Genomic DNA, 144,179 nt, shown 5'->3' on the forward strand with positions numbered 1-144,179 from the left:
ATTCAAATATTAAAATATATTCCTTCATTAACAATACATGATACCTTTTCAGCTATTTTCACCCATTTACATCTCATGTCAACATATATATGTCTCCTACCTATGTCAGCTAAAGCCTTTAAAACATGGCTATTTTCTTACTTCCCTTGCAGAGGGAAGGAGACTTCTATTTTTCTCATTTCTTTTTAGTCTCCACAAATCTTCCACTTTTATTTCCACATCTTACTATGCTGCAGTAACACCTCTTACAAATGCTTTATAGAAATTGCCTTCATCCAAAGAGGAATCCTTTGTTGCTTACTGATAATTCAGATGAAAGAAACTATCAGCTATATCTAATGAGGAGTTCAAAGATTTTGTTTCATGGGTATCTGTTTTGGTAATTATTCCAACAAATCTACAGGATCTGAAGTTCAGGTTTTCTTATAGTCTATCAGGGATTTTGCTACATTTCTGAGGTACCATTTCTTGAACTAAGTGTACAGTACTGAGTTTCTAAGTATACCTTTCCTATATTTTGAGTAAGCTCACTTTTAAGATGACAAAGAAATTTTGTGCTAATCTCATTTGCCATGCTAAACCTGTTGACTGTAAACCATGATTCCATGTTTGGAATGATTTCCGTGACTGTTTGATATATTTCGCCCTGAGAACCAACAGTATGGAAAGCAGGGTTGGACCTTGTAGGATTTGAATTCAGGAAATAAGGTGACATAATTAAATATCCCAAAATGTTTAATAAAAAAAAAAACCTCTCTACCATCAACCAGAAAAAAAAAAAAAATATATATATATATATATATGTTACCTTGGTGCCATGGAACTTGTACAATTTTAGAATTTGGAATTTTAGGACGAAGGTTCCAAACTGGGTGACCAGAAACTTCTGGTCCCAAAATCTGTTCAGCAATATTCAGTAATCTTTCATTGGACCAAAGGTTTTGGAAACTCTTTTGTGATAACAAATTTGTAAATAAAACAAAGGGAATAATTTTAGAAGTAAAAAAAGGTTGGATATATTTTTAAAAAGGGTGAATATAATATTTTAAAAATACATAATTAATAAATTATTTACTTTGCACAAAGGTTAAAAAAATATTGAATCAAACATCAAATATCTGTATTTTCTGATGGACTGCTTAATGGATGCAGTGATATCAATTCAGAAAAGAAATACTTCTATTAGGTTATGGGATATATCTTCTTCACCATCTCTCTTTCTCCTCTCTTTTCTCTTTTTCCAGCTGTGATAGCTGCATGTCTCCTTTACTGCAACACTCCTTTTTCCGTCCCTCTATCATGCTCTTGCCTCTCATCAACTTACACAAAGCCATCTCCATCCATATTACTTCCCTCTCAGTTGAAGAGGTCTTACCTTGCACTGGTGATCTCACTGGTGCTGATGCCAAGTAAAAAGCATCCAGTTCACTCTGTAAAGTGGTTGTCATTTGGAAGGGCATTCAGCTGTACAAACCATGTTAAAGTTATCAAAATTGTCAAACTCATTCCAGCAGGGAAAGCAAACATTAAATGATGATGATGATGACAACAAGGATGATGATGATGGCAATGATGATGACGACGACGACAATGACGACAACGACGACGATGATGATGAGGAAATGGAAGTTGTGATGATTATCATCATTTTCTCTTAGATCTTTAATGCTGTGAGAGTACTTAAATAATGACAATCAAGAATTAAAAATTAGTCATAAATTTTTTTTTATATTGCAATTTGCACTGTCAGTTACAGGTTTCCCATGAGTCAATGTTTGATTGCTTTTACAATAGCGAGAGTGATAGGAGAGTATTCTTGTAACTCAGGGCAGAATAAGTACCAACACAATACTTTGTTTGAAGAGCACTAGTTTTCTGGGATTCACTCTAATGCTTGCATCCTTTGTTAATACTGTATTTGAAACTATGTTGTTAGGAAGTGAACTTTTTAACTACATACACACATATATATATATACATACATGTACATATACTCAACCAAAATAGAAAACACCTATGCTGGGATCACATAACAAGCAGCTGTATATATATATATATATATATATATATATTATATATATATATATATATATATATATATATATATATATATATATATATTATATATATATATATATATATAAGCTCAAACTAGTGGACAATGCTGAGAATTCTGTAGTAAATGCAGACACAAGTAATAAAAGTATAAAGAAGTTTCCTCTCTGACAACAGTTTCACGAAAAAAATATTGATTTCAGAGATTATGTCAGGGTGGTTGATTAATATGTAGAGGAAAAATGTTTATAGAAAAATGTCAATGAAGTCATTATTTACAGGAATAAGTTCATCACCTTAAAACTTCAACTATCAAGACATTTTCAATTTTTCTATGATTACATGAAACATGAAACAATTACCTTGGTCAACTTCTGAGATTTGAAGATAAGAATAGATGCTCCCGAAAATTCCTTGTCTATCTCTGTCAATCTTTGAAATAATCCACAGTCTTCATGAAGGTCTAGAAATAATGTTTTGAATGTTTTTGAGTGATAAAACAAATGTGATAGTAGAGGGAAGATTGACAGATAAATGACAAAGATTTGAAGATGTGTAAAGAAGGAACAACACAACTACTAAAGAGGATGTACAAAATGCACAGAGCTTAAACAACATGTTTATCTAACATATGCAGTAGTAATGAATAAATGATACTCAAATACTCAAAAGTATGAGCATGTAAAATTGTAATATTTTCAGAAATAGCAGACAGAATATGAGAGAAAAGTGTTATATTCTAAACAAAAAAAATGTTAATAATATTATTGACTCATTGGTTTTTAAAAATGCTAAAAGAAAAAATGAATGAAAATGCAAATTTGAGAATTATATGGCAGATATACCTTGAGTTGCTCACATAAAATATTGTTTAGAAACTGACTGATTAAATGATTTACCATAGAAATTTCTAAAATTGTATTACTGATGTTCCATAACTTATTTACTCATCAATGCACCATTGAAAATGTTGCCAACATGCAGTGTAATCTTCATGATGGCCAAGAATGTTGGATATCTGATAGACATGATGTTGTTGGTCTGTATCCCGTCACAAATCCCTATATTAAGTCTCAAATATAGTTCATAAAAAAAGCTGTCACAGGCTAGAAATAGTTCCCTGCTGTAATATTGATAACGCTGAAAAATTCATGAGTGTTTTATTAATTTGCAGCAGGTGTAGTTTTTGGGGTATAAATTTGAGAAGGATGGGCTATGTCACTATCTTGCCCTATGTACATGAAAGTAATAATGGTTATTAGACTCCTGATATACCTAGGATAAATCATTCAAGTTGTGGGAGAATTTTATCAGTATTGCAATCTAATTAAACAATTGTTAGTTTCCAATCTCCTATTTATAGGAGAGTAAATGGATTTTATTACAGTATCTGTTTTAAATGTTTTCTTTTTAGTAGAGACACAATAAACAGCAATAAAATTGTTGTTCATATATCCAGTTAGTAAGCTGGCCAATTGCGTTATTCAGAAAGGTGTATGGCAGTGCTACTCAAAGTGGTGACTTATGGACTGCCACCAGTCTATTAGCCATCAGCTGCCGGTGTGTGGTGAGTTTCCAGAAAAGAAAGAAACATAAAATGCTTATAAAATGCTTATGAAATGCTTATGTAATATTGTATTATTTGTTTACAAAATAAATATAAGATAAAAGAAATTATCCACTTTTATTGTATTCATTAAATATATTGTTTCTGGTATAAATTAATATTACTAATAAATATTCCTTTCTATTATAAGCACAAGGCCTGAAATTTCAGGGGAGGATGAAAAGCAAAATTGACCTCAGTTGTATTTGAACTCAGAATGTAGCAACGGGTGAAATACCACCAAGCATTTCGTCCAGCGTGCTAACGATTCTGCCAGTTCACCATCTTCTAAGAAATATTACTAAGAACTATTACTGGTCCCTGGCACATTGGGAAAAAAAGCTGCTGGTATGCCACATCAGATAGTTTGAGAAGCACTGGTGTATGGTATCTCTTCAATGATTAATTTGTTAATTGTTTCAAAGTACCGAGCAATAAAAAGAAAGAGAACTGGGAATAAGAACTGAGATTTGTCTAGAAATGGAAGCTGAAGTGTACATGAAGATCAGTGAAAATGGGTACAATAGCATAAAGAGTAAAATTTATTTATGAGTGTCACTTCACAACTAGTAGCATAATTACAAAGTAAATATGGATATATTTAATAGTGCCATTAAAATAAAAAGTAGTGTTGCTCAAAAAAAAAAAAAAATTGACAACTATTCTGTGATGGAAATTGCATGAACCAACAAACACTTGATGGTCATTTTGGCTCTTATTGAAATGTTTTTGCTTTCCTCTGTGCTTTAAGTGGTTCCACTTGCAAATAGGAACTTTTCATATCCTTTTATAACTACTTGTTAGACTTAAATAAGTAATTGCTGAGTTAAAAAAGAGAAAAAGGAAGGAGTAGGCTGGAAATAAAAGTACATGGAATAGTTTAACAATCAAATTTGTTTTGTACAAAATTTGAATTTATACTGCATTTTAATAAAGTGGTATGGAAAAAATTTGCTACCTTGAGTGGGAAATTAGTATGTAAGGTGCATGAAAGGAATCAATCTTACTAAAACATACCATTAATTTTCCCTGCTTCATACAGTTTCTGTGCCAGATTGTCAACTAGGATTTCAATGTCATTACAACATGGTTGAAGTTCTTCAGGTGTGAAAATATCATTCACAATAAGAAAACCCTGATATTAAATAGAAGAGAATGATATATAATGTTTTAGAAAGCAATGATTGAAAAGGTTATATAGCACAAGTGATTAGAGACAGAATTAACCTTGATGAGATGCAGTTTGGATTTGTTAGGAAGAGGTACTGATGCCCTCTTCCTAGAGAGAAAACTGTAAAACTTGACAAAAACTTAGCTGTTATACCTAATATTTGTTGATCTTGCAACCGCTTTTAATTGGGTTTTATGCTCTGTAATTTGGTGGCTGTTAAAGAAGGCTACATGAATGTCTTGTGAGGATCATGAAAACAGGAGTGGGTGGCAAAGTAAGAGTGAATAGTGAATACAGCAATGAATTTAATATGCAAATAGGGGTTCGTTATGGCTCAATCCTCAGTCACATTCTCTTTACCTAAGTTTTCAGCTCATAGCAAAGATTAAAGTTTTAGTTAGAAAGAAGACAAGTCTCTGATAACACCAAGGAAATAGCTACGTATGATTTGCAATAAAGGAGACATAGAAATTCTATATTGTACCCAGAGTAAACCAGGGATACACAAGAGATGTAGTGAGATAACAGATTAACAAAGAAGGTGAACTTCATATAAGATGGATGCACAAAAGTAGTTATCTAGGTGACCAAATTAGCAGTGGAGCTAGGTGTTCTGAAAGAACAGTGACCAGAGTAAGATAGACTGGAAAAAGTTCAGGTAATTTTTATTTCTTTTGGTTACAAAGTTTCTCTCTCAGATAAACGTCAGACTGTATGATGTTTGTTTACAAAACGTGATGCTGCTAGGTGAACCATGGACATTAAATGCAGATTTGTGAAGGTTTAAAAGTAACAAAGTGAGCATACTCCATTGCATTTGTAATGATAGTATGTATGATTGGTGGGACAAAAGTGAGGTGAGAAAAAAAAAATGGATACGATAGGAATTAGATGTAGTGTGCAAGAAAGGAAACTGAAGTTGTATGGACATGTGATGCGTAGGGAAGATGACAACCGCATAAAGAAATTAAAGGCACTCACAATAGATGGAAACTGTGAAGCAGAGAAACAGACATAGGAAGACATGGGATGAAGTATTTAAGAATGATATCAGAATGCTTTGCCTCTCATAGGAGATGACAAAAGACTACACTAACTGGAGAAGACCCATCCCCATGTAGTTATGGTGAAATGAACATTAAAATGGAGAGAGGAATAGCAGCTGAAAGGTATAATATATTTACATATTTAGTGTCTTACCCAGTGTGACCCTGTTAAATCACTATCTGCTGTTGTTCACCTTTTGGATTTCCTTTCATCTCTATCTCTCAGCTTGTTCTTACTCATCTTTTATCACTTATTTTCTCTCCATTCATCTTCTTGTCTATTTATTGTACCAAGCAACCTTTGTAAGTAGGTATGGCATTAGTTTGTCCCTGATCCTGTCATCTCTCTGACACTCTTATTCACTACACCATACTGCCTGGGTAAAGTGAAAGCACAGAACCTATCTCCACTCACCCCTATTCTTCCCCCACTGACAATCCTTATCACTTTGTCCCATTAAGATACCTATACATGTGGGACTGCATCAGATTTGTTTGAAACCAATATGCTCTACAATCACCCATTCTGTGTCATCAGTCATCACTCCATTTCATCCAATCAGTCATTACTGAAATCTGCTGTCTGTAACTCTTACTCATTTCTGTTACTATTCCTCTCAAGAGTTCTCTTTCATAGTAGCAAACACATAACTCCCATCATGTCTCCCTTCCATTACTCACACCTCTTTCTCTCTACATATTGTTCCTCTAATATGGGTCGTGATAGTGTCTTTATATTGCCCTTCTATGTATCTCATGTGGTACACTTTCCCATCCCTTCCACCACTCATCCTGGTTCTTTTCCTATTATCTGCTATTTACTATTTTGGGTATATTGTCTTGAATGAACAGAAATCTCATTAGCTTGTGGGCAATCTTTAACTTTGAGGAGTTCAAGGCAACCTAACTAGTATGAGTGCAACAATTAAATACAGAATGTGCAGACTGTAAATTGAATGGTAGATGAGTGAAGGTTGCATAAGATCGAGAGACCCTTTTAGTTTGGTGAAGAGTATGACAACCCTTCTAGTGTTAAGTGTTGCAATAAAACGAGTCCAGTACACTCTGTAAAGTATTTAGTTTTAAGAAGAGCATCCAACAGAAACCAGGCCAAAAATCGAATGTATGAGCAAGGCACAATCCTTTGACCCCCTAGAAAGGCAGCAACACCTATTAAGGACTGACATGGAACATGACAACACATCAAAATCCTGCCAGTAGGGAAAACAAATATAAAAATGATGATGATGATGATGATGATGACAATGATGACGATGACAATGATGATGGTAATAATTGATCGTGCTTCTTTTATAATTCAAATTTTCACTGTAAATATCTAATACCAGCTTTTAGAATGATAAGTGGGAGTGATACCAATTTTGAAAAAAACTTTTTTGATCAATGACAGCTATTACATAAACAGTATTACATAAGAATCCTACCCTTTTTACACAGGAAAGCAATTATGATTATAATGATGAATGGATATTGTAAAATATATAAGAGAATTCATTTACCTCATCGAAGAATTTCTTTATTTGCTCTTCTGTTAAATGACCTGGTTTTGCAATTTTAGGTTGAGGTGGAATTTCTGTGAACACATTTGAGTAGAGTTCATTATTCTGGTCAAGAAGAGATGATTTGGGGTGAGTTGATTCCATGAGAAAAGAGTTCTCTGTATGTGCTTCTTTAGTTATGGTTACTATAAGATCATTTGTGATATTTATTTTTCTAACTCAGTTGTATGTGTCGTTATCTAAGATATAGTTTGGCAGGTAAAGTTACTTTGACATGCCTTGAGTCCAAAGTTCAAGTTTAATTAGGTTAGCAGATTACAGCATCTCCTCTTCACTCACCTGAAAAGTGGGTTATAAGTAACAATACTCTCTAGTTATTTATGTTAGTTGATCATATCATCTCTTTATGTAACTACAATATATATAATTATCAATTGTGAAATTAATTTATCTAGCTTGATTACAATTATTTAAAAACAGCAACAAAAGAAAAACAGTTACCTCTGATAAAGGCATGACATTCATGTCTAGGGTTTGAAGCTTACTCACATTTGCATTTTAAAGTGACCGATTTACTAATTAATGCAAGCATATAAATAGTATGATAATTTTGAAATCTTAGTTGTGGAGACTTGTTATTAAATTCATTTAATGGTGTTTTTTCAAAACTTATTTTCCCTCACCTTTAAAATACTTAAGCTCTTAGCTCCCAGTGGAACCCAGACAATCAACAACTTCTCATCATAATTCTCAACTCAGTCCTATCTTTTCTGCATTTCTACAGATGAGTCCCTGCATTATCAGCTCTGCCTCAGTATCCTGTCTCCAGCTATTTTTAGAGCAACCTCTCTTCCACATCCCTTGTGGGTTCCAGGTCATGTGTTTCCTTGAGGTAAGGTTTCTTTCTCCTGGGTACTGTTGGTTTTGAATAATCATTGATGCTTCTATAACTTTGCTTTTTTTTCTAGGTATGGGTGTTAGCCTTATGCAAGCCTGTTTTTACCTCTGAAAAGAAGTGGACCATATTAGTCCAGTCTCTATCCTTTGACCTGTCAATCATAGGAAGCCCTGCTAGGAGCTTGCACACTGCTGGCATGCTTGCACACTGCTGGCATAAATCTTATAGTCATTGAGACATACAAACCATTGCATTACAAGAATCAGACCTTGTGGTGGCCTTCTTTAAAATAGTATATTCTGTTAAAATTTGTGTGAAACCAGAAAGCCATGGCTAAAATTGTATCATACATACCTTATAAGAGATCAGTTTTCTTTTGTCTTTTTTCTTTCTTCTTGTCTTTCTTTCATTGTTCTGTGTTTTCCCCTCTAACCAAGCCTCCAAAAATTCATCACAGATCCACTCCTACTGACACATACATACATACTTACATATATACACACATATAGATTCAAAATAACAAATAACATTCTCTTCTCAATTCAACTCCAAATTTTTTCAACTAACTCTTTCTCTCACACACACACACAAATACAATTAAAACTGAGAATTTTTACTTATTCTTTTATTAATCCATTGTTTTTCTACTGCATCTTGATCGAGTATGGATATCTGCTTCATTATATTCTTGCCAGTGTTTTGTGTTCTTTTCACATATACTGCAAATTGTTCCTGCTATATGGGTTGTGATGGTGTCTTTATATTGCCCTTCCATGTATCTCATGTGGTACACTATATTTCTGTTTTTTTTTGTGCCCTTCTCAAGCCTAGCCAGGCTCATGGGCCCGGTTTCCCAGTTTCTGTGGTGTATGTGTTCCCCCCAGCTGGATGGGCTGCCAGTCCATCGCAGCAATACTCAAGAAACAGGAAGAAAGAGTGAGAGAAAGTTGGGGCGAAAGAGTACAACAGGGGTTGCCACTACCCCCTGCTGGAGCCTCGTGGAGCTTTAGGTGTTTTCGCTCAACAAACACACACTACGCCCAATCTGGGAATCGAAACCGCGATCCTCCAACTGCAAGTCCTCTGCCCTAACCACTGGGCCATTGCGCCTCCACATATTTCTGGTTTTGCAGATAGAGAATTTCTTTATTTCTTTACTTTAATTGTGGATTATATTAGCATGTATGCATATTTAAATACCAGTACATATTAACAAAAGCCAAGTTACATATGTTTATTCTCACTTACAATCATATGACATTTGATTGCTCTTTCTACTTCTAATTCTTTGATATCATATTTCAAGGAGAAATAATTTTAACTGTTATGAATCAAATTTCTTAATGTTTGAATTGAAAAGGATCAGTCTAAAATTATTTTTTTGCATTTATAGATTCATAATATTTATTGTACAAAAAGCTACTAGTAAAAGTGGAGATTATTTGTTAAAACAATAAATCTATAAAATGTAATTATATATTTATACATGTGTGAATGTGCATAAGTGTATATATGTGAATATCATTGTATACACACATACATGCATGCATGTACACACACTTGCTCACGCAGACACACACACATGCACGCATGCACACGCACACACACACATGTAATTGAATTTATCTCAGTATATATATAAACCAGTAGTTTATTCTATTGGTTCCAGAGAGATGAAAAGCAAATTAACATTTGTGAGGTTTGAACCAAGAATACAATCTTTATCTGTATGTGTTCTCTTTCTTTCTTTCCATCATTTCCCCTATGTATTGCCTTGATTTTTTTTTCTTGTATCATCCTTATTCTCTATATTTTCTAATTAAGATGTTTGTTTTGGAATCATATGGCTCTGGGTACAATGCCACAGAGTGCCATTTTCAGCAAGTCTTTTATTATAGCTCTAAGTTGACCAATACTTTGCAACAGAAATTTGGTAGATGGAAACTTTGCAGAAACTAGTCACATTATCATCATTTTATGCGTTTGAATTGGTTGGTCAGGTTTTCCCTTGTACAGTGTTTCACCACATGTTTTGGTCCATTATTATTTCTATCATGAAGTTTAGCCTTCTGAAATCATCTTACAACATTTCCCAAGTCTTCCACTGCTATTAAATTCCACTTGTATCTCCTGGCATTTTTTTCATTCAACTGTCACCCTTCATATGTATCACATGTGTGTACCAGTGCAGTTTGTTCAGTAGCACACTATAGATGATTCATTTTATTATCAGTTTACCTCTTAACTAATTTGTACTTTGTAGTTTGTTTACTCTAACATTACATATCCAGTAGAACATGGTTACCTCATTTCTCTCCAGCCTTATCCACTGCATTGAACGTTTATGCAATATTACATTTTATGCACAAGTATCATAAAATTTGTTCTTTATTATTTTTGTTGGCTGTAGGAATAATAATTCACTGAACTTTTTCCCTCTTTCTTTTCATTCTGACTACTATTCTTTCAGAATACTTACCTCCACAATTAATCAGATAACCTGAGTAACAGAATCTACTTCTAGGAAGCTTTCCAGCTATCTAAAAAAAACTATTATATATGTACTTGATCTGATAATAAATGGGCACCTTTCTTTTCTGACTGTCTGCCTGTTAATCCCACTGCATCTCTTGTGCACCCACATAAAATTACCAACCAACCAACCATCCCTCCCTCCCTTCTGTAAAATGAATCAAAATATTAGTTAGAACGATGTCCTCATCTTGATTATTGCTTTCACTATGTTTTGGCTGTATCAGTTCTAGCCTTCTTCAGGTGTTTTGTGATTCACCTCAGTGCCTTGCCTGGGATTGAACTCAGGACTTCTAAGTGATTGCACAGTATCAACCAGTATTCTTATCCACTACATTATGCCTGTATGCAGTGTTCTTATTCACACTAGCTTGCTGCTTTCCATTTTTTAAAGGCTAACAATGCAGAACATTGGCAAAATGCTTACTTTCAGTAATTGTCCTTGTTAAGCAAACTTGATATCTTGCTTCTCTTCCAGATTCCCGACACTGTTCTTAATTGCCCAATTTCTTCCATTCTTTTTAGAATCCTCTCTTAGCTTTTATGGTCCAAGCCACTATGCCATTCCACCACCATATCACTTTGTTGGTTGGGAACTTATTCCATTCAGAGAACTGGTTGTCTTGTAGAAACTCCCAGTTGTCTTTTGTGTGATAAACCTCTATCTCCTTCTGGTCATCATAATCTCACTTAATACTTCTTTGAAGCTATATTAAGCCAAAGGAACTTTCAGTTTCCATTCTTTCTCTAAATTGGCTTGTCTCTCTGGGTTTATCTAGCTCTTGTTTTGATTTCACTGATTTCTATGCTGAGTGGTACATTTTTCCGGGAAAAGACTCAGTATTCACAACCATCTGTCCTTAGTCAGTGAGGAGTGTATCTGGCTTATGTGTTCACCCGAGTGATAAGTGGTCTGGTAAAGTTCAAGAAATTGATCAGTTTTCTGTGATGGAAATGACCTAATCATAGAGCTCATAGGACCTTGGTTCCTTTTCATTCTGTGTACCAATTTAACCTCCATGAGCATTAAAACTACTATCATTATGTTACTGTGTCCATTTAAGTCACTAGCAATGTTACTGTTGGTTGTTACTAAGGTGGTCTGCAAGACAACCTAACAGAAAAACAAAACCCTTTTGCTTATTAGGTGGTATCAAAAGGTTCCTGAACTAGTTATGTTCAATAAAAAATAAGACTATTAAAAAAGGTTTCAAGACGCAATGAAAATTTTAGGAAAATATAAATAAGAAATAAGTGGAAATTTTACCGGTGAGTGTGTTAAATTATAAGGCACAAAAAGAAAATGACTCTCCCCAGACACAACAGAATATGCTTCAACACACGAACTCACATAGAGAATCTTGCAAACCAAATCCAAAAACGAAATTATTTACCTAAGTTTTAACATCATCTCCTTTGAAATAGTTACCTTGTGCAGCAATACCATGGTCCCAGCGTTTCTGTCACTTTTGAGAGTTGTTTTCTATAAATGAGTCGAGGACCTTCAGCGGTTCACTCTGGATCTTGACAATGGTGTTAAAACAGCAACCGCTGAGCTGCATTTTCATCTTAGGGAAGAGATAGAAGTCTGCAGGTGCTAAATCTGGTGAATAGGACAGGTGCAGAAGCAATACCTTGTTGTTTTTGGTGAGAAACTAATGAGTGAGGAGGGCTTCATGACAGGGTGCATTGTCCTCATGAAGAATTCAATTCTTTGTGCTCCACAGATCTGATCACTTTTGCTGAACCCCCTCCCTCAAACACTTCAAAACATCGCAGTAGAACTCTTAATTGATGGTCTGGCCCTGGAGGATGAATTCTTGACGCACAATACTGTGGATGTCGAAAATAATGATGAACATGCTCTTAATTGAACTGCAGCTCTGTCTTGCAGCTTTTGAAGAGCCTGTGCCACTCAAAACATTGCATATGGCTCACTGCCTCACCATAAGCTTGCTGAAGCATGCTCAATCTCTTTGTGGCAGACTCCCCAAGTTTAATGCAAAATTTCACATTGGCTCATTGTTCCAGCTTCCTGTCCATGACAAAAATCACAGACCACAGCATACATGTGATCACAAAAACACAAATTTCACAACTTGCAAAGTAATCACAGGGCTGTCACTTGGCACACTGCCTTATGACGGTGACTGCTAGCTCTCACTGTTCATGCAACTGTATGCTGCAATCTCTTTACCCTCTACAGAACTAGTCCAGGAACTTTTTGATACTATCTTATATCTATCAGTTTTTATTATGGTATATTAGCAGAAGTCACTGTTACTGTAGTGTTGGCAATGACTAGTCTAAGTCTGATTGCTCTGACTACTTCAATTACTCCATTTCTCTGTCAACAATATACTTACTCCTCCCGTTCCAGCACTATTACCTACCTAGAAGTATTTCTGCATGTGTTCTTGGCCTGTGAAGAGTCTGGTACAGACTCCCCTCCATCACATCTCTGCTGTAGCAGCTCGCCTACATTTTTTTAGATTTATCTTTCATTTTGTTTGTGAAAACTGGTGTAAATTGGTTGGTCAATAAGTTACAACCCTTTAGAAGTAAAAGTTGGCCATTTCATAAACTATGTACCAAACTCAAGTAACTTCACTGACTGAAACCAATAAGACAATAAACATTTGCACACACACACACATGCATACACACACACATGTAAAGATACGTGTAAAAATGTGAGTGGGAAGTTTTAAAATATTAATTTTGCTATATCTTCAGGTGATGGCTCTTCACACTAATAGAAGTTAATAGAGTGTGATCCTGCCTATGGTTTTATGTAGCTAATGCATTTTTCAATACAGGAAAACAAAGATTTCTCTTCTTAGCCCTTTTGTGACCATAATTCTAATGAAATACACTGCCTACATGCTTCAATTAATTTTGAAATTAGTGAAGAATTTGAAGAACTTTGGTAAAGCAACTAATTTGAAAAAGGTTCTTCATAAGATTATAATGGAAAATCTTAATTAAATATGAACACTTTAAAAAGCAAGGTTTTGTATCATGAAACTAGATACAGTCTCAGACAAGTTGGCATCCAAAAAGGTTAAAATATTTCTGGCTACATCATCTATGCTGTATATTCTTATAGACATTTTAATTTTGGAATATGCATAAACATGTAACTTTTAGCATGTAGCAGAGCTGTTGCTGCCAATTTAATTCCTAATCTTGAGCGGGTTTGAGATAATATGAAAATTCTTTGACAGCATATATGAAAGAGCTGAGAAAAAAATGTTACAAAAGAAAGAGTTTAGTTTGAGATTTATATTAAGAGTTACAGCTGAAGATATTCAGAAAACAAAAGTTTACAAACATACATACCCATTGAATTCTAGCATTCATCTATTAAAAAACCTCTTTACAATGAAATAAGATTGTTAGGCATTCTAAGAAGGAAACCATTGACAGATAAGAGGCAGCACATGTGTATTAGCTCTGAATTGTGATATATTCTTGTCCCGGTGTCCCCCACTACCAACAATTTTAAGGATCTTTGGAGTGTTTTTAGATCTTTGAGAGAGCTCATTCTGTGGAAGAACAGTTAAATGGATTTCTCAAATAGGCTCAGGTGTTTGTCTTATTTTTTACCAAAAAAAAAAATATTGCTTAGTAAATAGACTTGAACTAGAAGAATGAACAGAAAATAATACCCTAGTTTATCTCTGATCAAATGGTTCCAGCCATAATGACCTGAAAAAATTTGTCCCCGGCATTCAAACTTTCTAGGATGCTCATGTCAGGAACATACAAAATGTTACACTTTTTTCAAGATGATATGATGTGATTTGAGGTAAATTTGACTACTACTTCTAACAAGTGCATCAACTACTTAGAGTATTCTTTGTTAACTCAAAATAATGGGTTTAGATTATGGTTGTTTATCTTCAAATTTTCTATTAAATTTGAAAAGAAACCTTTACAAAGATGCAGTTATAAATAATGTCCCATATCATTAGTACACAACTGAAAATTCCATTTTATTTAGTAATTCAAGGAAGCATAGAGGGGAATTGCTTTTGTTATCATCTGTAGGTAAATACAAGGATTTAAGTTTATTATTGCAACACAACAAAGCACTTTTTACTTATATAAAAAATCTTACAATTTACACTGATGAATTATTGAGAGTTAAGCGTCCATGAGAAAGAGCCATACTTAGCACACAAAGTATCAGCCTTTCATAGGCAGGATCACACTCTATTAACTTCGCTGACTGTAACTGTGATTCAGTTTAGCTTAGCAGACATTCTGTATACAAAAATGTTTCTTCAGCTAATGATCAATTGTTAACCTGTATTTTTTATCTTCTAATTCTTTCATTAATATTGGTTTCAAATTTTGGTACAAGGCCAGCAATTCCAGGGAAGGGTAAGTTGATTATATTGACCCAGTGCTCAACTGGTACTTATTTTATTGACCTTAAAAGGCTGAAAAGCAAAGTCAACCTCAGTGGAATTTGAATTTAGAATGTAAAGATGGATGAAATGCTGCTAAGCATTTTGCCTGGCATGCAAATGATTCCGCCAGCTCATACTTTTACTAATATAACAATTGTCTCTAAAGTGGTAAGCTGGTAAAATTGTCAGCACACTGGACAAAATGCTTAGTGACATTTTGTCTGTCTTTATGTTCTGAGTTCAAATTCCGCTGAGGTTGATTTGCCTTTCATCCTTTTGGGGTTAATAAAATATATACCATTTGAATCCAAGGGTTGATATAATTGACTTACCCCAATCCTTGAAATTGCTGGCCTTGTGCAAAATTTGAAACCAATATCAGAATTGTTTCTGAATTAACAAACTTTATACCTTCCCCCACGTCTACGTAATGTATATGACTTATTCTGTGAATTCTAGTGTCACTCTTACTATGCACTAGATCTATACTAAACACTTAGCTCAATTGTTCCTCTTCATAAATACATCTATTTCAAACCTCCTCTTAATACCTTTTCTTTTCTTACAATTAACTTGTAAGTTGGGGAAAACTGAAGTAAATAAATATATATGGTTGCTGTTCTTTCTGCAACCAAATTTATAAAAAATCAAAATTGATGTAGTGTTAATAAGTTTCATATTTAATGTTCAGCTCAACTGCTCAGAATCTTAATCAATTTGCCAAAACACTTCTATAAAATGAAACAAAATATAAAAAACTCCATTTAAAAGGAATATTTTGCAAATAAATCTTTAATAACTAGAAAAGATAAATACAGACATTTCCTTAAAAATCAAAATTAATTGATTTATTTAAAATTTTATTAGGAGAATCTTAAGTATCCTTTATTCTTTGAATATATTTAAAAAATATATATATAAATTTTTTGTAGCCTTAAGAATACTCTTTTAAAAGGATTTCAGATATAATTTTTCATTTAAGAAATGTCTATTACCAATACTGACAAAATTTGTAGTATCTAATTCTTTGAAGCATATTTTCAACTCTTTATGAATGTACTCCCTTATCTATACCTTGTTGAGAACAACTGCTGCAAATTTTCCAAGAATTTAGAGATGTGTGAGTGGATATGTCGAAACTTCACATAAAAAGGCACTATTGAAACTAATTCAAATTTTTATTTTATAAATCTCTGACACTATGATTTTATGTTAAAATTATAAGCTTGGCAAAGAAGGCATATAAAACTACGAAACACACTTTTACCCATTTTATGATAAATATTCAAAGCTCTTTTAGGCAGTTTTTTTCAAAAGCACTTAAATTTCTTTCTAGAAGAAATTTTAAATAATTGAAGTTTTCTCATAATACAATCAATATTGCAACTATTCCATAAATAAATGCTTAATACAGAATGCTCAATAGTTGTAAATGTTTTGTAGACAGTACAGCTTTTTACATATGTATGCAGTTATTTTCTGGGTGGCAAGACAATCTATATTATTAGGCCTTAAAGATTCTCATAAAATCTCCTGATACTGGGTGCAGTGATTCGTTTATATTGCTCTTTAGGGAAGTAGGGGTAACATAATTTTTAAGCATGTTGTCATTAAATATAGTAGTCGAGTCAGTATAAAACTTTTATGGAGAAATGAAATAAATAATTGTTTTATCACAAAACAGAATGCTTGACTTCCTGGAGAAGGGGCTGATAATCATTGAAGAGCTATGAAAGTTAAATATTGCACCTAATGTCAAGAGATTTTATTAGATATTTTGTTTAATATCTAGTAATAAAGATTGCATTGTTTCCCCACTTTGTTTCATTAAAATAACTGCATGCATGCACACATACACCTTTATCTTCAGCTGAGATGTTTTTCAAGTTCACTCTTCAGTCATGAATTCTCATTTCTTGTAACTTGAAACAAATTACTTATTTTAAAAATGATGAGCTAGTAATATCTGAAACAATAATTTGGTATTTTAAAATTATGGAAAACTAATTAAATTTGCATAATTATTTAGAAATAATAATTGCTTCTCAGATTTTATGTTTAAATTCAGGAGAAATGAGAGAAAAAAAATGAAAATTTATCGTTAAGCACTTAATACTTTAATGAATTAGAAACTTGTCTTCATGAGTGAATCATACCTCAGAGGGTAACTATACATACACTTTTTGGTTGTGTCCCTATATCTTTATTATTTATATACAAAATAAAATGTATGCTACTTGCATTGCATATACATAGTGTATATATATATATACATACACACACACACACAGACATACATATCATATATATATATATGTACATTATATATATGTTAAAAACATACACACACACATGATGTGCACAATCACACAGCTTGAAAATAGTAAAATAAACCTGGATTGCAACTCTAACATTTTCCCATAGATTGAGGACAGATTTCATTTATAAAATTGATAAATAACAATTGGGTAAGATATGCATATATTTACACATAGGAACTCACTTTGCAATACATTTTTTTGCTTGTATATAACAGAAATATTAAACATGTATGTAATATCATATGAATATTTGGATGGCTATACCCCAAAAAGAATAATATATATGCATAATAATATACAAATATGATTTTGTAGCATTACTATAAATCGATGTGTATTTAATACACAAAGTTTTATATACACACTTATAGAAATATAAAGATTCCATGATAATAGCTATGAAGTGAGACATTTTACCTCAAATAAAACAGGTTTTTCTCTTTCCAAACCAAATTATTTTTGATATTTTTCTTGTGCTTAGGGTTTACAACTTTGATTGCACAAACAAACAAAACCATAGAATACTTTATATATGTATGTATACTATGCATATTTCAGTATTTTAATAAATTATATTAAAGTTTTATATGCTATAAAATTTTTAGCATATATATATATTATATTGTGGACCCAATGTATTTCTCTTTATTGTTTGGGTTCATATGCCTGTAGATATGCATTTCATTACAAAATTCAAAATAAACTTGAAGATACACATTTTGTTTTCATTTGTCACTTATTTATCTTTAAAGCAAAAATTAAACAAAAACTAAAGACCCATGTACAAAATTTTCCAGATTACATTTTTCATTAGAATTAAAAATAAACAACATAAATATTAATTTAAAATAAAATAGGGGTGATGACACAATTTTCAGAAAAATAATATAGTAAATCATAATTTCTTTATTTAGAACACAACTAAAAAGTTTTAATAGTTAGAGAATCAAATGGATATAGAATGAGAATTTATGATTTAGAATACAGCACTTTAGTTCTAATTCATAGTTTATTGATTCTTGTTTGTAAAAATAACACAAAATATTTCCAATGCAACAACATTTAGGTTCAGAAACACATTTTTATTTACTTTTTTGGAATTTATAAATACATTTCAAGGTAATATACTTTGATAAGGGCCCCAAATTTTGCAACATTTGAGATGCTTAGATTTATGCAAGGTTCATTGATATGACCTATTTATTGACATAGCAGGGCATATAAACAAATGCATGTGGAATATCAGTGGTATGTGAGCAATGTGGTGTTAACCATTTTGTTACTATATTTCTGTTGAGATACATTGCTTTTGTTTCAATTAATTTTGAAAATAATAAAGGAATTTAGTACAATAATTCAATATTAAACTGAAGTCTAGAACATAAATATGGGTGCAAGGTTTTGATTCAGATCACTTTAAAATAGGAATTTTTTTAACATAGACCAGAGGTGGTATCAAACAGTTTAGTATTGGTATAAAAAGGGTTAAACAAGGACAGATCATTTGGCCAGTGACGCTTCATCACTTTGTATAACAGTCAGAAAGTTATAATTTTTTATTTATTTATAATAGTTACATTTTTCCAAAATTGGAAATTCCAATATTTTTTAACTTTGATGAATTTTCTTTGATTTTTGGACATTTGAGAATATTCTTATAGAGATTGATAATTTTTTCTTTCTTCGTTAAAACTTATGATGACTTATTAGAACAATCCAGTTACTTGCCTTGCACACCATCCAATCCAATAATTTATCCACATGATAGGCAGCCACATTTACTATTGTCTATCACAAAAGTAACATTGTTATACATTTTGATAGGTACACCATAAAAACAAATGAAATAGAGATAAAAATGATTTAAGATTTATAATTTTCATTTTTAATAATGATTTGGAAAATGTTTGAAAACAAATTTTCTTTCTTTTCTTATTTTGTGATGAAACAAAATTTAAGGTCCTGACTTTGCATATTACCCTATTTTTAGTGTTATTATTTTAACTTCAATAATTAAGGGCTCAAACTTTATGTTGATAAAAAATGTGCCAACATTTCAATTTTCAAGTGTATCATATCTTATATTTAATATGTTGATCAATTCTAAATACCACAGTAATTGTAGAGAATCTAAACATTTACAGTTTTAAAATGTTTGTGAATAAAAGTTGGGAAAATGGAAATTAACAAATCTTCAAATCTTAAGGCACTGCATATAATAACGGTTTGATTTGAAATTTTAATAAAAAAAAATGTAATGGCATTTGGGCATGAAATTTTAGCTGCTTGAAGCTTTCTAAAGTAGAATTAAAAACAAAACATGAGATATATTACGTGGTACAAAACTGAGAGTTACATTTGAAAAGCGTTTATGCTAACCACCATTTGGCTTTGGATGAAGAATTTCAACAAATTTTGATGCTTTTGAAGGAGATAGCGTAAGATATTTATTTCCAAAATACAAATGTGATTGTCAACGAAAATATTTAAAAGCTAAATTAAATCCAATTATTACAGAATTAATTTGAATTTTCTTTTAACTTCAAGTATACCAATTGAAATGCAATTCCACTTCAGTGGAGAATGAGACATAAAAGGCTGGTGCCAACAAAAACAAGCTTAATTAGTAATTTTAATAAATTATTATAATAAATACTCAGAATTAAGAAAGGTAACAGCTACTAAATCTATTCAAAATGAAAAATATTTAATGTGTTTGGCAGATAATTTGACTTTTATAGCTATTTTAGTAAAGTATTAAAAGAAATGAAATTTCTTCTTTTGAAACTTACTTGTAAGATAGATATAAATGGAACTTAACCACTGAGGCTAATTACTCAGAGATACCATTTGCATGAAGAATAATAGTTAAGTTAGCATATTTATTGTAACAAACATTAGGCAGTTAATTAAAACATCTATGTGATGAGGAAAAGCTTAATGACTAATATTTTAAATAATTTTGGTAAGTACAAGAGACAGCTCCAGACATGTTTAAATTTCATGAAGCTGACTCAACAAAGCTGAAAAAAGATTCTTATAAATTTTAAGCTTTACCTATCAGTATTAAACACAAAATCCAATGCAAATAAAAAATTCAGTTGAACTATTAATGCAAGGAGATGGTTATTATATGTATCAAATAATTAAAAAAACAAGGAATATTGATAGTTTGTCAATAGCTTAATTACAAAAGTTAAGAAATCAAATTATATGTGTTTCATCAATTTTAAATGTAAGTGATGTAAGTTTGAAAAAAAAATATAAATCAAGTGTTCTGAACACTTTTATTGAAGAAACTAGATAAATTGGAAAAGATACCATTTATGTTGTCCAAGTAGCATAAAGAGCATGGAGATTTTAGATGTTTGACAAGAGAATCTTACACTGACAAGTTTTAATTACTAGAATTTGGCATTTTCAAATACTTAATTGAAATTTTAAAATTTTAGTCATACTGAAAGCAATTGAATACATCAATGTAATTTAAGCATTATCAAACTAATGTGGTTTTTAGACAAGCAGATCATTAGGAAAACCCAGTTCTGAACTAGGTGTTGTAAACCTTTAAACCACAATAAACAGACTTAAAATATGAAACACTTACACAGAATATATGAAAGTGCTTATGACACAACAAATGTATCAGAAAGAGCATTTGACTAGAATATTTTGCTCATTCACCTCAAATCCTTGTTAGGAAAAGGTAATGGTTATGTCTTTACTATTTAAGTAAATAAAAATGACCATTTACTGTATGCTGATATAAAATTGTTAAAAAGAATGTGAGACATGTTGGCATGAAAATATGAAGTAATGAGTTTTCTTTGGTACAAATTTCTTTTTTAAAAAAAATTCTTTTAAGTTAGAAAGAGGATATGATTGACAAACTTAATCTATTGGTATTACTTCTACCAATTACAAAGGATGAAATTCAAAAGTAGCCATAGCAGGTTTTGTATTAAAAAAGCTAAAGGTCTAAGTTGAATATTATAAAGCCTCTAGTCTATAACAACTTCACTGCGCTGGAATATGTAACAGTCATGCTGTTCTTAAAGTGAACATGTAACAATACAAACTAAGCCATGGACTATTGAGTAGAATTATTTCTAGAAAAACTCCTTAATGATGAAATATTACATTCGATTAAAAGTATAGGTGAGGAATAATATATTTTTATTTTGAATATGCAAGATAGCAGATAAATACACTAAAATTTAGTAAAATATGAATTAAGTACTAAAGAGGAAAGCTGTAATTAATTCCGTTTTTTAAAATAAATGTTAATTACTTACAAAAATATAACTCCTTTCCAAACATTTATTAGGCCAGGCAATCACATCTATTAAATTCTATCATAACCAGTTTCTGGCTGCATGTACAATGGCTACTATATTAAAGCAGATCAAACATAATACTTGAAATGAATTTTTAAAATGAGAGGAGTTTCAGCATTGTTATTTTTTAATTGATTTTGTTATAAAAGAAATTTCAGGTATTGTCAACAACTCTTTGGTGCAAATGGATTAATAATAATTTTCTTTACAAAGTAATGAAGTTGATTAACATGTCAGTAAAATTAAAAACAGGAAAGGAAAGTGATGATAGTCCAATCATATTAGACATAAATAAAATTGATCCAGGTAGAAACTGAAACCAGACCAAGGACTCAATTTAAGAATGCCTTTTACAATAGCAAAAATAAATCTATTTTATGAGGTGGAACTGCTTCAGTGACCAGGATGCAGAAGTGTGATGAAACTTTTTGGCACTTCATAAAAGACAGTACTATTAAGTCATAAATGAAAACTGAATATAACTAGTGTGTACTTTTAAATAGCTAAAATGGTTTTTCGATGACTTAGTTGTTTCAGTTCCAAAACATGATTTCAAATCAAGTCAAATATGTAGAACTCTCAAAACTATTTCATTCTCGGGATTAACAAATTTTGATCTAAAATGTTTTAATAATTTACTTCATTGAAAATTTGATAATAGCAGTTTAAGTAAAAATGTTAAATCCTTTGAAGATGTATTAACTCTTTGTTACTATAATTCAGTTGAAATTTACTTCCTTTCTTCCAATTAATTTTTAAGATACTGAAGAATTTAATAAAATAACTGTTATTATTAAGCTGGTGTTTGGAACATAAATTATAATGAAATTTTGATGGTAGGTTTTAATTTAGATCCTTTTAAAACAGGAAGCTTGTGTTACAGGCCCACAGTGATCTCAGGCAGATTGGTACTGAACAGATTAAAACACAGAAATAGATTAAAAAACAAATAGAATCAAACTGTGCATTAAAATTTTCCAATTTTGTGAAATATTAATTAACCTTAAAGAATTTGAGCTTGCTTTTAAAAATTTTATTCAAAGAAAAACTGCATATCTGGTTTTAAAATTTAATTTCAATACCCTTTTGTTGTTGCATAAAGGTTAAAAAAAAGTTTATCAAATAAATAAATGCAAAATTAATCTAAACTTTACTGTAAAATCTTTAAAACATTTGGTAAAAGCTTCTTTTTTTTTTGCTGAATATCTGGAATAATCAGTGTTATGTCAGGTGTGAACCTTTTAATTAAGCTAAAATATATGTTACTGAATTCCATTTCGGCTGTGAAATCAGAATACAGAAAGAGCTAATTTAAATCAATTAAATATATATTTAGTTAAAAAGCCACTTAAAATCAAAAATACAGAAATTCATAGAATTTAGTGATGGATTAAAATATTATCACACAATACTTGAAAAGAGTTATTGTATTGGACCACAAAGAAAAATAAAAAAAAGGTTACAGTAAGCAATGTTAGATGGAATGCAAAGAAGGTGAGATTTAGCATAGCTCGAGTTTACTGTGTTAAACATTTCAGAGAAAGAAAGTGAGGAACAAAAAACAAAACTGCATTCAAAAATAAAGGAATGCTGCACTGCTAAGAGTAAAACTAAACAGTGAAGTTTTTAAAATATTTTCCAGAAATATTTTCATAGAAATAAAATATAATTTCTAAACTGGATCAGATGAACATATAGTATTGTTTCATTTTTACTGACAAAATAGTAACAAAAATTTATATATATCTTACTTTCAATATTTTCTAATCTAAACAAGCTATTTTCATGGTGGTAACTTTCTGGCTATTGATGCTAGCATTTTTATCTTTAGATGTGATATTATTTATGGCTAAGAATAAAACAAATTAGAAATTTAGTACATATTTAAATTTTTAAGATATTCAACACGTAGAAGGAAGATTAAAAACAGGACAGAAAGAAGTGCTGATTCTAAAGTTGGATTTTCTTTGCTACTATAAGCTATTCAAATTTTCTGCTTTTTAAAGTATTTCATATCAAACGAAAATAAAACATGTCCCCTCTTCTGTGTAAAAAAATATAAAAAAACCCAAAAGAAACAAAAAAGCCAGAAGAAACAAATAATTTAATGAAAATTGTGTCATACATTTAACCTTTCAAATTTTATGCTGAAAAATTGCTCTCAAATTTCTATCACTGAATCTTCTTTCAAGTGTGTATGTGTGTGTGTATGTATATTTTTGTATACACACATAATATATAGTTATACAAACATGCACATACACACACACATATGTGTATATATATATATATATATACACACACATACATGGTCTGATCAATAAGTATCTGGACTGTTGTCATAGTAATGAAGCTAAAGCATGCAAAGTGAAGCTGCTTAGCAAAGATTGACCTTCAACTCTGCTGTGCATGCGCACCAAGTTTTAATGTTCTAGCTCACTTCTACTGTTTACAGCATTGCTTGGAAGGAAGGTGTGTAGCATGAGATCATTGCATTGATCATGACAGAGAAAGTTGAGCAGAAAATCTGCATCAAATTTTGCCAAAAGCTTGGCGATACCTGCTCAGAGGTCTACACTAAGTTTTCAAAAAGTTTGCATTGTTCACGACACTATCAAGGAGATCTTGTGCAATTGAAGCGAGAGTGTCTTTTTGGTCAGCTGAAAACAGTTTCGGCACAATCTTGGCAGACACACATCTCATACCCAAATCTTCAGTAATAATGGACTGAACTGAACTGTAACTGATCTGCACATCCTCTGATAACTCACAGATAGTGATTCGACAATTTTCCCTCACAGTTGCACGCGCATCTGCGATATTTTCCTCAGTTCTACTGAGATAATATCAACATTTTTTCAGCCATCTTGGAAACATCTGAACCACTTGTACACTTCTGTGCGGCTCATATACTTTCTGCAACTTTGTATAGGCCTTTGAACAGGTATCGGCATGATAACTTTTCCTGTCATGGTCAATGCAACGATCACATATTACACACCTTCCCTCCAAGCACTGCTGTAAATAGTGGAAGTGAGCTAGAACGTTAAAACTTAGTGTGCATGCACTGTAGAGATCAAGGTCAATCTTTGCCAAGCGGTTTCACCCTGCATGCTTTAGCTTCATTACTATGGCAACAATCTGGAAACTTATTGATCAGACCTCATATAATTTATATATATATATATATATATATATATATATACACACATACACATATGTATATGTACATATGTGTGTGTGTGTGTGTGTGTATATATATATATATGTATTATGAATGAATGTATGAATGCATATATACGTATGTGTATGTGTACACAAACACACACATGCTATACATTATGAATACATACACATATAATGGGAGACTTTGTGTGAGAGAGAAAGTATGCTGTGAAAAAAACCCCAGTATATTAAGAAATGAGCAATCCTCACAAAATTAGGAATGCATGCAATACATATAACAATATTCAAGACATTGAAAAGGTAAAATAAAAAAAATCATCAAAAGTAATAACAGCTTCTTGCAATGTGTGGTAACATGATAACAATGAACAAAAAAAAAAAATTCTGCCATGCTTGTGTGGGTGACTCAATGAACACCAGTTAAAGAGAGATAACAAGAGATTAGTGGTAGTACAAAAAGCTACAGCGAGGATTATGATTGAGCAAGAGCTCAAACCAAAAGATAATTTGTACTCAAGGAATTATAACATTAGGAAGGAAGTTCATGCATGTAGAAAAATATCTTAGAATAGGAAATAAAAAACAAAAATAGTTTTTTTTGTTTCATTCTTTTGTGATATAACTAAAAAACACACCAAAAAACTATAAACTTAAGACTAGATTTTATGAAGAGTCAGTACACTTCTTTTTGGGGATTTTACATTAACTGAAGGTTTTTTTAAAGCCAAATTTAAATTCCCATCCTTTATTAGAAGAAAACCAGTTTCTTCACACTCACTCCACTTTTGCACAATACACAATGAATAATATAATTGAAGTTTCAATAGATTTTTTTTAATGTTTTATTTACTCCATGTACCAGTGTTCAACACAGAAGTATTGGAAGAAATAAGCACTCAAAAATAGTGATATATAAAATGGAAGGATTCATTATATATATGCGTGTGTATATACATGTGCATGTGTGCAAGTGTGTGTATAACATATGCACACACACTCATATATATATATATATGTATATATACTACATGTATACAATATGTACATGCATATACAATATATATAAAAACCTATATATATATATATATATGTGCCGGTATTTATATGTATATGTGTGTGTGTGTATATATATATATATATACTCACACACACACACTGAGGCAAAAAAGATTTTTTAATTCAAAATTATTAATCATACAGTCCTTAGAAAATTATACATAGAAAGTAACACAGTTTTTGTGTTAGTACTTTCATTCTTTCCAGCTTTTCAAATACATGTAGTATGTGGATACTATGTATATTTGAAAAACTGAATACAGAAAGTCTTTCTGTGAGCACTTTCATCATCAGGTCTCCATTAATGTTATTTTTTAAAAAAGATTTCTTATATAATTAATAATTTTTAATAAAAAAAAAATCGTTTTTCAAATATTTTGACTGTATTAAGAATTTTTTCTAAAATGTTCAAATATTTATACACACACATAAGTGCATATATATTGCTTGGCTTGTAGTATAGTTCATCATTCTAATGATACTATATAAAATTTTGGGTATAAATTTGTTGGGTAATGAGAAGGGATCTTTTCATCTTGGAAATATATCGGAAATTTTGTCATAGGAAAAACCTATGAAATATAACTAGAAGTGATGTTGAAATATTTGATGTGGGATAATTGGGGCTAGTAGATGGAGAAGAAATTGAAGAATATCATAAGGTGAAAGAGAACTGGCGAATAGGTGTATGAACCCCAATTAGTAGAGAAAAGAAAATTTATTAGAGGACAGTAAAGAGTACAGAAAACATAATGGAGAAATGAGAGCATAACTAATACAAGAGGCAGAAGTGAGAAGGGAAACAATAAGACGACAAATGTTCAAGTGAGTGCTTGGGTGTGTAAATACTTTTTAATAGTTTATTACAGTAAATAATTTCATCTCTTTCATTGCCAGAAGTGGTAAATACAGACTTCTTTCTGCTGCTCACCAAATGCCCTGCTGAGGTGAGAAGAGAGTCAGCATTTAAGAGTTTAAAATAGATAGCTTTGTAACACCACGTATAACTCAGCAGAAACAGTCAATAACTCATTTATCATAAAAAAGAATAGCAAAACAAAGCAAAACAACAACAAGCATGTTTCCCCCCTTTTTTTTTAAAGCTTTTTCAGCTAAGTTTAGTATGGTTGCACACCACATGTCATAGCCATTCCAGAAGTAAAAACCTTCGATGCCATAACACTGATAATAAAAATTCAGTTCAGTTAAAAAATAAGAAAAGTTTAAAAGAGCAAACTTCTCATATTGAAGGAATTCTAAAAAGATATCACAAAATAGCAGTCTGAGGTAATTAAAAAAAAATCAGAATTGGTACAAATGTCTATCATAGTGTAGAATTGTGAGAGAATGCGTCGAATTAAAACTGCCAAACTGACAAGGCAGCTGTAGGTTAAAATCTGCCGCTGGGAGTGGAGGAAAACTTAGGAAATAAGCCTTGACAAGGACATATTTGGCAGTAGTGGATGTGGAGAGAAAGTTTTCTTTTTTGGTGCCAGCAGCAATCATGGAACAGTGTAGTTTGAAACTCAGAGATTTCCTAAAACAAAATCATGGATGACACGTGGTGCATTCTCATCAAAACCAGCAACATCTAACATGCCATTATCAGATGGGTCAGCAAATCTTAATCTATTGGTGGATATAGCACAGTTAATATACCTGAAATAATAAAGTATTGAAGTAAATCAAACTGACAACAGTATTAATGTTTATAAATAAATATACAATATTCATGTGTATGGAAAACAATTGTTTGTAAAATAAGGTATGTATAAATGTTATATCTGTTATTAATAAGTCTATTACTATTACTAATATTTTCAGTATTCATTCATATAAATATGAATAAATGACCATCTTCACACACACACTAAAAAATTGCAAAAGAAAACATGACTTTCTCTGTGATTTGACTAGAATTTCTCTCTTTCAAAAGAAAATGCCATCAAGTTACATGTAGCTATTTTGACAAACTATACAACAGAATTATCACTCTCTTTCTGGTCAACAATAATCAGTATTGTCACCCATAAGATTTTAATATTTTTAGGGAATTTGAGGCTTCATGGATTCTAGTTGAAACCTTCTCAAGGTTCAATTAGGTTTTCATGGTTTTTTTCCTTCTGATTGTTGGGAGTAACAAAATAAATACCAAACATTTATGGGGATGAATTTTGTAAAGCTATGATGGCTGTGAAAGTTATTCAGCCCTAACATAAGTCTACAAAAACAGATTAATATGAAGAAACATTTACAATAGGCCACATGATCTGTAGTTTCTAAAATAACTTATAAATGGTAGTAAAACATGAAATGTCAATCAGAAAAAATGGAGAGGAATGATCCCTTGGCTGTTCAATGTGGCAAGCTGAACACTGGGAATGTAACTTTTCCCTTCACTCATGCTGTTACTGTCATAGAGGAAGGCATGAGGACCATACATTCTCATTTACTCTTTCTTCTAAAAATATGCAACCTTGTGTCTATGTAATAAATCTTAGGAGAATATATCTCTCCAGCACAAAAGGTAATATGCCTTTGCATAATTAATATCATGACAATTGGAATTTAGTCAAAGACATACAAAGTACAAAGCAAGTTGTATACTAAAACTACATGGTGATAATTTAAAGTCACTTTTATATTTTTGTATTTAAAGAAGTAAAAATCACTTTGAAGTTCATATCTGGGTGAGGCAACTAAATATATATTTTATATAAAATTATAGTAGCGCTGCTAAAATAATCTGAATCTTCCAAAGTTAAATATTACTAAGATTAATAGTTAATTTGGACTGTAACCTTTAAATTACTTTGTTACTATTTAGCTTTGTTTCTTCAACCAGAAATATACTAGCTGACCCAAAGATATTATAAGAGATCTAATAATTGACTTGTACAACAGAATTACCACTATCTTCATTGTCATCAATATTCAATATTGTCCCAACCAGAATTTTAATATTTTCAGAGAATCAGGGGTTTATCAGTTTCTAGTTTAAGTTTTGCTCAATTACTAAAGAGGAGTGTGTAATTTAAAGCAAGGAAACAGTTTGACAAGAATGATTAATTTGTCAAAGATGTGTCAAATTTATACATGAATGGCTAAATTTATTCTCTTAGTTCAAATTACTGTTGTTCTGGCTATGTTGGAGCACTGCCAGAAAACAGTTCAAACTATATTTAGAGGTGTAGCTATTACTCTCGTTTTAAATAGCTACATAACTTACTAAAAGTCATATAGCATCAAACTTTAAACACTTTTTCTTGTCATTTATGCAAAACTCCAGATATGAAGAACTGTCAAACTCATTCTAACAGGGAGACTTGAAAATGTTATAAAAATACACACACATATATCTCTCAAGATTTCTCAACTTCTGTTCATACTCTCTATTCCGTTTTTCTCTATAACCCTTGCTATTAACAAGATGCCTTTCTCCTGTCCCCTACCATGCTCTCTCCTAAATACTTCCTATTCTACTACTCTGTTACTCTTTCTATTATCACTCTATCACAACTATAAATCTGTTCCTCTCATCTTACCCAAATCTAGAATCAATGCACTCTCATTCATCCCATTCAGAACATTGCACCCTCTCTCTTTTGTTCGCCCTCAGTTAGAGGAGCCACTTTATGTTTCAGCCCTGGAAGTTATGAGGTAATCTTCACTAGTGCTAGTGGCATGAAAAAAAAACAAAAACAACCCAATACACTCTGTAAAGTGGTTGGCATTAAGAGGGGTATCCAACCTTAGAAACCATGTCAAAGTAAACATGCATGGACATTGGACAGTAAATGATGATGATGATGCAATATTAACATTGCAAAAAATAATGCATATTGCTCACACAGCCAAATCTTTGAACCTGGCAGAATAGCTGTGAAATCTTACTCAACTATCTTATGTATGCATACATACATATACATATGTGTGTGTGAGCGAATGATAGTGTCTCCACATGGTTGCTTGACTTAATAAAAATAGTGGTCTTTATATGCTCTTTTCTTAAAAATATTTCTTTTCATTTAGACTTCCTTCTGGTTGTATAGCAGACTGGGTATGTTTTTAAGGAAGAATATGAGCAGGGTGGGAATTACAGAGGGTTGATATTCTGGGAAAGAAGAAATGGGTATAGTGACTGGTGTAGAGCCTGTGTGATGAGAGGAGTAGAAACAAGTAGTCTGGCAATGCCTGAGTGGACATGGAAAGAGCCCAGATAGTACTGAGGTTCAGAGGCCATTTACAGTTACAGTAAAAAAGGCAGAGGAAATAGTGTACACGTAGGCCAGAGGCTAGAATGTATCTGGAAGTGTCTTCATACTAATTAGGTGAGCAATCCTTTTCTGGATACATTCTAGGATATCTGTGTGTGTTGTAGCAGCAGCAGTGTCCCAGATGTGAGAGTAATCCTCTGTTGTAGGCCTCACTCGAGCCTTTAAGTGTATCAATAACTGTTGAGGGATAAAGTGTCTTCTGGCCTTGAAGACAAGGGCTAGTTGTTAAGATGAAATCCAGGCTAAGAATTTGTTTTTGCCAAGAAAGATTCTTGGCGAAAGTGAAACACAACTGGAGTGATTTTGAAAGCTCTAGCTTAGTGGGTAGGAGTACAATGATGTCTTTTTGTTTTGAAGATTAACATTTGTGTTTTCTTGCTATTGAAAACAAGATTGACATATCTCCATTGGGAGAAGCTTTCAAAGACATTGTACATGGAATCAGTGTAGGTTTGGTGTGAGGTGTGTAGGTTGCAAGTGGATGAAGCATGGTTGGGGGATGTCAGGAAGGAATGAATGGCAGCTCTGTAAGAAGGGTTGTTTGGATGTGACAGCAAGTTATTGATTTACAGAAGGAAGGGACTGAGGCACAAAATCAAACTTCGGATTTACTGGAGTAAATAGAATGAGGGACAGCAAGGGCTCTGTTAACACATGCTTACATTCTGTTAAATATTTGGTACTTTAATTTCAATGATAAATTTCAATAAACACATATATACAAGAATATGCACTAATTAAAGATCAAATACAATTAACTCCAATGTCAGTACTAAATACACTGTCTTTAAAATAGTGTGTTATCACTGAGGTACCACCTGGACACTGAGTCACTTCTCACCTCATACCTTGAGGTGGCATTTGGGCACCTCATCACAACTTTTTATCTCCTTGCAATTACTACTGATCTATTCTTGCCTTTTCCCCTGAATGTGAGTAGCAATGTAGCTCCTCTACAACAAGAAGCTGCTCTACTTCAACCTCTTCTCTCATACTTTAATCTCATTTAGCATAAGGACCTGTCCCCCCCTGCCACCACTCTCCTTGAGTTTTGTACACTTGTGAGCTGGATGGCAACCTCAATAGTGCCAGCAGCAGGGGAAAAAAAAGCACTCAGTACACACTGTAGCGTGGTTGGCAAGAAAACCATATTAAAGTAGATAGTAGAGCATGAATGCAGTCCTAGGACTCACCAGATCCTATTTGGCTTAGGAGTTTGGGTGTTGGACTTGTGATCCTAAGATTGTGGTTTTGATTCCTGGACCGGATGACGTGTTGTGTCCTTGAGCAAAACATTTTATATCACGTTGCTCCAGACGAGTCAGCTAGCAAAAATGAGTAATCCTGCAATGGACTGGTATTCCATCATGGGAAAATGTATGTGCCACAGAAACCGGGAAACTGGCCCCATGAGTTTATATAACCTGGGAAAGATCCTTATCTAAACCATCTGATCCATGCCAGCATGGAACATGGGACATTAGATGATGATGATGATGATAAAATGATGATGATGACTATGACGATGATGATATACAACATATTATACAGAGAAAATATATTACTTTGCATTAGGCATGTCCATTTTTGTTCTGTACAATTTCATAGCTTCTCCTGGAGAAATATCACTGATGCATTCTCTACAATCAGTAATCACAAGAAATACATCAATAAGGGATTTTTTAGCAATGGCCCACTTGACAGGCAAAGACAGATCTCTAGCATTTTGCAGCAACTATAAATAGAGAGAAACAACATTAAATACAGTGACCATGATAGAAACTTATTTAATATAAACAGAAGGTAATTATGAATGAGTTAAGAATAACAAATTTGAGGCACTCACTGGGAAACTGCAAATTAGATCACAAATTTCTGAGAGCTGCATATTTGGTGTAATTTTTAAATTAAGTGCAACCGCTGGCAATAACAATAGTAGTTGAAAGTCATCTTCTTTGTGTGCAATAATCATTGACATTAAGGCAGCAGCCAGTTTTGTAGAGATGACTGGTGCTCCTCGGACTGCATTGCGGAATACATTGTCGTCTGCCTTTACAGCAACAAGAAAGCGTTTACCGGTGCGTGGCACATTCTATTAAGAAAAGATTTTAACAAAAATTAAATTCATTATCAAGTATTTAGGCTAAATGAATTTAATTAAAATAAAAAATAGAAAATGGAGTTTGAATGAAGTAATATTAAATCAGTTGTGAAGTTGAAGACATCAATTACAAGAGAGAGAAAATAAAGAATGTGCCTATATGTGTCAGAGTCTACAAATATACACTGAAAAGGAATATTGACTATCAGAAGATATATAGATATTTATCAAGCAAGCTATTTTTCTAAGTAATCTTTATAGAATCTTAACATGTGGATGAGGACAATTGCTTCAAAGAAACATTCAAGAGTTATCCTTCTTTACATAAGTCCAATGGTGACGGTTGATGGAATTCAATTTCATTAATCATCTTTCTATGATGAGAAAAGGAAAAATGTCACAATATTGGTTATATTGTGGGATGGTGTAGGACTCATCTGTGGTTATTACTGTTTAGATAAGTTCAGTGATCAATATTTGGAGAATTTAATTTCTTTAATTATCTTCCATTGATGAAGAAATTAGATGCCACAATATTGGTTAAATGTAGAAACATTGGAAGGACTCAACTGTATTAATTCAAATTGGAGTGAATAAATTAAAAATTAATGTGTGGTTAACTTAAGCTAGTTAATATTTGGAATGAATAAAAATTTCAGGTATTGCCTTGGTTAATAAACTATTGTATTTTCCAACAACCAAATCAAATTTTTTATACCATAAATTTACAACCATATTGTTGGCTTATACACCAAAATGACTTTGGATGACCAGACGTTTCATATGAAATATAGTCGAATTTGGAAAAATAGTTACAATGATTGTATGCTTACACTGTGTATTATAGTAACTTGTATACTAGCAGATACAGTATTGATTTGCTTTTAACTATTCAATCAGCATCCTGTGTCAGAAAACCATTTTTGCAGAGATGTCTAAGCTAGAAGTATTTTCTAACAAGAGGAATGCAATCTTTTATGATGCAAACCCCTACCCACCATACGATATGGTTATGAGATGAGACTGGAAGTCCAGTAATGAAACCAACTGTGAGATTGGTGTACAATCACACAATAGTGGTGTTGATGAGTCTGATCAACTGGCATCAACACAAATCAGTGCATAAATTTGTGAAATAGTATAAGAAACTTTTCTTATATGTGGTGGATATGACATTAGTAAATTCGCTTTTGATATGGCATATGCTTGGTGGTGTGGGAGATGGACTAACATTTTCTGAGTTGCTTGTGTAAGAAATAATAGAAGTTTTGAATTTTCAACCATACTGTTCACATGCTTTATGGAATTTTAGTGAGTGGTTAGCAAAAATTGCTAAGACAGGAGAGTTTTGTGTTTAGTTAGGTTTAATAAAGAAACAATCTTCTGTTAATATGCACAATACAATTTCTTTACTTGAATTCATCCACTAAATGAAGAACTATAAAGTATATTCCAGATGTCATTAACCCCAATGACATCAGCTGATGTAAATTTATGCATGCTGTGTACTTGCTTTAAATCTGATAGTGTAAATATAAATGGCTTTATCTACCCTGGTTTTTGTGCTGGTTGGTGTAAATATCCACTATCACTCAGTGTTGGTATGTATAGAGGCCATTTTGCAAATTACAAGGAATCTGATAGGCTTGTTAGATTTCTTATGTAAATATTTCCAACTCATTTTGAGGCTTCATCACCATAATAATTTTAAAACTGTGGTATTGGTGGTTACAAGAGTGAGACCGGAAATCCAATAATGATACTGACTTTGGTGTTGGTGTACAATCACACAATAAATGGCATCGATAATTCTGATCAACTGGTGTCAACACACAAATCAGTGTACAAATTTGTGAAATGGTATAAGAAGCTTTTTTTATACATGGTAGACATGACATTGGGAAATTCGTTTTTGATATGGCAAGTGCTTGGGGGTGTGTGAGATGGACTAACATTTTGTGAGTTGCTTGTGAAAGAAATAATAGGAGTTTTGGATTTTCAACCATACTGTTCATGGGGGCATTCACATGCCGGTCCTTCCCTGCGCCCAATCGTCAAGGGACATGGACATGTTTCCCTTGCAATTCCACCAATCAAATAAAAGAACATGTCAAAATGATGTGTTGTGTGTGCAGTGCATAGTCACCACAAAGAGATGAGATATATATGCACAGACTGTCATGTCCCATTATATAATACACTCTGTTTTCATATTCACCATACCAAAGTTGATGTTTTGTTAAGCCAATATTCAGTATTTGTCTGACTTACACTGTTGGGTTATCTTATTCCAGCAGTAATACCATAGGAGTGTTTGGCCCAGTGATAACAGTTTACAGTGCTTGCTTTATAGTGATTAACATAAATATAGACTGAACCATTGTTGTGTGCTGAGTGCTGACCTCAGCTGAGATGATTACTGTTAGTGTAGACTAGTTGCCTGATACACATCCATTGTCACGGGGTAAATTGTCATTACATAATTACAATTGTCTCTCTTATTTTTTTAAAATACAAAATGATATTGATTTTTAATGATCCTTCCACTAACAAAAGTGCAATTCTTAAAATATAAGATTCATTCAGAATATCATACTTCTTTCTTCTTTTTTAATTCATCAATCTTCACTTTTCAGTAACCAGGTTCTTCTGTCTTACAAACTTGCACTTACAATGTTTTTATTAAAGAAGTAATTCAGTGAGGAAATACCTTACCTGAATAGCAGTGTTTAGTGTGAAGTTAAGAGCTTCTACAACTTGAGGGATGCGATTCCATTTGCGCCGTAAGCCTTTGCCTTGTTCATATGTACGAAGAGCAATAAGTACTGAGTAAGGATGTATCCTGTCAAAAAACAAAACCATGGTAATGGAATGATTCTTTTACAGCTCATTATTTCTATATTTCCAAGTTAGTGGGTTGCCCATTTTTGCTTAAGTGAGTTCTCCCACAAAGTCACAATGAGATATGAATATTTTTATCAAATAGAAGTCTAGTAGTCTATGTTTTAAATAAAGGAAACTGGTTTTCTATTCTAGTAACTGAAAGCAGAATAAGAATTAGATTCAAACTGACTGGCATCACCAATCAATATTATTCAAAGGTTAAATGCTGATATCATTTTGGCTAGACTGTTTCCAAGTATGTTTTAGCAGAATCATTTTTAAGGAAACAAAAACTGAATTGCAAATCAAACTCTAAAATACTTTAAGAATACAATATGCAATTTAGAAAATAGCATAGCTTCCAAATCTACTGATGATGTTTATGTTACTGTTATTAGAAAATTAGATGTTAATAAAATTAAAATAAAAAAAAAATCCTAAAAAGCAAAAAGAAACAAACTGAACCAGTATCTTTTTAAAGCAAATCCAGTTTTATTCTAAACTCACTTGCTAGAAAGGATTTCATCGGTATTCTTTAGTCGTTCAATAATGTGTTTAGATGTGTCATTAGTTGGTTCTAACAAACCCTGACTTGCGATCTTGGAAATATTTTGTAACAACATAGGCAGAGGCAGTCTATATGCAAGAGTGTTCCATACCTAAAATTACAAAAAGAAAACCAAAGCAGGAGAATCAAATATTAAATACCAGCACCAATAACAATGATAACAATAATCCTTTCTAATATAGGTACAAGACCAATAATATCGGGGGAGGGGATAAACTGATTACATTAACCCCAGTGTTCAACTGATACTTATTCCCCCCCCCCCGATGAAAAGCAAAGTCAACCATGGCGGAATTTGAACTGAGAACATGAAGAAGCATTTTGCTTGCTGTGCTCACAATTCTGCCAGCTTGCAGCCTCAATGACAATGATGACAACAGCGGCAGCAACAACAATAAGAGCAAAAGATTGTTTTAACTGACATGTTACACATTTTGAGAAGAGCATTGTTGCTTTGAGAATGATTACCACCCATGTGATTTGTTTCCCCCCCCCCCCCACATAACCTCAATTCATTTTGAAAATGAACAATCTGAAATGTTTGATTTAATGGCTTATCAATGTATACAGTGAATTTCTTTGCCCTACATGTTGAGAAGACACTCAGCAAGAAATGGAAACAAAATTGAAAGAAAAACTAATAATAATAATAATCCTTTCTACTATAGGCACAAGGTCTGAAGTTTTGAGGTGGGGCAAGTTGATTACATCGACCCCAGTGTGTAATTGATACTTATTTCATTGACCCTGAAAGGATGAAAGGCAAAGTTGACTTCGGCAGAATTTGAACTCAGATCATAAAGATGGATAAAATGCCACTAAGCATTTTGCCAGGCATGCTAATGATTCTGCTAGCTTGTGGCCTTGATAATAATAATAATCCTTTCTACTAAAGGCACAAGGTCTGAAATTTGTGGGGAGAGGACTAGTTAATTACATCAACCCCAGTGCACAACTGGTACTTAATTTAATGACCCTGAAAGGAAGGCAAAGTTGACCTCAGCAGAATTTGAACTTAGATCATAAAGATGGACAAGATGCTGCTAAGCATTTTGACTGGTGTGCTAATGATTCAGCCAGCTTGTTGCCTTAATAATAATAATGGTGATAATAATAATAATAATAATAATAATAATAATAATAATAATAATAATCCTTTCTACTATAGGCACAAAGTGTGAAATTTTGGGGGAGGAGTAGATTGATTATATTGACCCCAGTACTCAACTGGTATTTAATCTATCGACCTCAAAAGGATGAAAGGCAAAGTCGATCGTGGCAGAATTTGAACTCAGAACATAGCAACAGATGAAATACCACTAAGCATTTCACCCAACATGCTAACGATTCTGCCAGCTTACTGTCTTAATAATAATAATAAACAAAGATATTCACATATGTTTCAAAGATAACAGAGAGGCAAGAATGACATCTATTTCTATGGCAGCAGAATAGTATACTGAGGCTGGAGACATTTTACAAGCAGTCATTGCACCACTACTATAAAAAAGAGGATAGAAATCATGAAACTATTAATGCTAGACATAAATTCAATTAGAAATTGGTTTATGTTTGGTTACTTTGTTAATACACTTATAAGGGGAAATATCCCTTTCTTTTACAAATAATCTCCTTGAAAGGCACTTATGCTTTTAATATATGACTGTGGCAGTTGACCTTCCAATTGAAGGCAGGAAACTATGTTTTCATTGGTTTCTCAAATTGCTGATGCTATCTGTTAGTCACAAGTCTTGACAGAAGTTTCATGAATACCTATGGAAGCAGAAGTTTCATCAATGAATAACAATTGAATTTATCTTCTACGAGCCCCGTGCTTCTACGAGCACAGTCCGAGCATGATCATTGCCAGAGCAGCACCATTCGAGCATGATTGTTATCAGCATTGCCTTACTGGCACCTGTGCCGGTGGCATGTGTAAAAAGATTCAAGTGAGGTAGCTGCCAGTACTGCCCCCCCATGCTGGTGGCACGTAAAAGCACCCACTACACTCTCGGAGTGGTTGGTGTTAGGAAGCGCATCCAGCTGTAGAAACTCTGCCAGATCAAGATTGGAGCCTGGTGCAGCCATCTGGTTCACCAGCCCTCAGTCAAATCATCCAACCCATGCTAGCATGGAAAGCGGATGTTAAACGATGATGATGATGATGATAATGATTTTCATCCAGCAATTAATAGTTAGATGGATTGTGAGAATACTTAGAGTGTCAGACATAATGCCTGTAGTATTTAGTTATAGTTCTTTAACCCTTTAGCATTTAATCTGGCCAAAATATTCTACCTGTTTTATATTCAAACAGGCCAGATCTGGCCTTTCAAATTTACCATTCAACGTCATTGTAAAAATAAACAATCAAATCATTGAAATTTTGAAACTACAAGATAATGCATGTCTAATTCAAAACAATGTGAATAAATAAGCATGGAGTGGTTGGCGTTAGGAAGGGCATCCAGCTGTAGAAACACTGCCAGATCTGACTGGCCTGGAGCAGCCTTCGGGCTTCCCAGACCCCAGTTGAACCGTCCAACCCATGCTAGCATGGAAAGCAGATGTTAATAATAAAATACTGTGGTCAATTTGATACTCCTATGAAGCATCTGAACATGACTATAATAGAAGACAAGTTGATATTGTAGCTAAGGCTTAATGAACAACCATTTTACCATCTTATAGTGGAGATTACAGATTTCAGTTGTAAATATTAAGACAGTATGCTTATAATGATAAGATAATCAAACCTACTATAAAGGACTGAATGATGAAATTTTACATCTATCCAATCTGCAGCAAAACTCAACATAGGCATAGGAGTGGCTGTGTGGTAAGTAGCTTGCTTATGAACCACATGGTTCGAGGTTCAGTCCCACTGCGTGGCACCTTGGGCAAGTGTCTTCTACTATAACTTTGGGCCGATCAAGCCTTGTGAGTGGATTTGGTAGACGGAAACTGAAAGAAGCCTGTCGTATATATGCATATATATATGTGTGTGTGTGTGTGTGTGTATGTTTGTATGTCAGTATTTGCCCCCCCCCCCAACATCGCTTGACAACCGATGCTGGTATGTTTACATCCCCGTAACTTAGCGGTTCGGCAAAAGAGACCGATACAATAAGTACTAGGCTTACAAAAGAATAAGTCCTGGGGTTGTTTTGCTCGACTAAAGGCGGTGCTCCAGCATGGCCACAGTCAAATGACTGAAACAAGTAAAAGAGTAAAAGGGTATAGATTTCAGTGTCAATGTGACTAAATACATTGCAAGCATATACTGGCTTGTACAACACAGAAATAATACAAGTAAGTTGAATCTGAAATTGACTGATTGGATCTATTGTATATTGAACTAGCTCTGTCTGAACCCCTAACTTTTCAAAGCCTAAATAATATTTTATAAACCACTAGCAGTATCGCCCGGCGTTGCTCAGGTTTGTAAGGGAAATAACTATAAAGCATTTTTAGAGAGTTATAGCCAAAAAATAGCCAAAAAATGGGAAAAAAATGATGGTAAATTTTTTTTGAGAGTTAAAAAAGGTGGAGTTGCGTCCCCTAGACGGTCTGTGGTTTGGGTTTCTGATTCTCGACCCCATGTCGAATTTATCGATTTTTTTCAGAACTGGGGGAACTTTTCAAAATTTTCGCTGCGTTAGTTTTGAATTATGACATTGGGCTATGTGTGTGTCAAGTTTCATCAGAATCGGTTGAAAGCCGTGGTCAGAGTGAGGGTACGAGAAAACAGACACACAGAAAACGCACAGACAAACTGCCGTTTATATAGAGAGAGATTAGAAGCAACATTCTGTGCCTCATAACAGATTGTATGTCCCACCAACATATGTAAATAGTAAAACAAAAATTGTTAAACTGAAAATCTTTTTCGCTATACAAGAAACAGCTTCTTTATAGCTAAATTCCTTGAAAGTAAATGTTGAAGATGTTGTAACATATATACATTTGCAACATTTCAGAACACTAATATAACTTATCTATTTTTCACCTACTGAAGATCAATCAAGAAGTTAAAAGGATATACCATCAGTTTTAAATGTTTAACAGTATTATCACTATATATTGAGTTCAAACATAGATCAGATCAACTTTACTCTTCATCTCTCAAATGTTGATAAAATAAGCATCAGTCAAATACTTGGGTTGATTAGACTGACTATGCTTCCCTACCAAACTTTATACCCAAACTATATAGGGTTGATGAATGCCTCTTGTAAATATGTACTTACTTGTACTTGTGGTGACATTCACCCTGGGCGGGTTGAGTCGGCTTCTACTCATGGAAGAAGTTTCATGGGAATATGTGGATTTCCCAAGAGGTCCCCAACAATCTCACATGTGGAGACATCCTGTTTGCTGCAGATTGTCTGCAGACAGAACAGGGACAGAACGACCGAGGAGCTGCCAGTTGCCAAAGCAGACACTCCGAGGATTTTTACCAGAGCCCTGTCTGCCGGGTTGTGGTCCTAATATCACTCGGTGTCAGACCAATCCACCTTGGGTGGCCCTACCAGGAACTGAAGTTCCCGATGGCATAGCTCTGACACTACCCGTTGCCAGCGTCCCCACCACGGTGAGGAGAGGATGAACTTTGGGGACACCTTGTAAATATGGGAGAATGAAGGCTTACTGGATACCAATGTTCTATGTTAACAAAGTTATATATGAATATACTATGTTCATATATTATAATTTTTAGTTATATATGAAGAGACTAGTCTGCAAAATAAACATAACATACTCTGATTTCTGTATAATGCTTCATAATGGAAAGCTTCAATCTAGATCACTTTAAAACAGGAAGTTTGTGTCATAGAATCATGGGAGTTCTCAGGTGGGTTGGTATCAAAAGGGTTACTGCTTAATTGATTAAACAGTGGTGAAATTACATAAAAAAAATAATTGCTGGTCTTACCTCAGAGGAGTTGAGATGTATACTTGGTATATGCTCATAGGATAACTGATGTTGCTCAACAAGACGTGCCACTTGTTGGTCATCTGTTGAATGCTTTAAAGTATCAACGGCTTCCAGGTAATCCAGTAATTCCCGTAACTGTCCTGTTGCATTACCATCACTATCAAACTCAGCTTTGGCAACTTTTAAACCTTTGATTACATATTTCAAAACGAGGGCCACACCTTGAAATAAACAAAAGATAAAAAAAAAAGATAAAATAAAAGAATAAGGTTTTGGAGAGTAGTAAGTTATAAATTAACAAGAAAAAACCCCCCACAATGGTTGTTTTATCAGCAGGGAGACTGAGTGTTACTTACCATCTTGAGGATTTTATAATGTACAGTCCAGTTCTTTAACACTACAGATTCTTGTACTATTATAGTATTATTAAAACAATAACAGACTTTAATAACAATAATAGACTGTTGACATTTACCTCAGGGTTATGTGGAACTGCAGTGATATAAAACTAAAACTCACACAAGAATTTCTTTTCTTTTTTTCTTCAGTTGTAGTCAAGAACTGAATTGTGTCTAAGCATGGCTTTATCATAAATTATACCTCTTTAGTGTTTAGATATATTGTTTCTTTGCTTGGCAGTTGATAAGCAAAGTTGTTAGTGCATAGGACAGAATGCATTGCAATATGTTCTGGCTCTCTGCATTCTGAGTTCAAATCCTGTCAAAGTCCACTTTACAGGTCATCTTTTGGTGAGAGTCAATAAAGCACTCTCCTAGTGCTAGTGCAGTCCATCCTTTCATTGACTGTCACATTCTTGATGTTCTGAAGGGCAGAAAGTGAAAGGATGGAGAGGATGTCTGTGTCTACATATGACTACAGGTCAGGCATGGAGGGGGCATGTGCAAGTTGCATCCATCATTTGTTAGTATTTGCTTGGGTCATCCTGGGCAACTCTCTGAGCAGTGTCTCAGTCAGTCATCCTCCTCAGTGAGATACCTCCTCATCCACTGTGACCATGTAGCATCTGGCTGACTAACACAAGCTTTCACTTCAACTGGATCCTCAGCGAAGAGAGCACAACATGCAGCATTCAACTCAGAAAATTGAGCAACATGACCAAACTATCTGAGCTGATGCTCCCAAATCATACAATTAACAGGATGCATCTCAGTTTCTGAGTATAGTTGTTGGCTGAATATGAAATCCAACCAAGGTAACAAATAATCCTCCAAAGTGTTCTAGTACCAAAAGAGTTCAGGCAGCTCCTAAGGGCACTTGTGATTACATGGAACCTTTAAACAATAAGCTTAATGCATGATTATATGTTATCAAGCTGTATAAGAAAAAGCTTGTGAATAACTAAGAGCTGGATTATTTGTTTTACAGCTGAATGCCCTTTTTAATGATAAACACTCAGCTGTGTAAGAGTGGTTCTGTGTTTTAAAACAAGTAAACTGAAGCCAACAGTGCTCTAGAAAGATTTGAACTAGAAGTAGTTCATAGCTTCCATTACCTAGGTGACCAAGTCAGTAGCTGGGGTGGGTGCTCCGAAAGTGTAGCTGCTAGAATAAGAATAGCCTGGGCAAAGTTCAGATATCTCCTACCTCTGCTGGTGACAAAGGGCCTCTCACTCAGAGTAAAAGGTAGACTGTATGATGCATGTGTACGAACAGCCATGCTACATGGCAGTGAAACATGGGCCGTGACTGCTGAGGACATGTGTAAGCTTGCAAGAAATAAAGCCAGTATGCTCCGCTGGATGTGTAATATCAGTGTGCATACTCGACAGTGTGTAAGTGCCTTGAGAGAAAAGTTGGACCTAAGAAGCATCAGATGTGGTGTGCAAGAGAGACGACTGCACTGGTATGGTCATGTGGTGAGAATGGATGAGGATAGCTATGTGAAAAAGTGTCACACCATAGCAGTTGAGGAAGCCTGTGGAAGAGGTAAACCCAGGAAGACCCTGGATGAGGTGGTGAAGCACAACCTTCAAACATTAGGCCTCACCGAGGCAATGACTAGTGACTGAGACCTTTGGAAATATGCTGTGCTTGAGAAGACCTGGCAAGCTAAGTGAGACCATAACCCGTGGCCTATGCCAGTCATGTAACCAGCCCACTTATGCGTACCTTTCCTTCATTGGACACTAAACTCTGTTTGCAAAGACCTGTTGAGGCAAGTGAAATTGAAATCAAATGCGATGACAGCACTGCATGACTGGCATCCATGTTAGTGTGCTAAGAGCACCATCCGAGGGTGATCGTTGCCAGGGCCGCTGACTGGCTCCATGCTGGTGGCATGTAAAAAGCACCATTCGAGCATGATCATTACCAGCGTCGCCATACTGGCACGTGAAAAACAACATTCAAGTGAGGTTGTTGTCAGTGTCGCTGGACTGGCTCCTGTGCAGGTGGCACATAAAAAACACCATTTGAGCATGGCTGTTGCCAGTACCGCCTGACTGGCCCTTATGTCAGTGGCACATAAAAGCACCCACTACACTCTCAGAATGGTTGGCGTTAGGAAGGTCATCCAGCTGTAGAAACTTTACCAGATCAGATTGGAGCCTGGTGCAGCCATCTGGCTCGCCAGTCCTCAGTCAAACTGTCCAACCCATGCCAGCATGGAAAGCGGACGTTAAACGATGATGATGATGACTATCTTGTTAGTGATTCAATCTCATAGACTTCATTAATTATTATGCTTATTTTATATGCCTGTTAATTATTCATAATGCAATGGCCAGTTATAATAGAATCTACAACAGAATAAAAATAAAGAAGACTAGTTCTTTCTTATAAGCACAGACAACACCAGTATAATTTTTTGGTATTATTTTCACTTTATTGCCTCTTCAAGGTTAATTACAGGGTTCTCATTTTTTCCCAGGAACTGCTAACCATATTTTTGGAAGAGAAGTAGATACCCTTCATGTTACCAAACCCCTGAGAGGAGAAAATCAGTTACTTTTATTAAATAATTGTTACTGAAAGACTGATGTGGCAGAATTCAAACTGAAGACCATGAGCCACTAAACTGCTATGTGAAGAATTCAGTCTGTTCGACACTCTATATCTAAGATACTCCTCCAATTTTAGTTGATATAGTATCTATTTTATTATTACTAGATAGTAGGTGGAGGATTGGCAGAACTGGTAGAATGATGGACAAAGTCTTATAATATTTAGTAACTTCCTTTATGTTCTGAGTTTAATTGTATCTTTCATCTTTCACCAGTATGTGAAAACAAGTATTAGCCAAGCAGTAATGGTGCATAATCTAGTGGTTAGAGTGTTGTATTCATGATTGTAAGAGTGTAGTTTCAAATCCTGGACCAAGTGGTATGTTGTATTCTTGGGCAAAACACTTCGTTTCACATTGCTCCAGTCCACTCAGCTGTAAATGGGTTCCAGCAATAACTGGGGAGTTAATCCTGCAGCAGACTGGGATTCTGTTCAGTGGGTGAATATTGTAATCTCTGTCATTTATACATCATGAAAACTGGGGTAAGCTCTGTCCTTCTGAGAGTCCTAGGGCTCAAAACAGACCTAAGCAGTGGGCTTAATCAAATTGGCTATACCCCTCTGCAAAAATCCAAGGCCTCGTGCTAATGTTAGAAATCATTACTTTTATAGAAAGAAATTTTTCGTTGACTAAGCTATTATTTTGAACTTTAGAATTAAATTTTCAAGTAGAAATGCATAAATATTAATTAATAGTTAGCACACAGAAAATATTTTAATATTCTTTGGATGAAAATATCTAAGGAAGAGCAAATTTAATTAAATAGTGAACATTAAAGTGAGTAACCTAAATATGTTTATAGAAGCTTTCCAAACTGTGTTATAATTAAAAATCTCATACTGTTGTTAACCTCAAGTCATCTCTGACTGAACTGACCTTTCATCAAGGCATTCCAACAGTGACTATTTCCTCTTTTTTATCTAATGTGCCCTTTTTTTAAGACAATAAACCATGACATGATGGGGACTTGGCTGCTGTTTCTAGCCAGTTGAGCACCCAGATAACGGATCCATCATTGTTTTAGGTACACGTGAACCATGTCTTCCTCATTAATAGACTTGGATTCTATATCAATTTTTGCAAATATTTTCTATTTTATATTTAAAAAACAAAACAAAACAAAACAAATTCTACATTTTTATTCACTTTTCTCCACTCCCAAATCAGTAGAACCTTCTGGTTCTGTGCCAAGAGAGTCTCTTTTAACAATTTTACATAATCCTTCTATCTTCCACTCCTCAACCAAGCTGGCTTTGTAAGCAACACTCAGCATCCCTGCTGATAAAACCACCATATTTTTTTCCATCTCTGTGTTGCACATACACAACAAACTTCTGTCCAAACCCTCCTTCATTCCACCCATCTTGCCACCAAATGTATATAGTAACCAAGTGTGAAAACTCCATGATAGTTACAACCCAACAAGAAGAGTGGCCACAACAGTAACTTTCCTTACATGTAGTTATTTGGTATGACATCTATGTGTAAATTGCCCTAAATTTGGATTTTATTTGTCTCTCATCACCTGGACTGAATTGGAAGTTTTTTGTACTGTTTCCCACCAACTCTCTACCAAATCTGGTATACTCCAATATTAAGCTCTGTTTCCACATTCTACATTCTTTTAATGATTTCCCATGCAACTCAGGCATATTATACCTGATCTACACTAACCATGATTATAGAAATTGAAAACAACCTTCAATAGGGACAAGATAATCTACACGCCTTCAACAGCACAAGGCAATGACAGAATCACTCTATGTATATCAAGGAAACAGTCTTGTTCTACTCATAAACTCACACATGACCAGCACACAATTAAAACAAATCACCATTGAAGTCTCATGCTCTAAGCTAAGTTCTTATGGTGACTTCACATGTATAACAAGTACCATCTCAAAAACTGCTTCTCATTCTGGACTTGAAAATTCTTCAGTCTTGATGAATCACTGATTTTTTACTACTCATATACTTGGGAAATAGTTGACAAACATACAACAAACTAAACTGCATACAAAAGAAAGCTATCTCATTGATTAACAAAGATTCACTCCACAATATACCACAACTACTGGCCAACAGATGCTCTGTTCTACTGTTATTTGAAAAGCCTTTGTTCTAATCTCCCTCTACCCAAGCCTACCAACCAACTGGTTCTTGGATTCCTCACTAAATATTTCCCCACCATAACTGCTAACCTATGGGATTCCTGTTTTTCCTTTAGTTGTTAACTTACAGATGTTTAAACTAAACATCAGCATCAACTGCATGAAATCTCACCAATCTTGGAAATGCTTGACTTAGGCAATGCCTTTTCTCCACTATCAACATGTGATAGCTCATATATCATCAATAATTTCTCTCAATTTCAACTAATTCACAAATAGAATAAGTAGTAAGTTATTTTCTCTATTTTCAAACTGTGTTGCTATCAGTTGGTGGAGGAACTTCCTCCATCAACTGACAGCAACACAGAAAATAACAGAGAATAACTTATAGGTTATTCTATTTGTAAATTGAAAGCTAGTTTGAGAGATTGTGTTGAGATAAAAACATACCAATTACATCGGTAATATAATCAAAGAATTTTTCTTTAAATACAGATTATGTACTCAATATCTTCTGATAATGAATACACATATATTTTTTGTTACTACAGAATCTGTGGAAATTGCAATGCCTTTGTAGTCTGTGAGATGTTCAGCTTTGCTCCTTCTGGTGTAAGGTATCAAACATCTATAGTTTAACTCATTGATTCAGTAACAAAAGTCAAGCACTGTTTCTGATATAAATGTCAGGATTTCAAGTATCTTATAGGAGAAAAGAAGTGCTGGAAACAGATCTCACTTTTATCAAAATGTCATAATGAACACGGTACTTAAAAGTATATTATTGGACTTTGCAGCATTGAGAATAAAGTTGTTTCAAAAAATAAGTTTTCTCTTTTTGCAAACCATACAAATACACTATTTATACTACAGAAAACAAAACAAAAAATAAATAAAATAGAGGGTGTTTTTTTTTGCTAGTTATTATGATAAGGATATATAAATTACATGACTGATTTTTTGTCACTGATCTGAAACCTCCTGATCCATACATATCTGAGGACACTTAAATTTCCCATGACTATTGCTAAAAATTGTTTCATTACCAAGCTTTCATGACACATTTGTTTATATATTAGTAAAGTATTATGAAGGTGAAAACATTCTCCCTATACTTAACTATATTATTATGAAGGTATAAATGTCATATATGTTTAAAACTTAACATTACTCTCTCTCTCTCTGTGGAGAGCAAGTTAAGAGATAACTTACCTTCACTGTGAAGAATACAATGAACCAGCAGGAAAGAAGAAAAAGTAAATATATGCCCTTCACAGTTATGTTACAAGAGAAGGTCCTGTGGGAACCCAGTAGTTATATAGATAAGTTGGTTCCAGCTTCAAACACCTCAACAACAACAACAACAAACTCAAAATACTATTGCAATGATATTAACAACAATAATACCTGTAGCAGGAATAGCAGTTGCAGTAAGTAGTAGCATTTCTGTCATAAATCAAGGTCAGAGAGGCTCTGGTCAACTAATTGTCAAGTTTATGGTATCAGCTTCAAACCGTTAGATAAAGAATTTCTGTACTCAGTGCTGGGGTGAGGTGTACTACACCCCTACCTCCACCCCATCACTTAATATCCGTTATACCAGTGGTTCCCAAACTTTTTCACGTTGCTGTCCCCTTGGCACCCAGGCCACATTCCTACCCCCCCACTCACCACCACCACCACCACCACAAACATAGACCACTTTCTGCAACAGAATCAAAACAACTGTATTTCACAAATAAACTTAACCTAACCAACCCATTGTTTTGGTTTTTTTTTTACATCCATTGACCCCTTTTGGCCACTCCATTACTCCATTATCACCTCACCCCCAAGGAGGTTGTACCACTCACTTTGGGAACCATTGCCTTATACCATATCCACACAGTCATAGATACCCATGTATATACATATATGTTCATGGAAGCCTCTTGGCGTGCATATTGGTATATATACATGCATATTGATACATATACATATACACACACACATATGAGCAAATACCACCATATTATTGTGCCAAACTGCAACTACTTTCTAAAGCTACATTGCTCCTCCCTCAGTGTGTACCTTATGTTGCATACAGGTGTAGTTCTGTGGTATTCATTAAACAATGATAAATCATTCAAATAAGTCATTTTGATTTTGTAAGTCAATAAGCCTGCTTAGTTAGCAGTTGTAGGGGATACACAGTACATTCCACAGAAGAGTATATAATTACGTGCAATCAGGTGATTTGTTCTGAGTACTGTGCATACTTGATCAGATAACATTCAGATCTGTGGATGCAACTGATAATCCAGTATCACATGCCTTGTTCCTAGTACTGCAATAATCTAGTATACCATGAAAAAGTAGTAGAGAAAAGTACAGTCAGGGTATATACATAGATGTATAGGATCAGAAAGAGGCTTTGTGCATGAGTATACAGATAGGGGTGTTCAGATAGAAGATATTACAAAATTGCACTAGGTGTACAAGAATCATGAGAATTGTGTTGCTATGTCCCCATGTCAGCTGTATGGTCAGTATTGTACTAGAGTACCACCTGTAGTTCAGATGTGTTTAAGTCCCTGGATGAGACCTCAGCAAAGAAATATGTTGTTTCACAGAGTTAAATATGGTGCCAATATACAATTTACTACTATTATGTGTTACTATCTCACATTTATATACTATGCTCTTATGTATGCAATGCTCACCTAAGGGATAATCTACAGAGGTCCAACAGTTACATCCTGATGGTGGAAGCTTGGGACAGACTAGTTTGTGAGTTACCTCAAGTTCAGTAGCAAGTGGTGAGATGCCTTCTTCATGGGTGCAAACTAGTGCGTAAGGTCAAGATCCACATACATCCAAGGAATTCCTAGTTCTACCTTTCCTGCATCCTTTCTGACCTCTCTGGTTTCATCATCATCATCATCATTTTAACATCTACTTTTCCATGAGCCAGACAGAATTCATCAAGACAGATTTTCTATGGTAAAATGCCCTTCTTGTCAGCAACCTGTCTCCAAGTAATGTAATATCTTTCCATGGCCAGACATGTTTCACTTGTATAATGGTGATGCTCATTTACAATTATCATGTGATGTAAAGACAAGGAAGCACCCTTCTACATACACACACATATAGTGGATTTGGTAGACGGAAACTGAAAGAGGCCAATGATATATTGATACATATACAATAGGCTTTTTTCACTTTCTATCTACCAAATATGTTCACAAGGATCTTGGTTGGCCCAGAGCTATAGCAGAAGACTCTTGCTCAAAGTATCATGCAGTGGGACTGAACCCAAAACCATGTGACTGAGAAGCAAACTTCTTAATCACATAGCCATTCCTGCACCTTATAGACATTTAATCATTCACACACACACACACACACACACACACACATACACAGAGGACTGTTTAAGCATCATTATAAGAAACAGTAGATCTGATGAACCATAGTAATATATTTCCTCAGTCATCATCATTATCATTTAACATCTGTCTTCCATGGACTGGATGATATGATAGGAGCTGGCAAGCTGGAAGGCAGCACCAAGCTCCATTGTCTGGTTTGGTATGGTTTCTACAGCTAGATGCCCTTCACAGCAATCAATCTTCTCACATCAAAACACACTCAAGCATGTGAACATATCAGCCTAAATATATATTTAAAATGTAGTTCAATAATGGCTTCAAGTGCTTTAGAATAAATTAACCTTGAAGGAAACATTTTTATTTATTTTTGGATAAGTGCAGCAAACCATAAATACAATAAGTACTCCAACTGTTGTAAAAGTCAACAAAGTAAGGATTTTACCATCTTGGAAATTTGAAGTCAGACAAAAGTGAACTGATATTTTATGAATAGCCACTGCTAACATCCGACTTGACAGTCTGCCAGTCAGATCTATTTCCTACTACAAGTGTTAGAAACAGCAGGTAGATTATTATAAAAGTAGTTCTAGTCATCAAATTTTATATATTAAAAGCATTTTTCAGTAAAAGCAAATAATTATTTCCCTGATATATAAAACTATTTGTTTAAAAATATAAGACAAAAATAAATAAAGCATATTTTCATGAAACAACCCTTAAATGGAATTATAACTGATATCAAAAGAAAGCTTTTGCCTTTTGCACTTCATTTCTCTTTTTCTTTTCTCTCTCTCTCTCATATATATATATATATATAAAGTCTGCCCACCTAGCCAACAGAGTGGCATCATTTGAAAGCTAAAATACAATAATGTGAGGAATTGCAATGTTGTCAGTGCATCCAATAGTATGGTTGATAAAGTGATATATATATATAGACATCACTTGGTATATACAAAATTTAATGTGAGCTGTTATAGATTTCATGCATCAGATAACACAATAGTCAGAAAAGCTTGTATAATGTGACATGTATTATTGGGCAATCATTCCTTGCATTTAAATCCTGTTTATATTATATGATAATTATTTCTCACTGGATGGAGTACTTTTTTTGTTGATCCTACAAATGACCTAACAATGCACCATAGTACAGGTTTATAAGTCAATACTGTGTCTTACCATAGTTGCAAAACAAAACACTATATATATATATATATATATATATATATATATATATCTTACACATCTGTTGTTATATGAAAAGTTGATAGTTCAGGGTGCCTTGTCACACACTACTATTCCAAATGTAATAATTTTGAATAGTACAACTACTTACAGTGTATATATGCAACAAATAATAAACTTGATAGTTAGCTTGAAATAGTTCAAAAATAAAGTTAAAATTCAAAAGAAAGAACAGTGTTACTGAAATTCTGATGCAGAAAATGCTCAGAAAATTCTACGCAAAAAAAAGAAAAGAATTACAAAAGTCAATTAACCCCTTCTATAGGAAATACCTATTTCTATAGGAAATATCTACTGCAAGAGATTAAAAGTATTCTATTTACATGTCTAGATGTTCTGTTCTGTTCTTTTCTACATTTAGTTCTCTTGTAGATTTCTGATTTAAAATACAAACACTTCTTCACAAGTGTTGTTCCTTTAGAAAGCTACAGAAAATAACTAAGAGTGGTGAAATTGGTCAGTAACCACCCATTTGGAATAAATATGTGCTAGATTTTTCTTGAAAAATGGCAGGCCTGGTGCAGGCAGAAGCTAGATAAAGTTTTTGTAATGACTCAAGTTAAATGTTAGATGTAAGTGGTATCGTCACCTCATAAAAGACAATATCTATAAATTGTACAAGGCTTTGGGTAAGAGCCAGGTAGACTATGCACACACCTTGTACATAGGATAGGTGTAAAATGTATATAGTGAATTAACAAAATACTAAACTTGTATAATGACTAAGAGTTATCAAGAAGGATAAAATGCATTCCATTGGTTCTGAAATGAAAGAGTAGAATTGTTACGATAGATATCTACAGAACAGCCTTTTCTGCATTTGAAGAGAAATGAAATATATAAAAGAAAAAAATAGGATAGAACTTTAATGTAAAAGGAAGAGTAGAAAAGAGAGAGAGAGAGAGGGGGTGTGTGTTAGAGGATAAGAGAAAAATATATTAATTTAAAAATAAACTCGTCAAAGCGTTAGATTAAAATGACTGTCAAAGTTGCATTATTTTAGAAGGAATGAATGGCTGGACTATTTCAGCTTATGATGGAGATGATAAGGAGGTATGAAGTAATTGAAAGATTTAACTGAACATTGCAGTCAACCAGTCAGTCAGTAGCTAACCCATAATAAAAGAAATAACACCTGTAAAGAAAAAAATTGTTAAAAGATACAAGAAATTCCTCTGTTTGAAATGCACACAAAAATAATTGAGTTAAACACAGGTTTGCAAGCAACCTTACTTGAACAATTATGAAATGACATGCAAAACTATTTTGTTTCTATAGTTTAAGCAAGTGAATATATTAAGTGGCAATGTCTGTAAAGATATTTGTCATGTGACTAAATATACACCCTTGCAAAGGAATGTCATATAAAATATTTTTGAATTGATAATTGTAAAAATATGTACTTTTACATCAAATATTTTATTCTCTTTGCCAAAGTAATCAGATAAAATAATGATAAAAGTAAAATACAGCATAACATCAAATATATGAGAATATAACTAATATGGTATGAAACATGTTACTACAGCATACTACTTGAATGACATAATATTGTGAATAACTTTATTTTCTTTGTCAATTAGCTTTCTGATTTTCATTTCAGTCAAGAGATGCTACAATATGAAATGTTGGAAGCTAGAAATTCTAGAATGCTGTTGTTTAGACCCAGATCAACTCTAAGCAAGCAAAGTTATGGACAAAGAGATTTAAACCATATGCATTTCATCTTCTTTTAACAACTGAGACTATGGTGTCCAGTGTAGCCTTTCTTTTCTAAGATACCAAGTGTGTTTTGAGGTAGATTTGGCTGTTATTTTAAACCGGTTCACCTATCAAATAGTTTTGTCATTGGCCTGAAAAGATAAATTGTGAACATATATAGTTGAAATCTCTATATCAGTGGTTCTCAATCAATTTTTGCCTATGGGTCCCTTTGATTCCTACTTAATTCTACTGGACCTCCATAGCCATTCAATTTATATAAAAAAATCTTACTGTATTTACATAATTAAATATTATTAGTAATTGTATAAAAAACATGTTAAAATATTTTGAGTACTGCAGAAGTATAATTGATTTATTGCACGTAAACTTTAACAAACAAAACTTTACATGGACACTCCCCACCTCACCTCTCGAAGGGTCATATGGACCCTAGCTAAGAACTACTGCTCTATATCTTTAGCGGAAACACTTTTATAAAAATATTTGTTGATTTCAAATGCTTAATTATGTTATTGAACTTTGCTCAATAAGAAATAGGAATAAGAATTGTTTTTTAATAGTTATAGAAGTAACAAGGAATATAATAATTTCAACAGAGTTGGAAGGAGTTCTTATTTTCTATGGATATACACTTTTGCATATCTCATTCTCAAGAAGGGCAACTTCACTGATCCAGCAAACTACCATTCTATTTCTATAACTTAAAAATCTCAAAATATAATTAGAGTGACAGAAGTAGTATTAACACCAAAAAGTAATATTTATCACCACTTAAAAGTGGATGTTGTATTAAAACCTCTCATATGGTTTTGTGATACATATAAGCACTCTAGTTTATATTGCTAGTGGTAGATAATCACTGCCATTGCTGCAGCCAGAACCATCAGATCATGTGATTTTGGCCTTCCTTGGCCTTGTCAATGGTAGATGCCTGACCATTGGAAATAGCAGTGACTGCTCTGCTAGTGATATACATAGAATCACAGGGCTTATTCAAGCACTGGTGTTGCCAATAGCCAGTAGGCTTATAAAAAATTGAAACCATTGTAAATAAACAAAGTTTGAAAAAACAAGCTGGAGTCTGCATTGGCAGAAATTATTTTGTGAAGTTTGCAAATTTGGTTGATAAGTTCATATCCTGTGAGAAGAAGAGAATTATGTTTTAAGCTAGACTCCAAATTTATAAACTTCTCTGTATAGGTATAGATGTGACTGCATGGTAAGAAGTTGTTTCCTAATTACAAGGTTCTAGGTTCAGTTTCCAGTAGGTGGCACCTAACACTAACCCTAACTATAGCCCTAGGCTGACCAAAGCTGTGTGGATGGATTTGGAGATGGAAACTGAAAGAAGCCTGTCATGGTGGGGAGGGACAAACACAAAGACACACAGACAGATACACACATACATGTATTCTCCTCCTTTAATGTCTGTTTTCCATGCTGGCATGGGTTGAATGGTTTGACCAGAGGTGGCAAGCAGGAGAGCTGCACAAGGTTCCAAATCAGACTGGAACCTGTGTGTATCTTTGTGTTTGTATTTGTAACTCATCACAACTTGACAACCAGTGTTGGTTTTTTTTATGCTCCTTTAACTTAGCAGTTTGGCAAAAAGAAACTGTAAGAATGAGTACTAGACTTCAAAGTTAGTACTGGGGTCAATTTGTTCAACTAAAACCCTTCAAGGTACTGCCCCAGCATGCCTGCAGTCTAATGACTGAAACAAGTAAAAGACAAAAAAAAAAGTTATGAGAGTTTTAGATTCTAAAGCATAGAAAACCAGTCTATCTGAATAGGACTGTCGCATGTCAGTGTATAGTAACTAATACTACTGGTATCAACAATTTCTGAGATTTATTACATACTTGATGAAATAAGAAAATTATACAAAGTTATTTTCTCAATTACAAATACACAGCAAAAAATCCTGTCAGTATAATTTTATATACTAATTTTTAAGAAACCATTGTTTCTTAATGGTTTCTTAAAAATTAGGGCTTCTTTTAAATTATTAACCTAACTATAATTTTTGCAGCATTACAATGGTTATTTTTTTTTAGTTTTCATTCCAGTTTCATTTTTTTTTATTTTAACCAATGGGGTAAAATAAATTTAAGTCAGTTGAAAACTAAAAGCAAAACAAGTTAAGAATTTTGAAATTGACTGAGTTACATTTACATAAATAGTAAAGAATATTAGATATGTGTGAAGAAAATATGAACCTTGTGTGGTGGTAGGGAGCTAAGGATATAATATGTGGTATGAAAACAGGAATGTTTGTAATGTCTGGGAACTGCTTGGCTCATATAAAAGGTACGAACTCATCTTTTGTATCACTTAAAGTTTTGGCAGCTGCTGTGACTACAACTACTAGTATTATCTCCACCATCGCCACTATACTCTCATCCCCACCACTGTTTACCTCCACAGCAACTATGACTAACACCTTCCCTACCATCACCACGTCCATTGCAACTATCATTACCACCCCCACCATTATTAGTCTTTCGTAAGTTGTCTGGGAAGATGAACAAGATAGTATGTAAAATTTAATTTAGCTCCTCTGAACAAATTGAAAGACTGCAACAGAAAATAATGACATTGCTACACACTATTGCAACTAAATTTTAATTGTTGAATAATAGAAGCCATTTTCACTTTGTCTACCTTCTATAATTACAAGTAAATAAATAAATAAATAAAGACTTAATGACGTACAACTTACACAGTTAGAAAACTAGGTTTATAGTTAGATCATACTGGTGAAAAAAAGAATGCAAAGTTGATAATGAAAATAATTTGCTGTTTACAGAAGTGAAACTGGGCAACCTTTAATTTGCTAACAAAAGATCAAACGGTAAAATAATCACATGCATTCATATGCAAGAATTTATAAATATTATTTTTATTGGCTGAGATGTGTATGTGTGTGTGTGGGTTATATCAGTTGAGGTTGATCATGCATCTGCACATGTATGCTCAGGCCTGGGTAAGATATTTTTAGTGAGGAGAACTGACAGTTGCTCATGCATGCAAGTCTCCCATCTCCTTATCCAAAGGAAAGGTCACCAACATGGGCTGACACAGCTTGACACAAGTGTCATTGAAAAAACTGCTACTAGAACAGTGAGCTGGAACAGACACAACAAATAGCAAAGGTATCTTATCCAACATTCTGATGGCTACCCAAGATTTATACTTTGATTAATATAATCAATGATTATATGACATAATATAAAATAAATGTGGAATACACACAAAGTGGAAGCCTAACTGAAGACTAATTGCGAATTCCTAGTATTACAATAAATGTAATAAAATATAACAAATGTTAACTGCTAGATACATATCATAAATAGATTGAGAGTACAATTTTCATTGATGATCTTCAATGAATGAAAGATACAGGAAGGTCAGAAATGCACACAAGAGACAAAATCATATTTCCTAAATTCCACAATAGCTAACTGGATTCAATACAAAAAACTTAAACCATTTACTGCCACATTGCGATAGACATAGCAATATGATTAACAGGTTTGCTTCAAAAACACATGGTCCCAAATAAATGGAAGTTGTGTGGACCCTTTAGAAGGACTATACCTTTTCTTGGATAGTAGACTTAATCCATCATTTGGTTAAGATCATTACCTGATCCTGGGGTTCCTGCAGCAAAGTCCATTCACTTGTTAGCAATTATACCAAGTGACCTGTCTAAGGAAAAATGACTTGATTTCTTGGTGAGCTGCTTCCTATTACAACAATCCCTATGTTGCAATTTTTCTTTTTCACTTTCCATCCACCAGTCTTAGAGGACCTATAAAAAGTTCATAGACACTGCTCTTTCACCACTAAGTCACAAAAATAAGTAAATAATAAATAAAAACTTTCTTAATAATTTTGCTGTCAGCAAATATTAGATTAACAATGCAAAGATAGATTCAACTGCGGTTAGCAAAGAGCAAATTCTCTAGTAGAATTATTTCTACAGACTTAACAGCTCTTTAAAATTATTTGACAGAGATGAAAATTAAGGAATTCCATGAAAAGTTTTCAATAGCATGTAGATAACTAACAGTGTATTAAAAAACTTAAAGAAAGAGGACTTGGTTACTGAGGTCAGATATGAAGCAGGGTTATTAGTTGCTTTATAATGTAGTGGAATAAGACAAGATATTATCTATTTGCAATAGTATACTTTAACAAATTGAGACATCTGGCATCAATTGAGGATTCAAGACTGGAAATATTTATGTACTTTTAGAAACGTTTCTCTAACACAGTTAAAGTTGATGTTATTGTCGTTGTCGTTTTAACATCTATCTCAATGTATTCTGCCCAGCCCATGCAAGAATGGAAGTGAATGAGTTGGTTGGGATATGATGTGGCTTTTCTAGAGTCAGATGCTCTTCCTGTCACCAACTATCACCTGTTTCTAACTAAGGCAATATTTCCCTCATGTCCAGATATGGTTTTGTGGAAGTTTGAAAACAAAGAGTGCTGCTTGCATGATGATGACATTTGTTTACAATTATCATATGATGACAAGGCAAGGAGACAGTAACATACACACTCACACCCATACATACATGTGCATGCACACACACACACACAACAGATTCTTTCAGTTTCCATGGACCAAATCCACTTAAAAGGTTTGGTTGACCCAGGATTATAGAAGATACTTGCTCAAGGTGTCAGGCAGTGGGAAGGAACCTGGAATCATGTGGTTGGGAAGCAAACTTCTTACCACACAGCCATGCCTGAGCTGTTTCAGATGTTAAATGGTAATCAATGCATTTTGTGATATGATCTACAATCCTCTTATAAATGTTAGTCATAAGTATCAAATAATACCTAAAATATAGAACATTATTTTTTTTGTTTACTGTGTTACATCTTTAAAACAGTATGTACTTACAAAAAAAAAGTCTTATATTAATGAAATTAAACTGGTTTCAATATTTATTATTTTAACAGAGAAATGTTGTAGATATTGTTACCTAATATTTCAAAGTAATCTTCAGGAAATATTCAAAGTATAAGAAAGGAGCATTCATTTTGTGAGCAGAAATACCTAATTTATCAAGATGGTATTTCCTGTCTGCTTGAAAGAAACATTCAGGATGCTAAAAGGAAAATCTCGAAAATTTTCTGAAATATGCATTCACTTAGAACAGTTCTGTTCAACTAACTCTGTAAAAATAATTACTAACAACCAAAGCAAAATATAAGTATTATTCATTAAAATTCAATGTAGCCTAAGTTACAGGACATAGTTTAAAAATACATATAAAGAAGGCTACACGTTCAAAGAATAAAAAATATTGTACGTAAAATTTGTTGCACTCACAATGTTCAATTCAGAATAATTTTATAAAATGAGTGCCATGATAATTCCTTCAAAATATCTTTAGAGATTTGCAGTGATTTATAATTTTTCTGGAAGAATATAAATGAATGAGAATATATTATTTTTAATATAACATACTGAATTCACTGCTACAATAAAAGTTAGTTTGCTGCCAGTTGGCAATTACAAGAAATTATAGGAAATGAAACTATGATTGAGTTCTGTTCATTTCCGAAAAATTGTTAATTTTGTAAATAGTGAGGAGACTAACAAAAAAACTGAACCTTAATGAAGACTACTGAAAAATATAATATGAGATATGAAATAATTTGTAGCTTGGAGTAAATCCAAGAAGAAAAATATGTTATAAAGAAGTGTAGGAATGTGGAGAAACCTGAGAGAAATGACTGATAGTTTTCTGAGAAATTTGCTCATGGAATCATATTGCATAGGTTCAATATGACACAGAATAGGTACTACAAACATCATTTCTCACATACTCCACTTTGATAATATTTGGAGTTGCCTTTTGTCCTTGAAATAAGTTTTAGTTAAGCTCTTTGTTTTTTCATATTGAGATAGAAAAAAATTAGTTCTATAAGCCTAATTAGTAGTTTATTAAAATACCTTTTAGGAGATTAATTCTAACATTCAGTCCTATTTAGGCACTTCTATATATGTGGAAATTCTTGCTCTTTATTTGAATATATATGAATTTGAGATGTTCCTAAGCAAACAGAAATGAAGGCTAGGTTTTTGATGACATCTTTTGTAAGCAGCTGCTCATTGAATGATATGCTGATAAGCAATGTTGAAATAGTTATTGGAAAATAGTGTAGTAACCAATTATTTAGTTAATAATTGGTTCCTAATGATACACATATAGAAATATGTCAGTAAAGCAATGAAATTGGCTCATGCTCTATTTTTTTAGTGTTTATTCATTCATTTCAGCACTTGGGAACTTTCTTGTTATGATGTCAACGAGGCCACAGTAGATTCCATGTAAACTAGTTCTTGAATATTTTATTAGCAAAACATCGACATGCAAAAATGAACAGCATAAAACATTTTCATAGATTTATAACAATAACAATAATTTCTAAGATAGGCACATGGTCAAAAATTTGAGGGGAGGGGCTATTTGATGAAATAAACCCACTTGACAGGGTCTTTATTTTATAGACACTAGAAACATGAAATGCTAAGTTGATTTAGTAGCATTTAACCCATTAACATTTAAACCAGCCATATCTAGCCCAAATAATCTGTCTGCCTTATGTTCAAACTGACCAGATTTGGCCTCTCATACCTACTCTACAATGTCATTCAAATAGTATAAAATCATTTCTTTGAAATCTTGAAGGCTTGAGATAATGCCTGATAAATTCAAAACAATGTGAATAAATGAATATTTTGCAGAGTAATCTGAATGCTAAAGGACTGAAATCAGAATGTAAAGATGTAAAAGGACATTACCAAGTAAAAAAATAAAAACAAAAACAAAAAGACAAGTTACCAAACCAATTCAACCAATTTGCTACCCTTCTAATACTGATTTCTAACATGGGCAAAAGACCACAGGTATAAAATTAATACTTTATTTTATCAACCCTGGAACAATGGACAATATTTATGATTAGCATATAAAACAAAGCAACAATGATGTAAATACTACAACTACTATTACTGTTGCAGCTCCTCCTCCTCTGCTGCTGCTACTGCTACTACTACTATTACTGATGATGATGATGATGGACTTTCCGATTGAAGACGACATATGAACGATCAGCTTTTGCCGAACAACATGCACAAATGATTTGTTTATAATGATCAAATGTTCGTGCCACACATGAGCTCAATCTATCCATCAAATTGTCATCGTCCGAACAGGTGCACGGTGTACCATGCGTCAGGTGTCAAAGTGATTGCAGAGCAATGTGAGATGAAGTGTTTTGCTCAAGAACACAACACATCATCCAGTCTAGGAATTGAAACCACAATCTTGAAATTGTAAGTGCAACACCCTAACGACTAGGCCATGTGCCCTCACACACACAACAACAAAATAATAATAATAATAACTAGAAAAGCATTCGGAGAGTGCAGACCTCCGCCAAGCTCATTTTAAGATAGATATGCGAGTAAAATTACTAATAGAGAAACAAAAATAAACTTTGAAAACAGCAACGCCACCATAGGTTATGTGAAACAACGAACGTGTTTTTAAGGGAGATAATCAAAGAACGCAACATTGTAATACTTCAAGTAAAGTAAATATAGCAAATGAAAAATCCTTCAAGAATCCATAAAAATTCCCAGATCACTACCAAAATTTCATCATCTGTTCCTTGTGTCATTACCAACTTTTTCTGCAAGTTTCATCAAATACCGTTCACAACATTTTGAGTTATTTTTCATACAGACGGACAAACCAACGCTGATAAAAACATAACCTCCTTCCTTGGCAGAGGTAATAATAATAATAATAATAATAATAGAATTCCTTCTGACAAAAAGATTGCAGACAAAGAATTTGAAAAGATCTTGAAAATGCTAAATTAAAAGTAGAAATATTATGATTATGAGATACCCAGCAACAAAAGTGAAAGTTATACCAATTAACATCAGAACATTAGAACTAATTAAAAAAACAAAAGAAACTATCATACCATCTGGAATGGTCAGAGGTCAAAGGAGACATGTGAATGCTCCAAGACCCGTTCTCTTTAAAACTAAGGCCTTTTGTAGAGCCATGACAGTTTGCATGAAGGAAAAAAAAAAGGCACTAACAAAAATCATACTGTACAATAAAAAAATAATAATAGAAATAAAAACCACATAAGCTTAGCTCTTTGAATTATTCTATGTAAACAATAATAATGCATTTGGGTTCATAAGTAATGTTTGCTTTAGTTCATACTTAAATGAACTAAATTTCTAGAATATTTAGCCCTGGCCTAGGAACTAAATATAGACTGCAGTAATTGTTTAACAAAAGTAGGAGATAGAAAGAAGTGGTTACAAGGAATTTTCCTGAGAAGAAAGTTATGACATATATGTCAAAAGTGTAGTGTTTTGCAATGAATTATGGACAATAGTAATGGAAAAACTACAATAGCTTGTACAGCCCATTGGATGTATAATGAGAAAAGAAAAAGAAATCCATAAAGTAACAGTACTAAAAACCATTTATAAGAGAATTTTTGTTGAAAGCTAGAAAGATAATGGATGTGCGTAACATCATAGTCAAGAAGTTCCTATTCTTTAATTCATGTCTGCATGAAGTGAATGTGATAAAACTAAAATGATAGTTCTTTGTCTGTCAGCATATATCAATTGTTTCCACACAACATGGAGTTCCTGCATACTGTCTTCCTATTTCTTAAGCATGTTTTTGTCTCATAGTTAGCACCTTTATTTTGGTTGCCTCCCCCTTAAGAGTTTTTTTCTTTTTTTGAAAATTACTCCTAGCAGTCAGGAATTCTGAAGCGTTGCAACAAATTTTTGCAATTAAAATGAAGGTGTAAACTGAGGTTTTGATAAGCATCCAGGACTGAAGTCTGGTGTGATTTTCTAAAAAAGGAACAAAGATAAATTCTTGCTAGATACTTAACCATATGCTAAATAGTCTCATCATAATTCTAACAGTTGCATGAACAGTTTTGACAAGATGTTCTTCCACATGTAATTTTGTCACTGTCCATTGGAATACAAATAGAATGCAGAACTGTGCTAAATACCTTCTCTATGCTTACAAATATATGAAAGTGTTGCTTCTTCTTAGATTGTCTAGATATATCCACATCCACATACTCACATATTTATATCAGATACCTCAAATGTAAATATAAAACAACTGTTTAGAACATATTTAGAAACTTAGCCATACAGATGCGTGCACGTGCATGCATGCACACACACACACACACACACATACGCGAAGGAAGTGAAACAATCACAGATGCTACTTTCAGCAGAATGAGATGTAATAAACAATATTGAACAAAGACAGCAGTACACCCTTCAGTAGTTTCTGGCATAAGAAGTCTAAGAAAAATTGTTCCACTTATCTTTTGTGTTAGTCAACAGCATGTGTTGATTGGGCTTTCTCTAAACCACATTTGGTTATCTCTGTTGGACTCAAGTCCAATAATAGCCTTTAATTTTTTCTTTCTCTGCATGATTGACCTACCTGTTCTTACTTCCAGCCAAACAAACTACAGTGCAAACAAGCTAATGTAAAAGCTCTATGTGGTTAGTTGGTCTGCTAACAATAGAAGCCAAATCTCTTGAAAATCACATTAACCATCTTTAATAAGAAAAAGAACATATTGGATAATGTAGCCTAGAATAAATAGCCGGAAAAAGCTGGATGATCACAACTGAGCCAGGACCAATCTGGTGCGAAACAACAATAACTCCAGTGTAGATTCCCACAAGGCTTCAGCTCTATATAATCTAGCTTTCTCCTGTAAGACATATACTACTTCTTTTATCAAAAAACTTGAAACCATTCTGCAATGGGAATAAAATAACCTAGTCTCCTTCAACAATATTACTGAATCTCATATCAATTAAGGGATCTATCTCCAAAGCTACATTCTACTCATAAACCATTCATATTTAAACCTTAAAAATGCTTAGCCTCAGAATCTCTGATGACTTCACATGGCAACCACACATCTGAAATATAGCCAAAACTCCACCTCCATGTTAATCCTTTTCATTAAAGCCTGAATCTACTCCATCTCTGAACAATTAATAACCTTATACGAGGCACATGTGCAGTTTGCACAAGAGTAATGCATATGTATCTGGGGCAAAGTAACAGCTATACATATAAATAAGTAGTTCAAGTCCCTCACAAAAAAAACAAAAAATTCCAAAAACAAAAAACACAACAACTGATCAGGCAAAAATCACTCTCTAGCATTCTACAATCATTTGTACACTGATATGCTGTATCCTCCACCTGGCTCTGCTACCATGATATAACCCTCCCCCTGTCTCTATTGCAATGGTTGCTTACACTTCTGAATGAGCAAGTTGTGTACCCAGGCAAATTCAATTAATTAATGCCCCCATTGCCATTATTACTGTATTTCACCTCCCTAATTCTGTGATAAACACTGAAACCTCTTCTTGTGCACTTACTGTCCACATTTTCCCATCCACACATCAAACATAAGCTGCATCAACCTCACCAATCTGAGAGAACCAGTAAAAGCTATAGGCACTGACCCACCACTCTTAACTGAAGTGCAAAAATAAAATCCAAGAGAGTAGAATAGAAATGCACATGATATAATCCTCTCCCTGTCTCTATTGCAATGGTTGCTTACACTTCTGAATGAGGAAGTTGTGTACCCAGGCAAATTCAATTAATTAATGCCCCCATTGCCATTATTACTGTATTTCACCTCCCTAATTCTGTGATAAACACTGAAACCTCTTCTTGTGCACTTAGTGTCCACATTTTCCCATCCGCACATCAAATATAAGCTGCATCAACCTCACCAACCTGGGAGAACCAGTAAAAGCTATAGGCACTGACCCACCACCCTTAACTGAAGTGCAAAAATAAAATCCAAGAGAGTAGAATAGAAATGCACATAAACGAGAGAAGGTGAGCAGATAAAAGTGAGATTCATATAAAAGAATATTCCAAGAGACACAGCAATAGATAGTGTATAAAGTTTTCAATGACAGTTGTATAGTAAGATATCAGATATCTATTGTTTGTAGCATTTCTAGAAGTTAGCTTGGCAACCTCATCACCCTGTACAGCAGCAGTGGATCTTTTAAGAATCTCTCAGCAGACATGCTTTGAACAAGAAAGGAATGTCTGTTGCAAAAGATTTAAAAAAGAAAAAGAAATATAAAAAAGAATGCCAAGCATTTAGGTAATAGGTTGAACATAATACTTCATGGCATAGCAGTTTGTCTGAGAGAATATTTACCTTAGTTTATAAGGCAAAAATTCTATGAATAAGAAAATTGCCAATTATCTTATCTATAAATCATATTGCTTATATTTGATAAAGAAAACAAATTCTTAGATAGATTTCAGGAATTATTTCAGAATAAACTAACAAATATTTTCAGCTAGTAACAGAATGAGGAAAACTAATTCATTTCTTTAATGTTATGATTATCTTTTTAACCTAAGTTCAACATTTAAAATAATTGCAACACTTCCATGAAATGAGTTGCTATTTAGCTTAAAGAATTTCTTCATACAAAATATTTTTTGCATTCATTAACATGATTTTAGTATGAAAATGTAACATAGATTGTTCTTTTAGTTATATTGTTTAAGTACACACTAATATATTTGCTTGTGCAAGTGTCTGCAGTTGTGAACAGGTGATCTACATGATACCAGTAAATATATGCGCACACACACACACATATATATATGTAGGCATGCATGCATGTATATGTAAATGTGTGTGTGTGTATATATATAAAATAATTGCATTTGAATCTACTGTCTGATACATCTTAGTTGAATAGAATAGATAGGACAGTCTGACTACATGTAAAACTGCAGATATATCTCCATATTTCTAAGAGCATGCACAACTACAACAATAGTTTTATAGCTAGCTGAGTGAAATGGTGATATGATCTTCACATCCCTTCTTGATATTACAGGAAATAAGTCATTGACAAACCCACGCTAATGTGAAAAACAGACAGTAAATGAATGATGAATGAATATCTGAACACATACACACCACCCAAATACATATACATACATATAATATATATATATATATATATATATAGATATATATATATATATATATGTCATCATCATTATTTCAAGTCTGTTGGCCATGGGTTGGACAGTTTGACCAGGGCTGGCAAGCTGGAAGGTTGCACCAGACACCAGTCTGATTTGGCATGGTTTCTATGGCTGGATGCCCTTCCTAATGTCAACCACTCTGAGAGTGTAAAGAGTGCTTATGGGTGCCATTTTCACGACACTGATATCTGTTACAACTGTGATTTTACATGACTTGACGGCTCTTCTCAAGCATGACATAATGCCAAAGGTCTCAGTCATTGCTTCTGTGAGGCCCAACACATGAAAGGAACTCAGCCAGTTTGCCTCTGTGAGGCTGAAAGTTTGAAGATCATGCTTCACCACTTCATACCATATCTGCCGTTACGTTCTGAGTTCAAATTCCGCTGAGGTCGACTTTGCCTTTCATCCTTTTGGGGGTCGATAAATTAAGTACCAGTTACGCACTGGGGTCGATATAATCGACTTAATCCGTTTGTCTGTCCTTGTTTGTCCCCTCTGTGTTTAGCCCCTTGTGGGTAGTAAAGAAATATATATATATATATATTTAACTACACACACGCACACACACACACACACACACACATGCATACACACACAAACACCACACTCACAAATATGTGCAAATGTTTATGTGTGACACTCTGGGCAAGTGTTTCCTACTATATCCTCAGGCTGACCAAAGCCATGACTGTATTTAGTAGATGGGAACTGAAAGAATCCATCATGTGTGTGTGTGTGCGTGTGTGTGTGTTAAAACAATGATACCAATGCAAACATGGAAAAATGGATGCTAAAATGATGATACCCTTACATTATGATCTGCAGACAGAATTCACATAATGGACAAAACTAACAAGTTCAAATGCTTTCCTACTTCTGGAGAAGCCAGGACTTCAGATTATGATTGGCATTTAATGGCTAGTAGGCAGTATTTCCTTCTCTATTAAACTCAGCGCACTCACATGCTCAATCTTAAATTACTTTTCAAAATTATCATTTATATATGAGTGTGTGTGTGTGTGTGTGTGTGTGTGTATTGAATGGTCTAAAGAGGAGAGGAAATAGTTCATCAAAATGTAGAAAACCTAAGTGGACATTAAAACTGAGAAAAAAGCCATGTGTTCAGTAGAAACAACTGTAATGAGATAAGGGGGAACAATTCAGTTATAGGGGTGGTTGTAAAATTAATGATATTTGTGAGTGTATGTATTGCTTTAAGAAGTTAAATGATGTTTTTATGTATAGCACTTTAAGTCCATTAAAGTTTATATATATATATATGTCATATATATATATGTGTGTGTGTGTGTGTTAGTTAAGTTAGTTAATTAATTAATTTTGGGGCTCAAAAAGCAAAAAGCAAGGCCATGTAGGGGGACATGGAGTTATGTACAGGGTGGTGTTCATGCCACTTGTGGTCAAGGGAGACTTTGAACCGAGCGGTCGTCAGCATCTCGTCTGGCAGCTTATTCCATGGATCCATAACCTGGACGGAGAAAGCCCCTCTCCTTCGATTGAGATGAAATCATCGCAGATAGAGCTTTTTGGAATGACCCCCACAGCTGATGCTCTGGAGCAGGAGTGAAGAACAGCTCTTTCGAGAGGTTACACTTTCCGCTTATGATGTTGTGAGCAAGAATGAGATCTCCGCGTCGTCGTCGTTTTTCTAGAGAATAATGGTCGAGCGTCTTCAGCCTTTCTTCATAAGACAAATTCTTGAGACCAAGAACCATGCGGGTAGCCAGCTTCTGGACTCTTTTGAGATGCTGTATGTCTTTGAGGAGATAAGGAGAAGAGGCTTGAATCCTGTACGCCAATATGGGTCTCACCAGCGTGACATAGAGCGGTAGGAATATGGCTGCTGTGAGCATTCCGAATGACCGTCGAATCAAGAACAGAACTCCGCGTGCTTTGTTGGCAGCATGGACGCACTGGGCCGAAGGCGAAAAGGAGGAATCCACCAAGATACCCAGGTGTGTGTGTGTGTGTATGTATATATGTATGTATGTATATATTTTTCCTCTCACACCGTCTCTGACGAAGGGATATTATTATTAATTGATATTCTAGAAACAGCTGTAAGACCTTCTATATATAAATGCTCTAATATCTACACAGCCTAGGTTTTTTTATCTCATTACGGAAAAAAAAAAAATTCATATCTGTATATATATATAAATAAAAAAGAGAGAAAAAAAATCAATGTACTATCTACTCCTTACCTGATTTTGGTTTATAAGTTGCGGAAAACATTTTAATGTTATAAGGAAAAAATTTATTTTAGAAATAGAGATTATTCTTGTTTTTAGTTTTAGTTTGTTTGACAGGTGTTGAAAGTCTCTTTTGACTTGTATCAACTTCTTTCAAATCTTTTGAGTGTAAGCAATGTGACTTCTGTCATGCAATTTCCATATTCAACATAGTACCCGCATAATAGCACTTTCATGCCACTTTGTTTTCAGTGCCATTGAAGGCAATGGCATTATTATCATTCTGTATACACTTCTCAATGATAGCTTGGTTTTCTCAAGCACACTGGCTCGCAATCCTGAAAGACTCAAACCTCTGATCCTTCTGTTGCAGAATATGGGCAAACTAGTTTCTCCTCTAACTACTTGATGTTTTTCTCTGCTACCCACTTTCTTTCAGTTTACATAAGCCTGCCTTGTCTTCACTTTTATAGCCATATCTACATCATTATTACATCACCATCACTCTCCCTTTGGTTGAAACCTTGCACCATAAATGAAAGTAAAGAAAACTAAGTAGAATATAGGGTTTTTTTCAACATATTTTGAAGCTCATCAGTTAAAAGAAATGAAAATACAATAATGTTTAATGGAATGAGAGTTGACAAAGGCTCTACACCATTAATTACTTTTAAGTTTATTTCCAAAACATAATATATAAAGATAGGCTTTTAATTTCATTACTCATGCATATATATATATACTAGTAGTATAGCCCGACGTTGCTCAGGTTTGTTTTCTTTTCGACCCTTTAGAATCGGAATTTTTGAAAAGTAAAAATTTTGCATTATGTAACTTGTTATACTCTTTAAGTGAATATTTTTCTGGCTGAAATACACTGAAAAATGGCGACACAGCAGTAAAAAAATCATAAAAAATAGGGATTTTCATAGAAAAAAAGCACCTTTTTGATGTAAATAATTTTTGGTGTTAACATGGTCCGATTTGAATTTTTTCTTCTATGGAATGAAGAGTAAGCCTTCTTCTATCATACTCTCAATTTTGGTCAACTTGCGCCGCAGGGTCTCGGAGGAGATAGTGTTAGTTGAAGGCTACCAAACCTGCCACACACAGACAACTTCAGCTTTATATATAAAGACTGGATGTGTAGTAATTAATGCACTCTAAGCAAAAAGGAACTCCCAGCTTACTGAATGAATTTCTGTATGCTACTGCAATTACTTAAAATCAAAAATAGCATTAACATAGATTGTTTGAGACTGTGTAAAGGGAAATAGCTACCATTAAGTTCACAAGGCACCACCTACCCTGTCATAACAGAAGCAAGGTAAAAGTCTTCAAAGAAGAACTATGTGTGGTGTATGAAAACATCTGAAAGAATTTCAGAGAAAGTAAGCTACAAAGTTGCCATTAATCCATAAGCTAAAATTGCAGCTTGAAAATCCACCGTATTAAAATTATGAATGTTGCACCCTGCATTCTAGAAGAATGAGGATACTGAATAAAGTAGTCAAGATGCAATATGGATAAACAACGTACATCACTTTCAAGGAGTGATACTCCTTTTATAAACAGTTGAAAAATGACAGAGTGGAAAACCACTCTAGAGAGACCTGATAGCTAGATGCATCTATAAGAAGGCTTTGTCAACTTGTTCCTAGAAACAGTGGTTAGTATCATTAACAACAGTGTTGTCTAGCAGGGGTCAGACAACAATAGTGGCTAAAATTAGAAAAATTTAATTGCATGTCTAAATATTATGTTTAAACGATAAACATGCTGTGTGGATGAATTAACAAGGGGATTACAAGGGTTCACTAAACATGCAAGAAATAGTAACCAAATCTTCCTCAAAATATACCCACTAATCCTTAAAAAAAAAGGACACACTGGTTTGGTTAGTGTAGTTCTAGACTCTTAGTCTTCACATCTATCAAAAAAAAAAAAAAAAGAGAGAGAGAGAGAAAAAGGAGCATTATGGATATTGTTGAATCACCTTAATCATAGATCTGATGAAGGTTGACTTTGAAGCCAAACTGGTGTAGAAATTAAAACTTGAGTACTTCTAAGACACTATACTAAGCATGGTTACAGTCCATGACAGAAAAAAAAATATGTGCGTGTGTGTTTATGTGAGTGAAGGGAAGATGGTGATGGTTATATAGATAAAATATTTCTAATTGTGAAATACTAGTATAGGTATATTGGCTCAACGTTTGGCAGTGCTTCTTTGGCACAGAATTAAGGGATAACGTTCCATATTTGGAATAATTTGTATGTAAGTGTATGTAGTTGGTTTAAACAAAAATGCATACACACACACACACACATGCACATACACACACATGCACATACACACACACACATGCGGACATATGAAATTCATGTGTGTAACAACAGAGTATCTTGTGCTTCTTTACAACAAATCTATTCCCGAGCCAATTATTTGGTGTCAAACAACTTAACTTTGGCTAATGATCAATAACGCTTTGTATCAAAAGAACAAGTTGAAGTGAAAATTTACAAATATAGAAACATATTAAGAGGAGAAAATAAGAATAAACATTCATGACTCAATTAGAGCCAAACCCCGAAAACAAAAATAAAACACGGTAAATAAATGAAATTTTAAATATTTCATATTCAAAACAGGCATTTGTTTGCATCTGCTTGTCAGTGAACTGCTAAATATACTTTGAAGGAAAGACAGCTTTTAAAAAAGTGGAAGAATATTTACATAATTGAATTTTCAGTGTGTAACTTAAATAGTTCATATGTTAGAAAAAAAAATCAATGAAAACAAACAAAAAAACCCCCCAAAACAATGTGAGAACACCTTTACAGAATTCACAAAACACCACCAGGAGAACAGAACTATTTTATTATGTTGGATATTTACTAGATTTCCTCAAAATAATTAACAAAACAGAACATAAACAATGAGCATAGCTATTTTAAAAAGAAAACAAAACAGCAAAAATTAGAGAAAAGACTTGCTTAAAAAAAAAATCTTTGTCAGATTTGGGTAGAAGATTAGCAATTAACAGAATGCATTTTTTAGTAATATGTTATAAATGTAGTACTGATAACCCAGTGGAGGCGTAATGGTCCAGTGGTTAGGGCAGTGGATTCGCGGTTGTAGGATCACAGTTTTGATTCCCAGACCAGGCGTTGTGAGTGTTTATTGAGTGAAAACACTTAAAAGCTCCATGAGGCTCTGGCAGAGGGTGGTGGCAAATCCTGCTGTACTCTTTCAACACAACTTTCTCTCACTCTTCCTGTTTCTATTGTACCTGTATTTCAAAGGGCCAGCCTTGTCATACTCCATGTCACGCTGAAGCTGAATCTCCCCAAGAACTACGTTAAGGGTGCACGTATCTGTGGAGTGCTCAGCCACTTGTGCATTGATTTCATGAACAGGCTGTTCAGTTGATTAGATCAACTGGAACCCTCATCGTCATAACCGATGGAGTGCCACTAACCAACTGATAACCCTATTGAAGGCTTCCAATACTGGTAGGGAGTTAGTTATCCTCTGACTAAAGACCTGACCCAAATACTTGCAACAGAATGGACTTCACTAAAGTTACCAAAGATCAAGTTTGGCGGTGTTTAATTGGGCAATAGAATAAATGTATTACATTCATTGAATTTTGCCCAGTATTTTCTTCAAGATTATATTCTGTATCAACTAAAGATTAATTGGTGTCTTTTTTTTTTGTTTACATAAAAGAGTAAGATATAACATTTATTGTTCCAAATACTCTGAACACTCAAGTACTTTAGGCACCTACCAATAAACAAAATTTCCAAATATTGATAGTTAAAACTTTAGTATGACAACATGGTATTACTGGGGTGTTGGGCTCACAATCACAATTCCTGAACAAGGCAGTGTGTTATGTCTTTGAAGTAGGCACTTCATTTCATTTTGCTCCAGTCAACTCTGCTGAAAACATATACCAGCCTAGTTATGATGCAGCTGTCCCTCATTTGAGTTGCCATGTCTTCGATGTTTCACTGGATCAAAGGTGAGAAGGCTAAGAGAGTGCCTATGTCCACCACCAACAACATAGGCACCTAAAGCAATTATTGAAAGTTTGGTACTTCCAATGAAGTTATACTCATTCGTGAATGATGGCTATGGTTTTTATGACAATTGAGTTCTCTCAAGTTAGCTCTTATCCTCTCCACCCTATCTCTCTCTCTCCCTGTCTCCCCTTTTTTCTTTCTCAGTTACTCATACACATACCCATGGGTACCCTAGCATATGGAAATATATGATAACCTATGGCTGACTAGCACTCAAGAGTTGTCAATATAGCTTTGTTATGAGATCCAACTAACAGAAGCAGTTAGTGACACAGTGTGTTATTTCTGGTTTAAATCTTAACAGCTCAATCAACTTAGTTGTTAAAGTACTGACTAAATTCCAAGAAATTAATGAACGAAGAATTTAATTTACAAACTATATAGTATGTCAGTATATTATGGTAGTTGAGATGTCAACTCTACAGATGAAATACTAAATTAAGATTCTCAAAGAACTAACATATTATTTATAGAGACATAATTAAGTAAGATTTAGGTTACGCAGGATATTAATCCAAAAGATAGACAGATTCCAGAAAATTTAGGCATTTTTTTGGTGAGGTGAGGTCTGAATCAGGTATATTTAGCAAATTATTTACTTTCAAGACAAAAAGTGAGCTTTTGACAATGGACACAGAGCAATGGTGGTGGTGGTAGTGGGGGTTTAATGTTGTTTTCATTCATTTATCTAAGGAGGGGGGGGGGGGGGCAGTGTCTGTAATTTTTGTGCAGATGAGTTAGTATGTTAATATTCTATTGGAATTAGTGGCAAATGAAAGCAATTTTTAATTTGAATTGCTGCAGGTTAATAATTGTAGAGAAATACAAGAGTTGGATTAGAATTCAAAAGAATTGGAATTGAAGCAGACATTAAGTGTGGTGGATTTAATCATGGGTGTCCTGCTTATAGAACTTGGTTGAAAAGAGGTGGGTGGGTGGATTCCACAAGCTTTACAGAAGTAACTCTTACCAAGGGACCAGAAAACCTGGTTGCAAAATAGGAGATGAGAGAGGATATGCTAGCTGTGTGATGCACAAATTTGTCTTGTTTTCCTCATTGTCATCTTACATGCATTGCATAGGCAAGTGGTTAATTCTTTGGTTGTGAATGGAAATTTCCTCCAGGTGTTGAAGACAATGTTCTTTGACTGCATCATCAATAGTCTTGGCAACAAATAGTGTAAGCATACATAGGAAGTATGATATTGCATGGTAGAGGGGCATGAAGCATGCATTAGTAAGATAATGGACATTGAATGCAGGAGATCTGAAGAGGCTGAAGAGAAATGAGGCAAGCATGATCCATTGGATGGATAATTTTAACATGAATTAGATCACAAGTGCCCTGAGAGAGAGACTAGGCGTTATAGATATCAATATATGACAGAAAGAGAGACAACTATACAGCCCTCATTACCCATTCATCACATGTATGAACATGTGATGTGAATGGGTGATGAGTGTTGGACAAAAAAGTACAGTGGAGAAAAATGTTCAGGAGATATTCATAGGGGCTGACCAAAGCCTTGCGAGTGGATTTGGTAGACGGAAAATGAAAGAAGCCCGTCGAATATATATATATATATGTATGTGTGTGTATGTGTTTGTGTATCTGTGTTTGTCACCCCAACATTGCTTGACAACCGATGCTGGTGTGTTTATGTCCTTGAAACTTAGCGGTTTGGCAAAAGAGACCGATAGAATAAGTACTAGTCTTACAAAGAATAAGTCCTGGGGTCGATTTGCTCGACTAAAGGCAGTGCTCCAGCATGGCCACAGTCAAATGACTGAAACAAGTAAAAGTGTAGGAAAGGAAGGAGTGATGAAGTCAGATCTCAGGAAGCTGGACTTCACATATGTGATGACAAAAGACCAAAATGAGTGGCAATATTACTTGGGTACTGTGTTGAGAGAGACACTGAGAGGCACCAAAGTAGCTGTGTGTTTTTGTGTGTGAGAGAGAGACAGAGTATGTGATGAATGTCTAATCAGGACTAATCAGGAGTGGGAGTGGAAGTTAGCAGCGTAGTGGGGGTAATGCTAGCTGGTAAGTGAGCAATGAAAGTCAATAAAGGAATGATGGTAGGGGGAAGAGGAGATGGAAGGAATGTTGATTAGCAGTACATTGGGGTAAAAAGACAGAGTGTAATAGGTATCAGAAGAATCTGATGCAATCTTTTTTTACTGAAGCACTGTGATATTAGGAAGAGAACCGTGAAATATGTGGTGGCAGAGGGAGCATTGAATATGGACAAATCTGTTTGCTCTTACACACACACATGTATAATACACATATGCATGCCTATAAAAAGAGGTAAATGAGTCTCCATTTGTTTTTGGCAATGAGTATTTCAGTTGTTCAACCAAGTGAATTACTTGCTTCTATTAGTGTGTAAGTGGCTGAGTATATCAAAAACACAGGCAAATTAGTGTGACATGGTTTGTGACAAGACTAACCCTTTGAATCACAGGTACATCTGAAGCCACCTGATGGGCTTCCATACAATTTTACTCTATCCAGTGTTATTCATTTACAAGAAGCCACTCCACTCCTTAGCTTCATCTGAGTCCACCTTGCCCACAGTGCAGGCTTTAGTACTGATTATAGGCTTCACTTAATGACTAGTGGGCAATAATCCATGCTCCATTAAACCCATTAGAGTCATATGCTCAATATTAGATTACTCCTCAAAGCTTTGTGTATGTGTACAAGTGCACGTGTGTACATGTATGCATGTAAGTACATATATGTATACATATATGTATATTTATATATTTTATATATATGCATGAGTGTATGTATATATATAAATATATATATATATATATATATATATATATTTTATATATATATATATATATGCATGAGTGTATGTATGTATGTGTATAAATATATATATATATATGTATAGGTATATAGTGTATATAGTTTATAGAGGATTTATTTTGACAAGATACAAGGTCACAATTGGAATTAGATCAGACCTAGTTAAGTAAATGAATTTTGGTATCTTACAGAGATGTATTATATTAACCCCGGAAAGATGAAAGGCCAAGTTCACTATGATATTAATTGAACATATATTTAGAAGGATACTATCACATAGTGCATATAAAGTTTTGAGTGTGCATCTATTGTGTCGTGTGTTTTATAAAGCTGGCATCTGTAAGTGTTAAAAAAAATGATAAAAAACATTTAGTGATGAACAGAAGGTTCACACTAATCTTAATAAGATGCTTGACAAATAGGAGTTTTATTTACAAAACATGCGAGAAGAAAACTGAATAAAATCAAAATATCAACAGCAAGAGAGAGTTGATTTGGTTACTTTAATATTTTAAATTCAGATGCTTAACTGAGTTGATGAGTTTTATGTTGATGTAACAAGTGGGTAAAATAATGTATATGAAATAAAATTAAAAAAAGATTAATATGGCTATTGATACAAAGAGTAATCCTCACTTCCTAAAGTCTTCTTGAAACAATGTAAGTGTAGGATTAATTTAATCGTCCTTATCTTATAACTCAGAATCCTAAATAGCTTATAAGCTCTATTACATTTTCATTTAAATCTTTCAATGCTAGATTTAAATCAATTCTTTATGCAAGAAGATTTATATTTCATAAGTTTTCATAAAACTCAATTCAAATTATTTTGTAACATGTTAAAAGTGATTTGGACGTATGTGATAAAAAGAAAACAAAAATCTGTTGTTTCATAAAGATTACATAAAACAAAGAGTTTCCATGAAAAAATAAGCCATTTTGTATTAACAAAAACAGGAATCAATTACATTAATAAGTGAAGACTACCAGAAATTTGATCTGCTTGGGATTTTCTCAATTTCTTTTCAAGTTTCTAAGAATAGTACAAAGCCTAATGGAAAACACACATTATATACAATACTAATATAGCTGTGCCATTAAAAATGAAGGAATTTTAAAAGAAATAAACTGCTAATGGTATGTAATAAATACATCAACATAACATACATTCCATATATTTAATGTAGACTTGTATAGTAAAATTAATTAAATTCTCATCAAAAATAGTTTGAAGGATTGAATGAAAATAAAATAAATATAAGGTAAAGTTATATATTAATTGATTTAGCATTTTATTGAGGTTAAGACGATAAAAACTTTATTTAATTCCTCAACTAATATTTTATTAAAGCACAGGTGATCTTGTATCATCAAAAATGAGAATGATACATGCAGGAATGCAAAATGAAAACTGCTCAGAGAATAGTTAGTTAGTTCATGTGTGATTGACATTCTCGACAACGTCCTTTGAAAATTTCTATCACTAAAAGGAGTTGAACATATGTTCCTTTTTATTTGTTCTACCACTAAACTGCATTAATAATTTAGTAGTACAGAAGAAAAATGAATAATTTAGTAGGACAGAATAAAAATATGTATGTGTGTGCATGCGTGCATGTTTTCTTCCCAGTTTAGGGAAGAAAAGAGAGAAATTAGAAAACTAAATTAAGACATGAGATATTTTCGTTTACTTCTGAAGTTTCACTGTTTATGTGAGTCAGTGTCATCATCATCATCATCATCATCGTTTAACATCCACCTTCCATGCTAGCATGGGTTGGACGATTTGACTGAGGGCTGGTGAACCAGATGGCTGCACAAGGTTCCAATCTTGATCTGGCAGAGTTTCTACTGCTGGATGCCCTTCCTAATGCCAACCACTCCAAGAGTGTCGTGGGTGCTTTTACATTCCACCAGCATGGGGGCTGTGAATACATATTTCTCAAAGATACCAGAATTGAAACAGCAAAAATTTCAAATTTTATTAAAGTGTAATAACCTATAACATAATGAATGCATGTGTGTGTGTAAAAATGTATACACATATGCATGTGTTAATGTATTTCTGTGACACTGAGACTCTCTCTCTCTTCCTGCCATTTCATTCTTCTGTCTTCTTTGTAAGGAACTAGAGAGATATATTTTGTATTTAATGTGGTGCTTTAAATTAAGTTAAAAATTTATCAATTGAATTGAGTTCTATATTTGTCCCTCTGCAGTTGATTAAATAAGTCTATGTAATACAAAGCAAAAATGTCTATGAACCTATCAGGTTGTTGGTTAACAACTCTAGATACCATTTTCGCATCATGAGTTTAGAAATATCATTAATCTCTTTCTAACTTAACTGAATTCATAGGAGTGAAAATTGAAGTTTAATTACTCAAGGGGGGATCTTAAAACTAATTTATAGATCACTGCCAAATATATCTCTCAAATAAGTTAGCTGCTTGTCTGACAAGCAAAAAGACATAATACAGTGGAGCCTCAGTTTACAAATTTAATTCATTCTTGAAGGCTGTTTGTCACCTGAAATTTCCAGATAGTAAATTCAAGAAAAACCACAGTGATATCAAGCAGGAATGTGCACTGAGCAAAAGCTAGGCAGTAACTGATGCTCTCCCTCTGATCCTCTGAGCTTGTCACCAACTGTTGGTGCTGGCTTGCATGTTCATTACTCAAGACACTGTTTGTCACCTGAGATGTTTTATATTTGAAAAATTGCTTGTAAACTGATTTGTTTCCACATAAAAGTGCTCGTGCAGTGCAATGTAAAAGTGCCTGTGTGATGCTACGTAAAAACACCTGTGTGGCATCACGTAAAAGCACCTGTGTGGCACCATGTAAAAGCACCTGTGTGGCACCACGTAAATGTTCCTTTGCGACGCCATGTAAAAGCATTCATGTGGTGTTACATAAAAGCCCCTGTGCAGTGCCACGGGAAGCACCCAGAACACTCTGTAAAGTGGTTAACATCAGGAAGGGTGCTCCAGCAGCAGAAACCATGCCAAATGAGATAGGAGTCAGGTGCAGCTCCCTAGTTTACCTGCTCTGGTCAAACTGTTCAACCCATGCCAAAATGGACAATGGACATTAAATGACGATGATGATGATGATGATAATAAGTGTTCATAAAATAAAGTTACACTGTATATTGATGTTTAAAATACCAAGATGCCTCATATACTGAAGTGTTATAATGAAATACTGACTTATTATTTAAGCATGAAATTTCTATAGAAGTGGGTGATGGGATAGTGTGACGTAGAGGCATTTCCCCAAGAACATTAGTGATGTAAGTGAAGTGTTTACTAGCGCAAATTAAAACTGGGTCATAGTCTCAGGTCACAAGGAAATTAATGTCGCATAACAGCATCAGCCATTTTGTAACTGTAAAATAGTGAGTGATAATAACATAGGGCCCTATTTAATGAAACATTTCATACAGATGTTTATTATAAAACATCTGGAACACTGTCTCTCAAAATATACTTTTATCACCCGTCTGTTTCATTGAAAAGTTTTATCATCATATGGCTATTAGTAAAACTATTTTACTGCCATTACTATCACCACAACAACCACCACCATTACTATCATCATCATCATCATTAATTATAACAGAAATGAATGGAAGATTATTCTCTTTTCTATCTTACAATTATATTTTTCTATTTCTAGTATATATTTATGTGTGTGTGTGTGTGTGCATGCGCACATTATATATACTTTGTAGTGTCTTAGGAGAGTCACAATGCCAATAAAAATAACACACACTCTGGTTCAATTCTACTCCTTTATCATTAGTCAATTGATTAAATATCTATCCAACTAACTAATCGATCATTTGTTTAACTTATTCGTTAAACAATCAGTTGCTTATTTTGTTTTTTGTTTAATGTAAAGTAAAAGTACAAATAGGCAAACAACTGGTATGAGGTTAGATTGTGACATTTATATATATTTATCATGGGGTTTGAGTTGTCATATGAGATCATAAGGAGGTAGTCTCTTACAGCTGTTTCAATAATAGATGAACAGATGGTGCATTTCCCTGCATGCTATCAGCAGTTAACCTTATAGTAGCAACCTATCCTATAAAAGGTCAGAATGGTTAGCAGTATGTATTTAAAAACCAAACACAAATAAAGGTATACTAACTAATGCAGACCATAAATTCTTGATTTAATAAAATTATCTCACAGAGGCAATGTCATATAACTAGCACTTGAGCTGGTGGAATGAAAAAGAACCTTTCGAGCATTGGGCTTCATGGAGGCAATGACAAATGACCAAGACCTTTGGCAATATGTTGTGCTTGAATAGAAGACTTATCAAGCCAAGTGAGATCATAGTTGTGGCAGATATTGGTGTCATGTAACTGGCGCCTGTGCTGGTGACACATAAAGGCACCCATTACACTCTTGGAGTGGTTGGTGTTAGGAAGGGCACTGAGCCATAGAAGCCATGCCAAATCAGACTGGAGTCTGGTGCAGCCCCTCAGCTTACCAGCCCTGGTCAAACTGTCCAACCCACGCCAGCATGGACAATGGATGTTAAATGATGATGATGATCTCTCCTTCCAGTGATGGTAGACCAATCTGCTGGTGGCAAATAAGAAAAGTAACAATCTCAATAAACAAGAATTCTCCAAAACTGATACATCATTAAGGACAAGACAATCTAATTGTCTGAAGACAGGGGGACAGCTGTAGACACAAGTCTTTACCTCAATAGGTGTCAGATTTTTCCAGCCATCCAAATTGTAAACACCATTTCACTGATGTATGTTTTTAGTGCCTCACCATCAGATACATTATTTTAAAAACTGTGTTTGATAAAATTGGAAGATACCAACGTATCTAACCAAAACAGCAATGAACCAACAGTGGAGCCTGACTTGCTTGAAATAATAGCCAAATTGCCTTCAAATTACACCACCAGAAGGAAAGAAGACATTAAATAATGTAGCCCTATGTAAAAAGATGGGATGAAATACTTTTAATCATGGGTCTGCTAAATCAAAGCAGATCTGAGATTAAACAATAATCAAACAACAAAAGTCTAACAGAATTCTCACATAAATTGTGTGAATAGATGTTGTATAGCAAAAGCATTTATATGAAGCATTTAGATCTACAGAACTTGCTAAGTTTATCATTCTATTTTCTCTATACTATTTGAAACATAAAAGATCTTTTACACTCAATTTTATTCAGGTAGTTAATTGCAGTGTGTGGTCCTCAGAGACAAATAAAAATAAGTTGGTGTATATTAGCATCGAATTAGTTTGAAACTAAATGAAAAGTTAACCCAGTCAAGCTGTTTTGAACCAAAGAAACATTGACTCTCAGTGTAAGCATAAATTTTGAAGTTACTAATTAATGCAAAACATTTGAGCAAGTAGATGAAGCTTTTTATTATACAGAAAATGATATTGATGAGATGTATAAGAGTATACATATCTTTATTTTTTTTTCTTTTAGCTTTTATTTGTTTCAGTCACTGGATTGCAGCCATGTAGGGACACTACTTTAGGGAGTTTTAGCTGAATAAATTGAACCCAGTACTTTCTATCATCCTATCTATGCTCTAAACCTCATTCCTTGTGACACATCACCATCACCTCTCTCCTGCTGCCTCCCTCTCTCTCTCCCTTGCTCTTCCTTCTGGCTGGGTAACTATACATCTCTATAGCAGCACACCTGTTTCTCTCCTCTTTCTTTTTACCACTCTCTCCCTCTATCTCTTCTGTCTTCCTCTCTCTCTTGTCCGGGTAATCATGTACCTCCTCTTTAACAAGACACCTGTTTCTGTGTCTGTCTCTGTCACACTCTAATCTTTCATCATCTGACACAAGATCACTTCCTTGAATTCCCCCCTCTCTCTCAAAATTACTTGTCTTGCAAGTTACTTGGTGACCCTGTCAGTACTGGTGCCACATAAAAAAGCATTCAGTCCACACTGAGAAGTGATTGGCATTTGGAAGGGCATCCAGCTGTAAAAACCACACCAAAGTTGACCTTGCCAGTGCTAGTGCCATGTAAAAAGCACTGAGTCCACTCTATGGAGTGGTTGGTTAGGAAGGGCATCCAGCCATAAAAACCATGCCAAAACAGACACAGTAGCCTGGCTGGCTCCTGTCAAACTGTCCAACACATGCCAGCATGGAAGACGGACGTTAAATGATGATGATGGTGATGATATTATCAAAATGTAAATTTTTGTTAAACATTATTATAATACATATTAAACATATGTGATTATAAACAAAGCTGATAAAATGGTTTCTCATTATACAGGTAGGTCATATAAGACCCTTCTTGAGTCATATAGACCAATGGGGCTGGTTTTCCTGTTTCCAAGGTGCATATATCCTCCCTTGGATGGAATGCCATTTCATTGTAGGATTACTCATTTTGGCCAGCTGAGTTGACTGAAGGAACATGAAATGAAGTGTTTTGCTCAAGAACACGTGTTGCCAGGTACAGGAATTGAGACCATAATCTAATGATCATGAGTCCAACACCCTAACCACTAAGCTATGTGCCTCCACATAGGCTGATCATATAAAGATGACTAATATTAAGTCATAGAACTCCGTGATATATTGCCATAATGGTTCTCCAGTATTCTTAATATTTAAGCAAAAAGCACTGCTTTTCTAAATATTTCCTAATGAATATTTTGTTGTTACATAATTATAAAGGGTATCATAATTATATTGCCCAAATCAATAGCTGACTGTAGATTAACCTCAATTTGGTGAGGTTTTAGTTTAAATATTCTAATCTAAGCATCTTTGAGGCCATTAAGTTATTGAAATTTATACATTAAAATTCTTTGCACGCAACATCAAAATATTCAGCTCTTATATGACGAAATCACTTGCCTTTAATGTGTCTTTCAAATTCACACTCAACATCACTATCAGAACATACTCAGCTCATTTTCCTGGAGTTATTACAGATTTACTATTTTTACCATTCATGTTTTAACACTTCATACAATCTTTTTTAGCACTCATTCAAGCTTTATTTTCCTAAGTATGTATTATGCTATACCATTAAGACATAACTATTTCAACTAGATCCAGAACAATCTTTAAGCTTAGACTATTGGTACTATTAGTTTCTGCAGAACACTTATTTTCACTTGTTAATTTAGTACTGTTCTGTCAACATATTATTTATGCATCGACTGAAGGTGGTGAGCAGGCAGAAATGTTAGCACGCCGGGCGAAATGCTTAGCAGTATTTCGTCTGTCGCTATGTTCTGAGTTCAAATTCCGCCGAGGTCGACTTTGCCTTTCATCCTTTCGGGGTTGATAAATTAAGTACCAGTTATGCACTGGGGTCGAGATAATCGACTTAATCCGTTTGTCTGTCCCGTGTTTAGCCCCTTGTGGGTAGTAAAGAAATATGTATTTCATCTGCCACTACATTCTGTGTTCAAATTTCGCTGAGGTCGACTTCACCTTTCATCCTTTCAGGGTTGATAAATCAAGTACCAGCTGGATCCTGAGGTCGATGTGATTGACTGTCCCCCTTCCCGCAAAATCCAGGCCTTGTGCCTATAGTGGAAAAGATTATTTATGCCTCAACTGTCTGTACTGATTACACTGTGCAAGTTTTTTTTTTTTTTTTGCATTTGGTCAGTAAGTGTTATTTCCTATTTGCTTCTATCTAGTAATCAAAGGAAATTACAACTATTCTCTTCAAACTTTGCTTTTTGTGTCCTATTTTGAAACTGACCTATTATTTTCTATTACATTTCAGACAGATTCAGTGCTGAGTTACTGAAGCAGAAATATCATTATAGCGAAGATTCTGCTCAATACCACATATTTACTTGTGAGTTGCTTGACCTTAACCACTTGAACTTATCCCTTAGTGGCTGACAATGTGTTTCTCTGATCATGAGCAGTAGTAATGGAGTATGATAGCCATGTGTTGAGAAAGATTCTTTGGAGTTTGAATAAATGTAACACAAGCAAAGTCTGAAGGAAATATTAGTCATTTTTCATACTTTCTAGGGGTAAGCAAATAGGAAGTAACAGTTACTACCCAAGAACAAAAATTGTTATCAATCTGGTTGGCTCAAGTTGCAACCCACTGTCATATAGATTTGGACATTTCCTATCAATACAGAATTTAGTATTTGCCACAATTTCTAAATTTCAAGTTTCACCTGTAATTCTTCAGTAAGCTTTGCAATGAAAACAATGGAAACTGCATAAAGACTCTTTCTTTGTAACAATATACTGAATCTCATAAATAGTGCTAAAATATAACATGAGAAATAAAAGAGTAAAATTTAAGAGATAAAGTTGCTGATGCTAATTTTAGTACTTCCAGCAAACCCTATGCATATTGGGAATAACTATCATATATAACATATCTACTACATATATGGGAAATTCTGTCTGTGGGTCTGTTTGTGGAGTTGTTAGCTAACTCCTCCTCCATCGTTTTATCGATTTTGATGAAACTTGACATGTGAATAGAATTCATATCTGGAAACCTCATGGCATACTCAGATTGTTGACAAAAATCGATAACAGGGCCCCTGGAAGGGATCCTTATATATATCTAATATATTTTATTTTAAAAGCCAAGAGAAATAACCCATTCGCCCCTGGAAGGGATCCTTATATATAGCCATGGGAAATAACCCATTTATTTCCCTAAAATATCTGGTATAAATCAAATTGAGTATACTTATTTCTTAGTATTTGAATTGTTAGAGTTATTTTTGCAATTTATCCAGTACAAACCTTAAACAAGTAAATAGTATTTCCCTAAACAATAGACCCACTTATTTCGGTTAGTGACTTATTCATGAATATACTAACACTAGTGCCCCTGAGGGTAATATTCTCTGGGAACGCATAAAAGTCCTTTTCAGTTATTTACTTTGAATTGTTATTATCTCATATCTGATTAGCTTGTTATTATGTAAAATGCTTCATGATTTTAGTATACATACCTTATTAGTATTTCCTCCTATGTTCTACTCTAGGAACGCATTAAAGCCCTTTTTGGGGCTACTTTATTTGAATTCTTACTATTGGGTAATTAATTTCATGTTATTACATAACTAACTTCACAATTTGGGTATTCATAACTTAATGGGAATTCCTAAAAACAAGATCCTGTATAAGACAGTTTGGTATTCTCTGTAAATGCACAAAAACCATTTTAAGGGCTACATACTTTCTATTGTTGTTATTGGATTAGCAAAGCAATTATGAGAACGGAACCAAGAGATAAGCCCCGCTTTCCTGGGAATTATCTGGTATGTCAGCTAGTATCTATATATATATATGTAGATATATATTATAGAAAGGATTATAATTCAAGATGTATCCTTGTGAAGCACATCTGCACATTCCAGTTATCAAATATACATAAGTATGTAGATGTTTTGCTTTAAATCAGAAAATCATACATACTGGTGAAATTTGGAAACGACAGGCTGGACTACTTGGCATTTGCGTCAGAAGCTCCAATATGAACATTTCAGAGCATTTCGGTGTCAATCTGAGGACATGTACCAAGAGAGATAAAAAATCAAACATCCAGTCAATATCATGGTATTTGAAGTGATCACTAGTGATGGTGAGGTTATGCCTCCATTCATCTTCCCACATGGTCTCAAACTCAATACAGAGGCCTACATCAAGTGCCTGAAGGAGGTAGTGCTGCCCTGGGTCAAAAGGGTGGCTGCTGGAAGACCCTATGTCTGGCAATAGGACTCTGCACCATGCCACACAAGCCAGAGAACCCAGTCATGGCTGCCAGACAATTTCTGCGACCACATCACCCCTAACATCTAGCCACCTAACTCCCCAGACTGCAACTCCTTTGATTATTATATGTGGGGCACAGTTAAGTGAAAGACTAACAAAACTCCTTGTAACACCAAAGATGAACTAAAGGCAAGCATTATGGCAGCAGTCACCAACTTAAACAAGGAGACCATCCAGAAGAGTTGCAGGAGATTCCAAAGTCATCTGGAGGCCGTGGTTGAAACCAATGGCGATTTTATTGAATAAATTTACTCTTTAGTATTTCAAGATATTTTAATGTAATTTTGATGAATATATCTGTTAAAATGAGATGTCAGTGTTATTTTCATTTTCATGTAATTTAGACAACAGTTTATTCACTGCACCCTGTATATAAAACTAACTAGCGAGTTCTATGTTTGTAAATAAAATGTAGCATCAAATCCCCAGGCAATCTGTTTTATCTGAGTTCATCAATTCTAATTATTATCTCAAAATTTAAACCCTGTAAAATTTTCCTTTTTCTAATATGCGCTATTGCTTTTGCAGATAATAACAGCACCAGCAAGTTAATAGAAAAAAATCAGATGTAAAATAGATTGACAATGATATATATTATATCAGTTGAATAAAGTTAAAACATGGTCTGGTTTTCACATTTTTTATCATTGTATTTAAAAATATCTTTTTACAATACTGAAGTGTGTTAAACATTAAAAAAAATATTTTATAATGTTCATAAAGTTCAATTAGCACTTTCATATGTTCATAGTAATCATCAGATTCCAAAATGTATATAACTGACAGTTGAGTTCTTGGCAACTGTAGTAAAATGACTGACTTCTTCCTTTTTATACCTCTTAGAAGGCTCGAACAAGCTGAATTTTTCGAATACAGTCTTGATCAAAACGCATGCAGATTCGTCAAAACTGTATTGTGTGTGTACATACGTGAGTGTGTTTGTGTGTATCCTTGTCTTGATATCATGCAATTGTCATAAATGAGGGTTATCACACCAGTGATATAATTCATTTCTAGTCTTCCCTAAAAACATTAGGTCATGGGGAAATATTACCTTGCTAGGAAACAGATGAGGCTTGGTAACAGATAATCAACCTCAACAAATTCTGCCTGAATCGTGCAAGCATGAAAAAGTGGCCGTTGATGATGATGATGATGATATATATATATATATATATATATATATATATATATATATAAGCCACTTGATAAGATTGATATTTAAATATATTATCCTTATTTATAAATATATATATATGTATATATCTAAGTCACAATATATATGTATATATATTTAAATCACAATATATGAATTCAAGTAATCAAGTAGTACTCAAAAAAGCTCCTTAATGTATCATTCTACAAAACAGAATATATAATACGATGCAAGAGAAAATTATAAGGAAATTTCATCAAACTATTTCTCTATCATTTGTGACTTTATATATATGAATATTTATATATATGTACATATACACACATGCAAAGAGTTGTCATTAACTTTTTTTTAAATGTGCTACTACTTCATTACGATATTCTAGCTCTGCAAAATTTCTCTTTTTTTTTTTCCACCAGGAAATTCCCTTTTGGCCTATCTTCCTTTAATACTCCTTTAACATGTGAGCCCTTATTTGCCTTGTCAGTATATAAACACTCCACATCAACAATCTATTCTTGAGTACACAACAGTTTATTGACATTATTGTATTGACTTCTAATGCCTATTTGCTTTGTCCAATAGTTGTCATGTTTCTCTGCTTGTATGCGTATACATGTGTGCATATAAAAGCCCTTGCTGTAGACAAAGTGTAAATGCCCTCTTAAATCTACCTCTTCAGCTTTTAGATAATTGTACACCTTCATATCTTTCCGTTATACATTGAGCGTTTCAGTAAATACACAAATGGTGACCAGATAAAATACATTTCAAAATATAACCTTATTATTTAAAATAAGTTCAAAATTCATTGTTTATAAAGTTACATAAGTAGTACTTCTGTAATTTTTCCATGTTGATATGGGCTTAACGAGACTGCTTCTCTCCATGAGGTAATCAATATCTTTATTCCAGTTAAAAAAAGTTAATGACAACTCTCCACAAGTTAATCAATATCTTTATTCCAGTTAAAAAAAGTTAATGACAACTCTCCACGAGTTAATCAATATCTTTATTCCAGTCATGGCTATGTGATAAGAAGCTTGCTTCCCAACCATATGGTTCCAGATTCAGTCCCACAGCATGGCACGTAGAGCAAAAGTTGTAAATGATTGCCACTGTCATACAAGAAGTGTCATTCATTTCCAATATTCTGCAAGAATGTCTGGCCATGAGGAAATGTTGTCTTGCTCAGAATCCAGTGAGAGTTGGCAACTGGAAGGGCACAGAAAAGTGGACACCAAAATGATGATAATGGGGATGACGATGATGATGAAGATGATTCCTGGTCTTTTAATGGTCTGACTGCCCCAGTTCAAAATTTTTTTAGCTTGCTTCTGTTTCACAAACTATAAATTTACAACTACATTTGCTCATTTAGCCATTAACATTCACTATTGTTAAATACACATATCAGTTTTGAAGGTAACATATGAAGCTTCTAAATCGATTTTTTAGCTTTACATTTATAAACACACCATCAAAAATATATACTTATTTAATTGCTTTCAAGTTCTATGGCTGTGTGGTTAAGAAGCTTGCTTTGCAATCCCATGGTTTTGGGTTCAGTCTTACTGCACAACACTTTGAGCAAGTGTCTTTTACTATAGCCCTGAGCTGACCAATGCCTTATGAATGAATTTGGTAGATAGAAACCGCGTGGAAGCCTGTTGTGAGCTCTCTCCCTATATTACATTAATTCACCACATTCCCATGAACCAAACTTTATTGTATCATGCACTATGCTTGTCCCAACCTAATCCTGCAGCCCAACACTGCTTTATAATATTTCTCTTGTCCTCCCCCTGCCAACTGTGTCATTACTATCCTTCCACTCCTCTATATACCTGTGTTCACCACTTACTGCACTGCCCTTCCTCTCTTCTCTGTCTTCTACTCTCCCTTTAGATTCTTGTGAACTCCTTACCCACTTAGCCTGTCCAATCCTCTGACTCAACTTACATTCACCTCTTTGTACATCTTCACCACCATTTTCTCTCTCTCACTCTTTCTCTCAATTGACTGAGGTAGCCGTGTACCTCCTCTACAGCAAGGCACCTCTATCACTGTTAATCCTCACATTGCACAGCACAGCACAAAACCACCTCTCTGAATACCATTCCCCCTCTTAGTAGAGTGGTCTTTGTCATGTGAGTTATTTGTTCACCTTACCAGTGCTGGTGTCACCCAAAAAAGCACCAAGTATACACTCTAAAGTGGGTGGTATTTGGAAGGGTATCCAGATGTAGGAACTATGCCAAAAACAGACAGTAGAGCTTGGTGTAAATCCTCTTGCTCACCAGCTCCTGTTAAACTGTCTGACTCAAACCATGGAAAATGGACATTAAATGATGATGATGATGATATAAGTGTGTGTGTGTGTTTGTGTCTTAGTTAATTTCAACCTCCCACCAACAGCTTGAAAACTGGAGTTGGTTTGTTTAGCTAGTGGCTTGGCAAAATACACTGATAGAATAAGCACAAAACTTAAAAACAAAACTCTTCAACACAGTGCCTCAGCATGGCTGCATTCCAATGACTGAAACAAGTTGAAAAAAAAAAAAGAAAAGATAATAATTTTGTACTTTCATTGTTCTGCAGTGTAACCTACCAATATATTTAAGAAAATCCACCTTTTGCATACATATATATATATATGAATATTAATGAAACAGCACTATACATGTGTGTGTGAATACACACACACACATATATTATATATATATATATATATATATATATGTATGTATGTATGTATATGTCTATATATACATATACATACATATATATATGTAATGAATATGAGGGGTTTAGTTCACTGATGATCTAAACCAATAGGTACGCTGTGTAAGTGGTCATCCATTAGGTTCCAAGTTCACAGCTAAAATAAGAGCTAGGGATCTGTAGTAGGCTATTGAGTCAGCAGGTATATATCAAAGAAAAGGAAAACAGAACCAAGGCAGGACAAGCATCTCAAGTCATTTGGAATATTTAATTAGAATAAGGGTGAGTCAAAAAAGAAGTAGAAGTAATGTCTTACAGCTGTTTCTGGGAAAGTCCCAGACAGAGCATTTACAATGAATAGAAGAAACCGCCATACTCTCTAGAACAAGATGAACTGTGAATTTTATTCTCCTATCTACTGTTCCATTCTTCTGTCTGCTGTAAATTCTCCATCTGGAGCTTTCTTGCATACACACCTTGTCTCTGATGATGGAATACCCAGTGTATGGGGGTGTTGAGAGATCCCAGAAACAGCTGTAAGACATTACTTCTACTTCTCTTTTTTTGATCCACCTTTAATCAAATATTCTAAATGACCTGAGATGTTTGTCCCACCTTGGTTTTGTTTTCCTTTTTCTTTTAATGTGCCCTGAGAAAAGTTGGACATAAGAAGCATCAGATATGGTGTGCAAGAGAGACGACTGCACTGGGATCGTCATGTGATGCGTATGGATGGGGATGGCTGTGTAAAGAAGTGTCACACTCTAACAGTGGAGGGAACTGTGAAAGTGGTAGACTCAGGAAGACAATAGCAGAGGTAGACCCAGAAAGGCATGGTGAAGCACGACCTTCGAACGTTGGACTTCACAAAGGCAATGACAAACGACCAAGATCTTTGGAGATATGTTGTACTTGAGAAGACCTGGCAAGCCAAGTGAGATTGTAGTTATGGCTGATGTCAGTGTTGCATAACTGGCCTGTTTAAAAGCACCCTTCAATCGTTGGCTGATATGCCATGATTGTGAAGACCTGTTGAACCAAGTGAAATTGTAATTGAGGCTGATGCCATGTAAAAACCAGCATTTGAGAGTAGCCAATGCTAGTGCTGCCTGACTAGCATCCATGCTGGTGGCACATAAAAAGCACCATTTGAGTGTAGCCAATGCCAGTGCTGCCTGACTGGCATCCATGCTGGTGGCACATAAAAAGCACCATTTGAGTGTAGCCAATGCCAGTGCTGCCTGACTGGCATCCACGCTGGTGGCATGTAAAAAGCACCCACTACACTCTTGGAGTGGTTGGCATTAGGAAAGGCATCCAGCTGTAGAAACCTTGCCAAATTGGATTGGAGCCTGATACAGCCTTCTGGCCTGCCAGTGCTCAGTCAAACCTTCCAATTGATGCCAGCATGGAAAACAGACGTTAAATGACGATGATGATGATGGTATATATAGGCAAATTGAAAATGAAAATATAAATAAAAACAAAAGCAACAAAAGTCACAAGGATGTACACATTGAATGTAGTAGGTTGACACTCAGTTTAAGATGGTAAAAAGAGAGGGTGTGTGTGATGTTTTGATTGTGACTCTTCATCAGGAGGAGGAAAGAGGATTGGTCTGGAGAGAAGGAAAGGAATAGTCCAAGAAAAACACTCTCTTTAGTTAATCCCAAAATGTAGGTACTGAACAGATAATGTATTTACATACTCGTGTATTCTATTACTTGTTTCAATTTAATATGAAAACCAACAAAAAAAAATAGAAGATTTATGTGAATAATATTTCTCTGACTGAGAACAACGAATCAAGATAATAAAAAATGGAGATAGTGCTGAATTGTTGGCAGTTTTTATACAAATTATTAAATGACTAAATTTTTTCAAATGCTACTGAGGTTTATCAAATGATAATGGTGTGGTAGAAATTGGCAAAACTTCTTTCTCAATCTTTTCTGTTGAATCAGATCCGGAAGTTTGAAATTTAGAATTTGTATAAAAGTTAATAAAAAAAAAACTCTCAAAAAAAATTGAAGGAGTAATAAAGTATGGTAACTTAAAAGGACAATACAGAAAGTCAGTAATTTCCTTCAGTTGAAACACTTTTAAAATTATATGGAGTTTGGCCAGCAGAGACGAAACTTGTGGAACAAATGAAAGAAAGAAACAAATTTGTAAAAACTTTTTGCAAGAAATTCTGTATACTTAACTTCATTGATCAGGAAACTAAAATAACACTGATGACACATAATAAATTAAAAAAAAACCCCATTAGGTTACTTTCAATAAATCTTTCCTCAAACATTCCAACTGGCTCAATGCCAACCAGATTGCAGCTAGTTATTTTTGTCACGAGTTACTGCATTTTGAGACAAATATCCAGTTTTGAAACTAACTGTAAGTTTCAAACTTCGATTAAGTTTTTATTAAAAAAAAAAAAGAAGTCAAATTTAAAAAAATTAAAAATTCCACTGTTAAGTGAAAAATTTCTCTCACAGAAACTTAATCTTAAGTTTAAAGCTTTTATGAATCTCATATCTAATTTTTCCAATCATTTCTAAGTAAAAATAGATAAAAATGAAACCATTATTATTGATCTATATTGTGCATGCATGCATGTATGCACACACACACACACACAACATAATTATCTCTTCCCATTTTGTCCCAAGATACAGCGATATAAACTGTCCATCAACATTTGTAAACATGTTCTATGCTTGTAAGTTATTTTTTCTTATTTATTTTTAATATCCACTCATGAATTGGATGGCTCTGTCATTCAAATACTGCAGTATGTGGATCACATTATAACTAATCAACTAATCATAAGTTGGAATGATTGCTGAGGTTAGACAAGAAGAATAAGATATTCCTTGGAGCTGGATGCAATATGAATAAGAATCAAGTTGCCATGTGTGTATACACACTGTATTATTTTTATAGTTAAACAGTATCAAGTGATGTTTATCATAACACTGACACTTGAGAAGGACAATTAATATAATCTCATGTATGTGTAAGTGCATGCACACATACACACACATTCAAATAATGAATATGCCTACTATATAGGCGTAGGAGCGGCTGTGTGGTAAGTAGCTTGCTTACCAACCACATGGTTCCAGGTTCAGTCCTACTGCGTGGCACCTTGGGTAAGTGTCTTCTACTATAGCTTCGGGCCGACCAAAGCCTTGTGAGTGGAATTGGTAGACAGAATCTGAAAGAAGCCCGTTGTATATATGTATGTGTGTGTGTGTGTGTGTTTGTCCCCCCAACAACGCTCAACAACTGGTGTGTTTACGTCCCCGTAACTTAGCAGTTCGGCAAAAGAGACCGATAGAATAAGTACTAGGCTCACAAAGAATAAGTACTGGGGTCAATTTGCTTGACTAAAGGCGGTGCTCTAGTATGGCCGCAGTCAAATGACTGAAACAAGTAAAAGAGTAAAGAGTATGCATTTTTTAAAAATATAAAACAATAGACAACCATTTTGTATAATGTGGTATTTGGGGTTGAAAACCCCTTATCAAACAGAAATAGATACTTAGAGCAGAGCTGAAAGTATTCAGAAGCATTCTTGTAGAAATGCAAAGCCTGCAATACCAAAGCTCACAAGGCAACTAGCTATTTTGCTAATATATCCTTTGCTTCACAAACATTTAGTGAAAGAGAACTGGCTTTCACCAAATATATAGCTTCTACTATAGTTAAATGATAATTTGTATAGATAATGTATGTTGGAGTGGATTTGGTCTTTAATGCCATCTACTTGGGTGAAAACAATGAACTTTATTTTTTGGTCTTATTAGACCCCCTTCAGTGAACAATATTTGATTCAGTTGGTATGATTAATGCTCAATATATTTAGAATAGATATATAATAGTGGTACTGATTATGAATATCAACAATGACTTAAACACAAATGTGGTAGAATCTCATAATATACTTGAAAAACATTGATCAATTGAGATTTTTGAAGTAATTAGAAAAGAAATACTCCTTCAGAGGGTTTTTAAACTCTAAAAGCAAGGGAGCTAATTTCAATAAGATCAGCTGATTGAAATGTTTGGACAAAATAGACAAGGCATATTGTAGCATTAAAGTTATCTTCATATCTTTTTGTTTCTGATTTTAAAGACTTTTTAAAGGAGTTTTTGTCAACTAATTACTTAGATAATCTCATTTTATAGACGTTTATCAACTCACTATATTACATATGTAAGACCTAGCCATATTTGCCTGAGGCATGAAACTCTCCAATCATAATCGACATTACTACATTGAATACTCTCTAAGCACCCACTACACTCGCGGAGTGGTTGGCGTTAGGAAGGGCATCCAGCTGTAGAAACACTGCCAGATCAGACTGGAGCCTGGGGCAGCCCCTGGCTCCCCAGACCCCGGTCGAACCATCCAACCCGTGCTAGCGCGGAAAACGGACATTAAACGATGATGATGATGATATATATAGACACAAGTATAGCTGATTAGTAAGGGGTTTGCTCCCCAATCACATGGTTTCAGGTTCTGCTCCACTGCATGGCACCATGAGCAAGTGTTTCTACTATAACACTGGCCTGACCAAAGCTTTGTGAATAGATTTGCTAAATGGAGACTGAAAGAAGCCCATTGTATGTATGTATGTATAGATCATCATCATTATCATCATCACCATCATCATCCTCTAATGTCTGTTTTTCCATGATGATGTGGGAAGAACAGTTTGACCAGTTGGCAAGCTGCACTAGGTTCCAGTCTGCTTTAGCATGGTTTCTACAGTTGGATGCCTTTTCTAATGCCAACCACTCTACAGTGTGCGCTGGGTGCTTTTAATGTGCCACCAACATGAGTGCCTGTATGTGGTACTGGCACAAGTGATTATAATGTGACATAATTTTACTGGCATACTTATATGTGTATGTGTGTGTGTGTGTGTGCATATGCTACTGTCTTCTTGCTTTCAATCTTCTGTGAAAACTTTATCTGGTTATGGGGAAATATTAGCTTACTTGATAACAGGTGATGATTGGCATAAAGTAAGGGCATCCAGCCACAGAAACTCTAGCTCAAGAAAATTTCATCCAACACAAGCAATCATAGAAAAGCGGACATTTAAACGATGATGATGATGATGATGATGATGATACTTAAAAGAAAAGAAAAATGCAGAAGATGAATGAAGAATAAAAGTGTGTGTGTGGGAGGTTAAGTAATACGGGTTAAGGAAAGTGAAACTATTTTCTTTGAAAATATTTTAGATAACTAGGAACAAGTGCAAATCAACTTATGATGAAGAATGTAAAATCAGTGAAAATATGAGAAAATTTTAATACTTATAAGATATTAAGATTTGAATTTGTAGAAGGATTAGCAATTTGAGGTTGAAGCACAAGATAAAGATAATAAAAATGATAAAAGTTTGACTATGTTAACAGTATAGAATTACAAGACATCCCACATGATGATTTTGAGCATCTTTAGAAAGTTTTTTATTATGAAGGTATAAAACAGTTGTAGGTATATAAAGTCTGAAAAAAAGGTGGGCGATGATCAGGGGTTTACTCAAATGGCAGATGGAGAACTAAATAACAACAGTGGAAATGAATTCTTATGGTTAAAGTGATTTTTTTTTCTAAACCATGTGAAAACTCTTAATGTTCATCGTTTCTAATGGATTGATTTGATGTGTGTGTATGTGTGTGTGTGTGTGTGTGTGTGTAGCTAAAGGATTCATTAGAATCTAGGCATGTCAACATGGAAGACACCTGAAATGGCTTGGTACAATAACATAGGGTTCACAGTGAAGTAAAATAATCATGAAGGTATCATGTGTTAGTAGCGAACTGTAGATATGTAAGTACCAAATCCAATTTAAACTGGATCTAACTCAGGACTGGTTCTTGGTGAGGTACAGGCATAAAAGAAAACACAAATGGGGTTCAAAGTTTATGACAGCTGTTTTGGTAGAATTTTATTGATGTATTCATTGATTACATTATAGCATGTAATCTACCATCTTCAGGTAAAATTTTAAACAGGTATAAACAGGTGAGATGATACCTTGATGACAAATCCAACTAACATATTGGATACAAAATTTTATCTGAAGACGGTGGATTGTATGCTATAAAGTAATCAATTAATAAAATTCTATTGAAACAGCTGTTGTAAATTTTAAACTCCGTTTGTGTACTTTTATATATATATGTAAATAAAGAGAATAAGGCCTAGTTTAGACGAAATATCATCATGTAAACAATATTCTAATACTTTAGATTTTCTAAATTTTACTATAGGGCCATACATTTTACTACACAATTATAGAGTCCCTACGGTGTCTCTCAACCTGCTAGAAATAATAAACACATTCTTTCAAATCAGACCATAGCATCTTAAAAAGAACGGACTCATTAGGTAATGTTATAAAACAATTCGGGTTGTCATATCTAAAACGACTTTAATTACTACGACTTTCTTCAGAGGTTTACTCAATGAAGATTGACAAAATATACCAGGCCCGGGTATAAGTGAAATCACCACCCTACACACAATTTATTAATGAGAAGACAAAACAGAGAGCATCTATATACTTCTTTCTTCACCATAGTTATGAACCAAGTTTAAAAAGTTTGAAACCATGTCTTTATTAAACATGGTAATTTGTCCGACCTCTTGTTCATTCCTCAGACTCCCCCTACCCTTATGAGAAAACCCTGGTCTAAATAAACAACATAAAACAATCAATGCTTAACTTTTTAACGATACACTTGACAATTTTTCGGCAATACAGTATCGATTAGTCTTTATTATAATTCCCTAATGAGTTTCCATCATATTCATGTATCTACTGTATATATAAATATCGAAGGTAGAAAAACTATTTAGAAAAAATCGCCTTGTTTTTATGTTTTAAACCATATAATCAATCATTCCCATACTTCGCAAATAAATTTTGATTTAAAACCACTTGGGAGGAAATTTGCAGAAAAATGCAAATTTACTGCTTACATAGAATGAAAATAAATAAATACTTTCAAAACAAGTTCCATCACATTATTATTCCTTGAAAAGTGTAACAGTGTTAACATTTAAAAGGAAGGCTTAAGAAATATATAGATAGTTGGAAATTTTCTTTTTTTTTTTTTCTTCTTAAATGCACTGTTAGCCTAGAAACTCCTGATCCCTATTCTTCAATGGGTATACAAACGTGTCCAAACTCGTATAAACTTCACTATTATAAGATTTGCCGATGCAGACCACCATCAGTTTTCATCAAACTCTCACTCTCTTTAAGTATAATAGATATAGTCTTGAATATATAGAATAGAAAGAAACAAAATTCCATCAGCAATTGAAAACAGAGTGGATACACGTATATGTGTATATAAGTGTGTGCGTGCTAATGACTTTTGGTTTATGCATGCATTAATAAATTCTGATATCCATCCTAAATATAAACATTCACTACCGCCCTTCAAATGTTGACCCACTGTTAGTCTGCATCAATGGCTTTGACAGGGTAAATTGACAGCTATGCAACCTCACCTTTCCCACTTAAAGTACTCTCATACTCCACGTTATATCTCTCACAAGCACTAAGCACACCCAGTTATCAAGTTCCCCAGGGTAGAAGGGCCTAGAAAAGCCAAGGGCAACATCATCTCTCCAGACTGCAAAAGGACACATTTTTATCTTATCTTTTAAGCCATTTGCAAGCTTAGTCCGCATAACTTTAAGTGGTCGAAATCCACTTCTTTGTTCGGGTAGGATGCAAGTTCGGCTATTGCAAGTTTGTTTTCTTGCTTTGATGGCATTTTAAACAGAAGCCAGGGAATTATTAAACAGCTGTACCAAACATCTAAACAGTTTTATAGTTCTACTATATTACAAACGGTCCCCTTGACACATATTTAATTAACCCTAGAGGTGTGAAAACTAAATCTATATAGTCGAGAATTAAAACAGCAGTCTGAGTAAGACAACACTAGTGTTTTCTCGTTGACTTGGGTTTCCAAGTCGAAGTAAACGGCGTGTAGAATGTTCATGGGTTGAGAAAGTCTCACATGCATTAAAAATACAAATGTACTTGTATCTTGTATTATAGTGTCAAAAGAGGAATCGAAATCGAGTGACGGGCACGATTAGCGGAAAATTCATCAACTGCCAAAGGTGTTCGCCATATTAGTGTGTTTAATATTTAAAGAGGAAACTACTTAAACGGTTACATCCATTTACAGATGCCAGCAGAAAGTTTACAACGTTGAAATCGTTATCTCACCGGTGTGCTTACGCTAGATACGTGCACTATAGGCAGCTTAATTAGAAAGTCGACATAGGCCGTTATAAAAGCAAACTTGCAAGCTATTATTCTAGTACGCAACCAATGGATTACGAATAGATTACTATGATTATACGATAGAAGCCAGTTTCTTGGCTTTTGTTTTAGATATTAGCCCAAATCCGATGTAAATGAAAATAAACATACATATCGTGTATTTTATCGAAGAATAATCTTAAGTAACACGTGCATTTGTATGGCTAAAACGTGTGTATTCATAAATTGGTCAAGAAATTAAATATACGTTTGTCCGAATAAAAGCATAGTTTTGAGAAATATAATCTTAAATTCATTCATTTTTTTTTTCATCTCTCAGAAAATATTTATTCAGATTCTGAAGTCTTACGCACTTTCTTTACTACCAAAATAATTCATCTTACAACATTCGAGACTAATTTACCTGTATCGAAATAAGTAAGCTGCTAATAGTTTATTTCATATTGATCAATGTTAATATATATTGAAAATACCAGTGAGAATCAGATAGTTTTCTTTGTTTTAATTACGTTCATACTACGCTTTTGTTAGTATTTTTATTTATTTATTTTTGTTTGCAACTTACATAATTGGTACTTAAACATCGTTGCTTGTCAAAAGCTTTGTTCAAATGATGCCATTCACATAACAGTATTTCAGGTTGTTTCAAACAAATCAGAATCTGTCGATTACAATAGATGTAGAAATACTATAAACTTTGTGAAATTAACTGGTACAGTGCATCGCGATCTCTTTCGCTTCTACACACACGCATTATGTATATACAATCGAGATAACAGGTGAGATATTACATACAGAGAATTGATAATCAATTCATTTGACAATTCAGAAAGGTTGACTCTAATGCGTGGGAATCTGTGTTGACATTAGGAACAGGACAAGCTATTTCTCTATAAAAGTAATTATAGTGATAGAAAAATTGACATTATTTGTTTTATCGATTTACTTCTTTTTCTTAGGTAAACAGAATAAGTTAACTGTTGCATTTACAACAACAATAATAATAATGTTTCTAACTTACCATCATTAGAAGCTTTTGTATGGGTTAAACGCAAAACATCCTTATGCGTCCAACCGGCTTTGGATTTATAACGTGTTGCATTCTCAGCTAGCTGCTTGGGATCCTTGGAATTGTACCAGGAACTAATGGTCTTTCTCTGAAGTTTACCCCATCCTTTAGAAGGGTTGTTTAAAGTCTGAGAAAAGGCTATAAATGTGAATAAGTCGGTCGGTAAAGTACAAACCTCAGCCAAAGCCTTGTAGGCATCTCGCTTTGCTATTTTATCAGAACTCCGTGTACAGAGGGCCAGACAAAAAAGCAATGGGGTTTTACGAATCGATTTACCTTCTTTGGTATATGCAAGTACCTCTTTGACAACTTCTTTACCTTTCCCATCTTCAATCAGTTTTGAAATAGTTGGAGCGCTTTCTTTTTTGAGGATTTGTTCTCCAAATTCATATAAAGGCCCTTCAGTTCCAATAGACAAGAAACGATTTAGTTTCCACAGGTCATCCGCTTCTATACTCATTATTCCTTTCTTTTCAGAACCCTTATTTTAAAACACTGAATTCAGAAAAGGTTTTCTATGTCTAATAATTTTAACAAGCCATCCAGCAACCAGGCTAGCACTGCCAAACAAAAGCTGATGTGAAACGAGTATTATTTAACAATAAAAGATCTTGAACAGCTGAGCGAGAAGCTAAACTGCTTCCGTTTTCCAATATCGGCGCCAGACAAAATAGCTGCAACTCTTAAGGGCACGTGTTGTTTGTCTTCTTACAAGCCTCCACCTTGAATCACACTTGTTACCTGAGGGAGTTGTCTCTGTTTTTACTACTGAAGTAATCAAGTTAAAAGCCGAAGATCACGCTGGGAAAAAATTTGATGCTATTTTTATATGTTGCTGCCTTTTTTTCTTCCTTACTTCTTTTGATTTTATTTATATTTTACTGTTTTAAAGCATGTTTATGGTCGAAAATGGCCGCCGGAGTATTGCAACTATGAGTCATGAACACAAAATAAGAAGCTAAGTTGCTAGGAAGAAGTCGGTGATCTGTCGAAGTCAGTGATTAAGTGTTAATTGCCGAGAGGCGAGTACGTTGCGCCAAAACAGTTGACAGGAAATCAAATAAAACTACCAACTGCACGTATTTATAATTCCAACGATGGCAATTTGGCGAAAGTGGTAAAAAAAAAGAAGCTGACAACTTAAAATGTCTTGCACCGGGTGGAGAGAGGATGCTAAGTAATGAGGATGAGGGGAAACAATCACTGTTATATCTTGGTAAATTTATAGACAAGTGTAAAATATCAATCCACTGAATTACAATTACAAACACGAACAAGCTGGACCCGAATATGACAATAGCAATAAACTACAACAATAACATCAATTCAAATATTTGTTATTAATCGATTGTTTAGTCCTCTTGAGTCATTCGGCTGTTTTCTGCTATAGTAACTTCACATTAAACATATCTAATTATGGCGAATTATTAGCTTTTTTTTGTTAAATTGAGTAATCAAAAATAAGAAACTATTCAGAACAGGTTTTCTGCTTGATTGTTTCATAGATATAAATGTTTTTCTTCATCAAAAGATATAAGGCTACCCAGCCTCTTTGCTGCTTTCATACAACTCCAAATCAAGTGGTATTATTACCGAGATGTCTACTATTACAGCAGGAGCAGCAGTAGTAACAACAACAATAAATGCAGCAACTCCCTACCATAGTAGTTATTAGACAGCCTTTTAATAGTTATTTCCTCTGGATATTGTGAACTGATGCCCTTTCATTGAAGCTGACAGATCAATGTTAAAAACGTCATTATTATATGCTTAAAATAGAAAACAATAATGGCTAATGTCATCAATTTGTGAGAGTAAAAAAAAAACAATCACTTTATTTCTCTTTCGCTTTCGATCTTATTTCCCTTGTGGAGGTAGAGGCGGGTGGAGTTACATAAACATCAGAACATCGCGCCAGATACTTAATCATATCTAAAAATATTTATCTTTTTTTTTTTAAATTTCAGTTCATGTTAACTCATATATTTTGTTTACATAACACACAATATATTTATTATACTTATATGTGTATATATATACTCGGATCGCTACTCTCAAACCAAATTAACGGACAGTTTACATACATATATACATACATACGTACGTGCATATGTGCATGTATGTTTATGTTTGTATATATAATATAATATATATATATATAGGTACTACTTAAGAAGAGTGGTCCCGGTGCGCGCACTTGCATATTCGCGCATCCGCACTAACTAGTCGTGACTAGTCAATCCTACAACGGCTACCTGGCAAAGTAAATAAAACACGAGAACACAAAGTAAGGATCGACTAGTCACAACTAGCTAGCGCGGATGCACGAGTACTCGAGTACGCGCACCGGGACCACTCTTCTTAAGTAGTACCATATATATATATATATATATATATATATAATATACACCGGAGTAAACACATAAATGTGAAATAAGGTGGAAAAAAGAGTACTCAAATACCAGTGATAGAGTAATATGCTTTATTTAAAGCAGCAGAAAATTCAACAAAACCTGTTACTCTGAGTTTCCCGTTGCCGTTCATCGGACAGTTTTTGCTAGAATGTCCGATGAACGGCAACGGGAAACTCAGAGTAACAGGTTTTGTTGAATTTTCTGCTGCTTTAAATAAAGTATATATATATATATATATATATATATATATATATATATAGACATAACTCTGGTTATGCCCAAACGTCTTCTACATGTCCTCCCGCAATGCAGGGGCAGTGTTACATCTGCGTTACGCACAACAGTCGGAAGAAGGGAAGAAAGTGCTCTAACTGTAACGATTTCTTCCACCTCTCTTGCGTCAAATCCACTCGACGTATCTTGGAATCCCTGTCCCGGATGTACTGCCCGAGCTGCCTAACGTCGGGAGGAGAGATAGCCCTCGCGACACTACGGATACAGAGATGCGGCATGGTGGTGATTTGATCCCGCTCAGTCTGGACGAAGCCTTGGTGTCTCTCTCTCGTCTCAAGCAGTCGGAGAGAATCATCATCAAGATCCTCAACGCAGCGAAGCCCTAGCGTCGTCTATAGGCCATGCACTTGCTACCAACAACCAGCAAGACTGGAATAAATTATTCAGTTTTGCGACGCTTGTTCTTGGGTTCCTGAGGGCTGGTGAGGGTTCGGTTCCCTCCATAACTTCGAGGCTTATCTGTAGTGTCACTTTCTTCAGCCACTATTCACCAACCAGCTACTCGCTTGTCTCAGGCTACCCACCGACACCAACGTCGTGCATGCAGGTACCTTCCGATTGTGCAAAAAAGCTTCGAGTTCAGGTCAATCGCAAACTAATTGAGGTCGGCGTTTCAACCGTGGTGTGCGTGCTGGCCTCAAGCGACACAGTGCTCGAACCTACAACGGATGTTCTTACTGATCTCCATCTCAAGTATCCAGACCCTCCTGCAGATATCAGAGATTTCAAAATCCCTGACAGTAACACGGCTTTGTTCGTGTCCATAGATAATGTGGCTGCTGCCCTGAGATCCTTCTCTGCGAGCAGCAGTAACGGAGAAGATGGCATGCGACCCGGCCACCTCAGATATTTAATCACGTCACACTGAAGCGGGAGCACGCTTGCCCTGATCTATCACTGTTGTAACAGATTGTCTTCTTCGTGTGAGCCTCCTCCACCATGCCCGAGATTTCTTCTCAGCCAACCTTGCTGCATTTAAGAAGGGCGGAGGCTGGTAACTTGCCGCCAGAATAGTGTAAACGACCGTGCGAAGGAGAGGAATTTCCTTAAGCGTACGCTACAGATAGTCCCCTACCAGTCATTTTGTGGAAGACAAAATAGACGATAAAAAAGGTAGACATATCTGTAGCGAAGAAGTGGGTTGGTCATGAAGCTGGTACTGGGTCACCAATTTGTAGACGTTCGGGTGAACGCCGGGCTGCGTGTTCGAATTACGTCGCGTACGACTGCGTATCACGTCGGGGTCACCATTTGTAAACGACCGTGCGAAGGAGTGGAATTCTCCACTGAAACATTCAGCACACTCGTGGCTGCTGACAACAGGATCACTTCTTCCACAAATGTCTCGCAGTGTAATTCTCTTGATCCGCTCCTTTTTGCGTAGGCTGTCGATAAGTTGCTCAATCAGTCCTCTCACTCCTCAATGTCTGGTACCTGGATGACGCGACCCTGGGTAATTCGACTGAATCTGTTGTTGAGAACCTTCAGCAGGCCATCCCAGTCCTAAAACTTCGTGGGCTTGAGATCAACCGGTCCAAGTCGGAGGTAATAAACGTGAACTAAGGTGAGGCTGAATTCCAGGACGCCGAACTCAGGATCCAGCCAGGACGCTGTCTGCATTCTTGGCTCCCCAATCTTCCCGAAAGTCATAACAGAGTGCTTGGAGACCAAGGATGTGGACTTGACTAGGATGACTGAGAGACTGCGCCTTATTGTAGTGCACTCGGTGCCCTTCCTCTCGAGGAATTGCTTTGCCTGCCTAAGCTCCCTTTCTAGCTAGGCAATGCGCCATGTTGCCCTCTCACAGATCACCTCAGCGATATCGATGACACCATCAGGCGCTGTGCTGAACTGATCAGCAATGTTAGTTTTGACAGCAGCGGTTGGCAACAGGCTAAATTACTTGTTAAATTCAGTGGCCGTTCCTCATTGGAACTGGCTCTGCCGACCTAACCAGGAACAGGAGTCAGCTCTAGCCGATTGGACCGTTGAAGACCTTGCCGTCCCCCAGAATACAGATGTTCAACGTAACAGTGACGATATCAAATGCAAATCTGTCTTCGGGCGGATTGAGACATCCTTAAGCCAGCACCGCATTATTTGCTTCTGTTCCGCTTCGCTGTCAAACAACGGCGCGTGGAATAGTTCGGTGCCCTCCTTAACAACTAGTACCCTTCTTGATGAATGCATTCGTATCGGAGCATCCCAGCGCTTCGGTATCCTCACGCGTGATCCACACAAAAGCCGATGTGGAGCGACAGTCGATGAATTCAGCTTACAGCCATAGTGCTGGCCGGTTCCCTCGACACGCCGCTCTGAATAACAAATTGAAGGAACCTCGTCGCGGCTGACTTCCTGTCACAGTTGGAGCCAGTAGGTCATGACCGCAAGGATGGTAAGTGCCCCGACGGAATAACCCTAATCCTTAATCTGGGACGCGACATGCTGCGATACGTTCTCCGGTTCCAGCCTTGTTGGATCGGCTGAAAACGCGGGTATCGCCGCTCGTAACGTTGAGGAGAGGAAGACAAACAAATACAGGAATCTGACCGGCCACTATCAGTTTGTGCCAGTCGCCGTTCTGACCTCAGGTGTTCTCGGACCCCGCACTGTTGATTTCTTCCGCAAAATCGGGATAACTGCGGTCCGTCCGAGAAATGAGCCCTGCAAGGTGAAGTGGCTGTCGCAGCTAGTGTCGCTGGACATTCTCCGTGGCAACGCCTTTGTAATCGTGTTCGCGAGACGCGGCTGAACACGCTATTTGGTCTGGAGTTTGTAATCTGTTACTCCCTCCAACACTCAGTCTTCTGCTACTTAATACTCCTCTACCGATGATTTTTCTTTTTGTTTCCTTGGTGAGGCAATTCTTTCTTTCTCGATAATTTGAATTTTTTATACTTTTCAAGGGCGGACCCAAAGGGTGGGGGTGGAGCTTGACGGGCACGTTGCCCCCTCAAGAAAAGAAGTGCGCCCTTCTAAATAATGTTATTATGCTCCTCTCTCCTGGAATTGTATTCCTTTCTCTCCCTTCGAATAATTCCTAGGACCGTGCCTGCTTTTAATGCTTTTTCTTTTTTTTTTCTTCCTGTAAAAATATGTAGCTAAATGAAATTTATGAATTTAAAAAAAGAAAAAGAAAAAAAATCGGTGCTTTAAATTTAAGCAGTTAAATACTAACATCATAGAATTTGCTTTCCTCTCTCGAGAATCAATAAAATTAATATGAGATACATACAGTCGGTTTCAAGCAAGTGTTTTCCCACTATTTATTAATCGAATTATCATTTCTTACAAATTTTCCTGTCTTTTCTTCTCTTCATCTTCCTAATTTTGTCTCCTCCGTCTTTTTAAGTGTACAAGCATAATTTATCTACCATCTCAAGGATATCTTCGTTTGATTTACATTGAATAAATTCTTTTAATGCGGTTTAAGTTGTAGCTAACTAGAACAGCTTCAAATTTAGGATTTAGTTTCGTTAAGAGTTCTCTACCCTGCTACTTTGAAACTTACATGGAAAGTATTACTCATCTAAAATATTTTATACTCTTTTACTTGTTTCAGTCATTTGACTGCAACCATGCTGGAGCACTGCCTTTAGTCGAAGAAATCTACTCCCAGGACTTATTCTTTGATATTGCAGCACAAATCTTTTCTAGTAAAATAATTAAATAATTTTAAAATTTAATCAAAATATCGCATGCAAACAAATCTACTCCGCTAGGATACAGTTTTCTAAATATTTCATTGCATGGCCACAACTTTAAGGCTGAAACGTAAAAGAATAAAAGAATGTGTATGTGATTGTGTGTGTGGTGTGTGTACATTCATGCTTACATACATACTTATGTATGTATGTATGTGTGTGTGTGTGTGTGTGTCTCGAAGACGACGCATGAGTGTTCAACATTTTGCCGAACAATCTGCACAAATGATTTGTTTATAGTAATCAAATGTTTGAGCTGCACATTAGCTCGCTCTCCACATCAAATTGATGTTGTCTGAACAGGTGCACTGTGTACAACACGTCAGGTGTCGAAATGATTACAGAGCAAAGTGAGATGAAATGTTTTTACTCAAGAATACAACATATTACGCAGTCTAGGAATTGAAACCATGATCTCGCGATTGTGAGTCCAACATCTCAACCACTAGGCCATATATATATATGTGTGTGTGTGTGTACTCACTGAACTGTTGGTGTAACTATGATGTTCTGGTGATCTAATAAGCAAGCTATCTTTATTTGCATTGAGTTGTGAATACACAATTTTATTGTATAATACATTGCTTGCATATTAATGCAAACATGTAAACATAATTTTATTCCCCACTGAAATTATTACTACATGAAGGTTACAAAATAGCCTTAATCATAAAGATGTCAGCTAGTTGTGGTTAACTAAATATATTCATCTCTCATAACTCCAATGGTTTATATACGCCTTGTGAAGTAATTTAACTGATTGGATCTTTTAGATTTCAACTGCATTACATTTCTCTGTATTGGATTATTAGGTAATCTGATAGCCAAGTCCGGCATAACTCACTGCAGAGAGTTATTTTCTGCATAATTATTTCTGGCATTTTAGCGCGCCAGAACGAGAACTTTTGAAAAATAACCCCAAGTGTAATTAGTAGAACTGTATACATGTCCAATCTCATGCGGACATCCCGTGTATAGTTCTTCAAATTATATTTACAATGACAATCATGCTGAGGAGTTACGGACGAATTACGTAAGTGAAATTGTGTAAATGTTGATAGTGAAACATGCCCATGATTAATCTATATTTTTGTTATTTCTTATTTGTCATGCTCGATTACATTCTGACGTTTGCTGAATTTTCTTGAGAACATTTCTTAGTGGTAAGACCATAGCGGATCTACTTCTAGCATAAGGGTTGTCCACGTTGTGGTCATCCCTCTTATATCTATGTAATATAATTCTCTGCAGCTTCAGATTTGTATATGCTATACCACTGGTTTTAAATTGATATTAATCAAATTAATATTCAATTTTTCACCGTCATTTTAAAATTTTAATTTAGGCGCAGGAGTGGCTGTGTGGTAAGTATCTTGCTTACCAACCACGTTGTTCCGGGTTCAGTCCCACTGCGTGGCACCTTGGGCAAGTGTCTCCTACTATAGTCTTGGGCCAACCAAAGCCTTGTGAGCGGATTTGGTAGACGGAAACTGAAAGAAGCCCGCCGTGTATATATATATATATATATAATATATATATAATATATATATATATATATATATATGTATGTGTGTGTTTATGTTTGTCCCCCCAACATCGCTTGACAACCGATGGTGGTGTGTTTACGCCCCCGTAACTTAGCAGTTCGGCAAAAGAGACCGATAGAATAAGTACTAGGCTTACAAAGAATAAGTCCTGGGGTCGATTTGCTCGACTAAAGGTGGTGCTCCAGCATGGCCACAGTCAAATGACTGAAACAAGTAAAAGAGTATATACATATATATATATATATATATATATGACATTTATATAAATGTGTGTATGTATGTATATAATATATATTTGTATGTATATATATATATCATCATCATCATCGTTTAGCGTCCGTTTTCCATGCTAGCACGGGTTGGACGGTATATTTGTATGTATATATATATATATATATATATATATATATATATATATATAATAATAATATAAATAATATATAAATATATGCATATATACATACATATATGTACGTACCTACATCTATATGTATATATACATGCATATATGGGTACAGGACATAAAAAAAAAAACGTTGAACACAATGAGAAACGAAAACATAAAAACAAAAACATGGAAACGTACTATTTTTCAAACAATAACAGGATTCTTTCAGTTTCCATCAACTAAATCCACTCGCAAAACTTTGATGAGCCCAAATACAAAACACTTGCCCAAATTCCTACATAGTAGGATTGATCTCAGAACCGTTTAGTTGGGAAGCAAACTTCTCAACCACACAGACATGCCTTTACACACACACACACACACATACTCAAAACTTTTCCCAGTTGATTCAATTCAGCTTGTTTATCTCACTTATGATATTAATGCACTTACAAAAGTTAAAAAGAGTTGCAGTTTGTCGTTCTCTTTGATAGTCACATACGCCATACTTATAAGGGAAAACATATTTTTAAAACTATTAGGTTGATTGATTCACTTGCAAGATCAAAGTAAATCAATCTCCAATAACACAATTTGAAATGAAAACAAAAATAAAATCATAGCAGACGACGTACGCGCGAGTGAGAGAGGAAGTGAGAGAAAGAGAAAGAGAGGGAGGGAGAGACATGGTCCAACAAACACTTTCTGTTAATAAACTGTTTAAAGTTACTTCCCTTGATAACTGTTTTTCTAAAGAAATATTTATTCTCAGTACATCGGTCACATTACACAATCTTTCTTTTGTTGATCACTCTGACCTTTGTATTCTGTAGGTCCTTCTTGTTTCATAGGGTGTGTATTTAGGCGCAGTTATTAGGGATAGCAACACTATCAGTATTACATGTGTGTGTGTGTGTGTGTTTCTTTTTGTTTCTCTGGAATTAGGTGGAAAGGGTAGCGTATTTAAGGTGGTTTTTAATGTAGATGAGTACAGATGCGTAAGGGTAATTTCAAATGAAGTGATAGGGACTGTGTTTTCTGCATCAATGATTTGTACTCTTTGACTGTCCAAGTCGTCTTTCATTTTAAGTATTTTTAATTTATCACGAGGGAGATAGTGGCTAGGGTAAGCGTACGACTTGCGACGTGGAAAGAGTGTAGCCTAGACAGGGCTACGATGATGAATCTAATATATTGTCTGTACATTATAGCCCACCACATACAGTACCAATAAATCTTTTATGTCGTGTAGGCATGCTTTCGAAACTTGCTTCCCAACCATGTGGTCTTGGGTTCAGTCCTATTGCACAGCACCTTGAGTGTCTTCTACTTATAATCTGGTCAAACTAAAGCGTTTGACCCGGTCATAAAAACAACAAAAAAAAAAAAGCGTAATAGGTGTAAAACAACTTCCTCTAAACGAATATGACAAAAACATGCGCGCTCGCGAAGGGGGTGGGGTGGGGGAGAAGCCTCGGGAAAAATAAAAGATACAATTTCCTGAAATAGCTTTATATAAATATATCTGTATGATGGCCTTCATCTTGCACATCTTTCAATGTAAGTAGCAACTATGTCGTATTTTTTTAAATATATTCCAGCAAAGATGGGTGGGTTGGTGGTGGTGGCATTCAGCCATTAGTGGCAGCCGTGGCTATGTGGTAAGAACCTTGCTTCCAAACCACATGGTTCCAGGAAAGTGTCTTCTACTATCGCTTTGGGCTGACCAAAACCTTGTGAGTGGATTTGGTGGACAGAAACTGAAAGAAGCCTGTCATATATATATATATATATAATATATATATATATAATATATATATGTATATATTTATGTGTGTGTCTGTGTTTGTCCCCCCCTCCCCGGTGCTTCACAACTGATGTTGGTGTGTTTATGTCCCCGTTACTTAAATGGGGACATAAACGGGTGCAGTTCGGCAAAAGTGACCGACAGAATAAGTACGAAGCTTACAAAGAATAAGTCTTGGGGTCGATTTTTTCGACTAAAAGGTGGTGTCCCAGCATGGCCACAGTCAAATGACATAAACAAGAAAAAGAGAAAAAAATAAAAGAGAAAAGAAAATAAAGGGGAAAAGAGAAAGAAAATTCACAGCAACAATGCTCTTCTCAGTATGTGTGATGTCCCTGTTAAGGCACTCTTTTGCACTTCCTGCATGGATGGTAAGCCAGGGATCATTCTTAAATAATTTTCCGTTATCATTATCATTGAGTGAGAGAGCAGCACATGCTACCAAAATGACACTGGGAAACCATTACCAATGTACCCATCATGACTACCCATCTGATAAGGGTACACCAGACACATACATCACAACCACGTGTGTAACATGGTGATCTTATATCAAGATAAACAGTGCATGACCTTGCAGGTGGAGCCCAGTTAGAATTTTCTTCAGGTCGAGTTGCCCATCCTGCTCAAAAGGTTTAAGGATGATGAATGAAACACCCATGTTTTCAGAGGTGAATTATTCAAACCCCAAAGAATTCCTTGCAACACATGGCCATGATGTTCCCCCATTACTTCTGCTCATGATCAGAGATGCACATATCATCAGCCACTAAGGGACATGCTCAACTGGTTATGGTCAAACAACTGACAAGCAAATCTCTGGTATTGAGCAGAATATTTACTGTAGCCCATCTTTTATACCAAGACAAAACAATGTACATGATAACACTTCCAATAAGTTAAGATCAAAAGCCATGAGAGTCACTGCCTGGTATTGCATCAGGGCAGTTATTGTTGTTGTTGTTGTTGTTATTGTTATTGTTATTATTATTATTATTATTATTATTATTAATATTATTATTATTAAGGTTGCAAGCTGGCAGAACCAATGACACGTTAGACAAAATACTTTGTTGCATTTTGTCCATCTTTACATTCTGAAATCAAATTCTGCCAACATTGACATTGCCTTGCATCCTTTTGAGCTGATAAAATAAGTACCAGTAAAGCACTGGGCTTGATGTAATTGACTTCCTCTCCCCTCAAAAATTGCTGGCCCTGTACCAAAATTTGCAACTATTATTATTATTAAGAGTATGGATAGTAGAATTAATATCCTGTTAGACTAATGCATTGTACATGTTATGATCATATGCTGGTGTGAATTGTTCTACAATATGAATTGGAAGTAGCTCGAGGTTTATAAACTAAATTGAACACACATACAGGTGTGTGTATTGTTAGTTTGTGAGTCAGCTGCGTTTTATGTTCTCTTGTGCCTAAAATGTATGTATGTTTGATTTTATTTTCTTTAAGGCTTTTTTAAGTTTGTGAAGTTTACCAAGCTTTGAAATATTATTCTTCAAGTGATTTTTGAAATCTTTTATTTTTCTGAGATTTGAGATTTCTTTAAAAAAAATCTAAAATCTTTTCACCTTTTCTTGTCTTGCCTGTAACTGCTTTTAGCTTCCTTTAATTTATTCAGTTACAATATTTCATCTACCTTCTTTACCTTCATAACCTCTCTTACTAACGGTGTTACCCTTTTGTCTTAATATACTTTATGTTCCGAGTTTAACTCATACTGTAACTAGTTTTACATTTCCTGTGCTTGAGAAGACTTGGCAAGCCAAGTGAGACCATAACCCTTGGCCTATGCCAGTGGTGTAACCAGCCCACTTATGCATACCTTTCCTTCATTGGATACTAAACTCTGCTTGTGAAGACCTGTTGAGGCAAGTGAAACCGAAATCAAATTCGATGACAGCACTGCATAATTGGCATCCGTGCAAGTGAAGCGCTAAGAGCACCATCCGAGTGTGATCGTTGCCAGGGCTGCTGACTGACTTCTGTGCTGGTGGCATGTAAAGAGCACCATTTGAGCATGATTGTTACCAGCGTCACCCTACTGGCACTTGTGCCGGTGGCATGTGAAAAACAACATTCGAGCGAGGTCGTTGCCAGTGCTGCTGAACTGGCTCCTGTGCAGGTGGCACATAAAAAACACCATTTAAGCATGGCTGTTGCCAGTACCACCTGACTGCTGGTGGCACGTAAAAGTGCCCACTACACTCTCAGAGTGCTTGGCGTTAGGAAGGCCATCCAGCCGTAGAAACTCTACCAGATCAGAATGGAACCTGGTGCAGCCATCTGGCTCACCAGTCCTCAGTCAAACCGTCCAACCCATGCCAGATGGGAAAGCGGACGTTAAACGATGATGATGATCCTTTTGGAGTCAATAAAGTACCAGTAAAATATACCTAGTCAATGTGGTTGACCCCCCCTTACCTTAACCCTTTAGCATTTAAACTGACCATAACTGGACAAAATATTCTCCCTTGTTTTATGTTAAAACTGGTCAGATCAAGCTTCTCACACCTGCTGTATAACATTGTTTTAAAAATAAACAACTATATCATCAAAATCTCAAAGCTACAAGAGAATGTGAATAAATAAACCTTACATTTGACAGAGTAGTCAGAATTCTAAATGGTTAGAGTTCAGCTGTGTTGCTCATACATTTTCCTTACTATATTAATGATTTACTTGCTGTCACTCCTAATGATGCTCAATCTTATGCAGATGCTACCAATTTTCACTTTTCCCTAACCTTCTGCACACAGGCATGATTCACAGACCACCTTTACATCTAACATCAAACCTGCACTTCCTCCATGAACAGAGGCTTACCACTGGGAACATAATCTTGTCTACTTCAGCAGCACAAAGATATTATCATTACGTGTATAAAAGAAACAATCTTGTACCTCACCCTCTTAGTCATACTCAAGAACAACATGCAATTTAAACCCTCAAAGTCGTAACAAATACCACACCTCACAATTATTGATGATTTCACATATATATATATATATATATAACAATTGCACACCTCACAATTATTGATGATTTCACATATATATATATATATATATATATATATATATATATATATATATATATATAACAATTGCAGCGTGGAAGGTGTTTATAAGCCATTTAAGAAACACACAAAATCCGTTAGATTTACTTCAACATTTAAATTTAATTTGTCAAAATATTTTCGTCGCTTTCAGACCGCGACCTGTTCACTGACAAAGCTTCGTGCTGCATCTGAGATGCAACAAATTAAATTTAAATGTTGAAGTGAATCTAACGGTTTTGTGTGTTTCTTGAATGGCTTATAAACACCTTCCATGCTGCAATTGTTTTTGTTCCAGCACACGATCTCAGATCAAGTCACTTGCTATGCAAGTACATCTCCATAATATATATATAACATGGCAAAAAATATATACCAAAGACTAGTCTTCTTCAGGGTCAGAAAATACTTTTGCTCTGAACAGTTGCTCATTCATTACAAGTGAGATCCCTAATGGAATACTGCTCTCATAGATAGAACAACTGCTAATGTACAGAAACAACTTAGAACACATCCATATGAAAGCCAATGGGTTGATTGACAAAGATTCACTGATATGGGTTAGAAAATTTCGGTCTCTAACTCATATCAACGCTGTCTCTTTACTCTTTCTTCTATTATCATTGCTACTACAATTACCTGTGGTCCACAGAATTTGCTTGTTGCATACTACCTTTACCAACATCCATCTGTCTCTCCCTTCCTCATTCCCCACTCTACGCGTGTATCACTATGACCAATTCTCGTTCAATTCCCCAATCGTCAGGAATTTCGTTTTCAGACGTCCAATTACACATTTAAACTGAATACGAACCGTCTCAATCTCACAAGTCTCGGGGGGACACACTAAGATCAAGGATACTGCTTCTTCATGGTGAAACACATATAAATAAGTTTTTTTTTTCCAGTGCCTCTTCGTCAATTGTAATTTCTCTTGCGTTCGACATTCAGTATATTACACTAGCGTTTAATATCGTTATTTCAACGAAGTGTATGTTCAAAAGATATTTTTATAAGGAAAAGTCTAAAAAATTCCTTATTCTTTAAGACCTTTATATATTTCATTTCTTCGTGATGTTAAAAAATATTGTATAATATAAATATTAATTGCCCACGTAGACACAAAGTCCTCGTCGATAATTCCAACGGAAAGTGGAATGAAATTGCGTGACATTCATATCTATCTCAGGTATTAACAGTATGAGAAATGTAAAGAGCAGTGAGCCAAAGAACTTAAATCACAAGCTCAGTCTCGTTAATCGTTTGGTCCATTTACAATTTGACACCACGCTAACGTATTATGAAGAATATTATTAGATGGTGAAGAAAGTACAAAGTAGAGGCCTGGGCAAAGGTAAAGAATACGCACACAGGTTTGTTTAGGGTTAGGGTTACGCCGAAAACGGGTGGTGAGCGTATTCTTTACATCCATCCATCAAGGCCTGGACTAACTTTATAGTCAGTTGGTGTTTATGAAATAAGAATCTGGATAATTGTTCAGTTTACGTTCGTAAAATTAAAACGTATTGTTGATAATATTGATAACTTACATTTTAGTTTTTTTTTCAGTTCTTGTTTATTTTTTTGAGGCGTACTTTTAGCTGCAAGTCTGTTTTATGAAAGGAAAGAAGAAAGCACTAAGAAATGATAGCTAGATAACAAGTCAGAAATATAGATTTATATGTGAGAGATACAAATAGTTTTATATATCGAGTAAATAATCATTTTCTCGAAAACGAAGCTAGAAATCAGTTGTAAATAACAGATAAAGATGAAGGGGTGACATGAATGAGTGAAGTATCAGAGAACATACTTTAATGTATTTAGTTATGTCCTTGTACACTTTTTTTTACGAATGCAAACTGAACAATTACCAGAACTTGTATATATATTACTGAGGTTCATAGTTTGACTAAAGTCCATTTCTTGCCCTAATTGCCTTTGCATTGCAATGAGAACCAACAAAAATATTAAAAGCGAAGGGAGGTAATCCCGACTCATTGTTGACACAAACTTAGTGATAAAACGTCATCAAACATCCGCTTTTGTGATGTCACATGACTAGTCCACTACAGTTGCAGAAGAACTCAAGTACTTCACCTCGCTAATTTTCTTCCAAATAAATCTATTATGGCTAGTCAATCTGCTGGAATACAACAACTTTTGGCTGCTGAAAAGAAAGCTGCCGAGAAAGTAGCCGAAGCTAGAAAGCGTAAGTTATTTACTGTTTTGTCTTGAGAATAAGAACTGATGGTATCTTCTTCGTTTGATATATATCCTCTTGTTTGGACATTGATCCCGAGACGCATTATTGTCGTCCACTGCATTTGGAACTAAGATACTATATTAGCATTTCATAATTATATAATTTTTCTTCTGTGATTTTCTTTTCATCACAGATTGTTAATTTAGTTTTAATACAATAAAACCAAAGAAGATATCATCCTAGCTGTCCACTCCCCTTTTCTCAGTAAGTACTGTCATATGATATATAACCTTCAAATTTGGAATGAATATTTATTTAGGGAAGATTAAAATTATTTTTCAAAATTATCTCAAACCCATTAATAATTTAGCCAATTTTGGTGATGGTTTAAGTTAAATATTAGTATTTTATCCGCTTTATTATGTGTGATTTTTAATAACGACTGTAGATTTTTTTAATAATATGAATATCGATGGTATTACAATCGAAGGGCAAGGCCGTATATCGTTTTGCGTGGGCATTCTTTCAAAGATCATCTGATTTTCTATAGTGGTTGTATCACTTTGAAAAATCTTCACTCTGTCATGGCCTAAAATCTACGTGTATCGTTATTAAATTAAATCTAGTAGCTTTCAACCAGCAGGTGTTCTGTTTGGCAGGTGCGTAATTATTTTTTCTTCAATAAAGTATTCCAAGCATATTTTACATTTCTTTTAGAAATTACGAAAGAAACACTGGAAGGGAAAATGAAAAGCTTCTCTCTCGATAATTTCAATGATAGACTTTGTTTCAGGAACCAGTTAGACTTATTTTGCTGATTAATGTCCTGTTTCGTTGATTGGAAATTAAGAATACGATGGAAGCATTAAAAATGTTAAATTTTCTCAGGTGCATATTTACAAATATACTTGAAAATTGATACATTTTCGAATAACGGTATTTATTTACTTTACCGAAATATTGTGTCCACTTGAAAATACTAATTCTATGTTAACGACAGGCTAAGTCGCTACGCTATTTGATACTGACACAATTTTCGGAAGAGACATTAATGATGTTTAGATCCGTCTGTTTTACTATGAAAGACTAAATACGTTTAATTTAAGGTCAAGTTGAAATTTTCATAATATTCTTAATGTTATTTTTTATGTTTCGAAACTTTTCAGTATTTCTGTCGCATTAGAAACATTTTCTACTTTATATATTTGTTTTGTCAACATCTACACAATCCAATATCGCAAAAACTGTATCGTCTAGACAAAGCTTCTCCAAACCCAGAAAATACATCCGCCTTGATTGATTACTAACCCTCTGCTAAGCTTAGGAGCAACCTATATTACAGAGTTCTGTTATACAGATAAACATCCTAGAATGCATTCAAATGAAAACCATTTTACCGATTGGCAAGGATTCATTCACTAACACACTACGATCAGATATATTGTTTATCTCTCTCTGTTCTACATTACAACAGCCTCAGCTACTCTCAACTAGCCTACTGCTTCCTACTTTGCATAACACCTGTTTCATCTTGTCACCCTACTGTGTATATATCTTATCTCCCACACTTAACTTTCTGCCATATCATCCCTTCCCATATTGAAAGTCCTCTAGAATTCTTATCCTTTGTCTTGCTCGTTTTCTTGTAGACTGATTTACAGAAATCGAAATTGAACATTAACTGCACTTATCACAGCAGACGGGGTGGGTGGTGGGCTGCAACGATCATTAGTACCAGTTTTTTTCCTCTAATAAATAAATAAAAATTTTAAAAATTCGAAGTACTCATACAAAAAATCAAATTACATAGTGAAATAAAAAATGTGAAATTGAAAGATTAGCTATAACCAGCTTTTGATATCCTGTATAAGACTCCACAACTACATTTTTAACCATCCACAGATACCAGAACGTTATTTTAACAACATAGTGAAACCACCAATTTTTTTGTTTTAATCCAGAAAACACAAACTCACATGCAGCCCACGATACTTGAAACCTTAGTAGCCTGACTATATGCAAATTCTCTGTTAGGTTATCAACTAGGAATGAATCTTTAAGCCTCAAGACCATTGTATAATGACTTTAGTCTCTCTTTCTAGCTTCTGCTAGGAGATCTGGGTTGTACAGCTTGTTGTAACAGAGTCCAACATCTTCAAACCCAGCCGATCCCAGAACACTATATAGTGTCTTCTTAATAAATACTATATGCCTCGCTAATTCAGATTAAAAAAATGCACATAAAAATAGCTGCTGTATCAATAATCTCATAAATTAAAAAAAAATCTATGCTGGAATGCACACCACTAATGATGAGTGCAGAAAATCAACAGCTCTCATGTTCTGACTCTACTTTGCTGGTCAGAATGTACAGGTGTACAGGAATACTAGATAATGCTGAGAATACTTGTTCAAAGTACAACACTGCACCCCCATGTGGCTAGCTTGTTGGAGTTGCTTGTTCTCAGCTTGGTGGAAATATGGTATATCTGATTTGTGAATTTCTATGGACTAGAAGTTTGCTCGTAGGCTGATATAGCATTACATAACAACTGCCACCTTCATCTTCAGTAATATCTGAGTAGATTTTAAACAAAGGTAGCTCCATGTTCTAATTGTTACTCTTACCATAAAAATCAAGGGTACTGATTTTAAGTTGCTCTTAAGTTATGATGAGCTTCCCTTAACCTTGGTTAACTTAATCGGAATAATTCAACAACAATCAAGTTAGAATAACATGGACATTTATAGTGTACTCTTTCTTCATATACTTTGTTCATTTTGATTTAAAAATCAATGTAAGAGCTAATTTCAATTTGTGCCAAGTTTCTTAGACATAGCCCCAAAAACAAAACCAGAAAACAAACAAAAATCAGTAAAAGTGGATTTTTTATTTGCTAAAAGATAAATAAATAAAATGGTAGTTTATTATAATGAATCATTTTGCATCTTTTGGGATACATTGTATGACTTTTTTTCAGTTGTCTTGGTACTAATTTGGTTCCTATGAGAGCCATAATGCTTAGATTACTACAGTTTGAGTCTCAAATGATGTGTTATTGAACTAGATATTAGCAACTTTCAGATATTCAATTATTTCATTTTCTTTAAACATTGATTCATTTTACTTCAAATGCAGTTTCTCATAAGTACTAAAAAGCAACTCAAATATCCGTTATCGTATTTACTCTACCTGTTCTAAATGTCAGAAATTCTTTTGTAATTTTTCTTGGCACTCTTTTATAGCCTTTTACTTTTATATTTCATCATGCATTGGTCATGAACTTCTTTTTTACTATACACTTCCTTGTCATAAACAGTTATCCTGCTAGTTAAAATTCTTGACACTATATATTCAAAGAGAAGGTGACAAAGACCTATCTTAACAAATGAAGGCTCTATTTTTCTGTTATGTTATAACTTAAAGCTAACTGTATATCTTACATGTACACTTTAAACTCAACACAAATCCTTCATAAAAATCTATCAAGCACACTTGTGGTTTTGTGCTAAGAAAAAAAGCCATAATGCTATATGTGTAAGTATAAAAACTTATATAATAGAATTTCAAGATGACATATTAAACTAGAAGTATTGGTATTAACTTAACTGTGCTAGCCATATAAAATGTATATATGCATGCGCACATGCATTTAATGGTATAACACTGGAGTTGAGGACTTGTTACCCATATGAACTTCCCTATACTGATGAACTATGCCTTACAACTGAATTTCTTCAACTACTGCAAAAATTCCAAACCTCAAATGATTTAGCAGGAAGGGAAAGAATAAAAGATACAAAAAGTGCAGTAGAAATTTTAAGAGACTAACAAAGAATCAGGACTTCACATGTACTAGATTTTCAGGAATAGTTAGTAATAGGGGTATCCTTAATTTTGCTCAGATAGCTCACTAGTTGTGGCTAGTTTGTTACTTAGGTGACTTAATTGGTATTGTATGTATTGGAAAGGAAAGTATAATTATTAGACTAAGAAAAGAGGCAAAAAGCAGACTGTATGGAGCATGTTAAAAAAAATATGTACTACAAGTTGTGAAGACATGTACATTGAATGTATAGGGCAACGTAGAGAATTATGATTTATTGGATGTGTAACTTTATCTTGCATGGAAAGTAGAATATAGGTAGACATTGTATACTGAAAAGATTACTGCACTTGTATAGATATGGGATATGAATTGATGTAGATGAGTACAGAGTAAAAAAAAGTACGGTATTGATAGTAAAGAAGTGGTCAAGTCAAGTTTTAGCATATTTGGCCTAAGATGAGAAGAATGGTAGTGTGGTAAACCCTATGAAATAAAAGTACATGTGTATACACACACACACACACACATGAAGTTTTGGGTTATTTCTTTATTGCTGGATTCATTGTTGAATTTGGCTTATCTCTGCACTCTAAGTTCAAATCTCAGTGAGGTCAACTCTGCTTTCATCCTTTCTGGTTAGATAAACACTACCAGATAAACACTACAGTGAATTGGTGGTAATATAAGAATATTAAACTGAATGCCTTGCAGTATTTGTTCTGCTGTTTGCATTCAGAGTGCAAATTCTTCCATAACCTGTTTTGGTGGAAGACTTAACCTGTTGCCTGGTTTAACACCACCACCTGGTGTTTTTGGTGCAGCCCTCTCTATTGCAAGCATTTAGGCCAGGTTTTCAGTTTGAGGATATCTTCTTCCTCCCCTTTCTTCCACTAGCCTCTGAGGCCCTGTTATAAAAAATAAGAAAAAATTAAAGCATTTAGAAGTTGAAAGGCTGATTAAACCATTTACATACTACAGTGAATAGAGTATTTAAAAACCAATTTCAAGTAGTACCCATAAAATATTACATGGAAAATTTTGCTCCTGACCATGAGTCATATTTTATCTTCAAAATACTGAATGTGAAACCCATGATACTAATTCTGTTTAATATTGGTTTGAAGATATTTTTGTTGTGATATCTTTACTTGATATTAAGAGTGCTTACAATTGTCTTTTTTCTGTTTTTGGTTGATGAAAGGTTTCTTTATTGGTCCTAGTTCCTAGCTTGTTTGTATGTCTGTATGCGCAGGTATGGCTGTAAAATAATGGAGTTCATTTTCTAACCATCAGGTTTCAGATTCCATCCTACCACTTAGTAGCTTTGGATGGACTTGTGTCTTGTGAGTAAAAGTGGTTGATGGAAATTGTACAGAAGCCATTCCTATGTGTGTGTGTGTATACACACTCACCCACACCCAAGGAGCCAGAATCAGTAAAAAAAGTCTTGTATAAGTAAAAAAAAAGATATAATTGTAAGCAATCATAATACTGAGTGAGGTTGACTTATGTCACAGCAAAAATGTTCTTAAACCAATATTAAGAAGAGTTATACATGTATTTATATCATATTACATATACATGCATTGTTGTGTGATAAAAAATTTGCTTCCCAGCACCACCCACATGGTACTGGGTTCAGTCTCACTGCATGGCACCTTGGGCAAGTGTGTTATACTATAACCTTGGCTCAACCAAAGCCTTGTGAGTGGATTTGGTAGATGGATGCTATTAAATAAATATATATGTGTGTGTGTGTGTGTATTTGTTCTTGTGTTTGTCCCCCACCAACACTTGACAACCAGTGTTAGTATATTTATGCCTCTGGAACTTGGTTCAGAAAAGAGACTGAGAGAATAAGTACTAGCCTTTAAAAAAATACTTTGGTTGATTTGTTCAACTAAAATCATTCAAGATGGTGCTCCAGTACGGCCACAGTCTAATGACTGAAAGAAATAAGATATATATGTGCATAAATGTTTATTTCTGTGTCTTTGCCTGGCATGGTTTTTAGCTATGGTAACAATATTCCTGCAGTTTGGTTGTTTCATCTTGTGAAGTCAAATGGAATATAAATATCTTACTTGAAAAACAGGTAAAGGTTTGTGACAGGAGGAACATCCAATTGAAGAATATTACTTCAATAAATCTCATCTTACCCATGCCAGCATGGAGAAAATAGATATGCACACAAAAAAATATTATGAACATGGTATATAAATATTAGTGTGGCACCTTCTACTGTAGCCTTGGGTCGACTAAAGCCTTGTGAGTGGATTTGGTAGATGAAAACTGAAAGAAGCCTATTGTGTGTGTGTATGTATATATGTATGTATGTATTATGTGTGCATGTCTTTGCGTCTGTTTGACCTCTCATCACTGCTTGACAGCCAGTGTTGATGTGTTTATGACCCGATAACTTATTGGTTTGACAAAAGAGATTGGTACGAGGGGCGTTCAATAAGTAATGCCCCTGACCCACTTCCCATTGCAGTAGAGCAACGAAACTTCGCAGTTATTAGTCTTTTTCTACATAGGAATCACCCAGAGTTACGCATTTCTCCCATCGTTTGATGCAGCTCTGGAGACCGTTTTTGTAGAAGACTCCAGCTTGGTCCTCCAACCACGGCATGACTTCAGAAATCAAGGCTGCATCATCTGGGAAACGCTTTCCATTCAAAAACAACTTCATGGCTGGGAAGAGGTGAAAATCAGAGAGTGCAAGGCCAGGAGAGTAGGGGGATGGGGGAGGAGTTCATAGCTGCACACCTGTGCTTCTGATCTGGCGACACGCGAGTTGTGGACCAGAGCATTGTCCTGCAGGAGGAGGATGCTTTTGCTGATCTTGCCCCGCCTCTTGATTTTGATAGCTTCTCTTAATTTCTTCAAGAGTGAAGCATAATAGGCTCCTGTAATTGTGGTACCCTTTGCCAGGAAATCTGTCATCACTACTCCGTCCTGGTCCCAGAAGACTGTGAGCATGACCTTGCAAGCGGAGGGCTGCACCCTTACCTTCTTTGGAGGAGGTGAGTCACGGTGCTTCCACTGCATTGACTGGGCTGTGGTCTCTGGATCATAGTGATGGACCCAGGTTTCATCCTGTGTAATAATTCTTTTGAAAAATTTTGACTCATCTTCTTGGCACATCTCCAAATTCATCCTCAAGCACTCGATGTGTTCTTGCTTCTGGAAAGGTGTGAGCAACCTGGGAATCCATCTGGCAGACACCTTTTGCATATGCAAATGGTCATGAATGATAGTTTCCACAGACCTGGTACTAATCTTGACCTCATGGGCTATTTGGCGAATAGTTATGCGTCGATCTTCCAAAATGGCAGCCTCAACTTGACGGACAGATGCCTCATCAATGACAGAAGCGGGGCAACCAGATCTGGGAGCTATTTCCACAGAGTTCTGACCATGTTTGAATTCATGATGCCTGCGTTTTACAAGGTCATATGATGGGGCATCATCACCATAAGTTACTTTCATTTCATTGAAAGTCTCCCGTGGTGTGCGTCCTTTCAAATACAAAAACCGGATCACTGCTCGACACTCAACAGGCTCCATTTCACACTTGACTCAGTTCAAACACCTGTTAATCAGAAACCACAATTATTTCAGAGCTGTAATTTGCCACTTAATCTATAGAGATATAAATAATTGCACATGCAAAATTTCAGCTAGATCAAACAACTGCAAGTGGGTCAGGGGCATTACTTATTGAATGTCCCTCGTAGAATGAATACTAGGCTTTAAAAAATAAGTCCTGGAGTTTTGTTCGACTAAAAACCCCTCAAAGTGGTACTCCAGCATGGCCACAGTCAAATGATTGAAATGAATAAAAGATTGAATAAAAGGGTTAATGAATGAGAAAAGGGAGTGGGGCAGAGCAGGGTACTTGTTGTAGAAGAGCTATTGGCTACTCACACTTAAAGGAAAGTGAGAATGCTTAAAAATTCAAATTGCTAATAAGTTGGCTTTCTGAAGCCTAGCTACCATTTAGTGGTATTCTTTTATTTGTTTTGTATGTATATATATATATATATATCATCAGAAAGTGTTATAAGACTGTTCCCTAAAAATGTATGCCAGCATTTCATATATTATTTATATTTGGGAACTGTCATTTTTGAAATAGTCTATTTAGGAATGTACATAGCAATACCAGTATTTCACAGCTCAAAAGTATATGAAGGGTCTTTTCATGAAGGCTGCTCCTACTATCTATAATTCCTTTTGAATTTCATTTACCATCTTGAAGCAGTTCCCTTTCAGCTTCAGTTTCATTTTGGGTAAAAACAGTAAGGCACATGTGATGTGATCACTTTCAATTTGATTATCAAGAGCTTGGGCAAACTTTGTAACAACAGGATATATATTTATGTTTACTGTGAGAATCTTCAAGATGTGTGTTTAGGCTTTATGTGAAAATATAGCAAATGCCATAATTAAATCACACCATGTGTTTTGCTTGTGATTGGTTGTTCTGAACATGTTGCAATGACACTCAGCTGGTCTTAAAGCATGCATGCTTTTCAAGCACTGTATTCAGCTTACAAAATGTTTGTCAAAAGTCTGACAAAACATTTTAAGGTATTTGGCAGTAGATTTACTGAGTTTTCATGCAGAATTTGATGCTGGCTTGTTGCTTGAAGTTGTCAGCCTTATAAAAACTGCGGAGCTGTTCTAACACAACATTATAAGACATGAACAGGAGTAGATAGTGTGATGCCTGTTTGCAGACTGACTCAAATTGGCTGACTACCAATAATCATTAACTTTATACAAATACGTTTTTGCCGGCATACAAGTTGGCATAGTATGTAGTGAAAACATTCAAACATCACCACTATCTTTCCAAATCCTGCTGTATTTTACATGGAATTTTTGGTCCTCTAAAGTTGTCTTAGTGTATAAGTCAACTTACCTTTTTTGGCTCTAAATTTTGGTTGGAAAAATTTGACTTGTCTGCCAGAAAATACATTGTTCATTGAACAGTACAATTACAGCATCTACTGTCTAAAACCTTTCTGATATCTTATACATACATATATGTATGTATATATATATGCGTGTGTGTGTGCATACATATATATATGTATGTGTGTGTATATATAATATGTATGTATATTCACATGCAAATACAGGGTTAGAATTATCAGTTATACACAATGCACTCAAAATGTTTTCTTATTGATATGCACATCACAAAACATGGTCTCCCTCTGGTTATGATGCAGGTTTGAACAGTAAACAAAGTTGAGGACCTGACAGAATCATTAGTGATAGGGATGAAAAAACTTTGCAGTATTTATTTTAGCTCTTTGTTCTGCATTCAAATCTTACTGTGGACAACTTTGCTTTTTATCCCTCCATGAGTTGATAAAATAATGTACCAGTCAAGTGAAAGCAGGTATTTTACATGGGCAATTACCTACCAAATTCAGTTCAACAACTTACAATAATTGCCTTTGTGACTGACTGGAAATTCACCAACATCATCATTTAATATCCATGTTCCATGCTAGCATGGCTCAACAGGATCTGATAAATCCTAGGACTGCATCATGCTCCATCATCTGTTTTGGCATGGTTTCCATGGCTGGATGCCCTTTTTAATGCCAACTACTTTACAATGTGTACAGGGTACTTTTTGCATGCCACTGATACTAGCAAGTTTGCCTTGTAGCTCACCACACTACAGAGCCCAAGGGGCAGAGGTATGAGAAAAGAGAGTGGGGAAGAGCAGAGTCCTTGTTGTAGAAGAGCTATTGGCTACTCACACTTAGAGGAAAGTGAGAATGCTTAAAAATTTAAATTGCAAATAAGTTGGCTTTCTGAAGCCTAGCTATTATTTAGTGGTCTCTTGTTGGCTCATACAAACATATATGCATGTATAAGATAGTGTGGTGTAATTTTCCAGTTTTTGCTAACACTTCCTTGATAGTTCATATATATGTGGTTGCCATTTCTGCCAGGTCTTGTTGAAATGAAGAGGTTTTTCCCTGTTGACTCATATTTGCATACATACGTTATGGCTTGGGAGAGATGGGGCTGCTATTTCTAATTAGTCTCCCTAACATGTAGAAGTTTCTGTGTTGGCTCCAGCAGTCCACAAGCTTGCGTATTCACTCAAAGAAGAAGATTTTCAGTTGGTTGTGCAACAATTTATACACCACTTCCTTCACATCTTCATCCATAGGAAATCAACAACCTTGTAAACCATCTTTGAGTGGTTCAAAGATATGATAGTCAGAAGGGTGGGCTGTAAGCAGGGTGTTCTGGCACCTCAAAACCCAATTGGTTAATGGTTTCAACAGTTTGGGCAGCCGTGCTTTGTCATGAAAGAACAAAATTTTCTTTGACAATAGGCTTTAGCGTTTATTGTGAGTTGCTGGATTCAGTTTGTTGGTCAGCAAAGTACTGTATCTTGCACTGTTGATTGTACACCCCTTTTCCAAGTAGTCTTCCAGTATAGGCCCTTTTGAGTCCCAAGAAAAGGTTAGAATCACCTTTCCCACAGAAGACTGAATCTTGAATTACTTCGTTGCTGGTGAGCCAGGATGTTTCCACTCCATATTCTGTCTTTTGGATTCTGCTTCTTAATGATGGACCCACATTTCATCTCCTGTGACTATTCTGCTCAAAAATTCCCCGCCCTCGTTGTTGTAGCAATCGAATAAACGTTGGTAGACCTCAAGATGCTTGTGCTCTGCAGCAAGCTCTCTTGGCACCCATCTTGCACAGACTTTATGGATGCTGAGCTCATTGTGGATAATTTGATAGGCAGAACCATGACTTATCTGTAGAGAACAAGCTACCTCATCGATGATAACTCGCCAGTTCATCATTACCATCTCTTGAGTTTGTTGAATCTTCTCATCAGTGGTGGAGGTTGATGGGCATCCCTGTATTGTGCTAAAAGCCTCCAATGAATTTCAGCACCTGACACACCTTCCAACCAGAGAAATTGGATCACTACTCTTTGTTCTTCTTTGGTGCACATTGCTAGTGGAGCAGCCATGCTTACAAAGTAAAGCCAGAAAGAAAAATGGTGCGATCAGGCTCAAATTTCGATCATGTGACCACAATAGTACCAACTATAAGCATGCATGCGCAGAAAACAGTGTTACAGTAATAAAGATATGCTATGGCAAAAGTGCAGATAATTTTTGACTTCCCTCTTGTACGTATATGACACTTATCAGATTTATAAAGTGTACTTTGAGGTGGATTTGGTTGATGTTTCTAGCAGCTTGCGATACCATGCTGTGACTCCCTGCCTTTTTTTTTCCATCCTTCCTTTTTTACTGTCACTGCATATAACACTTCATTAGTTAAATGATGCGTTGAAGCACTACATAGGTTTATCAGTAGAAGATGAAAAATATATTTCAAAGAACTTTATTTTTTTGCACACGAATGGAATCTACAAAGTTCAAAAGATTGAAATCTAATGACTGCTTAAAAAGGTTGTTATATGAAATAGTGATAAAAATGTAAACAAATCAATGTTATAATTCTCCTTCACTTTCTCTCTCTCTCTGTATTTTCTCTTCATGTGTATCTCTCATTCTGTTCCACTGTTTTAGAGAGAGAGAGAAAGACTGAAGAAGAAAGAAATACAGTTTAATTTTGCGCAAACACATTTTAGAATCTCTCATTAGTAGTTCACACTACCACTTTTTTCCAACTGTATGCATTTCTACTTTTCTCTAATACAACTCCATTTCAACTATGTCATTCCCTGATAGGCAGTTGTGTGCGGTTTGAGGGAGATGTCGCTTTTATTTCTCAAATCATTAAACAAATCTTCCCTGTGAGATGGCAATTAATAGTATACATGCTTTTGTGGATATTAGTTTTGTAGTTTCTGAATACAGGGCAAACATATGCATAAACCATTCATATTTATATAAATGAATAATAGACATCTTGGTCAAATCTTTATTTGCAATATCTAAATATCTTTGTTTAACTAATGGTATTAAAATCTCATTCTATTTGACAACAATTAGTACAGCAAAGAAATGAGTGATATAACAATCTTCACCTTTTCTTGTTTCATAAAGCTTTAAGGCTATAAAATTCATATAAAAGCAAGAATAAATGCAACAGCTGGTGTTGCATGGCCTACTTTACTGAATTTATTTACAAATACTTAGCCCTATTTTCACCATTTGGTACTAGTTGCACAAAGCCTATTCTAAATTGGTATCATGATCATTCTTAACAGTTTTTCTTGAATGTCTGCTTTATAAATGAGCTTTCCTTTGGATATTAACAATGTATATTCTTTCTCCTTTTTGACCAGCTCTGCATGATGGCTTTGTACTATTTGTTTTTTTATAGTTTACAAAGGTTATACAATCAGCACATTATAATTTGAATTCTTTAGAACTCTGACAACAGACGTGGTGTTGACATTACTCCGATTCTAAATATAGTAGTAAATCTATACATTCTTTGGCATTTCTAGTTGAAATGAATATTATTAATTTGATATCATTATTAAATAATGTGCTCACTGATTATAAAATTAGAACAGTACTGTCACCTTGTATATTCGTTTTGACAATAGGCACAGACATGGAGATATGATAAAGGAGCTTGTTTTGTAATCACATAGTTCTGGGTTCAGTCTCACTGTGCAGCATCTTAAGCAAGTGTCTTCTGCTATAGCTTCAAGTTGACTGAAGTCATGTGAGTGAAATTGGGTTGATGGTTATGTGCTATAACTGTTCTTGAGTGGTAAAACTATTTTCTCCCCCTACCTTCACAAAGTCCCTGCTTGTGAAACTTAACATGCTTAGAGGATCTCAGTAAAAATAAAGTTGTTGCTCTTAACATTGTCTTCATATCTATCTTACATGATTAAAGGAAAGCTATTTTTATATGGATTCCATAATCTACTCATCTGAAGGGAAAAGTATCATCAAATTAGTCCAAAAATGTGTCAATGGGTCTTTCTTTGACTCTCATTCTATCAGTTCAGTGTAACTCAAGGTTTTGTTATGGCTGCCACAGATTTTCTTCTTTACTTTTCCTGTTACCATTAGCCACACAGATGGTACTGAAAACACACTATAGACATCTCTTGACCAAACATGTACTATTTCAATGAACAGAGACTTTGGAAGCAACCTTGATATAAAATTCAACAGCATCACCATGGTCATTACTCTTACCAAGCAGATACACCTATAACATTCTTCTAATGGGTACATGAGAAGCAGCTAAAACCTTCACGTACTCTATAAGTGCTCGTTCATCATCATCATCGTTTAACGTCCGCTTTCCATGCTAGCATTTCCATTTCTGTGATGACTTAACATGTGGTCATACATCTATAATATGGCAAATATTGCACCCTCAGGATAGGTTTTCTCTTTTTTTTTTTTTTTTGGGAATGAAAATATTTCAACTTTAAATACTGGCAGACCTTTTAAAGTAGAAGTGTACTTTCTGCATCTGGGATGGAAAAGAAAGAAAATTCATTCAACTGATAGCATTACCCTTCAGTTCACTTACATATGTTGTGTCCTTCTGTCTTTGCTACTTAGAACTTGCAAACTATACTAAACATGCTTTAATCTGTTTAATGCATCTACCCCTCATCTTATTATCCCAATTATTTTACTCATATCCGTACTCTAACCCATCAATTTATGAAAGTTTTAGCAGAACACTAACTGTATCAAGTTCAGCAGACTGATAGGATCTTTAAAATGCAGTTGACATTCCTTCACTCTTTTAGTAAAAACAGTTTGCTTTCATGTTAAGGGAATACTGAGTAGATGGGCTCAAATTATAGGTTAAGCAACTAGTATTGGCTTAAATTTGAAATACTAACAAACTTACAAAGCATATTCCTACCTTTATGTGGTAAAATGAATGTAAAATACAGAGACTAGTTTTTACAAATGTCTTCAATCTTTGGCTACTTCTTTATAAAATTTGATAGAGCAGAAATGTGTTAAAAGGCATTCCAACTTTGACCTTTCCATATTTTTATATACCCAGAACTATAATATTCAGTGTGTCAAGTCCTTTAAGAGAGTAAGATTTTTGTTTTAATTGCAGATGATTTTTGAATAAAGGATAGCTATAAAATATTCAGGTACTCAATTCTCACAGACACATCTAGATAAAATATTTCTTTATCTTACTTTGGATTTTCCAAATAGCTATTCTTTTACTCATTTCAATCATTTGACTGTGGCCATGCTAGGCCACCGCCTTTAGTTGAGCAAATCATCCCCAAGACTTATTCTTTATAAGCCTAGTACTTATTCTATCGGTCTCTTTTGCCGAACCGCTAAGTTATGGAGACGTAAACATACCAGCATTGGTTGTCAAGCGATGTTGGAGAGACAAACACATACACACAAACACATACACACAAACACATACACACAAACACATACACACATATACATACACACACACACACACATATGCAAACGGCTTCTTTCAGTTTCCGTCTACCAAATCCACTCACAAGGCTTTGGTCGGCCCGAGGCTATAGTAGAAGACATTTGCTGAAGGTGCCACGCAGTGGGACTGAACCCGGAACCAAGTGGTTGGTAAGCAAGCTACTTACCACACAACCACTCTTGCACCTATCTGCACTATATTTGCATTGGTATTAACTGTTTCAAATGAATTATCACCTCTTGTTTGTTTGCATTTAAAGGAAAAGCAAGGCGTCTTAAACAAGCAAAAGAAGAAGCACAAGCAGAAATCGAAAGTTTCCGTGCAGAGTCTGACTCGAAATACAAAGAATATGAGAACAAGGTTAGTGATGTATATGTTTGTATGCATGCTTTGGTTTGATAACTGTATTCATAATAAATTGTCATTTAGGGGACTTTTCAAATAGTTTGAGATTTGTTGCTTGAAGTGAATAGAACCTGTAGAAGGAGACCTAGGAAGACATGGAATGAAGTAGTGAGGACTGATCTCAAGATGTTGAGCCTCACAGGGAGATGACATCGAACTGAAATGTCTGGTGATTTGAGGTTCTTGATAAAACCTGCCTACCTCAGCAAAACTGAGTTCTTACAGCTCTGTGATTTATGGGCTCTCCACCCACACGTTACATTAAACCCTCCCCACCAAAATAAATTACATAGCTTAACATAAATCTGTGACTAAACTAATGGGTTTATATATGATACAAGTTTAGCAAGACAAAGAAAGATTGAAACTACTTGTAAATAGAACATAGGAAATGGAAAACTGTTTAATGAAAACAAGAAGCAAATTTCTCCTGATAGAATTTATATTTTTACCTCTTATAATCAAAATTGTAATATGGATATTTTACAAACATAAGGGTGTGAATTTCATATATGTAAATTTGATGATCAATATTAATGAACTGAATTGAACTTATAAATTTCTGACACATGATCCCAAGACTGTGGCATAACAGATGAGAGCATTAATGTTTTGTGCTTAAAATATAGATTTCTTATTTATATGTAAAAATATAACACTTGAAGACAAAATACACCTATAAAAGTTTAAAGTAGATAGAAAAAAAAAATGGTATTTAATATATCTAATGAATTTTTACAATATCAGATTTCTTGATGAAAAAAGAAAATTACTTTTGAAATTAAGACAAATATTCTTTTATTTACTCATAATTTCTTTACTACAGAACTTTTAGAATAAATGCTTTTATAAATATAATTATTTTTTCCTTATTTCAGGTTCTTGGTTCACGAGGTGATATGGAACAAAGTATTCAAGATAGCACTCAACGGAAAATAGTAGATCTTAACAACATGGTGAAGAAGAATAGAGAATATGCTTTGAAGAAACTTCTAGATATGGTGTATGATATTAAACCAGAGTTACATGAAAATTTTAAATCCTTGTAAAATTTGGTCTATTGTCATGCGATTTATTATATAAATTATACTGGATATTATCTTAGTTACCATATATGTTATAAAATTGGTGATAGGCTGAAATCAAAAGCCCAGACACTTAAATTGGCTAGGGCACAGAAGAATCATCATGAACATTTTCAACATTTCCATATGCTACCCATTCTTGCAAAAGATGAAGTATGCACAGTTCAATTAACCAGCAAAGTTGCATCTGTTAGAATTTGTCTGACGCAGACTGCTCTGCCAGAAATAAAGGAAAGAATGTTCTTTTTTTTTTTCCAGTTCTTGACCATTATTTGTTTTTCATACTTCATTCATTTCTGGTAGTTTTAAGTCTTCACTAAAAGTGATTCTGAATGCTGTAATTTTTGTTATCCCATCAGTTTGATAGGAGTGTAAATTTTCAGTTATATCAGCTATATGGGCAATTTAGAAAAAGTAAGACATTATTGGACTTACATTTGACTTGTTTCAAGAAAATTAAAAGAAAAATGAAATATATTTCACAATTTTTGTTTTTAATTCATTTTGTCTATTGTTAACTGTAATATATAATGAATCTAAACTTAACTTTCAGCTCCTGCTTTAATGTGATTCTTCTGCAATAGTAGTTAGTGATTAGATCTAAATGGGCAGTTTTATGAAAATCTGTTTATCTATAAGTTTACAAACCCAGGTTTGGTTCACAAAAAGTTATGCTCTCAGCCTGTTTGTATTAGTAAACTGATTGTGAGTCTATGTTGTTTTATGGTTCTGATTGACATCTCAACAAAGTCAATTTAACCTTTCACTCATCAGCCAATAGTCTCAGTCAAGTAAACCTATAAACATATTACAGCTATGACCATTCCATCTGTTTTTGTATATCTAAGATGCTTCATTGACCAATTTGCTCTTCTTTCTTGAGATGATACAGTGATGAATTTAGCTGCTTGCTCAAGCAGTTGCATAGAGTATTGTCTCTGGTTCAAATAGCACCAGTAATTTTAAGGAGTCATCTACTTCAGTCTTTTAGTAGTAGTTTCTGAAATAGATACCTTTTGAGTTACCACTATATTTTATGCAAAATGAGTTTGTAGCACTTTGTTAAATTTACAAGTGTCTTTGGGTCGGTACATCACATTTGTGAAAATAATGTTTTGCTATTGAATATGGCTGGGTGGGATAATAGTTTTTTTTTTTTTTTATTATCTGTTTACTTGGATTGCATTTCATGATGGGGCACTACTTTGAAGGGGTTTAATCAAACAAATCAACCCCAGTTCTTATTTTTTTAGTCTGATACTTATTCTGTTGGTTTCTTTTGCTGAACCATTAAGTTATGGCAACATATACAATTCAACGCCAGATGTCAAGTGGTTGGAGGACAGACACAAGTATATCAGGTCATCCCATAAGTTCTGTCCAAATTTTGAATAAAGAAAACAAGTGATCAAATGTTATATTTAATTGGAATTTAATCATCAATGTACTTTCCCTGATTATCTATGACTTCCTTCCATCTATTTACAAGCTTTTTAATCCCATCAATGTAAAACTCTTTTGGTTTCAAAACGAAGAACTCTGAAATGTCAGTTTCGACCTCCTCCTGGCTTGCAAAAGTTATGTCCCCCAAATGATTCTGTAAACTACAAAACAAATAGTAGTCTGAAGGAGCAAGGTCAGGAGAATAAGGTGGATGAGGAATTTTTTCCCAACCAAGCTCTTTGATCTTCTGTGATGTGATCTTTGCAGTGTGGGGTCATGCATTGTCCTGATGTAAGACTCCTTCATGATTCACTAAAGCGGGTCTTTTTTTTCTTCAAAGCTTGGTTCAAACATTAATTGCTGACAGTAGACTTGAGCATTGATTGTTGCATTAGGTGGTAACAATTCAAAGTGAATTTCTCCTTTGCAATCCCACCAAGAACCTTTTTCCCCCATGAAGTTCTCTTCTCAGTTGTAGTTGAGCTTTTTCTCTTTTACCAAGCTACTGTTTACGACGTTTACCATTTCGATAGAAGATTCATTTTTTCATCACCAGTCATAAATCTATCCAAAAAGGGTGAAATGAGTTTGTGAGAATGGAGAGAACAGCAGATGTCAACTCGGGATTTACGATTGCTTTTGGAAAATTCATGAGGCACCCATTTTTCAAGTTTAGGAACCTTTCCAGGTTGTTGAGATGATGACGAACAATTGTATGATTTGAACCAAGCTTTATTGCCAATTCTTCAACTGGTGATGCAGGTTTTTCTTCCAAACTCAACTGGATGTCCTGTTCGATCTTCATCTTCAAGGCTGAAATCTCCACTTCTGAATTTTGCAAACTATCTTCTACAAATTCTTTCATTCAAGCATTCTTTCCCATAAACTGAGTGTATGTTTTGAGTTGCTTCAGCTGCTGAGTTTCCTTTTTTGTACTCATAAAGCATTATGTGCCTCAAATGCTCTTTGGATACTTCCATGCTACAAAGGATTTAAATCAAAGAAATTTTAATTCTATTATTCTGTAAAATAACATTTAATTAGTTTAAATGTACACAAATGCATAAAAATATTTTTTAATTCCATTAGACATTCTAAAATACTATTAAATTTCATTCAATTTTTAAAAAGGTAAAATTGGACAGAACTTATGGAATAACCTGATAAAAACTAATGTATGTATGTATATATATATATACATGTTACTGTTTTACAATATGCAGATGACATTAAACTGTAGAATAATGGATACTATATGCTGTAGATCTTTCATGCAATGGATTGCTGACTGTGGACAAGTGCAACATTTTACATTTTGGGAGGAAAGAACCTGGATGGAATTTACTGTTCCTTCCACAACACCAACTTTAAGAAGTCTACTGCTGAATGTGACCTAGGTATTGCTGTTAACAAAGATCTGTGTTGGATGAACCACATTTCTAAAATTGTCAAGAGTTGAAGGTGTCTTAACACCACTCAGTAAAACATTTTGTTTGTTGCTTACCAGCTACTACTTAAAGTTATATATAGCTATGGTATGTCCACAGTTTGCATCTTTCTAAACATGTGTCTTGTACAGAATATCAAAGCTGTTCAGGAATGTGCAACCAGATGAATATCCTTCACCAGTCATCATATTTTAAATGTCTTGCTGCTCTAGACATTAACACACTAAAGCTGTGGTTCTTAACCACTTTTTGGTAGTGCTCCCTTTTAAGTAGTTGTTATACCTAGCACTCACTTAAGGGATGAGTGAGCTATCACGACTAAACTAACTTAACATGGGTGATAAAAAAATTAAGAAAGACAAAAGTTGTAAATTTACTTTATACATTGCAAATTAATGACTTTCTTGTTTTATTTTAATAACCATTACTAATTTTGAGATATTTTAAATCCAGATACTCCAAATATGTAGAGCAGTAAAGGTTGGGAAAAAAGGTGATTCATTTTATAATTTTTGTCCATTTCTCTTTTATAATAACCTGCTTGAAATAAAAGCAAGCTAAATTTGAAAAAAGTCTCTTGCATCTAGAAGCCTGATGTTTTCAGTGTAAAATAATTCTAATGCAAGCATAGGCCGCACGAGACATAGCTCATCATCAGGTGAGCTGCACGAGATATAGCTCATCATCATTTGGATCACACGACGCATGGTTCATCATCAGGTGGGCCGCATGATACATGACTCATCATCAGGTGGTCTACACTACTAAAAAGTTTCCACGTAATTTTTTGTTAGATATGCCAGTCAGCAAGTCCAATAACTATTGTAAGAGTAATGTCCCTTTACTCGTAATTGATAAACAAAATCAAACTAGGTCATCCTGATTCAATGAGAAAGAGCCTTGACATGGTCATGACCTACTAAACATAGCATCCAAACTATCCTCATCAGGAGTTACGCAACAACAGCCTATTCTGGAGTATTCAGAATTAGTATTAATCCAGATGGTTTTAAGTTACCGCTATGTTCTCTTCTCAACCTGGATGTAAGACTTATGGTCTATAAGTAGGGGTCACCAAACTACAGCCTGTGAGATCAGTTCATCCGGCCCGCCGCCACACTGTATTTTTTGTGTAAGTACCTGCAAACGAGAGTTCATTTGCCTCTGATATGGCATCGGTGTTTGGAACAACTGTGTGTGTGTGTAAACATCAGAGTGGGTAAAAATACACCTACACGATCTAAAGTCTAAACCTGTGCCTTGTTTGCTGTGAATGCGTGAGCAAAATCTTTAGGGTTGCAAAAAATGTGACTAAGACTTACCTCTCACTGTTCTATGCGAATAATGTCTGGATGTTATGGTACCATGGGTTATTTTGATTGACAAAATTAAGATGTAAACAACAGCCGCTTCGATTAGCCATTTCGAAACCTGCTAGAGACTGACACACGTCAATAACCACTAAATAATCACACGTACTATGTACTGACACACACGTTTTCCATTTTATTTTTGCTGTTAACTGTTCTCACGACCCCTGAATATCTATGATGGGCCCCACAAACTGTTCGATGAAAATCCAGAGTTACTCGTGGTCGGGGAATTTTGAATAAAAATGCAAAGGTATATCCACTAAATAATTATACTTTCTGATTTTTTAATGCCAAAAATCTTCCTGACGACTGTCTTTGTAATCCTAACCCATTATCGTAAGAAGATATACCAACTAAGTGTATTAATCTACTCCTACTTTGAGTTACCTCCCTTGTAAACAAACCCACTTGAGTCTTGTTTATTTCATTATTATTTCATCTTTAAGATCTTGTTTTTCATGTGGATAGAGTCTTTCGATCATATTTTCTTAATAAGTAGTTATTTTTCTATACCGACCAATTTACAATCTGGAATATCTAATTAATGCTTTTTTCCTCATTGTATAATTATTCCTAATTAGCTTTTCATTTTTATTGTGTCTGGGGAGAATCATTTTCTTTTTGTGCCTTATAATTTAACACATTCACTGGTAACATTTCCCCTTATTCCTTATTTTTATTTTCCTAAAATTTTCGTCGCGTCTTGCAACCTTTTCAATAGTCTTGACTGTCCATTATTTACACTGCGTTCCTTTTTGTTTGTTTATGCGCATGTGTGTTGGTCAGTGTGTGTGTGTGTCTATGCATGCATGCATGTATATATGTATGTATATGTATGCATATGTATATATGTGTGTGCATCTGTATGTATGTATTCATGTGCTTGCATGTCCGTGTTTGGGTATTTTTTATGTATGTGTGTGTGTGAGCGTGTTTGTATATATATGCACCTCTGTCTCCTTGTGTGTGCACGTCTGTGTATTTTGCAACTATGTACCATGTTTGTATGTGCATCTATATGTGTGGACACGTGTTTCCATATATGTCCTTGTGTGAAGTAAAGTGAGTGTGTATATATGGTCATGTGTTTCAGTCTCCATTTGCGTATGTGTGCTTGTCTGTTCATATAACCTATCCGTCTGTATGTTGATCTGTTTATTTTCATACCCATATGCTTACATACATGTGCATATACACATATATACCCACACACACATACATACATCTATCTACATAACAGCCCACTAACTATTTCTACTCTACCTGTGGGTATGGAGGTATGAAATCTACTATGTATATTTCCTATTTAGTATTGGGAAAGTTTCATTTATAAGGACGTACTCCCATATTTTTCTGAGTGTTGAGTCTTCTGCATTTAATATATGAACACTTATTTACATTGGTTTCATATGGATGGCATCTGAATTATTCTATTTCAGCAGTTTTGCAGCTTATTTGAACCACTTGCAAAACTTTGCTTCAAAGAGCCAACCTCTATGCAATCACTAAACCTGCCAGTAATAGCATTTAAACTGGCTGTATGCAACCCAAAATATTCTATTTGTTTTATGGTCAAACTGGCTATATTTGGCATTATACATCCTACAATGTCATTCAAAAAATGTACAACCATAGCAGAGAAATCTTAATGTTACAAAAGAATGCCTGAGTAATTCAAAATAATATGAATAAATAAGCATTATATTTTACTAGCAGTATCACCCGGCATTGGAATTTTTGAAAAGTAAAAATTTTGCATTATGTAGCTTGTTATTTTCTTTAAGTGAACATTTTTCTGGTTGAAATACACTGAAAAATGGCGACACAGCTGTCAAAACATCGTAAAAAATAGGGATTTTCATAGAAAAAAAAGCACCTTTTTGATGTAAATAAGTTTTGGTGTTAACAAGGTCCAATTTGAATTTTTTCTTCTATGGAAGGAAGAGCAAGCCTTCTTCTATCATACTCTCAATTTTGGTCAACTTGTGCCACAGGGTCTCGGAGGAGATAGTGTTAGTTGAAGGCTACCAAACCTGCCATACACAGACAACTTCAGCTTTATATATAGAGAGATAAAGTAATCTGAATGCTAAAGGGTTAACTGTAAATTAAAAAATATATATGTAAAGATATACAGTTAACAATTTCATAAAGTTCTAATTTTCTTCTAATCAATGAAGAGAAAGAAATGAAAAACATTTAAACACAGTTTAATTTTTCAAATTTAATTTATAAGAAAGAAAATACAGCCAATGTTAGTGTTCAGATATGTAAATATTTCCAGAATAAATTATTTTCTGGAAGTTTTGGTTCAAAACAAACCATTGTCAACATGATTTTAGTCTTTAGAAAGAATATCAACTTGAAATGTTCAGTGAACAGTGCAGGTAGGAATGGGAAAGTGAGACTTGTGTAATCACAGTTAGATTCTCCCCAAAATGGAAGAACAGAATAGGGAGGCAGGAAATGTAGGGAGTGGAAAGTGAGGGATGTTGCTGCATGGTTACAACTGCTGCAGCTTGCATCTTTGCCACTGCTCTTAGACATAGCAGTCAATAGGCAACTGGATATAGAAGTTCAAGTTTCAAGGACATCCATTTTGAGACTGAAATGTTACCTTGAACTGAGATCATTTTTCAAGTCCATTATAATTAATAGTCATATTTCTGAAAAAAAAAAAAAAAACATATATATAAGAAACAAGAGGTCTGTGTATAGTGTGTGTGTGTGTGTGAGACAGTAAGAGAGAGAGGAAGAGAAACATAATTTCTTTTATTTTATTACTTTACATTCAAAGTAAACATAGGTTTTGTAATTTTATATATTTGCAAAATACTGAGCAATTATTTTTTGCACTAAAGAGCATATTAATTAATTTTTTTATTGAGAATACATTTCAAGCCTTACTCTAAAGCAATTTTAAGTGCCTAAAAAAATGTGCAGGTCTGATAAGTGAATGGTCAGAAACACATGTTATCACTGGTTGACTGACTGTTTGTATCATAAATTTTGAGTGGTATTGATTTGGCTGTTAGTGTTTGTTTAACTCTTTCAATACCAACCCAACTGAGACTGACCTGGGACTCATTTCATCAAGCTGCATGTACCAAGGTATATCTCAGATAGAGTCATGGTCTAAATTCTATTATCCATATGAAGAATAACAAGATTTCTATAGCTAAAAGATGCATTATAGTCTCCTGTATGAACCATTTTTGTTTAGTAGTCTTTAAAAGACACAGTAAGAAAAAAAAAAAAAGAAAAAACTTAAAAGACCCCAAATTTGCTATTATACCAAAAATTAATAAAAGTAGTGTATTCTTGTTAGAAATATTATAATGAAAAGGTTAATGTGAATTTAACGTAATACAGAACTTTTTAGAGTAATATTTGAAATGATAAAATTCCTATAATTATTTTATAAGTTTAATTATAAAGTCAACTTGTATACATAAAAAAATTTAATCAATAATATGTAGAACTATATCAAATCCACTGGTAATTTGCTTCTATTTTAAAAGTTTCAATAATCACCTCATCTCTAAACCATAGAAGTAAACAAAAAAGCAAATAGCTAACTATGTAGATGGCTTCTTGAATTATTTTCTAAATAATTCTATTTTGCTATGCCAATAAATGTACAACCTTGAACATTTATCTGAACATTCATTCATTACTGCTTGAGCAATCAAAATCTACACTTTGTTGAGGTCAGAATAAGACCAAAATGTTTTCAGCTGTCTCCTATAATAAGTAGAACTTGAAAAAAGAAAAAAAATATATTAGCCATAGACTAATATTTTGGTTTTTCTCATTGTATATTTATTTCTAACATTAAATACATGATGCATTAAAAGTTTACTTACTGAAAATGACAGATCTAAACTGTAGCTAGAGCAATGTCCCAGCCACAAGCTGGTAGAAAAGCTCTGTACCCTTCAAATATCTACTGACTAACTATAGTAATCCATCCAACCCATGTTAGCTGTTAAGTATATGAAAATGATGGTAATGATTAAATGATAACACTAATTTACCTATTGTTTTTTTTTTTGATACAGATGGTATCCCAGAATTATTTTCTAAAAAGCAAATAGTCTAGGGGAAACTATTCAGAACATGACTAAGAAACAAAGATTTAACAATGAAGATAAATTTATTTAAGATTGGTTTTTAAAACCAATAACATCAGACTAAAGAAGCAACATGATATCCTCTGAGCCAAATTATCTTTTTCATTGAGGTGAACCGTGCCAAATAGAGTAATCATGATAAAAGAATATTGATATCAATGATGATGTTAGGAATGTTTTCATTGTTGAATAGCTATACTCATCCTGACCTGAGCATATCCATGATATGAATATAGATTAATGATAAGTTAGGTGGAACTCATATCAAGTTATAGTTTTTGTCTGGGATTCTATACACTGTCATAGTGTTTGTATGCATGCTGTTATACACTGTTATAAAGTAAAGTGCAGTATAATAATTTTGGCTAGATGGTAAGTACAATTTCCCAGTAGCTGTACTTGCTGTACATTCGAGCTTTGGTGTTGGAGAAGACTTTTACGGATTCCATGGACAGTGAGGCTCACCAATGGAGAAGTTCTTAAGCAGATCAGGCCGAAAATGTCGCTAGAAGCTAGGATCACCAAGCATAGATTGGCATATTTTGGTCATATTATGCGGAGAAAATCCCTGGAGAAGGACATCATGCTCGGAATGGTCAGTGGCAAGAGAGGAAGAGGCCGACCAAGAACCCACTGGCTTGACACCATCAAGAGTGATACCGGAATGGACATAGCCAATCTGAAAGAAGTGGCCCAGGATAGAACTGACTGGAGGACACTGATCCATCGAGTAACCGAGAGTCGACTTCGACTGAGCGGATAGATAGATAGTACTTGCTGTCTAACCAAACCTAAAGAATTGAAAGTAATCATTGCAATAGAAGTAGGCTAGGTAGACTTAGTTAATGATTATTTCATTACCTTGGCATTTATGATAATGGACTGGCAATCAAACCATAGCTTTTATGCTTTGAGGTGATGTCAGTAATGACGTGGCGTGTTTTGTACTTATATATCTATCTAAATGCTTTAAGAGAGAGTAAATGTGGAAGTGTTGACATAATTTTCTGGAGTGTTGTATTTTTTGTCTGTGCATGTGGTTGCCAAGAATTACACTTCTCATACACAGTAAGAGTGGAAATAGTTTTCAATGAAGAAGACTAAAGCCAAACAGAAACATGTGATTTGAATATAAAGTTTACTCCTCTAGCACTTAAACTGGTCATGTCAAGGCCCAAATATTCTACTACTTTTATATCAAAACTGACAAGATCCAACCTTTCACACCTACCTTAAAATGTTATTATAAAAATAAATAATCACATTTTAAAAATCTTGAAGTTATGAGATAATGCATGATTAAGTCAAAACAATGTGAACAAATAAGCATTACATTTGACAGAGTAATCTGAATGCTAAAGATGTAAAGTTATGATCCTTAATCTTTACAGTTGTCCTGCATATAAACTATATTGGTTTAAAATTTTGGCATAAGGCCACCAATTTCAGGGGAACGGGTAAATTGATTACATTGACACTTGTTTCATCAACCCTGAATGGGATGAAAGGTAAAGTCAAGCTTGACAAAATTTGAACTCAAAATGTAAAGATGGATAAAATGCTGCTAAGTATTTTGCCCAGCATGCTAATGATTCTTATTTCTTTATTGCCCACAAGGGGCTAAACATAAAGGGGACAAGAACAGACAAAGGGATTAAGTCGATTACATCGACCCCAGTGCGTAACTGGTACTTGATTTATCAACCCCGAAAGGATGAAAGGTAAAGTCGGCCTCAGTGGAATTTGAACTCAGAACGTAACGGCAGATGAAACATAGCTAAGCGTTTCACCCGGTGTGCTAACGATTCTGCCAGCTCGTTACCACTGCATACAAACTACCTTGTTAGTTATTCTAATTTTGTTCTGTATGTGATGAAAAGAGTGTTATGTGTGTTCTAACCTGTAAAGTAACAATAATACCTACTCATTTTTCTGCTTCTTTGAAAGAATTTGCTTTTACAAGTTCCTGTGCTTCTTTAACTGTCTTTGCCACAATTTTCTGAGCTAATTCTTCTGTATTTTCAGTTTGTTTACTTTTATTTATTTTCCCCATGGTAACATGTGCATCAGCAACTGTTGCTTCTCTAATTCTGTCAGCATGTAGTTTCTGTTCTTCCTTTGTGCTAACATCTGGACTGATTGTTTCTACATTAGTCTCAGCAGACTCTTCTTCAATCCTTTCTAAGACTCCTAATCCTCCAGAATCAGTCAGTGAACTTGGTGACACTGATAAGGGTCGTTTCTCCTTTGAAGTATTTGAACTGCCGAAAACAATAGGTGAAACTTCATGGGAAGTTTTGTAATAGACATTCTCCATCTGAATTTGGATTTTTTCACATAAATCATTGACATCTGTTGATTTCAGACCAGTTGTTGGGGTCGGAGGTAGGATAGTAATGATAAATTTACCTATAGTTAACAAAAGGAAGAAAATAAAAAGAGAAGAATGAAAATAACACATTGAATTTGCCCATATATTTTCAAAATGAAGGGAATATTTAAAACAGTGTGTTTCAAAAGCATGAAATATTTCAAACTATATTAGACAACCAGTATTCTCTGCCATGTTACTAGATTAAAGCTAGAGAGAGAGGGATAATAAGAAACACAAGTACAAATAAAAGAAAAAGTAGAATAGATCCCACATTAACTAAAATATTTATGTTGTCAAAGGTTAGAGTGCATCTAATTTTCTTTTATGAAGAAAGCAAAAGCTAGAATATATTCTGATTATAAAAAAAAAAAAAAAAGAAAAAAACCCCATTCCAGTTAAACTTCAAACATCTATTGAAGCTTTTTATTTTCTCTCATATTACAATGCAACAAAACTCACTAATTAAGAAATTAATACAAATATTCTTCAAAACCTCCATGCTTCCTAAAATCCGCCTACAGTACACTTGATGCCCCTTACTCCATTTTTTTTAAAAGACTTATTTACTGTTCACTTCCTGTGTATATTCTAAGTACTGTTCATGCAGGTTTGGTCATTTTTTTTTTGATGAGTTGTAGTTCATTGTATACAAAAAGTCCATTATATAATATATATAAACTATTGCATCAGCTATTTGTTATCATAGTTGAAGTAAACTCTAATACTTGATAGTATATTTTATTACTTTCTTATCATTGTCTTTCGGGAGAAGATTAAGTTCCATTGTAGCCAGATTTGACATGACATCAGTTATATAACCATACTAGAAGATTTTCTTGCTGCTTTCTCCAAATGAGCTGAAAGCCTATAGTTTGTATGAAAATGTCAGACATTTTCAAGAGCATAAATGAGATAAGTGAAGTGAAATGGCTAAATCTGACAATACAAACTAAATTTCAAATTCATGCCTACTTATGACATTTATTTGTATTACTACTAGCAGCAAATCTTTGTTAACCAGTAAAATGCTGAGCAAATATAAAATTTAAGTAGTTTACACAAATGAAACAAGGATTTTTTATGACAAGCCTATGAAAGAATGCTCAATAATTATGAAGCAACTCTAAGCTAAAAATCATTTCAATTTTGAAAAAACTCAAAGTATAATTACCAGGCTCCAATTTTTTTTCGCTTTTGCTATAAAATGGTTGAAATGACGAAAAGATAACTGGTACGATTGGAACCTGAAAATAAAAGTCATCCATAAGTTAACTCCTTCAACTTTTTAACAATTAATTATGGAACAAAAGGATCTGTCTTTAAAAACTAAATTCTTTCTTGGATCATTTAAATCTTGTTACCATATGCTGCAAAACCCAATAAGTACAGCAACAGGTACCAATACCTTGTGTCAGCTTTGGTATGGTTTCTGCAGCTGGAACCCTTCCTGATGCCAACCACTTTACAGTGTGTATTAGATACTTTTCATTTTATTCTTTTATTTATTTCTATCATTTGACTGTGGCCATGCTGGAGCACTACCTTGAAGGATTTTAGTCAAACAAATCAACCCCAGGACTTATACAGCTATGGTAAGACCTCACCTGGAATTTGCATCACCAGTCTGGAACCCCTATCTTGCCCAGGATATCAATCGTCTGGAAGCTGTTCAGCGACCGTGCAACCAAAAGAATACCCTCCATCAGGCATTTGCCATATTCTGAATGCCTTACTTCCCTGGGCATGGACACATTGAAACTCCGACTTCTGGCAGCTGATTTGGCAGACACCCATAAAATTATCAACCATCTTACAAACAATAACTCTGAGCACCTTTTCAAACTCCACCCGTCTAACACCCGTGGACATATTTACAAAGTCAGAAAACAGCACAGTTCCCATGACTTTAGGAAACATTTTTTCACGCTGAGAGTTGCTGAAGCATGGAACAAACTGCCGGCATCAGTTGTTAGTTGTCGGAGCACTGCATCCTTCAAAACTTCCATGCTTTCTGAGATTCGCCAGACTCATACATTGTTTGCTTTCCAGACACTTGTACATTACTGCATGTACTTTATACGCACTTTCTGACAAGTTGTGGTGCACCTGAGCACTGTATACAATAATTTCATTATTATTATTTTTTTTATTTTTAAAGCTTAATACTTATTCTATTGGTCTTTTTGCCAAACTGCTAAGTTATAGAGACATAAACACACCAACACCAGTTGTCAAGCAGTGATGGGAGTACAAATAGAGACACACACATAGGTAGCACCCACTACATTCACGGAGTGGTTGGCGTTAGGAAGAGCATCCAGCCGTAGAAACACTGCCAGATCTGACTGGGCCTGACGAAGCCTTCCAGCTTCACAGACCCCAGTTGAACTGTCCAACCCATGCTAGCATGGAAAGCGGACGCTAAATGATGATGATGATGATGATGATATATATATATGACAGGCTTCTTTCAGTTTCCATTTACCAAATCCATTCACAAGGCTTTGGTCAGCCCAAGACTATAGTAGAAGACCAAGGTTCCACGCAGTGGGACTGTATCTAGAATCATGTGCTAAAGTATGATAGAAGGAAAGCATAGGTGTCTTACTACAGAGGGGATACATGACTACCACACATTATATAAGGGAAAGTGGAAGTAGTTAGGAAGGATATAAAGACAGTAGCGATGGGCGATGGAGTGACTAAATGAGGTTGAAGTAGGATTTGTTCTTCCTAGTAAAACCTGCACCAGCAATGACTACCTAAACACAGCCATGGGCTGCAGGTTTCATCAGCCAAGGTGTCATCAGCCAAGAGTAGTAGGGAGTTGCCAACACATGGTGGAAATGGTGTAGCACTGTTACAACTCATTCCCCCATATTACTACTACTACTACTACTACTGGGACAATTCTGCATAATGATGAAGCCTTAAAAGTCAGCATTGTCCACCAGTATCTCAACTGTCCAGATTAATAACCTCTACATTTTAATTAATTAATGTTTCAAATCTTCCTTGGTTTACTCCCCCCCACCTCTGCCTCTCTTTGCTAATCACTCTCATTACTATTATCCACCAGCACTTTTCCACTCAGTATCAAATTAACCATACATTTTGGATTAAAAGATTTTGTTTTTAAATAGATTTGAATAATTCTATGAGGAAAAACAATGAAGCTTTGTTCATCATCATCATTTAGCATCCGCTTTCCATGCTAGCATGGTTTGTTAATATATAAAAATCACACAATGAATATTAGCTACAATGGATTATACATTAATTTTTAATTGAAATATTATCAGTAGCTCAATTTATTAATGGAGAAATTTGTATTTCAGGCATAAAAGCTAATGAATTTATTAAGAATCAGTTCCGTGCTCATGTGGTATTCCAATGTAACAGATTTTTAAAAAATGACAATTTGAGTAAAATTGTGTGTGTGAGTGAGTGAGTGTAAAGAATAAAACTCTTAATAAAATGGATACATTTACAGTGAACTAATTCATTAATGCTACTTAATTTATCTAAAGCTTTTAAAGAGAGATAATTAAAAATGTTTTTAAGTGATAAAAATTTTTTTAAATATTAACAAAAATAAAGACTCATCAAATAGATTTTTTTTTTACACTTTACAGTATGCATTAGTTCATGACTCTAAATATCAGTATATAGTTTAACCATTTAACATTTAAACTGGCCATATCCGGCACAAATACTCTATCAGTTTTATGTTTAAGCCAAGTCAGATCTAACCTCTTGCATCTATCTTATAATGGCCTTCTAAAAAAAAAAACAAAAAAACACACATCATTGAAATATATACTCATATCATTGAAATACATTTAATAGCAATCTGAATACCAAAGGGTTAAAATTCACTGGTGAAAACCGCTAAGCTAATGTAGCTCAACTAAATAACATTATTACAGTTTACTTTCTATTTCAGTAAAAACTACATTATCATTCAAGTTCAATATACTCAGTGTGCAATTTTCTCATCATACGATTCTGATTGGAATTTAAACTTGTTACCAAGAAGTCAATTTTAACTCCATTCTAAAAATCCAATGAGGCTTCATACTATTTTTATTTTCCATGTCTTTTCATAATTTTAATATACAAAACACTTTAAAATTCTGTTTTTTTTTCTCGATTATGGTGGACCAATGTTTTTACAATAGCAATTGTGCATCAGTAATACATTCATCAAATTCATGATAGCATATAATAAATGGAAGGAAAAGCAATTGATATATATATGTGCCGGTGGCACATGAACATCGAACCAAATATCAATGGAAACAGTAGTTGTGATACCTGTGCAGGTGACACATAAAAAGCACCATCCGAACAGCCGTTGCCAGTGCAACCTCCGCTGGCTTCTGTGCCGGTGGCACATAAAAAGCACCATCCGAGCGTGGCCGACGCCAGCACCGCCTCGACTGGCTTCTGGGCCGGTGGCACATAAAAAGCACCAACCGATCGTGGGATCCCGGAACATCTCGCTGTGCTTGAGGAGACCTGTTGAGTCAAGTGCATGTACATTGAACTTCGAACCAAATATCAATGGAAACAGTAGTTGTGATACCTGTGCCGGTGACACATAAAAAGCACCATCCGAACGTGGCCATTGCCAGTGCAGCCTCCACTGGCTTCTGTACCGGTGGCAATAAAAAGCACCATCCGAACAGCTTCTGTGCCGGTGGCACATAAAAAACACCATCCGAACGTGGCCGATGCCAGCACCCCCCCGACTGGCTTCTGTGCCGGTGACACATAAAAAGCACCATCCGAACATGGCCGACGCCAGCACCGCCTTGACTGGCTTCTGTGCTGGTGGCACATAAAAAGCACCAACCAATCGTGGGATCCCGGAACATCTCGCTGTGCTTGAGGAGACCTGTTGAGTCAAGTGCATGTACATGTTGAACATCGAACCAAATATCAATGGAAACAGTAGCTGTGATACCTGTGCCGGTGACACATAAAAAGCACCATCCGAACGTGACCGTTGCCAGTGCAGCCTCCACTGGCTTCTGTGCCGGTGGCACATAAAAAGCACCATCTGAACGTGACCGATGCCAACCCTGCCTCGAATGGCTTCTGTGCCGGTGGCACATGAACATCGAACCAAATATCAATGGAAACAGTAGCTGTGATACCTGTGCCGGTGACACATAAAAAGCACCATCCCAATGTGACCGTTGCCAGTGCAGCCTCCACTGGCTTCTGTGCCGGTGGCACATAAAAAGCACCATCCGAACGTGACCGATGCCAACCCCGCCTCGAATGGCTTCTGTGCCGGTGGCACATAAAAAGCACCATCCGAACGTGACCGATGCCAACCCCGCTTCGAATGGCTTCTGTGCTGGTGGCACATATAAAGCACCATCCGAATGTGGCCGATGCCAGCACCGC

The 144,179-nt window shown here is 34.8% G+C and overlaps 4 protein-coding genes across 5 annotated transcripts in view; 1 reads left to right on the forward strand and 3 right to left on the reverse strand.

Moving 5' to 3' along the window:
* LOC115228194 overlaps positions 1-8,770 on the reverse strand; it is a 16,666-nt gene extending 7,896 nt beyond the window's left edge. The window contains exons 1-5 of one of the 2 annotated variants that reach the window (XM_036512448.1): positions 8,651-8,770; positions 7,399-7,737; positions 4,679-4,796; positions 2,418-2,518; positions 809-950 (exon numbers count right to left, since the gene is read on the reverse strand). In XM_036512448.1, the coding sequence (XP_036368341.1) occupies positions 809-950; positions 2,418-2,518; positions 4,679-4,796; positions 7,399-7,542 (505 nt within the window). In that variant the 5' untranslated portion in view covers positions 7,543-7,737; positions 8,651-8,770. Of the gene's footprint in view, positions 1-808; positions 951-2,417; positions 2,519-4,678; positions 4,797-7,398; positions 7,797-8,650 lie in introns of those variants that run through there. The other variant, XM_029798839.2, reaches the window with a different exon arrangement.
* Positions 8,771-26,966: 18,196 nt separating this feature from the next.
* LOC115229521 (60 kDa SS-A/Ro ribonucleoprotein-like) lies at positions 26,967-98,535 on the reverse strand. Its single transcript, XM_029799857.2, has 7 exons — positions 96,741-98,535; positions 40,912-41,135; positions 35,915-36,066; positions 35,240-35,366; positions 32,270-32,515; positions 31,989-32,158; positions 26,967-27,805 (listed from the first exon to the last, which is right to left on the reverse strand). The coding sequence occupies exons 1-7, from the start codon at positions 97,246-97,248 to the stop codon at positions 27,673-27,675; spliced, it is 1,560 nt and encodes a 519-aa protein (XP_029655717.1). The 5' UTR covers positions 97,249-98,535; the 3' UTR covers positions 26,967-27,672.
* A 13,528-nt stretch (positions 98,536-112,063) lies between these two features.
* On the forward strand, positions 112,064-128,466 carry LOC115232535 (V-type proton ATPase subunit G). Its single transcript, XM_029802474.2, has 3 exons — positions 112,064-112,236; positions 126,760-126,860; positions 127,784-128,466. Exons 1-3 carry the CDS (start codon positions 112,155-112,157, stop codon positions 127,952-127,954), a joined length of 354 nt encoding a protein of 117 aa, XP_029658334.1. The 5' UTR covers positions 112,064-112,154; the 3' UTR covers positions 127,955-128,466.
* Positions 128,467-134,468: 6,002 nt separating this feature from the next.
* Positions 134,469-144,179, reverse strand: part of LOC115232561 (1-acyl-sn-glycerol-3-phosphate acyltransferase alpha) — a 76,722-nt gene continuing 67,011 nt past the window's right edge. Inside the window, exons 5-7 of the mRNA XM_029802514.2 lie at positions 139,933-140,005; positions 138,312-138,796; positions 134,469-134,920 (exon numbers count right to left, since the gene is read on the reverse strand). Of these exons, the coding sequence (XP_029658374.1) occupies positions 138,312-138,796; positions 139,933-140,005 (558 nt within the window). The 3' untranslated portion in view covers positions 134,469-134,920. The remainder of the gene's footprint in view (positions 134,921-138,311; positions 138,797-139,932; positions 140,006-144,179) is intronic.

Source organism: Octopus sinensis, linkage group LG2 (genome assembly GCF_006345805.1).
Source record: "Octopus sinensis linkage group LG2, ASM634580v1, whole genome shotgun sequence".
Taxonomy (NCBI): Eukaryota; Metazoa; Mollusca; class Cephalopoda; order Octopoda; family Octopodidae; genus Octopus; species Octopus sinensis.

Coding starts and splice junctions, on each gene's coding strand:
- LOC115229521 (XM_029799857.2), bottom strand. CDS start 97,248: ATGAGTATAGAAGCGGATGACCTGTGGAAACTAAATCGTTTCTTGTCT. Junction 41,136..96,740: donor TACAAAAGCTTCTAATGATG/GTAAGTTAGAAA, acceptor GTTTATTTCAAG/GTGTGGCCCTCGTTTTGAAA. Junction 35,367..35,914: donor GATGAAATCCTTTCTAGCAA/GTGAGTTTAGAA, acceptor GTTTTTTGACAG/GATACATCCTTACTCAGTAC.
- LOC115232535 (XM_029802474.2), top strand. CDS start 112,155: ATGGCTAGTCAATCTGCTGGAATACAACAACTTTTGGCTGCTGAAAAG. Junction 112,237..126,759: donor AGTAGCCGAAGCTAGAAAGC/GTAAGTTATTTA, acceptor TTGCATTTAAAG/GAAAAGCAAGGCGTCTTAAA. Junction 126,861..127,783: donor ACAAAGAATATGAGAACAAG/GTTAGTGATGTA, acceptor TCCTTATTTCAG/GTTCTTGGTTCACGAGGTGA.